This window comes from Delphinus delphis, chromosome 9 (genome assembly GCF_949987515.2).
Source record: "Delphinus delphis chromosome 9, mDelDel1.2, whole genome shotgun sequence".
NCBI classification, from domain to species: domain Eukaryota; kingdom Metazoa; phylum Chordata; class Mammalia; order Artiodactyla; family Delphinidae; genus Delphinus; species Delphinus delphis.
Window position 1 is genome coordinate 84,000,494 of NC_082691.1, and position 135,870 is coordinate 84,136,363.

At 55.3% G+C, this 135,870-nt stretch overlaps 8 protein-coding genes across 19 annotated transcripts in view; 5 read left to right on the forward strand and 3 right to left on the reverse strand.

The window, feature by feature from the left end:
- Nucleotides 1-417: 417 nt before the first annotated feature.
- On the reverse strand, nucleotides 418-3,543 carry OPN1SW (opsin 1, short wave sensitive). Its single transcript, XM_060019992.1, is given in 6 exon segments — nucleotides 418-593; nucleotides 1,586-1,825; nucleotides 2,236-2,386; nucleotides 2,694-2,862; nucleotides 3,163-3,519; nucleotides 3,522-3,543. Coding segments are annotated over 6 exon segments (1,092 nt in total). The 3' UTR covers nucleotides 418-440.
- An 8,616-nt stretch (nucleotides 3,544-12,159) lies between these two features.
- CCDC136 (coiled-coil domain containing 136) lies at nucleotides 12,160-39,786 on the forward strand. 8 transcript variants are annotated; one of them, XM_060020846.2, is made up of 19 exons: nucleotides 13,067-13,216; nucleotides 14,000-14,107; nucleotides 15,636-15,890; nucleotides 15,974-16,048; nucleotides 21,867-22,190; nucleotides 24,415-24,526; nucleotides 25,108-25,276; nucleotides 25,526-25,666; nucleotides 25,987-26,145; nucleotides 26,426-26,596; nucleotides 27,007-27,192; nucleotides 28,820-29,014; nucleotides 29,479-29,706; nucleotides 31,199-31,702; nucleotides 32,077-32,298; nucleotides 33,376-33,657; nucleotides 34,323-34,637; nucleotides 36,449-36,555; nucleotides 39,442-39,786. In XM_060020846.2, exons 1-18 carry the CDS (start codon nucleotides 13,159-13,161, stop codon nucleotides 36,548-36,550), a joined length of 3,606 nt encoding a protein of 1,201 aa, XP_059876829.1. In that variant the 5' UTR covers nucleotides 13,067-13,158; the 3' UTR covers nucleotides 36,551-36,555; nucleotides 39,442-39,786. The 8 variants fall into 8 exon arrangements, with proteins under 8 accessions (XP_059876830.1, XP_059876829.1, XP_059876828.1 ...); XM_060020847.1 differs by lacking the exons at nucleotides 13,067-13,216; nucleotides 36,449-36,555 and adding an exon at nucleotides 12,160-12,310; XM_060020845.1 differs by lacking the exon at nucleotides 36,449-36,555.
- Nucleotides 39,787-45,600: 5,814 nt separating this feature from the next.
- FLNC (filamin C) lies at nucleotides 45,601-73,628 on the forward strand. 2 transcript variants are annotated; one of them, XM_060020855.1, is made up of 47 exons: nucleotides 45,601-46,138; nucleotides 50,456-50,704; nucleotides 52,285-52,382; nucleotides 52,534-52,684; nucleotides 52,779-52,897; nucleotides 53,074-53,151; nucleotides 53,361-53,523; nucleotides 53,673-53,873; nucleotides 54,244-54,306; nucleotides 55,290-55,427; nucleotides 55,776-55,902; nucleotides 56,056-56,192; nucleotides 56,423-56,616; nucleotides 56,707-56,820; nucleotides 57,455-57,598; nucleotides 57,827-57,950; nucleotides 58,113-58,273; nucleotides 58,494-58,584; nucleotides 58,668-58,837; nucleotides 59,064-59,181; nucleotides 59,277-59,539; nucleotides 60,301-60,898; nucleotides 61,568-61,741; nucleotides 61,853-62,015; nucleotides 62,252-62,412; nucleotides 63,195-63,362; nucleotides 63,442-63,565; nucleotides 64,114-64,270; nucleotides 64,346-64,535; nucleotides 64,632-64,655; nucleotides 64,771-65,018; nucleotides 65,865-65,964; nucleotides 66,254-66,394; nucleotides 66,667-67,047; nucleotides 67,637-67,798; nucleotides 67,919-68,122; nucleotides 68,567-68,719; nucleotides 68,806-68,928; nucleotides 69,081-69,323; nucleotides 69,496-69,765; nucleotides 69,864-70,001; nucleotides 70,277-70,392; nucleotides 71,048-71,180; nucleotides 71,268-71,444; nucleotides 71,599-71,817; nucleotides 72,435-72,644; nucleotides 72,751-73,628. In XM_060020855.1, the coding sequence occupies exons 1-47, from the start codon at nucleotides 45,784-45,786 to the stop codon at nucleotides 72,936-72,938; spliced, it is 8,223 nt and encodes a 2,740-aa protein (XP_059876838.1). In that variant the 5' UTR covers nucleotides 45,601-45,783; the 3' UTR covers nucleotides 72,939-73,628. The 2 variants fall into 2 exon arrangements, with proteins under 2 accessions (XP_059876838.1, XP_059876839.1); XM_060020856.1 differs by lacking the exon at nucleotides 54,244-54,306 and having other exon boundaries at nucleotides 66,667-66,795; nucleotides 66,874-67,047.
- Nucleotides 73,629-76,919: 3,291 nt separating this feature from the next.
- On the forward strand, nucleotides 76,920-79,553 carry ATP6V1F (ATPase H+ transporting V1 subunit F). Its single transcript, XM_060019994.1, has 2 exons — nucleotides 76,920-77,181; nucleotides 79,085-79,553. Exons 1-2 carry the CDS (start codon nucleotides 77,024-77,026, stop codon nucleotides 79,284-79,286), a joined length of 360 nt encoding a protein of 119 aa, XP_059875977.1. The 5' UTR covers nucleotides 76,920-77,023; the 3' UTR covers nucleotides 79,287-79,553.
- Nucleotides 79,554-80,093: 540 nt separating this feature from the next.
- Nucleotides 80,094-82,187, forward strand: SPMIP1 (sperm microtubule inner protein 1). Its single transcript, XM_060020858.1, has 2 exons — nucleotides 80,094-80,514; nucleotides 82,078-82,187. Exons 1-2 carry the CDS (start codon nucleotides 80,094-80,096, stop codon nucleotides 82,185-82,187), a joined length of 531 nt encoding a protein of 176 aa, XP_059876841.1.
- Nucleotides 82,188-82,359: 172 nt separating this feature from the next.
- LOC132430537 (collagen alpha-1(XXVIII) chain-like) lies at nucleotides 82,360-88,140 on the reverse strand. Its single transcript, XM_060019794.1, has 9 exons — nucleotides 87,856-88,140; nucleotides 87,614-87,775; nucleotides 86,710-86,777; nucleotides 86,228-86,334; nucleotides 84,546-84,613; nucleotides 83,043-84,245; nucleotides 82,882-82,971; nucleotides 82,576-82,667; nucleotides 82,360-82,490 (listed from the first exon to the last, which is right to left on the reverse strand). Exons 1-9 carry the CDS (start codon nucleotides 88,138-88,140, stop codon nucleotides 82,388-82,390), a joined length of 2,178 nt encoding a protein of 725 aa, XP_059875777.1. The 3' UTR covers nucleotides 82,360-82,387.
- Nucleotides 88,141-90,047: 1,907 nt separating this feature from the next.
- KCP (kielin cysteine rich BMP regulator) lies at nucleotides 90,048-131,308 on the reverse strand. Its single transcript, XM_060020857.1, has 42 exons — nucleotides 131,177-131,308; nucleotides 128,647-128,784; nucleotides 119,583-119,656; nucleotides 112,479-112,645; nucleotides 111,388-111,577; nucleotides 111,223-111,299; nucleotides 110,530-110,614; nucleotides 107,592-107,674; nucleotides 107,293-107,386; nucleotides 106,396-106,478; nucleotides 104,148-104,241; nucleotides 103,937-104,016; nucleotides 103,767-103,860; nucleotides 103,335-103,420; nucleotides 103,179-103,260; nucleotides 102,778-102,930; nucleotides 102,582-102,688; nucleotides 102,411-102,504; nucleotides 101,508-101,681; nucleotides 101,293-101,375; nucleotides 101,043-101,142; nucleotides 100,757-100,945; nucleotides 100,322-100,492; nucleotides 99,543-99,719; nucleotides 98,729-98,814; nucleotides 98,384-98,474; nucleotides 98,196-98,278; nucleotides 98,020-98,113; nucleotides 96,861-97,034; nucleotides 96,552-96,634; nucleotides 95,862-95,982; nucleotides 94,639-94,718; nucleotides 94,336-94,435; nucleotides 93,742-93,830; nucleotides 93,367-93,469; nucleotides 93,123-93,265; nucleotides 92,690-92,862; nucleotides 92,497-92,608; nucleotides 92,301-92,402; nucleotides 91,353-91,517; nucleotides 90,601-90,907; nucleotides 90,048-90,462 (listed from the first exon to the last, which is right to left on the reverse strand). The coding sequence occupies exons 2-42, from the start codon at nucleotides 128,673-128,675 to the stop codon at nucleotides 90,191-90,193; spliced, it is 4,944 nt and encodes a 1,647-aa protein (XP_059876840.1). The 5' UTR covers nucleotides 128,676-128,784; nucleotides 131,177-131,308; the 3' UTR covers nucleotides 90,048-90,190.
- A 2,107-nt stretch (nucleotides 131,309-133,415) lies between these two features.
- The window catches only part of IRF5 (interferon regulatory factor 5), an 11,254-nt gene continuing 8,799 nt past the window's right edge, over nucleotides 133,416-135,870 (forward strand). For 3 of the 4 annotated variants that reach the window (XM_060020859.1, XM_069541022.1, XM_069541021.1), the window contains exon 1: nucleotides 133,884-133,960. The gene's annotated coding sequence lies outside the window, so the exon portion shown is untranslated. Of the gene's footprint in view, nucleotides 133,480-133,883; nucleotides 133,961-135,870 lie in introns of those variants that run through there. The other variant, XM_060020860.2, reaches the window with a different exon arrangement.

The window sequence follows — 135,870 nt, forward strand, 5'->3', positions numbered from 1 at the left end:
TGCTGTAAATTCTGCCACTTAAGAGTAGAAACTGGGCTTCCCTGGTGGCGCAGTGGTTAGGAGTCTGCCTGCCAATGCAGGGGACATGGATTCGTGCCCCGGTCCGGGAAGATCCCACATGCCGCGGAGCGGCTGGGCCCGTGAGCCATGGCCGCTGAGCCTGCACGTCCAGAGCCTGTGCTCCGCAACGGGAGAGGCCACAACAGTGAGAGGCCCGTGTACCACAAAAAATTTAAAAAATTTAAAAAAAGAGTAGAAACTGATGATTGTTGAAATGGCCTTTGGGGTGGTCTGAAGTAGACCCAGCTGGAACAGTAGCTTTGTGTAGGTAGGAAGGAAATAGTAGGAAAATGGAAAATTGACCTCAAATTGCTATCACTCCCCTTCCCGTTTTCTGTGTTGTAGTAGTTTGGTTTTTGACAGGCAAGGTAGAAATTTCCTTAAATGTAAAATCCTTGTTGCTGCAAACAGGCCAGTATGGGGCCAACTTGGCTAGAAGAGACGGTAGAAACTTCCATTTTCTGGGAGCTAGACATGTCAGACTCATCTGTCATGGGCCTTCCACACACCATCTCCATGATGCAAGCTTGGAACTGGAGGAAAGAGCAGAATTGGAGATAGTCCCCTTGGTAGAGCGGTACAGAGGAGATAACATCAGGAAGCATAGGGGAAAAAAGATCTCATTCTTTGTATCCTCAAAGCCTTGCACAATGCCTTATACACAGGATCTCCTCAGGTGGTTTTGATTATATCTTCCCAATACTGAGAGCTAGCTATATTCCAGGCTAAGACTACGCACTACTCCTGGGTCTACAGTGATAATCCCTACACATTCTGGCTAACTCTGAGAATGTGTAGAATTTCACTGTTGGGAGACCTCACAAACCACCCTGCCCCATAAGAGCACTGTCAAAAGTGACCCCAGAATAGCCCCGCCCACCCACCCCACCATTACTTGAAAGCGCTCCCAACTGGGGAAGGACTGCCAATTCCGTTTCTGTCCAGGAGGTTTCACATTCGTTTTGAATCCATCTCTGGAAGTGAGGAAACAAAATAACAGTTCTCAAAGCAGAGTGTTAGCTCTACACGGCAGGAACCCTCCTTGATTTGTCTGAGTTTGGGTTATTAGCTTAGATTCAGGATTTGGGATAGGAAGCCACCTGGTACCTTCAGATGATAAGCTGTTTTAGAAACGTACGCATGTGTTGTGATCTCTGTGTTTCACATAAATGGTCGTGCAGACTAGAAGTTGGAAAGGATTAAGAACTCGTGAAATGGAAATTTAGGGGCACTGCTGATCTATCAGTTTTTCAGTGAAACGGAAAGCCTTTTCACTTCTCATCCTGCCCTTTGGAGCAACTCGAATTTTATGGCTCAAGTTGTCTTCCCTGAGTTCTGTGATCTTGTCTGGATGACCACGCCTTCATCCCTGGGCTTACTTACCAAGTGCTTTCTAGCCTGCTAAGGGTTTCCATGCCTTCCCTGTTGACCCCTAGAAACCCTTTGAGTGGAGTCCCAGGTGCTTGGAGTTAAAAGTCATTGTTGAGAAGAACCAGGTCTTAGGAATATAAATAGAGAGCTTTACCTGCTTATTCATGAAGCAGTAGATGATGGGATTGTAGACGCAAGCACTCTTGGGGAAGAAGGCAGGAATGGTGACAAACCGTAAGTCCACCCCGTGGTTATGGTTGTTGACTATATACATGGCCAGGGCAGCGTAGGGCGTGTAACAGAGACAGAAGGATCCCACCATCATCACCACCTTGTGGCTCACCTCCCGCCCAGCCTTCTGGGTTGTAGCTGCCTCCTGCTGCTGAGCTGCAACCTGGAAAGAGCACAGAAAACATCACACCCTCTTATCCCTGGCCCTGAACTCCTAGATCTCTGGACTCTTCAACTAGGGGGCCATCTACTCTAATTGTCTCTCTGCTGTCCCAGCTTTTGGCCTAGTCCCTCTGTTTCCCCCTCCTTGAGGAAGGCAAGATGGAGGCAGCTCTCTGGTCTGTGACGATGGAAAAGATCACATGCGTCTCTTGATATACCTGAGCAGGAATGACTCCGCCTTATTCTTCATTTCATCATCTCCCTGTCCCCACTTCCTTCACTGCTTTTTGATACCCATCTACCTGACTGGACGTTTCTGAATGTTTTATGTTCTAGAGCACTTACCCGCTCTTCCCTCTCACCTAGAGCCTTGTGATCCCTTCCTCCCTGACCCTCACGAAAGGCACTCACAGCTCTGAAGACCCCCAGCAGCTGAGAGTAGGAGAAGCAGATGAGGGAGAGAGGCACAGTGTAGCAGAAAATGAAGAGAAACCAGGTATAGTACTCGCTGTAATATTTGGTGCCCACGGTGCAGGAACACTGAAGACCCTCGGGGACAAACCTGCAAGGGACCAAGCACTTACTCACTGTGAGGCTCAATTAGTAGAGAGGGAGATGAGATTCTTGGGTTGTGTTCTCCACTTAGAACCCAGAATGACTTCAGGCAGTGGGTATTTTCTGTCCTCACCAGCGAGCCTTTAGCAATTGCAACTGCAGGGTAAACTTTAGCACTTGTCTCCCACAGCCCTTTCCCTTATTTATTCCACCAGCTCTTTAAAAATTAGAGGTCAAAGACTATACCCAATTCCCTTCCTGCCCTCACAACCTGAGCTTCTAGCTATGTCAGCAAAGCGGCCCCGCACTCTCACCGGCTCCAGCCAAAGAAGGGTGGGATGGAGACACCAATACCAATGGTCCAGGTGGCCAGGACCACCATCAGTGCGTGCTTGGAGCTGAAGCGGAAGTTGCCGAAGGGCTTACAGATGATGATGTAGCGCTCAAAGACCAAGAAGGCCAGTGACCAGCCTGTCAGCAGACCTGTGATGAAATGTGAGGGTAAGAGGGTAAACAGCCCCACTCATCCTGGCAGGCAGAGTGGAATACAGATGGGGTGGAGAAAGCACAGGGAGGGAAGGTTGGAGTGGTTAGTGAAGTAGAGTTTGGGACTCGGTCAGACTTCTAGTCTGGGTGGCTTTATATCTCAGTATGCAAAAGAGCACCAAACTTCTATCCCCCAGACTCCTCTTTGGGGCCCACTCTCACCCAACAGCCTGGCCCCTGGTTCCAATCATGGAGCGGTGTCCTTTGCCTCCCCCCAGCCCCCTTCTCCTGCAATACCTGCTGTACGGCCCAGGAAGGCCCCCAGAGCACAAACATGGCGGCCGAAGACAAAGTATCCATGACAGACAAAGTATCCATGACAAAGTATCCATGACAAAGTATCCATGGTGATGAAGACGACAAAGACAGAGAAGATGCAGTAGATGAAGCCCCCCAGGGATACGTTGACCAGAATGTAGTTGAGTGGCTGCCGCAACTTTCTGTAGCGCAGTGTGGCCACCAGCACTGTGGCATCGAGTGGCGTCCCTACAACGAAGACAAAGCCCGTGAAGGCTGCCTGGAGGTGGAAGGCCCAGACAGGGGCGAGGCGGTACTGAGGCCCATCCCACGGCCCCACCAAGATGTTCTTGAACAGAAAAACTCCTCCTCCTCCGACATCTTGCTCATGGGATGTCCACCACCCCCTCTGATTCCCCTTATAGATCATCCTCCCACCACCACTTCTCCCCGACCCTGCCAAAGAACCTCTCCTCCAAAGCCACTTTGGAGCTCCCTGAAAGATCAGTGCTGATCCTAAGCTTCCTAAGGACAAAGTTTGGGATTAAAGGCCCTAAGCCCCCACCTAAACCTTTTGTGACCCCAAAGCCGATTGTATGTTCTTCAGAGGATAAGAGTGGGCTCAAAGGATCCTGACATGCAATGGTCAGGTGCTGTAATGAATAGGAGTGGGCTCATTAGGGCCTGGGAGACGCTGACCCATGTTTAATGAAGACCCTCCATCACTTTTTCTTCCCTTTGAGTGGACCTGTGGAAGGCACCCTTCTTCTTTGACTTCAGGCACTACTACATCCCTGTAGGTGTTTACACCCCATCTGCCCCTTTGTGGAAGGTGCCCCCTAAGTGTCCCTCTCCAGGGATCTTGGGCTCACAGCCAGCCTGGGAAGCAGCCTCAGGCTGCAGGAAGGGGCAGGGAATGGAGAGTTCCCTGGAGCACCTTAGTAACAGCCTTCATGGAACAGTTCAGGGGCAGCTCGACAATGCCTAGAGGTCTAAGGCACCCCAGGCTGCCAGCTTCTTCATGGTGAGTCTACCCAGAGAGGGAACCTTTCCTACTCAGACCTCCCCCAGCCAGGTCGAGGTTAGTTTGCTCACTGTCCCTCTCATGCCATGTTCACACCTGCCCCTGCCCTTAGCTCAGCAGTGCCCAAGCTGCCAGTCATCCTGTCTGCTCATCCAAGACCTGCCCAATGAATTACGTAATTCACTGTCCAGAAAGTCAACACAAACCAACTGTTCTTCAGATTATGACAGGCAAGAATGGGGTTTCACAAAGGAGACATCAGTGTGATATAATAATGTCCTCAACAGCATTCCTGAGTAGCACAGCAACCAGTTTCACAGGATCGGGTCTCCTGCTGACTATTACCCTCAATATGGGCTCCACACAAAGCACGATTCAGAACTGGACATAAACCAGAACCATTCGGCTGGGGGCCAAATACCAGCTCTGCCAGGCTACTCTAATCCAGAGGACATTTCAACTCTCTAGAGGCTTGAAAGGCATTATTCCCTAACCTCTCTAATCATTGCTTCTCCCTGCTTAGTTTTTTATCAAGTGGATTTCTGTTTCAAGTGGATTGTATATGCCTGGGGCTCAAAATTCAAAAAGTACAAAAGAATATACAGTGAAAAATACATCTCTTTCCCACCCAGGCTCCCAGTTCCCCTCTCTAGAAGCAACCAGTGTTCACTTTTTGCTGTGTTTTTGATGCGTAGGTTGAAATGATGTGTTGAGCTTGAAATGTGTTGTGACAATGTTGTCTGTTAAATACTGACCAGTCAGACTCTCCAGGCAAGTGGTGAGATGAGAGAAAGTTCTACATGCTCTTGTGAAAATGAGGAATCGTCCAAGGATTTGCCTGAATGAAAGCCATCCTCACGCCTGGGAGGAAAGAGGAGAAACCACCCCCACCCACCCCGCCCCAAGGTAGAGCCATGACTCTTCCTAGAGAATTTCATCTGCTGGCTTTGAAATACAGAGACAAATGAACCACTGAGGGCCTAAACTCCTACAGCCTAGATCAAGGCCACAGTAATTTTAGCCTGGAAAACAATGCATGGTAGATGGCAATGGATTTCCACCAGGGCGGCACTCCTCTCCCCCACCCTGTTACCCTGGAGACATTTGGAGGTATGTGGGGTGGGAGGGGGGTGTTTTATGGCTGTTGGCAAAGAAGGGGATTACTGGTATTGAGTGGGCAGGACACTGCTCTGTACAGGCCACACTGAGAATGATCCTGCCTCATATTCCAATAGTACCCCCAGAGAAAAGCACTGGCTGGGACCCAGTCCCGGTCTCAGCCCTGAAACATTCTCAGCAAAGTCCCCCTGGCGCCCTTGCTTGGAGACACCTCACTCCTTGGCACACCCAGCGAGAGAAACAATTAGGAAATGTGTACTGAGGTAATGCAATGACGCGTTGAGTGGCTTTTATTTATAAGCCAGTTTAAAGCTGGGAAACAGCTACCCAAAAAAGTCCCTTTGGTTTGAGAATAGATGAGCTGTTGCTTTTCTCTCTGGCCATGATTGGTTAGTGGAGCCAGTCGTCTGGTCCAGACACTCTGGATGGGGATAATAAAACTTCATCCCCTGGGTACAAAGGAATGTTAGCCAATATGTTCTCTAAAGCGAGGGCCATTCTTCCCCATATCCAACAGACGCGTTGGTTTATTAGGAAGCCTGCTTTTGCATGGATGGTGGGAGAGTTTCTTTAGGCTTATGGCTTTTACCTCGAGCCAAGTAATGAAGATCCCCCTGAATATCTGTTGCCCCTGGTGGTTTTTTGGTGCACACTCCTGGCTTGCTTTCTTTCCCTCATTCACGCATTCATTTATTCCACAGACATTTGCTAAGAGATGCCTACAACAGCAGTTGTGCTGTGAGGATGAAATGAGATTAATCTGGTAGAGTGCTTACCTAAGGCCAGGTACACAGAAATGCTTGGGAGTTGTTTGTTTCGTCAGCAGGATTGCCAAGTGCCAGACACGAGGCTGGATCCAAAGATCAATAAGACAGATCTCTGTCCCCCCAGAAGCTCCCAGCCTCCTAGAGGGAACCCCCCTCTAGGGGGTCAAACAAGGGTCCTGGAGGTGTGATGGATGTGGTACAGTGGCAGCACAAAAGAGAGAGCCAGACAGAGCCTACTGGGTCTCCTACAAGGCCCCAGTTTCTGATGTGTGACCTCTCCCCTCACTCTCATTTGGGGAATCCCAGCCTGAAGAACCCCACCCAGGCCACCCTTAGCCGATCGGCAGGCTCTTCCCTGAAGCTTTCCTGGGTGGGATGAACAGGACAGGCTGGGGTGAGGGAGGAAGTGTGGGTATTTACAGGATGTATTCCCATCTCTGGTTTTCTAGAAAGTCTGGATAGCAGTGTGTATCGCATTTAAAACACACTTTGGATTCAGATAAATGTGCTTCGTATAAGTCGAATTTGGGCACGTTTCTTTTTCTTACAGTGGGGTGACAGCTATCTCGCAAGGCTGTTATGAGGTTAAGTAAGATCTGTAAAGCACAGATCACACTGCTCAGCCCACGGTAAGCATTAAGTGGCAGCTTTCCGCTCATGTATTTTCTCCTTGCCCTCATGTTGCCATCATAATAACCCCTTTCCTTTGTATAGCACTTTACAGTTTGCAGAGTGCTTTCACATACGTTTTCTCACCTGATCCTCAAATTACCCTGTAAGGCAGACAGGGCAGGTGTGACTTCCCCACCTGACAGATGAAGAAACTGAGTAATTTAGCAAATATCACCTAGTCAAGGGTGATCTGGGACAGACTTCTTAGTCCCCACCTAGGAGGCAGATGAGTTTGGAAGATTTTTTTCTGGTGGTCTGATCATGAGGTAAGAAAGAAGAGTGCTTCTTCATGGGTGCAGGAGATGCCAGGCAGGCCCCCTCAGCCCTGGGGTTCCCGGAAGGGGGGCTGGCTGGAGACTGGCTCCCTCCCTGCCCTTCCCCAGCAGCACCCCACGAACTCCGCTTGGCAGCCCTGAGGGAGAACTGGATGGTCACGGGGAAGATGGGACCTTGCCTAATCACCGTGTGGCTCCACAGTGGACCAGGGAGCAGTGGAGAGAGCCGAGGGGCAAGGCCTGCTGGAGTGCAGCCAACCTGGGCTGGGAGCCAGCCTGGACGGAGGAGAGAGGCCCTTCTAGGAACCACAAACTGCGGCTACTACTGATGTAGTAAAGAAGACACAGCTGGCAAAGAGTAACCCTCAGTGGCTCTTTGGTCTAGGGCTATGATTCTCATTTAGGGTGCACGAGGTCCCGGGTTTAAATCCCAGATGAGTCCTACTTTTGCTGGATTTTTCTTTTTTTCTGTTCCCCTTTCCCCGCCACACAAGTATACGTTGCCTGCCCTTTCTCAAGTTGAAGCAGAGATGACCCAGTGGTGAGTGAATAAAGGACCCTGAAGACAAGCTGCCAGTCAGTCTCCCCATTAGCCATGGCCTGTATATACCCCATTATTTCCGCTGAGGCTAAGCCGAGCAGAAGGGGATTGGCACAGCTCCAGGAGCTGAACCTGAGAAGGTGGAGCCAAAGGGTTCCCTCGTGTTAGGCAGAAAGCCTCTCAGAGAGCCTCAGATAAAGAGCGGGTGGTCAGAACAATCAGGGCCCGAGCTGGAGGTCAAGAAGAGGCAAACTCTCCATGTAAAACCCAAGCTATGAAATGCATTGGCTTCAAAGTCCAAAAGCTAGGCATAAAATTACAATTCGGAGTCTCAGCTTTCCTCTTGGTAAAATGGGAACAATAATATTCATTTCTTAAAGTTGAGAGGATGAAATCAGAAACTGTGTGTGAAAACACTTTGCAAATTATAACACACCTTACAGACATAGGGATTGTTAGGAATACTACTAAAGATAAAGAGAATCTGGAAAGGAAATTCTGACAACATGACAGACTGAACTAATGTAGTTTCTCTTCACCCAGTGTCCCGTAAAACACACACAGAAATACTACATAAAACAATTTAAAAACTAACATATGAACAATTGCAAAATTGGTTTAAAAAGGGAAATTCCCAGATAGATAACAGAATTAAAGAAAGAATATAAAACTAAACAAAGGAGGAGGAGGAGAAGGAGGAGGGACTATCACAGTAGCCCATGGTTCATTTCAGACACAGATCACAAACATATACCAGGGACATGGAGATGTGTTCTAATGCTTTCAGTTATAGGCTATGTGCCCTCAGCCCACCAGAGACAAAGAGCTGGGACTGAACCCCCTGCATAAAGCTCAGAACATCAAAGATCTACCTTATCCATGGAAAGAAAACTAAAATGGCACACGCCAGTTCAACGAAGCAGAGAAAAGGGTTAGAAATCCAAGTCAACCCTGAGAAATTGAAGTCTGAACCTGAGAAAATGCTTGTGTTGCATCTGGATTTATGTTATTTGCATGATGCTGAATCCTTAAGCAGAGAAATTAAATATAAACCTGGTTTAGGACAACTTGAAATCCCTAGGAATACCACACAGCCTCACAGAAGCAAGAAAGAGCTCTCCAAGACTGTTTTCATACCCCAAGGTATATGAGAGTCTCACTAAAAAGTGACAAATCAAAAACGCCTACTGGGGCTTCCCTGGTGGTGCAGTGGTTGAGAATCTGCCTGCTAATGCAGGGGATATGGGTTCTAGCCCTGTTCTGGGAAGATCCCATATGCTGCGGAGCAACTAAGCCCGGGAGCCACAACTACTGAGCCTGCGTGTCTGGAGCCTGTGCTCTGCAACAAGAGAAGCCGCGATAGTGAGAGGCCTGCGCACCGTGATGAAGAGTGGCCCCTGCTTGCCACAACTAGAGAAAGCCCTCACACAGAAACGAAGACCCAACATAGCCAAAAATTAATTAATTAATTAATTAATTAAAAAAAAAACACCTACTGAAGAAGAACTCACAATAAAAATCTTATAAACTAGACAAGAAAGCAATCCACCTAAGGAAGACTCAGCAGACACAACAAACGGGACAATTAACACTCCAAGAACTGTGCATAATAAAACAACATGACAAGCACTGTGTAATAAGTATTCTTAAAAGTGTTAAAGATTAAAGACAAAAAAGTAAACCATAATGAAAATATTGCATTATGAAAAAAAAAAGCAGCTCATTGAGGGAAAAAAAATTAGGAAATGGAAGACATACCATTGAAGACTCAAGACATTAAACAGTAGACTAGACCCAGCTGGAAAGAGAATTAGTGAAGTGGAAGATAGAGCTGATAAAATTGTTCAAAATATGGGGGGAAAGGGGAAAGTAATGAGATAGAAAATATGAAAGAATAGTTAAAAGACATGAGGAAAAGAATATGCCTATTACACTGTCACACTGAATATATATATTGTTTCCTGAAACAGAGAGAATGAGGGAAATGTATGGGTTGGCCAAAAAGTTCGTTTGAACTTTTTGGCCAACCCAATAATATTCCAAGAGATAATGATTGATAATTTTCCAAAATAAAAGAAAGACAGAGTCCTCAGATTGAGAACTGAGCTTATAAACACATTGTGGTGAAACTGGAGAATACTGAAGAGAAAAAGAAAAATCTTAAAAGCAACAAAAAATTAAAAAAATTTAAAAACTTGTTTGCCTAGAGAGACAATTATATTGGCAGCTGACTTCTTATTAGCAGCAAAAGATTACAGAAAAAAATAGAATATCTTCAAAAGTCCAAAAGAATTGTCAACCTAAAATTTTATGCCCACTAAATTTCCATTTAAGTGTTGTGAAATAAAGACCTTTTAAGACAAAGACTGAGAATGTTTACCACTCAAAGACTTTCACTGAAATGCTACCAAAGGATATACTTCATAAGAAGGAAACCGAAATAAGAAGGAAGGAATGAAATGCAAGAAGGAATGGTGAGCAAAGAAATTTATAAATATGTTTGTGAATCTAAAAAAGCATTGAGGGACTTCCCTGGCGGTCCAGTGGTTAAGACATCGCCTTCCAATACAGGGGGTGCGGGTTCGGTCCCTGGTCAGGGAGCTACGATTCCATATGCCTCGCGGCCCAAAAACCAAAACAGAAGCAATATTGTAACAAATTCAATAAAGACTTTAAAAATGGTCCACATAAAAAAATCTTAAAAAAATTTTTTTAATTAAAAAAAAATAAAATAAAAAAGCATTGACAGCCACTGTTAGTGGAGTAAAAATCAGTTCAGCTGCTTTATAGAGCAATTTGGCAATACCTAGTAAAGTTTAAGGTGCACATATTCTATGACCCAGAAATTCTACTTCTAGGTATCTACCTTAGAGATGTGCTTACATATATGCCAAGGAGGCATGCACAGCACTGTCCATCACAGCATTGTTTACAATATGGAATATTGGAAATTTCCCAAATGTTCATTAGCAGAAGCATGGATAAATCAATTGTGGTATATTCAAACAATGGAACAAAATTAGCAGTTAAAATTCATGAACTAGAGCTATATGAAACAGCATGAATAAATGTAAAAAGAAAAACATGTTAAGGAAAAAAGAAAGTTTGCAGAAGAATGTGTATAATATGCTGTACTTTTTGCATCTTTAGAAGATTCACTTTTTTTTTCTTTTTAATGAAAGAATCTAGGCATTTAGAAATAAGGGTAAAGGTGGATAAATGGCTGCATCAGTCCTCAGAGAGGATGATCTGCTGGGATGGGATTAGGAGGGAGGCTGAATCCTGGGTCCATGGATTACAAGGATTAATTCAGATTATCCCCCTAAACTGATCACCTGGCTGGCATCCCCACCACTCCTAGCCCACAGTCCACTTCCCCCCCCATACCTGCTAAGCCCTTTCCTCCAGCCTCCTATCTTCATTCTCACCCTCAACCCAGTACTGGTCTGGGTTTTACTCATATTTGGGTCCTGAGAATAGACTGGTTCAGATCTCCTCTGAATGCTCCTCAAATCAAGGGTGAATCGTGACCTGCACCCCTGGAGCCAGGGAGAGATTAGTCCTAATACTCTGGATGAGAGCTCCCTGAGGAGAGCTTGGACCCCTGGATGTTACAGTTGACAACTTCCTCCCCTGTCCTTCCCTCCATTAGCCAAGAGGTCAGCAGTCAAGGTCTGCTATCTGACCCTGCTGGTTCAGTCAGGACCAGAAGGAGCTGTGCTGGGGCAGAACAAACAGCCACTCTGCTTCCAGCATTAGACTCTGTCATTCCCAGGAGCCCTGTGCCCTCCACCCTCCTAACACCAACCCCTTTCCATCATCCCTGACAGTTGCACTGCTCCCCAAGTCTGGACAGGCCTGAAATCGGCAGCGGACCCTCTGGAAAGGGTCTGGGTGGGCTTGCTCAACAGTCTTTCCCCACAACTCGATCACCTTAACCACAGGGTCTGGAGTGGAGACCTGTCCTCTGGGGAGCAAACGAAACATCTTGATCTGTGCTCACCATCTCTCAGAGCACATACGAGGCTGGGGGTATGAGAGGGAAGAAGAAAGGTGAGGAGAGAGAGAGAGACACAGAGAGAGGCTTAGAGGCAACATTATGGTTAATAGGCAACATTGAACTCCTTAAGTGTGAGATCATATGTTAAAACAAGCAGAGCATTGACTGTGCTGTTGGGAGATTTACCTTTACTCATTTATTCTACGTGTAAAGGACTTTGTCAGATGCTGGAGATACAAAAAATGACTAAGATAACTTCCCAGTCTTCAAGAAACTGGGCAGACAGAAAATTAAAAACCTGACCTTGACAACCCAGAGTGACTGGCGCTGCCCTAGAGGGAAGAAGGACGGGGCAGAGCACAGCAGGGGCATATAATGGGGTTAGAGTGGGGCGTCAGGAACAGCTGCTTAGAGATGACTCCCCACTGAGTGCTGAAGGATAAGTAGGGGGTGTCCAGGCAAAGAAGGGCTCCTTTCTGAGGAATATAGAGATCTTGTGAACCTGGGAGCCTGGGGGGGTGACACTGACAATATATGCCCAATGACCTTGTGCGTGGATGCACAAGAGAAGGGATTGGTGTGTGCCCCTGGCTTAGGAACCTCCCAATGCTTTTCTGGATGTGCTGGGGCGCCCCGGTTCCCAAGTGTACCCTTTTTTTTTTTCTTCCTGGCTGAGACCTGCATAGATGTGAGAACAATTGCTTCGTCAAGATCTGGCATACGGTAGACGTTCCTTGAATGAATGATGAAGTAAGTGAAATAAGCCCTCTGAGCTTTCACATCTCCCTTCCATGAGAGTGAAAATCAGCAGTGCCCACTGTGAGCTGGCTACAGGGGCTAGGTTGAGTGAGGGTCATGGCTCGCAGCCCCGCGGGCATGGAGCCAGGTGGGAAGGCAGGCGGTGGAGAAAAGCGCTCTTCGGACACTAAGGGCTGCGTAAGGCCACGGAGCGGCCCCTCTTAAGAGGGTCCCTGCTTCTGGCTTGGTGGAGGCGCGGGGACAGCAGAGGGATCAGGGCCCCGAGGTTCGAGTATCCTGGCCTTGGTTTCCCTCCTCCTGCCCTCACGCAGCTCTGAGGCTGGGGCCGGCGGCCGGGGGTCCGCGCTTACTGCCGAGCTGGGCGGCAGCTCCGACCTGCTCCGTAGGAAGCGAGGGGAGTGTAAGCATCCGTGCTTTTGGAGAAAACAGGCCGGGAGGATTTGTCCATCCTTGTGGTTTTCCTCCCCCATCACCGAGCAGGACGGGACCCTGACACATGGCGCAGAGCGGTCTCCCAGCTCAGCCAACTGCCAGCAGGACCCACTGCCAAACCAGGGCATCTGGCCGCTCCCTCGGCGCGGGCCTTGGGGCGTGTCCGAGGACACGCTCGCTCGGCCTCCCGGTACCCTCCCGCCGGCACGGGGTCCGGGAGCTCCGGTGGTGGGCTGACTTCCGGGCGGCGGCGGGGGAGGTGTCAGGTGGCCCAGCCAGGCCCCGCCCCCTCGGCCGGCCCGCCCTCCCTTCCCCTGAGCATCCGGCTCCGGTCCCCGGCCTCGCGGCGGCGGCGGCAGCGGCGGCGGCGTCGTCTGCTCCGGGCAGCGGCGGCGGCGCGAGCGGCCATGGACGCGGGCGCCGGGGCCGGCGCGGGCGCCGCGGGTTGGAGCTGCCCGGGCCCAGGTCAGAGCGCCCCTCCCTCACCACTCCATCGCCGCTCCTTCCTCTTCTCCATCTCTCCTCCCTCCAGACCCCCACGTCTTCTCCGCCCTCCGCTGCTCCCCACCTTTACGTCCTAAGTCTTCCTCCCTCCATCCCGCCTCCCACCCAGGCCCGGTCTCCATCTTTCCGGGCTGGGTCTTCCTCACACCGGCCGCATCCTCCCTGGCAGTCTCTCCCCTGAGCCCTCTCAGTCTCGTCTCTCCAGACCAACGGTGCTTCCAGCCCTGGGGGCTCCAAACCCTGCACCCGCTCGGACCCCCAACTATTCTGAGCGCGGGGCGGGGGTGGGGTGGACGAAGTCCAGGGAGAGAATGTAGGGGAAGGGAGCGGCTCCGGTGCAGAGCCCCTTCCCACATGACCCCTGCCCGCCATCAACCCCTTCCCCTTCCACCTCAGCCTTTCAGCCTCTTCTGTACTGGGTCGCGCCCTCTGCCATCCCTGCCCATCTCCCCCCTGTCCCCTCTGGGCTAAAGAGACACACACCCTTTATGCCTGTGCAAGGGAGAGGAGCCTGGAACGGGGGTGCAGGAGACGTTGGGCAGTGCAGGGCGGTGTCCCCGTAGACCCAGCGTGAGGGGCGGCCTGGGGAGGAGAATTGCAGCTCTTGGCAGAGTGAGCCAAGTACTTCCACCGGGATGAAAAACCCAGGGCTCCAAAGGGCTAGAAGGTGTGTCCCTTCCCCCCGCCAGCTGCTCCCCAGCCGCCCCTACCATCCCACAATCCCTCCTCTCTTCCTTCTCACAGGACCCACAGTGACCACTTCAGGCTCCTACGAGGTATCAGAGGGTTGTGAGAGGAAGAAAGGCCAACGCTGGGGGTCCCTGGAACGGCGGGGGATGCAAGCTATGGAGGGTGAGTTTTCCCAAAAAGCTTTCTTTCCATCCCCCTCACCCAATTTCCCTTCACTTCTCCTTCCTCCCTCTGACCCCCAAAACTCTGAGCCAGGACACAGCCCTTCCCCCCAGTTCAGCTCAGCCCCCTCCACCCCTCCTCAGGGCTCAGGGCTTGAGGGAAGTTCAGGGTACATCCCTTTGGAGTCCTAATCACCAGGTAACCAGGTTGTGTGTCCCAGGGGAGCTGCCAGACAGAGAAAGAGGCCTTGTTGGACAGAGCTTTGAAGCAGCCTGTCAGCAGGGGGTTTGTTCTCACTGCCTCCAGACCCAGATCCCAAGCTGTCTCTTATTTTGAAAAGCAGGGAAGTGAGCATGTGAATTGTCTTTCTGGTGCCACCACCACTAATTTCAAATGGAAGCCTTGTGGCTTTGGTTCTCTAGGCTATCTTACCGCCTGAAAGAGGGAGCCTGGGAGCAGGGCTGGTGAGAAGGCCAACCAACCTCCCAACACACATGTATCCCCACCAACACCAGGAGCCTGGAAGGATGCTGGTCCTGTTTCCAGGACTCCTGTGAAGGGTCCCTATGCACACTCAATATGGACGATCCTGCTCCCCCAAGGGGGACAGATGATGCAAGGGGTCCCAGATGAACCTTAGACTGTGGTTATTGGACAAAGATCAGAGATTCCAAATTTTAAAACAAAGCAAACTATTGCCATCCAGATAAGATTTTCTATTTAGAGGAACTGCATTGCAGCAAAGGAGGGCGTGCTCGCCAGCCAGAGGCTGAGGACTCGCACACCCCAGTTTCTTAACGCGTTAAAATGTCAGGCTATCTTTTACACCCAAGTACAACCTATGACTTCCCCCTTAAAACTGCCTTGTGGTCAGCAGGGAGATCTCCTGACACTCAGCAGGGAAAAGAAAAGTGGACCTGGTAGAAAATTCCAAAAAGACTATTCGATAGAATATATTTGAAAGGGCCCCAGTGTTTGTCCAATAAAACATTTAGAGTCATTTCATTCAGATGTTCTCTTTCTCTACCTGCTGACAGGCAACCCTTACTTATTATGGAAAGGCTAATTTCTCACAAGCCACCCGGACCATTTGTAAACTTTGTACAAACCCCCAAACTATAATTCTTGCCCTATTTGGCTTAAAGATACACCCAGCGTCTGAATCTTTCTTGACTACTTGTCCTGCTACCCAGAGACGAGGATGGAAGAAGCAGGTATCCTTGTGCCAGCTTCACATAGCTGAGCCAGCACCTGGCTGCCCAGTCTGCCTGAAGGCAGTACTTGGAGGCCACCAGGGGCAACATTGGTCCAGAAAGGGCCCGGGAGGGGGATGGGCTACCTCCAAACTTGACTCTCACACTTGAAGCCTCCTCATGCATGCACGTCCTGCCCAGGGGCTCTTTGGGGGACACCAGGTGGCACTATTATACCATCTCTGCCCTGGGACAGTGAGTTGGAGGGCCCTCTAAGGCCTGTGGAAAGGAAGTTGGCTCTTACTCGCTGGTGGCGGGGGGTGGGTCTCTCCTAGGGGAAGTGTTACTCCCAGCTCTCTACGAGGAGGAAGAGGAGGAGGAAGAAGAGGAAGAAGAGGTGGAAGAAGAGGATGATCAAGTGCAGAAAGGTGGCAGCGTGGGCTCCCTGTCGGTTGGCAAGCACCGGGGCCTGAGCCTCACGGAGACAGAGCTGGAGGAGCTGAGGGCTCAGGTGCTGCAGCTGGTGGCAGAGCTGGAGGAGACCCGGGAACTGGCAGGGCAGCATGAGGACGACTCGCTGGAGCTGCAGGGTGAGTGCCTGTGATGGGGCCGGAGGGCCTGGGCCCAAAGGCACTGGATCCCAGGCCTGATGCCCGCTTCCCCGTCACTGCAGGGCTCCTGGAGGATGAGCGGCTGGCCAGCGCCCAGCAGGCAGAGGTGTTCACCAAGCAGATTCAGCAGCTCCAAGGTAAGTCCTAGCGCTTGGACTGGAGGGCAGGTGGTCATCCAAGTACTTTTTTCTTGAGGGTTTGGCTGAGGCATAGCAGACATAGCAGACCATCGGAACCGAATGCAGTACTTTCTCCTCATTTTCTTCTACTATTCTTGCCCTGTTCTCCTTGCCTCTCCATCCTCCTCTTTACCTAATTTCCTTTCTTTTTGCACCTCTAACTGGCTCTTCTGTTCCCCCTCCTTCCCTTTCTTGCCCTCCCATTTCACCCCCTTTCCGAGGCTCTCTCCTTTTTCTCTCCTCAGTCTCTCCCCCTCACACCTGCATCCCTTTTTCTCTTTGTTCTCCTGGTCAGTGCCACAGGTAGGTAGTCAAGGTTGAATTCCAAACCAGATTGCTTTTGCTTGTCCCTCCAAGGGCATCATGGGAAGATCAGTGAGCCAATGAGAAGTGACTGGAGGGGACTCTCTGCATCTTTTAAGGGAGGCAGATGAGAATGCTTCTTTTGCTCCCTAACACCGAGCTGGTGGCCCCAAAAGCCCTTTCTTCTAACACCCACGTGCCTTTGTCTGGGAAGCAGCAAGGCAGTCGTCCCACATTCCACTGCGCCGCCAAATAAAGAGGCAGGTTTTGTTACATCTGTGGGCTTTTGGAAGGTTCCTGGGAGCTGTCCTAGAAAACTGCAGGGACTCTCCAGGGAGAACTGAGATCAAGCCAAAAGAGAATTATAAATGGAAAAAAAAGGGAGGCCGGCAAGCAGGCCTGGAGAGGAGCAAGCCAAGGTGGGAGAGGAGGAGGGAAAGAGAAAGGAAAGAAGATGTAAGCAAAGGTAGATGCAGGAAAAGTAGACAATAAACAGGCTGAGGTGGGAGGGGAGGGGAAGGAGAGAAACTGCAGGAGCTATGTTGCTCAGGGAAAAGAGTGTGAGCATTGGTCTCAGGTCACCTAGATTCTTGAGCCCAGCTCTGCCACATAACAAGCTTTGTGATCTTGGGCAAGTCACTTTTATCTCTCTGAGACTCAGTTCCTTAACTGTAAAATAGGGCTAATTTAAATGTTTTGTCAACCATTTATTGAGTGTCTGTATACTTGGAGGAAGTGCTATGAACGAGATAGACCAGATCCCTCCCCTAATGAAGAGTACATTCTAATGGGGAGAGGCAGAAAATAGACAAACACCACCAGTTCAGGTGGCAATAAATGCTATGAAGAAAATATAACAATATGATATGGAGAGATGGGGTAAGATGGAAGTTTATTTTATTTTATTTTATTTTATTTTTGCGGTACATGGGCCTCTCACTGTTGTGGCCTCTCCCGTTGCGGAGCACAGGCTCCGGATGCGCAGGCTCAGCGGCCTTGGCTCACGGGCCCAGCCACTCCGCGGCATGTGGGATCTTCCCGGACCGGGGCACGAACCTGTGTCCCCTGCATCGGCAGGCGGACTCTCAACCACTGTGCCACTAGGGAAGCCCAGTTTATTTTTTATATGGTAGTCATAAAAGTCCTCTGAGAAGAGGACATTTGAGCTAAGACCTGAATAATGAGGAAGATCTGAGGGACGTGCACACCAGGCAGATGAACCAGCAACTGCAGAAGGTCAGAGGCAAGAATGAGTTTCATGTGTTTGAGGGACAGAACAAAGGCTGTTGTGGCTGGAGCAAAATGCATGTGGAGGACTTGGGTAAGAGAGAGTTCTGAGAAGCAGGCAGAGTTCAGATTACAGAGGGCCTTATAGGTCAGCTGAGAGGTTTGACTTTTATTCTAAGTATAGTGGAAAAACATGGGAGGGTATTAGCCAGGGCTGGAGGCTGGCTAATTTTTTTTTTTAATTTATTTTTAAAATAAATTTATTTATTTATTTATTTATTTTGGCTGCGTTGGGTCTTCATTGCTGCGTGCGGGCTGGTGGCAAGCAGGGGCTACTCTTCGTTGCGGTGTGTGGGCTTCTCATCGCGGTGACTTCTCTTGTTGCGGAGCATGGGCTCTAGGTGTGTGGGCTTCAGTAGTTGTGGCACACGGGCTTCAGTAGTTGTGGCTCGCAGGCTCTAGAGCGCAGCCTCAATAGTTGTGGCGCACGGGCTTAGTCGCTCCCCAGCATGTGGGATCTTCCCGAACCAGGGCTCGGACCCGTGTCCCCTGCCTTGGCAGGCAGATTCTTAACCGCTGTGCCACCAGGGCAGTCCCCACTTTACTTTTTTAAAAGAGCACTTCAGCTACTGTATGGAAATTGGATGAAGAGAAAGGAGTCAAAACAGTGAATCTGGTCAGCAAATAACTGCAATAGTCAAGAGATGGTGATTGGTTGGATTAGAGGGATCAGTGCTGTAGAAATGGAGATGATTGAGAATGTAATTTGAAGTTGGAGTTCTCAGGACTTGCTGAATTGGATTGGGGGATAAGAGAGACATGAAAGATGACTTTACCTTGAGAAACGGAATAGATGGTGGTGTCATTTATTGGAATGAGGACAGCTTGACAAGGAACAAATTTTGGGGCTAGAGGAACCATTTAAGACACGTTTTCTACATGTTGAGTTTGGAATGGCTATTGACATCTAAGTAAATATATTAAGGAAGCAGCTGGGTATATGAATCTAGAACCAGGGAAGAAATCAGGACTGGAGATATAAATCTGGGAGTCATTGGCGTATAGATGACATTTGAATCCAAGGGAGATCACCATGAAATCACATGGAGAGATATAGAAAGAGGAGAGAAAAGGGTCCAGTCCCAGGGCTACTCTAGAATTTAAAAGTCCAATAGAGGAGGAGAAATGAACAAGAGACTGAGGTAGGAGGAACTACTGAGGCATCTGATGACCTGGAAGCCAAGAGCAGAAAGTGCTTCAAGGAGACAGTGATCAGTGGTGTCAGAAGTTGCTAAGTCAAGTAAGATGGCCATTGGATTTGGCGAGATGGAGGGCTCTGAGACATTTCAGTGAAGATAGAAGCCTGATTGTATCAGGATCGAAGAGGAAAGGGGAGGTGAAATGGAGAAGGTGAGTACCCATAATTCCCGCAGACATGTCTTGAAGAGAAGCAGAGAAATAAGGGAAATGAAGTCAAGGGAGAGCTTCTGGTGTTTGGGTTTTGGGGGGATGGGTCACAGTAGATCATGTTGATCTGATGGAGGAAAGGATCCAGTAGAGCATTGGATCTCATCTGAGCGCGGGGATGGGGGTGGGGCTGCGGGTCTGGTGAAGGCGCCCAAACCCCACCTCGCTGGAGCAAACGGAGTCCTTGCGCACGTGCGTTGCCCGTTTCCGCCAAGAGGGGGCGCGCGCGGCCTCAGAGGTAGCTGGTGTTGAGAGGCCGTTCCGGCCGCCGCAGCCCCTTGGGGGCTGGGACCGGCTGGCGGCGGGAGGCCCCCCCAGAGAGACCACTTGCGGGGTAGGAGGGAGATTCCGGCGAGATGGAGGCCATAACCAGTGAGTGAGAACTGACTTCACTGTGTCCCCCTCCCCGGGTCTTCGGCCTCGCCCTGACGGCCCCAGCTTCACTGTCAACCGGCGCCAGCTCTTCAGAACCCTGGTCAGGCCCTTCCACCTCCCAGCCGGCCCGCCCCGTCCATCTTCCCGATAAGACCCTCCCTGGGGCCTTCTGCAAGCCCCACCCCTCCGCCCCTCTGTGTTTCTAGTTAAGAGCTTTCTGAGGCAGAGCGCGACCTTTCTCCGTTCCCCAGTGCATCTGAGAATGTCATTTTTTAGGGCTAGACCCCAGAGGAGAACCTAAGGGAGTTTTGAACCCGAACATTGAGGGCAAAGTGGGGAAGTAGAGGTTGGTCAGCCCTCCAACAGAAAACCCACCCAGGCCTTTATCCTAATGGCCGGTTGACTTGTGTGTCCGTTCAGTAGTGGAAACAGCAAGGGCTTTGTTTCCTTCAAACAGGAAGGAAGTCAGAGAATCTAAGTGGAGATGTTTGGACTTGGCACAGGGGTGATCAATTAATACTTGTCAAATAGACTGAAGAGAGGAGACAGCTAGGATGGTTGTAGAGAAGGAGAGACTGGCAAAGATGTGGCTGGAGCCGCCCGTGTAAGGTTGGCAGGAGACCTACCCCCGTGCCACTCCCACCCCGTACCCTCGCCTCCGAGACACCTGGTCCGCTCAGCATTTATGTCTGCAGTGTGTCCAAATTTTTATTCTCAAACCTCCATGTTCTGTTCTAGTTTTTAAAAAAATATCCAAACATGTAATTCTTTTTTTTTTAACATCTTTATTGGAGTATAATTGCTTTACAGTGGTGTGTTACTTTCTGCTGTATAACAAAGTGAATCAACTATACATATACATATATCCCCATATCTCCTCCCTCTTGAGTCTCCCTCCCACCCCGAACATGTAATTCTGTACCCGTGGTCCTCAGTAAAAGTGTGTGGACTAGATGTATCCCTGCCTCATTTATGCATGAATACAGCAAATATTTATTGAGTGCATTATGCTGGGTTCTCTGGCAGATCCTGAACCTGTAATGGTGAGAAAAACAGACATGTTTCCTGTCTTCATGAAGCTTACAAGTGGAGACCAACGTTTTATGTACACACACGCACTGTAAAAAGTACAAGGGGCTATGAGAGCATTTAATGGAGGGCTTTGCTTAATTTTTTGAGGAGGTTGGGGGTGAGGCTAGGGAAAGTTGAAATCTGAAGGGTGAGTAGAATGAACAGGAGTTGGGGGCAAGGGATGGGGACAGTGTGCCTTGCAAAGAGTTTGTGGGAAGGTCCTGACCCTCCCAATCCAATCCTCACTAATTCCTGAATCCTGACTCCCAAATTTTGAATTCTCTGTTGGTGGCAGTGCCTTTTACTCTCGCTCCACTTTTAGTCTCCTGATCCTGGATGGGTACGTCTGTCCAGAAACCTTGAGATGCTCCACGGATACTGAGAGCTCTGACACGTTTCTTTTGTAAATTAAAACCTATTATAAAATATAGGCTTGTTGTGAAATGTCAGACAGCACTGATATATATGATGTGGAGAGTAAAAGCCCCTCTCACATGCTGTCTCATTCCTCGGAAGCAGCTGTGCTGTATGGTTTAGGACATATATCTTTCCAGATCTTTTTCTATGTCTTTGTATATTTGTGTTATATATTATACATATGAATATTTTTTGCAAAAATAAGATAATACCATGTATTTTACAGCTCATTTTTCTTCCTAGTTAGTATATTATGGAAACTTTCTCATGTCTTCTCTATGGATCTGCCAGTTTCTTTTAAATGGCTGCCAGCATTCTATTTTACCTTCTTCAGTTTAAGCTATCCCTTATTGATTGGCATCTAGGTTATTTTCCCATGTTTGCTTCTCATGAGATGAACCTATATTTGAATTTCAGCTGTGAGCTCTAAATACACATTGTTTTGGGACCAGTACTTACACAGGCAGTTCATGGGAGATCTGAGGCTCTGTGAGTTCTAAGCTCCCAGACTGAATAGATGAGAATAGTCTGTGTAAATTTTTTTAGTAAGGGGCTTTTTGGAAAGACTCAGGGCATCAGTAAAATGCTGTAAATTAGGTTTGGTCTTTAACTGTCAGGCGATTTCATAGAAGCACTTAATACTTTTCGTTTGGAGGAGCCTAATTTGTTTTTGATGCCAAACCTCAAGATCTACTTTTCTACTGCACCTTGCTACATAGATTCACTCTGTTCTCTTCTTAGGTATTCCCTTTATTCCATATCAGGTGAAGCTATACTTCTCTGATGGGGTAGAGAGCAGGTTGTCGGGAGTTTCCAGATAAGAAATAAGTCTGCCTTTAACTTTGTGCTTCTAGAATATGGTAGATTAGTTCACTTGTCCTCTTGATCATCTCAAGATCGTCTTTGGGCTTTGCAGGTGAGCTGCGGTCTCTACGGGAGGAGATTTCCCTGTTAGAGCATGAAAAAGAAAGTGAACTTCAGGAAATAGAACAGGAGTTGCATTTGGCCCAGGCTGAGATCCAGAATCTGCGGCAAGCAGCGGAGGACTCTGCGACTGAACATGAGAATGACATAGCCTCCCTGCAGGAGGATCTCTGCCGGATGCAGAATGAACTCGAGGACATGGAGCGCATCCGAGGAGAGTATGAGATGGAGATCACCTCCCTCCGTGCAGAAATAGAAATGAAGAACTCTGACGTATCCAATAGTTTAAGTCTCTCAGATTTCTCTGAGATGCAAGGTATGAGAAAACCAGCCCTCCTCCTGGTCTGTCAGTGAAATCAAGCAGAGGGAAATAGTACGCAAGAAGATGGTGGAAGGTGGGCTTAGATCATGAATTGGGAGCCTCTAGAAAAAGCTTCCATGTTGGATTCAAGACTGTAAGAGAGAAAAACTTGATGTCATATAACCAGTCTGTAATGGTGTAAGAAATAGCACCATGGAGCTGTACCCTGAGAATTCTTCCTCAGAGAGCCATTGGGCATTTGTTGATTTGCCTATGCTAAAGCCCTTCCTGAAAAAGTTTCCATTTCTGGGGTGGGCGTATAGGGGCCTGTCACCTTGGAAAGCTTCCCACTGCCCTGGCATCGTGGTGCTTTGCTTGGGTCACTTTCTGTGTGGGTTGGGGTGAGGGGTTCCCAGTCCTGCTCCCAAGTCCCAGAATGCCCACAATGCTAATTTTTAGCCTCCTTTAGTCCTCCCCAAGTAGAAGCTTTAGGGGGCAGCAAACCAGAGCACAAGACAGCTGGAGAGGAACAGAGGTTATTTCCAGTAATACGTGAGTCCTCAAAAGCTTAGAGCTCTGCTCAGTCTCCCAGCTAGCTGCTAGGTTTCATGACATCAGAGCGTTTGCCTTTATTCTGAGGCTAGATTTATGATCTAGGTATAATGCGAGGCCCTGTACTAGGCCAGGTCAAGCAGAGGCAATCAACGAGGAATCAAAGAACTGCAAGTTTTCCCAGCTGTAGCAGGCCTCTCAGAAGCGCTTTTGGGCTGGTGTACTAGGAGAGGGAGGCCAGCACAGTGGGAACGCTTGGGCTGGAGTTAAACAGACCCAAGTTCAGAATCTCAGCTCTGCTAATTAGCAGGACAAATAGCCTGGTTATTATCTCCCTGGACCTCAGTTTCCATAGCTATAAAAATTGATTAATAAAACTTTATAGCTGCATGGGATTCTGGAACAGGAAAAGAACCTTAGGGAAAATGTAGAAAAATCTGAATGAAGTATAGAATTTAGTTAACAGTAAAGTACCAGTGTTCATTCCTTAGTCATGACAAATGTACCCATGGGAAGATGTTAACAGTCGGGGAAACTAGGTGAGAACACTCCCGGGGAATTCTGCACTATCTTTGCAACTTTTCTGTAAATCTAAAACTCTTCTAAAACTAAAAGTTTATTTAAAAAGAAAGAAAGAAAGAAAACCTTATATGACTATTTGGGGGATTAAATGAAATGCCTAGTGTATTGAAGGCACTCACATACAACTGAACCCGAGGCTGGACTCATCAAGTCTAATGCTTAGCACGTGGTTGGTTTTCATTAAAGATTAGTTTCCTTCCTTCCTTCTATGATAATCTGGAGTATGCCGAGGACTTTTGATTGGACTAAAGAGGGAACATTAGAAGTGAATTTCAGGGTGTTGAATCTCAAAGCAGGTAAGATAGGCCTTGTATTCTAATTCGAGCAAGCTAGTGTTCTCTAAATATCAGCAGTATTCTGAGAGAAATAATTCTTAATCATGAAGAAACAAAACAGATATGGGTGTTTCTATTATCACAGCATTAAAAAGTATTGGTATCTGGAACTTAGGGACATGTGCTGGGACATTTCAACCAGATCTCTGCTGATGCCTGCGGATGGAGGATTTGTAGGTTTGGTCGGGGTGGGCTTTTTTGTCAGAGATAAAAGATCATTAGAAAGAATTCTTGGCCATGTGCAGGCCGATGGATTTGGTGTGGTAATAAAGGAAGTAAAAGGATGCCTGGGTTGTCTCTGAAAGCCCGGCACTGGCAGTATGACATCTGGCAGTTAACACTCTCAGCTTTTTGTACTAAAAGTGTAAGAGGAAACTAACTGTAAACAGTTGAATGGAAACTTTAAATTCAGTAAACCAAAAACTTACTGAAACCCTCGCAAGCTCCTAAAAATCTCAAGGCTGTCTTGGTTGGTGTTTTTCCCCCTGCCACCCCTACCCAACCCCTTGGTTGGGGTTTTGAAGATGGGCACACAGGGCAATCTTCTGGGAAGTTGAAAAGAAGGGCAGCTAACTGAAAGAGGATAAAGACTCACTGCGGTGCGGAACTTTCCGGGCCCTACCTTCTAAGCCTCTGCATGTGGTATCTCATCTGTCTTTAGAAAAAGAAACTCTTCAGCTTTCTGCAGCCAGATTTCTAGGCAGGAAAATTGTGGGCTGGTCGTCATTGCTTCCTCCCTGGGATCTCACCTCTCTGCCTGTCCTCTGCAGAAGAGTTGCAGCAACTGCGGGACCGCTACCACTTCCTGAACGAGGAGTACCAGGTCCTCCGAGAGAACAACAGTAGCCTCACAGGACAGCTTGCGGATCTGGAGAGTGAGAGGTACAGCCTGGAGGCTGGCGGGGCTCTTTAGGACTGGGCTTTTCCCTGAGTAGAACTGGTGAAGGCAGATGCCAGGCTAATGAGCCTCCCTCCGGTCCTGGTGAGCCAGTCCTTTCCCTGGTATCCAAAGGATACGGATGCTGCCAAGAAGTAGGCCTTGGGGTCCAACCCAGATGTCTCAGGACTAGAATTGATTGAGTTCTAAAATTTAGTTTTCTTCCATTCTAGGCATTAGGTCTGGTTTGCTCTGCCCTAGAGCAGATAAGAAGCAATTCCTTTGTTGTCCTCCCAGGCATGATTCAGTCTGATGGTATATTACCGCCAGATTGGAGCTGGCGTGACTCCAGGCCCAGCCTTGAGCCCGACTGGATTAGTACTCTTAGGGTCTCCCAGAGCCAGACATGCCTTTGCAGACTGAGGTGCTGGGGACTTTTTCTATAATCTCCTAGGTGTGTTTGAGAGGTGAATCACTATAGAAGGCTCCTTTTGCCTAAAATGAAGACATCAGGACCAAGCACACTTGGCAGGTGATGCCGGGCAGAGCTCTCTCCCAAACGTGACTCTGGGGTTCTGGATTACAGGACACTAAGAGCAACAGAAAGATGCCTGGAGTCCCAAGCACTAGGGAGTATGAAGTCAGCAGAGTCTCAGACTTCAAAAGAGGATTTCCTGGAGCCTGATCCTGAAATGCATTTGTTGCGACAGCAGCTGCTGGGAGCTGAGGAGCAGATGCATGACATGCAGAACAAGGTAGGGAAAGGCAGGCCCCTTTACGGCCTCGCTCCCACCTTCTCCTGGCCTGTGGCCGCAGCATCTCCTTGGACACGAGGCTGACAAAGGAGGCAGGTGCTGTGGCAAGAGATAGGACTCCAGGGTCTCACTTGCTTGCCTTTTACTGAATATTCCGGTAAAAGGAATGACATACTCTGCCCAAGCCTGTTCCCAGAGAGCCTATGGTACCTGTTGTAAATCCTCCTTCCTGTTGCGTTTCCCACACAGTGTAAGAAATTGAGTTGGGAGTTGCAAGAGCTACAGCACCATCGCCGGACCAGTGAGGAGGAGCAGAGGCGGCTGCAGAGGGAGCTCAAGTGTGCACAGGATGAGGTCCTTCGGTTTCAGACTTCCCACAGTGTCACCCAGGTAAACACTGACAGGGGAAGGGCATCGGGGAGGGCAGAAGGGCCTACATGGAGTCGCCATTGCCGGGGAGGATGAACGCAGAGGAAGGCTGTGCTCTGCTGACTCCTGCCCTGCAACCAGAGAGCAATTGGAGAAATCACACAGCATTGCATTCTAGAAATGGTAGTCGTTATCGAGTGTGTGCCGCAGAAAAGAAACTAAACCATAGGCCTGTGGGAGTGCCTCAAGATGTCTGCGTCTGGAAAGGAACCACTCTGGTCTGGAGAGGGGTCTGCTGATTCCCGAGAGTAACCGTTCTTCCCACATCCTCCCCACCGCAGGGCGAGGAGCTGAGGACCAGACTCTGTGCCCTGCAGCAAAAGTATGATGCTAGCCAGGATGAGCAGAATGAGCTCTTGAAGGTACAGCTACAACTTGAGGCTGAGCTCCAGCAGCTCAAAGATATGAAACCCACAGTCGTAGAAAGCCAGAGTGAGAAGGTAACAATGACCCCAAGGTGAGGGGCCACTTAGGTTCCAGAGGTTTGGGGGGAGGGGGATAAGAGTTGAGTGCTGAAATAGCTCTAGCTGCCACCTGTGCGGCACCACAGGTACAGAACTCCAGCCGCCCTCGAGTCCTCTGTTAGGTGAGAGGACACCCGTAAGTGCAGGGCAGGGAGAAGTGGATTCTCAAGACTGTCTGTGTCTGAGAGTGACTCAAGCAGAAGCGTGAGTGGGTTAAGGATCCCAGAGGTACTGCCCAAGGCCCCCTCCACCGCAGGAGTTACAGTGCCAGCTACAGAAGCTGCAGCTGCAGTACCAGAGCATCATGTGTGAGAAGGACGAGCTGCTGGCCGTGCAGCAGCAGCTGCGAGACAGCCTGCGCTGCCACGAGGCAGAGGTGCAGCACCTCAAGGGCATCGTGGCCTCCTTCCAAGAGAGCAGAGAGAAGGTAAAAGAAGCTTCAGGTGAGGGGGAACGTAGCACGGCAGAGCCTCCCATGAGAGGACAAGTCCACAGGAGGAGTGGGGTGGTGGAGTTCTGTGGAGGAGCTGTCGATGAGGGAGATAAAAAAGTGCTTCATGGAAACGTGATCTCAAAGGGTCACGATGCGCTCAGCTTCCTTCGATTTTAAATCAGAAAGAGCTGTAAAAAGGAGGCCGCTTCCCTTCCCCACCTTCCAAAAGAGGAAGTCCCAGGTCTCTGTGTAGAGCCTGTTAGGGATTGGTCCATCTCAGGTGGTCCCTGCTGGGATGAAATTGGAACTGGAAAGGACAGGACCCTTTAGTCCCTGCCTGAGAGGAGAGAGTGCAGCCGCGGGGGCTTCTGGGATGATGGCGGGGTCTGCCTCCCCTGCCCCAGAATGCAGAGATGCACGCCCAGCTGCAGGAGATGAAGCGGCTGTACCAGACCAGCAAGGATGCGCTGGAGCGGCAAAAGCACATGTATGATCAGCTCGAGCAGGACTTCTTGCTCTGCCGGCAGGAGCTGCAGCAGCTCAAGACCACCCAGTCCATCCCAGAGGACAAGGGAAAGTGTGCTGATAAGGTAATTGTAATTAAGAGAGGTGAGATCTCCTGAGCCTTGGAGAGAGGAGGTATAGAGGCAAAAGATGAAGTCATCCAACCAAGAGGCTTGATGGACTTCCTGTCCAATCACAGATGTATGTGGAAAGGCAGAAAACAGGCAGAGCCCCATGCTGTTAACTTTAAAACCTTGCCTTGACCTTGACTTTGAGCCCAAGCCACAGCTTAGTAGAATCAATACCTCTGGATCCAGTCTGAACACCTGAAGATTTCACACATGATTTCATTTGTGTAGACATTTATACCTTATTGTTAGAACTGTAGTGATATCTTGTCATTCGTGGAAAAGAACATATACATAGGCCCATATACACAACTATGATTGTTAGAACTAGAAAGAGAAGGTCCAGTTTTCTGAGGCAGATAGTAGGTGCTCTCGTCAAAAGGCATGGTCTGTGCCCAGAGTGCTAATTGGGTATTAGAAGGACCTAGGCTTTTTCAGGATTTATTCTGTGACTTCAGAGTAGTTAAACTTGAATTTTACCCTCTTTAAGTTGAACAGAACACTATTCTTATCTCACTTTCTTTTAGTAAAAAAATCCTGGTAGTGATAAATAAGGCCTTCCTTCTTCACTTACCCTTTTTTCCATAGTGTGTAAAATGCAAGTCATTATTAGTTAGCCTTGTTGAGTACTTTCAGCTCCTGACCACTGACAGGAAATGGAAAAATGTTGAAGCATGATGCAAAAAAGGTGCAAGATTCCAAAAGATGGTGGAGCTAGTCGCCTTCTGCCAGAATACTCAGTAGCTCCTGCCACAGCCAACAGTAGGCTATATCCCCAGGGAAAGGCCTTCAGAAGACACAGAACTGGGGTCGTTACATGGGCTGCCCCAATAGTCCACCTGCCTTTCTACAGCCAGGCTCACTTCCCCACCCCCGCCCCGCCCCTCCCATTCCATTTAGAGGTCCAGGGGGTCCATAACTTGCTCATCACTTTCTCTCCTAGTGGAAGAAACTATGGGAAGGGAGAAGCATGCTGGCATACAGAGCCAGCCTCTTCTCCTCTCCTAAAAGAACACTGAGATTAGTTTGATACTAGAAGATTTGGGTTTTTGGAATCATGGGATGATTTAGTCCTCTCAACCCAAATTCAGCAACAGCTCATACTTCTCTAAAGATTCTTAAAGCTGATTATGAAAACAAAAATGGGGAAAATTAGGATGAAAGTAAGTCCTTATTGGTAAGGAGCATAGTTACAGAAACAACTGGAGAGTAACAGGAACTAGAATTCCCTGCAGGGTGGGAAAATAGTATCTACCAGAGGAAATGGAGGTGGGGAAATGAGAAGGGAGGGGCGCTGATAACCTCCCTCGAAAACTGCCCTCAGAAAGAACTAGTAGGCAAAATTTAGAGCAGAGCCAAACTTCAGTCCTGAGCAGCCTGCTGGGGTTCGCATTCAGCATCTAGGCCTGTATGGGCGCAGTGCGGCTTGGGGTGATCAGTCTAAGGTGACTACAGGGTGGGAGACCCTGGTGAATCACAAGAGGTAAGAGAACACGGAGTGCTCTGCTGACCGTACGGGGCAGAGAAACGCCAGGGAGCCTGCCTCCCAGAGTAAGCACCCCTGCGCGCCCTGCCCCGTCCACAGTGTGACGCACTGCTCTTCAGACTGACAGAATTGCAGGAGAGGTACAAGGCCAGCCAGAAGGATATGGCGCAGCTGCAGATGGAGCAGTGCGAGCTCCTGGAGAGGCAGAGGAGGATGCAGGAGGCGCAGGGCCAGCTGCACGAAGAGCTGCACAGGCTCACGTTCCCGCTCCCCAGATCTGGTCTCTTCCACAAGGTAATCACAGCCAGGGGCTGCTGCTAGCTGTGAGGAGCTGCCCAGATGTGACTGTACTTGGGAGAAGTAAAAGGGTGGGGATGGAACTTTTTCTCTTCTTAACCAACCACTCCTTCCTTTCTCACCAACCTCCTCAAACAAAACTGTTCAATATAGCTGATTAGGGCTCTAAATCTTAAAATACATCCTATACTCTGGAATCTGTCCAGCATTTTATATTTAGATATTCAGTCCGTCTGGAGAAAATGCACTTGAAAGCACTTTGCAAACTGCAAAATGCATCCAAACATATGAGGTCGTTACTACTCAACTAGCAGGTCTCCAAAGAGAGACTCCCCTCCTGTCCCAGATGGGCTGTGCAGAGCCAGCCCCCCTAAGGGAAGGGTCCCAAGCAGGAAGGAGGCAGAGGTCTTGCTGTGTAACCACCACAGTTCTAGCCCTCTTCCTTCCACTCTGCCTCACAGAGTCAGGAGCTCCTTACAAAGTTACAAGACCTGGGTGAACTACAGATGGTCTACCAAGGCATGCAGGAGAAGCAGAAAAAACTGATACAGAATCAAGAAAGTGTATTAAAAGAACAATTAGAACTGCACGGAGCGCTGCAACGTTTCAAGGAGTCTGATTTCCGGGAAGTGTTGGAGAATCCGAAGGACTCCAAATGGCCTAAGTCCTCAAAATGTGGTCATAACAAGGTAACTATAGCAAGAGGCAGGGAGATAGTTCTGGGGGCAACAGCATTGTAGGGAAAGGGGGCGCCACAGAGGGGTCAGAGTTCCGAAGCCCTGTTTTGCCAGGCGCAAGGATGAAGCTAGAGCTCCACCCTCGCAGCCGCTCAGGGGCTCGTTAAGATGTGGCTTTAGGTACGGCCTTAGCTGCTCCCTCAGATGGATGCCCAGTTGAAGCACTGTGAACACTTAGAAACCAGAGGACCTGGAAGCTTGTGATCTCCTGATGATTTGACTCAATCTCTTCAGCATCTCATTTTCCAGACGTATTTGGAAGTAGATCAACTTAGCGTTTGTTTGGATCCCTTAGGACTGACTCTAAACATGCCATCTTTTCCTCATGAACTCGGTGGTAATCGAGAAGGAAGCTTTCCAGGGACCAAAATCTGTAACCTTTTGGCGTTCTACATGAGGCAAATCTGAGTCCATTTATTTCCAAGGGAAGAATTCCCAGCCTGTGGGGTTCTTGGAACTGACCTCACTGTCTTCATTGGAACTTTGTGGCAATAACCCTGGTCAGAGGCGTTGGACTAGAGAATCCATGGGTCTCAAGCACCAGCAAGTGGTCATGCCTCTGAGGTCACACTGAAGGAGATTTCTAGACAAGTCTGTTCAGGGTTGGGAGATGCATTTGGTCTGAGGCCTCAGTGGGGGCAAGGAAGAGCAGGTAGACAGTTTCAATTCATTGAAATTGAAGTTTATTCAATTTCAATCTATTTGTTCAGGTATTAGCCTAGACAGGCAGATAGATGTAGGGAATAGCGGAAGTCCAAACTGAGATTTGGTCAGATTCCAGGGGTGTTAGATTTCAGCCCGGATAGCAGACACCAGGAACCAGGTATAAAATATTCCCTTAACCAATCAGATCTCATCCTGGGCATGAGCTCCCAAGAAGCCAGGCCCCGAGGGCCTGGGAAACATGCCCAGGGGCCAGATTCAGAATTGAGGCAGGAGGAGTCCCTCACTACGACAGGGACTTATAGTGAGACCTTGATTCCAAGTCTGCATCTTCTGAGGAAGAAGTTCTTCATATGCTCATATTCAAGGCCAGGGCTGATTTTAGAATTGCGGGTGGCGGAGGGGACTGAGCCCCAGAGGTCAGGATAATGGATACACCTGACTGAGAAGAGGGAAGGGGAGGGAGCCCGAGTGACCTTGAGATCCACTCAGTGCTGCTTCCTGTGAGATAGGAAGTTACCAGAGCATATGGAAACCAGCAGAAATGGGAGGCCAGAAATCGTGGACTATCTGTCCCAGGGAGATTTTCTCCAGTGAGCAAAAAATTGACACATGCCAGTTACCTGTAGGCAAAGTCAAAGATCTAGGCTGTGGTGAGACGGGAGGGTAAGGTGTGCAGTGCTCTGACCTGTGCTCTCAGATGTCTGCACCAGGAGGGGTGCAGCTAGAAGGACTGCAGTGTCTAGGGTAACGATGCTGTTTCCCCGCCCACTCCTGGCAGTCAAAGGTGATCATCGCCCAGATGCAGTCTCTGCAGGAGCTGTACGAGGCCAGTGAGGCTGAGCAGGAGCTGCGGCAGCAGGAGCAGGAGCGGCTTCTAGAGGAGCGGAAGAGGCTGCAGGCCGACCTGCAGCTCTGCCTGGAAGAAATGCACATGCTCCAAGTCCAGTCCCCTTCTGTGAAAATGAGCCTTGAGTCGTACAAGAAGAGTTATGGGACCACGGACACCAGCAACGAGAACTGTCGCAGAGATTGTAACATTGATGACAACGAGAGCTGTCACGAGAGTTACAACAGCAGCCAGGCCAGCGAAGAGAGCGTCCTCCAGAGCTATGACAGGAGCACCAGTACTGGGGAGTCCTGTGGGAGGAGTTACCGCAGCAGCAGCAGCAGCAGCATTGCCTATAAGAGGAGTTACGGCACCAGCAGGAGCTCTGACACCTGTCACAAGAGTTACGTCAGCAGCAGCATGGACGGCGAACTTGCCGATCCTGAAGATATGGAGGTAAAAGTAACCAGATGTCAGGTCAGATAGGGGAAGAAGGTTCTTGTCTTATTAAGAGAGAAGTCACGGGGAAGGGCACAAGAGGTGAAGTGGGCAGTGGGCTCAGAGCTGAGCAGGGTAACTAACTTACAGGAAATAAATGAGGTACTCTGCCCGCCTCATACGGAGATGCTCCATCGGGATGGAAGTCTAAGATTCAGGACTTTTCATCAACACAGTCATGGTGCTCTTTCTGGGAAGAAATACAGGATTCCCCCGGGCAGCTTCAGATCCTTGTGGCCATTGTTTTGTACCCAAGAAAGGGCCTAGCGAAGAGAGTGGGCGGAGTGCAGGGGCTCCTCAGGGTGCCGTCATCGCTCCCCTGCCCTCCACAGCGCTTTGAGGACACGGTTGCCAAGGTGTTGATCAAGCTGCAGGGAGTGCAGGCCATGTACCAGCTCAGCCAGGAGGAGCACGACCTGCTGCGGCAGCAGATGAGAAACCTGCTAGACAAGCAGAAAGGGCCGAAGGAAGAGCTGGATGCCTGCGAGAAGGAATTCAAGGAGCGCGTGGAACGCTTGGAGAAGACTGTTGCCTCCCAAAATGAGGAGCACGAGGTAACTGCTACCAGGGAGGCAGGGTTTCAGGTAGGAGTCCCTAGAGCCAGAGGAGGTCGGAGCCCTTTCAGAGAGGCTGAGAGAGAGAGGAGCTCATTGCCAGCTCTGTGCAGTTGCCCTCCTCCTGGTCAGAGGGACAGAGCAGGGGCTGAACCCCAAGAGGCTGGGCAGGCTGTTGTGCCACTGATGGACATTTCTCAGGCGCCCGCTGTGCTGGGATTTACTGATCATCAAGACTCCTTGAATGATTTTTTTTTCCCCTTTGCCACATCTGTTCTCTTTTGTCCTAGAGCACTTCTATAGAGTTGTATTTTTTTTACCTCCAATTTTCTTTAGTTTGTGTGTATTCCACCTTGTCTCTTCTCTTCAACTAGATTGTAAGCACCTCAAGGACAGGGCTGTGTCTTCTTCTGGATCTCTCATAATGCCAAGCAGAGTGTTGTGCATCTGCTAGGAATGGGACGGAGGGCATCGTCTCTGACGAAGAGTAGTCCTCTGTCCAGTGGGGGTCACTGTACGCATGGGAGAGGCTCAGAGAGCAAGAAACACGTGGGCCTAGGTTGCTTAGTATTGGGACCTGCCCAAGGAGGCCATGATGTGCTGCCAGAAGCCAGGAAAGACAAAACCAGGGAGTAGGGAGCAGGGTTGGCACTTGCCTCCGTTTCCAGGGTGAGGTGCAGGAGCCCAGGTCCAGTCTCAGGAGTATACAACACAGTTCCTATAGTAATGATTGTACCTATTAGAGAAATAGCTTGGGCAAAGTAGGAGTTCCCATCAAAAACAACTACGTAATAAAGCCCCACGGTTCAGAAGGGGTTAGCCCTTTTGTCATTCCCCTGACAGTTCACAGTAAAAACATAATTTTAGTCATCCTTTTTTGATCATGTTAGATGTAAGTCATCAAGTGCCTCAAGTTAGGGAGAACCTCTAAAACTGCTTTAGAGGCTCATTTTCAACAGTTTAATGTTTTCTGTATTATCTACGTCCCCCTGGGCTTTAGCAGGGAGATTTCTGAAGCAGGGGCCAGGCTGATCACGTAGGCCCAGCTGTGGATAACTGGGCCTCCACTACCAACAGATCAAAGAACTGCAGGCCAAGCTGCGGGAGCTGCAGCTACAGTACCAGGCTAGCGTGGATGAGCGGGGGCGGCTCCTGGCCATGCAGGAGCAGTTGGAGGGGCAGCTGCAGTGCTGCCAGGAAGAGCTTCACCAGCTCAAAGAGAAGAGGTCCTCTGTTACCAAAGAAACCAAGGGAACGAATGGCAATAAGAACGTGAATAAGAATGCCAATGGGGTTAAAAGTAAAAAGGTGGCCAAGCCAAGCCTGGAGAGTTCTGAGGTCAGCTGTGAGACCAGAAAGGTGAGTAGTAACGTTGGTAGCCAGATAAGCAGAAAGTTAAAGGGGATCCTAGGAAGGAAAATCACCTTCACCACCATTCCGACCAGATGAGGTATTTGCAGAGAAGCTTCTGGGATCTCTAATGTGTCTAGAGTAGTTCTATCTTAATAGCAGTTTGGTACTCCCTTTTCCTGTGAGGTCAAGGGGAGAGTGGAATACAGACCACTCAGACCTGGAGCCCCTAGGCTGGATGACTGTTTCAGTTAGACCAGTGCAATTTTCTGGGGCCCCTGTTGTTCTTCTTGGGTCACATGCCCAAGAGAAGGACCAAATGGATGGAAAGAGGGGGATTTACTCAAAGCAGTTGTGTACATATAGGTGGAAGAGGACTGGATAAAATGGGGGGTCACCAGGCAAGGGTAGGAAGCAGCAGTTGAGGTGCAGAATCTTTAGCTCTGGGAACGGTTGGAAATGGCTAATGGCCAGATAGATGTGGTACGGGTCCAGAGAGGCTGGGTGTGGCCACCCTCCCCACTGTGCGCGGGACATCAGTTCAGTCCCAGGACACGGTGCTGTCTGTGCACTGTGGGAAGCAGCGTGTTCTTGAGGTAGTTAAGCATCGTCATGAGGGTAGTCATCTTTCCAGGTAACAGCATCCCCCATCCTGTACTGCCTCCGCCCCACAGAGTCTGGAGGTGGTGCTGTACTACAAGGCCAGCCACGTGGCCTTGGACGATCAAACGAAAGAGGAAATAGAAGAGGAAACGAAGGAGGCAATTGAGGACGAAACGGAGGCAATTGAGGACGAAACAAAGGAGTCCTGGGATGAACTAGTTTCTGAGCCATCAGGTCCTAGAGAGGTTAAATTCAAAGAAGACCAGGAGGAGAGAGATGAAGAGTTCCACAGCCAGGAGGGTAAGGAAGAAGGCAACGACCAAGGGGAGGAGGAGGATGAAGCTTCAGAGGGAAGCAACCCCCTCAAGCCTTCTGAGAGCAAAAAGGTAACCACAGCCAAAGGCAGGATCATGTGGGGAATGGGCTCTTGGGCGCAGGTGCCCAGCGTTCAGGTGTGACCCAGCCCTTGGATGGACTTCTACAGGAGTAGAGGCCAGCAAGCTCTGAGGCGTCGCACTGGGGAAAATGGAGGTGGAGGTGGGATTGGAGAGAGCAGTCTCTGCGGGAAAGGCTGTGGAACTGTCTCACAGAAAGCACCTTCTCTGGGAACCGGGGCGTGCCGGTCGGAGTCCTGCCTCCTTTCATTTATGTGGTAATAACCCTCGTTACTCACTTCAGGAGGGTTCTTCACCCTCCGCTAGCACCGCACCACGCATTTCTGTCAGCCTGGGCAAGTCACCCAGTCCTGCTTTCCCGAGGTGCCCTATTAGGGCTGACCTCTGTTGCCGTGAGGGGTGTGGAGAGGCTGCTGTCGCCTGCCGGGCTCTATGTAATATTACAGGGCATGAGAGTGGGGGCCGGGGCCGATCGGAAGTGATAAAATGTTTCCGTCTCTACAGCAGAGCCGTTGGCCGGTCTTGGGAGACCAGCCAGAGGTCTGACCCCTTAGTTACCGGATCTGGAGAGGTCGGGTGGGAGTATCCTGGGTAATGTACCAACTGTACAAAAATATTTCTGTATTTTAACAACTGGTACATCTATACAGGAACATAACTAGCTGAATCTCTGCCCTGGTTGAAGTTAACTGGGGGCTCTGATTTCCGAAGGGTTTGAGTAGAACCTGAATAAGTCCTCAGTTTGCAGTACAGGTTCTTTCTGTCCTTTTAAACACAGGGGAAGAAAATAAGTCTCTTGTGGTGGGATGCCCCAGTCATCTCGAAGTTATCTGGAATTTTCAGCAGTTCAGTCAGTTCAGCCTGCAGCACTGGCTAAGGACCCAGTTACAGTTCTCTGTCAACCTCATGGCAGAGAACCATTGTTTAGGATGTGAAAAGTAGGAGTAACCACAGCCCCTTCCCCAGTGTTCTATTTCTTTGAATTCTTCATACCCTGCCACATGCTGGTTCAGAGCCTCATAGATTTCCTTGCCTCATGTGCCAGCTTTCTAAACACGAAACTGGATTTTTCTACATCACAATCAAGTACATTCCTTGTGTCTGCATGTGGAGGTGTCCCTTTGCCTCAGTGTGTCCTGCATCTTTTACAGGCAGCTCTGCTGGCATATGTATTACCGCCTGCAAATTCATTTTCTCCCTGGAAGATGGTTGCAGTCAAGAACTCGCCCTTCTCCATCGTTAGCTTGTTTTAGTGCGTTTTGTCTCACAACGACAGCATCAGACTCCTCGGGGATGTCCCAGAACACTGAGACTTGGTGGAACACAGCCAGAACACGCGGCTAACAAAGGGACAGGTGGCCTGGCAGGAGGCTGCCCTTCCTAGAGTGACCCAGGCAAAGTAGACATCCTGCTCATCCGGAAGGCCCAGCTTTACTCTCTGGAGCTTCACTTTTCCAGTTACTGACCTACAAGAAGGGTCTAGGTGCAGATAACCCTTGCTTGACAAGATATAAGTGGGATATGACAAGCCAAAAATGTGGCCCCGAATTGGACCTACGCCGCTGCTTAACCCTTGCAGTTTTGCATCTCCCATAGGCGACCCACGGGAAGAACCAGGCCCGAGTAGCGGAGAAGAAATACCGCTGCTCTCACTTACCTGTTGTTTAACCTCTTGATCTCTTTCCCTTTTCCCTTTGTTTTATCATCTTCATTATCTGTTGGATTCACGTGTTTATGTCTTTTTATACCATCTCTCATCTCTGGTCTCTCCTCGTGCCTCTTTCTCATTTGATATGTTGCAGCCATCCCCTGCCCCCAATCCCCCCATCTTCTCCTTGCCTCTCGTAGGCCTGGTGGTCATATCGGCTTTGCTCTGGTGCTGGTGGGCTGAGACGTCGTCCTAACACAGGTACTGGTATTGCGTCCCCTCCTTCTGAGGGATAGAGGGAGGGTGCAGGTTGCCCTGGCCTCTCCACTTTCCCTTTTCTCTGAGCCGCTTGCTTCTTGCTTTTGCCATTTTACAACAGGTGATAGTCAGGTCTGAGTTTTAGCCCTGGCTTTTCCTTGGGCTACTGCAAAGCCCATAACATCTCAGAGAATGTCTCCCTAACTTGCACGGAATTGGAATGCTCGCCATTGACATAGTTTGAGTTTCTGTACTCTGGCTGGGAAAAAGTTGAATGATCCCAGCACTGTGGCTACTTTCAAAGCTCCCTCGACTACTTCTGATGAGCTGATGTCTGACTACAAGGCTGGCCTGGCTGCTCTTTGTCTTTGTTTAGCCCCAGAGCCAAGCTCTCACTACGGTCACTACCCAGGATGGCAGAATAAGGAATCACTGCCTCCCCACTTGGGTGAGAGAGGAGGTCTGGAGAGTTGTGATCCCCGAAGGTCATCTGTATGAGGAGAACCTCGATTCGTCCTTCAGCCTTGGCATCAAACTCTTATATTATGTACTTTCTACTGAGAAGTTCTCTGGTTTGGGGATTCTAGTCTCCAAAAAATCAGAACAAGAATGCCACATCCCTTTTGGGGGTCAGATTCTATTGTAATTGGCTTCCCAAGCTAGGCTTTCTGGAGAGAATGTGGTATTGGTGAGAAGTTTCCACTAACCAGAAATGCAGTGTTTTCAGGGAGCCAAACTGATATATTCTGGGCACCAGTCCACGTAATCTGATCTGTCAACAGGGCACCAAATTCAGGAGGCAGAATGTAGTCTCATGGCCCAAGGTAGAACCCTTCCAGACCCATAAACTATTCTCTCTTGGCCTGTTTTGGCTCCTTTCCCACGCTCCCCCTGCCACTCCCACTCCCCCACCCTCTCTTCTCACATCCCTGTAAATGGAGTGTAGTTGGCTCACTGCATAGGTTCAGAGTGACCGCTGGAGCATTTGTGGGTAGCATTTATCACTATTTCCTTTTCTGTCCTGCCTTTTTTCCTCCTCACTTTTTTTTTTTTTTCTCTTCAACCCTTCTCCTTTCTTCTTTTAGACATTCCAGTTACTCACCACGGTCAGTCTTTAACTCCTTTGGTGAGAGGGGTCTCTCCCTGTACCTGTTCCTCCCTGTACACTCCCAGATTTCTGGGTCCGTGTGGGATGAGACCCAAAGCATTCAGCCATAACCTTTCACCAACTCAAACCGAGCCGGGCCTGACCAGAGTGAGAGGAAGGAACTCCTGGGTAAGCGTCCTCTTGGAGGAGCCTGTTATACCCAGAGCCTGGCTACGGCCCAGCATGCAGCTCCCATCCAGAAACTGAGGCAGCAGAGTAGAGTAGAAAGTGTGGCTGACAAGCGGGCAGACACCTTGGGTGAGTCTGTCTCTGTTTCTTAGAGCTTAGTCCCAGTGGGCAAAATGCATAACCTGAACATTAGTTTCTTCAAATGTAAGGAAAGGATGATAAATCCTCTGGCTTCCTCATGTGAGGAACAGATGAGTTCATTTATATGAAGGTACTTTATAAATGATAAAACACCACATAAGTAATAAAAAGAGCATACTCTTACATAATGCATACTATATGCCAGGCACTGTTTAGTCATCTGATAAGTATTAACTCATTTAATTCTCACAATAACCCTCTGAGGTAGCTATCATTTTACGTGTGATAAAACTAAGGCATAGAGGGGTTATGTAATACAGCCAGTAAATTGTGAATCAGATTCTAAGGACTTAATATTAGCATCAGATAAAATTCCAATCCTGTTCCTCCTTATCGTCTCTCTTCATTGGTTGCTCCCAAGTAAGTAGGAAGACACCATACAGCAGCTTCTTTGTGCAGCCTCAGATCACGTTAGCTCTCTGATAACTAATATCACATTGCTAACTTATTTCATGTATTGTTTATAAAAGCCTTTTGCACATTGCATATGCTAAGCGTTCTCTCCCCTTTCTCTGCCTGCAGTTGATTTTTTGGATCCAAGGCAGAATGTTCCATTCATCTCTATTAGATCTAGTCCATTGTCCACTGTTCTCCCCTATGAAGCTTTGCATTTATTTTTAATCTTGACCCTGTGGTTTCAAAGTACTCACTTTTGCAGCCAGCTTCACCTCATCCTCAGGGGTGACCAGCCACCTTCTTATCTTCACCCAGGTTACAGGTGAGGGCGAGCCTCTAGAGTGTTCCTCTCCAGGCCCTCATCCAGCTTATCAGTCACGTACAAATGGTTGTACAGCAGGCTGCCATCAGCCTGCTCTTTACTTCTCCTGTTTTCTCCAAGGAGGTGTTTTAATGACCCTGGTGTTTGCCTCCCTGGGCCAGTGACCAACTTCCTTCAGTCTCCCTCAAGGACATCATTCTCCACAAACGGTCTGGGCTGCCTAAGAACCTCATGTTTGCTGTACTCTGGTGCACTTTCTTCGCTCCCCCACAGTCTTATCATCCTCTTGAGTTCACTTTTCCTCCGTCAAGCATTTAATGATGCTGCTGCATTTCCCAGGGGCCCAAATTTACCCTCTTTTTCTTGCCGTGGCATCCGATCCTTTGCTGCAACCGTTTGGATTCTCTGAAATCTGCTTCTGAGTTTGCTCCTACATGCAGGAGCTGGTTCTTCTCACCTCACGGGGCATGAATACAGGCAGCCAGCTCAGGTCATCCACGTAGTGTTGTTCCAGATACCTAGTGGTGCCATGACTAAGCCCACATTTGTCTGCAGCGGTTACCCAGGAGATAAGAGAGACTGGACCATGATGATGTTTCTGAGGTATCTCTCCAGCACCAGAAGGCAGGGGATCTCTAGCTTAGGGAGGAGTTCAGAAGGCTGGGCACTCACCATTTGTCTTTGGTCCCCACAGAACATGTTTGGGATGTGGAAGCCTATGGTGTTCTTGGCCCTTGCAGCTGTGGCTCTGTATGTGTTACCCAACATGCGACCGCAGGAGACAGAGTCCTACCTCGTGGAGTGATGGCAGGCCTGGGCCAGCCGAGGAGGCAGATCCGCAGTGGCCACTACCCTCAGCTTTGGGCAGGACACACTGTGCCAGAGCCCCCACCCCACCCGTGTGTTCCATGTGTCCCCATCTCCTTAGCCTCAGCCACTCAGGCCGGAAAGGCTTGTTGTGGGGAACTGCTGGCTCCCATCTCCTGCCTCGTGTAAGAACCTGGGTTCCTTGTAATTAAACATCAGCTGAATCACATGAGACTTCGTGGCTTTTTATTTGTTAACTACCTCACAGCGCAACCAGAACAGAGCAGTTCCCCTTTAACCAGGTGCTCACTTAAGACCCTGGCTCCTACGTATGATTTCTCACCCTACAAATGACCTCAGAAATGAGGCTGAGGAAAAAACAAAAAGAAAGAAAGAAATGATGCTGGCTCCTTGTGCTGCCAGCCGAATCGCAGCTGGACTGGTCTGTACCTACTAACCCTGATCTCAAGGAACTGATCTAAGCACAGAGAAATGGAATGATCTGCGTACTTGTGTGCCGGGGGGCAAATGACCTGCCTTGGGTCTCGTGCCCACATCTGTCTACTGTGAGAAGGGTGCCCTGAGAAGATCTGCGTGTGGGCCTTCGTGGCTTCGTTCTTATGAGTTGTCGAGGGATTTGCTCTCGGAGATGACTTAATAATCACTCAGGGTCCCAGCAGTAAACTGAAGGGAGTTCCCTGGTGGCCAGGTGGTTGGCATTCCGGGCTTTCATTGCCATGGCCTGGGTTCAATCCCTGGTTGGGGAGCTGAGGTCCCACAAGCTGCACAGTGCAGCCCAAAAAAAAGGCTTTAACCTAAGAGTTGTTAATGCACAGATTATGTACAGAAGGCAGTTAGGAGAACCACCGAGGAATAGTGAAGTCCCCAGGCACCAGCAACAGGGGGAACTGGCTACCGTCGCAGGCCTGAAGGGGAAAAGGGAGGAAGCAGGGGCTGGAGGCCTGGCACGGGGCCCCAGACACACATGGTGGCCATAGGGGTGTGTGGCCCTTAGCAGAGCCATGAGGAAGTGGGAAGTTGATGTGCTCCCCCACCCTCTCTTCCCACTCTCCAGTTCCCTGTTGGTGTGTCTCATTGGCTGATCCCAACTGGGAGCCAGAGAGCAGAGATGCCCAGGTGACAGTCTTTCAGGGTCAGCCTCCCGGAGTTCAGAGCCAGCTGGGCAGAGGATTGAGAATGGATCTAAGTGGGAATGAGCAGAACGATGAGGGTAATTTATGAGTGTCCCTGTTGACCTTCATTCCTGCGGAACCTTTTGTGATGGGTTGTTCTCATCATGAATGTTCCCATATGAAAGCCCCCAAGTGTATTCATAAGCCATAGTGGGCAGAATGGCCCCCGTGACTGCCGGTTTCCTGGGACCCTCTCTCTGCCTCCTTTCTACCTGCCACCAAAGGAGTTTGTTTCATTCACCCCAATATACAAAGCAGCACATACCTATAGAGTGTGTACTGAGGTGGGCACTGCTGAGCACTAAATGAATTCATTTCTTCCAGTGTTTTCCTAGTGGGAGCAAGGACATTTAGAATTAGGAGGTTTTTAAATTGTGTGCAGCCCAGAGGAGTGACAAGGCTGACTGGGAGTCCTCCTAGCAGACCTAGGGCCAGGGCTGAAATCATGACCTGCCCTTATCACAGGGCTGTACCTAGGCAGATTGAGGGCAGTGCCGTGGGTCCCCTTTGCTCCCTCTAAATGACTCCTCTTTAAAGATAGGGCTCATTTAGGGTGGCCTAGCTCCTTGCTGCTCAAGTTGTGGCCCACGGGCCTGCAGCATGAGCATTGTTAACTTGTTAGGAAGGCAGAATCTCAGGCCCCAGCTCAGGCCCACTGACACAGAATCTACGTTTCAACAAGATCCCCAGTTGATTAGTACGCATGATAAAATTTGAGAAGCACTGCCCTTCACTGTATTAGATTGTGTATTCTCAGTTGTAACCTCATTGAAATTCCTTCACGATCCACCTGCTACCACTGTCCCCTTGCTGTTGAGTGTAGTGAGACCCTGCTTTTTACCAACTTCACTCCGGCCACCAGTTGGCCGGAGAACATGTGTGGTGGAGAGGTCTGGAAGATGACCCTCCGCTGAGCATCACTGTTTTAACTTCGTATTTGAAGCCAAGGTGGAGGTCATGGTCTGGTAGGCAGTCGGCCCCCAGTCAGGACTTCATCTGGTCCTTCTCAGGCCCAAACCCAGAGCTGGCAATGACAGGGAAGTGGTCCTTTTCTTCAGCCGTTTTGTTTAGAATACAGAGCTCTTCCCTTTAGGTCACTTGCCCGTGTCAGCTCATCTTGGAAGGCCATCCTCTTCACAGATCTGGGCTCTGTGCTTTCTGGTCTTGTAGATACACTGTTCAGAGTGCCTGTGTTGAATGTGAAACAGTCCCTGGAGTTAGCTTTGAGTCCACAGGGGTGTCTCTTAGAAGCCAGAGGCAGGCATGTACCCAGGCCCAGGTACAGATACAACCAAGGACTCAGAACACCTCCAGTGGCCTCCATCTCCCCCCTCTCCTGCCCTCTGCATAACTGCTTCCTTTCTGCTCTCTCCCTGCACCACAGACCCCTCTGCTTTCCCTTCCCAGGCTACGCAGTAGAGCACACCACCTGCCACCCCTGTCAAGGGCCAGCTGCCCTTGGGGGGCATGGTGGGTAGCTCTAAAGATCAGAAGTACTCTGGTTCTGATTCTGGCAGGTGGAGTGTTAGGATGCAAGGAAGGGAAGAGGGGAGCAGTGGGAGATGCCGGCAGTGGATTCTACAGGGGACAGAGGCAGCTGTGAGGAAGGCCTAGCTCACCAGAACCCATGTGGTCCCCAGGATACCAGCAGAGGAAGCAAACTGGCTTTTTCTGATCCCCTATTAGCTGCCCAGCACCATGCTAATCACTTTACATGTTGTCTCCTTTCACCTTCATGCATAAAAAAATCCCTATGAGAGTACTATTAACTCCATTTTGCGGACGAAAAAACTGAGGCCACAAAGAGTTCCATTACCTGACCAAGGCTACAGAACCAGAGGTGAAGAGGCTGGAATTCAGCCTATGGACCTTTCCACCCTACCACACCGTCCCTGCCACACCTGGGCCAGGGCCGCAGTCAGTATCACGGATTAAAACAAAGTGCCTGCGGAACCTGGCCAGCCTGGTGCCGTCACGGGGGCTATGGAAATGCCCCTGGTTCCGGGAAACAGGATTTTCAAACATGGCCCACTGGACACGCTCACTCAGATTCTGCTCCGCTCAAGTTAAATATGGCCAATGTTGGCTGACCAGCAGTGCCCCTTGATGGGAGAGGCAGGGCCAGTGGAGAGGCCAGGCAACCTGGTCGCCTGAGACAGGTCAGCGGGTGGTGAGTCAGGGGGCTATATACAGCCTGTGGCCGCCACCGCCAGCAGTGCCGCAAAAACTCAGCTGATGAAACCCCCTGTAAGCCCCTGCCGGGCTCTGAGAGGAGCACATCAGCCCTCCTCAGGGAGGGGCCCTCACTTGGCAGGTCCCTGGACCAGCATTGTGCACGGTCTGTTCCAGCTCATGGCGAGGCCTGGGGCCTGGGCTCATGGGCTATATTGAGGGCTGAGTCACCAGCCTGTGCCTGGGCAGGCTGACTGTGACGGGCTGGCCGGGGCCTGAGTCAGGCCCTGATTTATCCTGGAGAGTAACGGGTTCTGGTTTCTGGGGCAGGCAGGGTGAGAAGGGTGCCAGGAACCATCCTTGGCACTGGGCACCCTCTGCCGCCCATTCACTTACTCCCCTGGGGACACACACACACACACATACACACACACACACACACACACGCACGCACCTCTCGGAGAGAAATGAGAAGGGGGAGAAGGGAGTTCTTTGTCCACTTGCTGGCTTCCCTCTGAACTCCCCCCACCTTAAGCGAGGCCCTCAAGTTACTGGGGGACCTAAGGTAACGCCCACAAAACACGAGTGTGAGCCATTAGGGTTTGTGAAGGGCTGTCAGCTCCAGGCAAACCTGCTTTACCCCTTTCTCTTTTCCCCAGAGGCTCAGGGAGAGGAATCCATCCTTTCTTGGATCTATACCTCAGGTTGGGTGTCAGAAGTCTGCCTTTTTGTACACACACACACACACACACACACACACACACACACACACTTCCCTTATGAAACCCAGCTACATGTCATGTGTCCCCAGGAGGTGGGCATCTCTGCACAAGAGAGCTCAGACTCTCAAGTAGACGGATGGCACTGATGCCTGATGGTTGGTTTTGGCCATGGTATAAAGGTGGCATGGGGGAATGAGAGTTCTGGAGATAGGGAAGGGGGTGCCAGCAGGAGGGTGGAATTCCTAAGCACCTCATCACAGGCAGCCGAGAGAACATGAGCCGCAGGGCCCAAGCTATTTATATCTCGCCTGTCACTATCAGGGCCCCCAGAGCTCCCCCCTCCTAAGTCACGCACAGCAGGTCCCTTTTCTGTTTCTGGTCCCTTCTCTACTCCTCCCCCTCCCTCAGTAATGAGAAGGGAAAGAAATCATTCATGGACCCCTCTCACCATAAGCACTGCCCCCCACAAAGCTCCTGAACTTCTTCCCAAGCTCTATAACAAGGACTGCCCTCATTCTTCCCCCAAAGATGCCCACTTTCCCTGTCCTTTTCACCGGGCCTGGTGGGGGAAGAGGAATAAGGTCAAATGATTCACCAGAAACTTGCCAAATTTTGGTCATCACACAACTTGAGTTGGGGCCCAAACTTATGGGTCCAGAGGGATGGGAAAGCTGAGGAAGTTTGGCCTAAAGGGGGTGCCGGGAGGCGTGGAATACATGTATCCTGCAGAATTGCTGAATATATATTCCTTTTATATAAAGTATATTCTACAGCTCTTTCACCTCATCCCAGGCCAGCTCCTCTGTTTGAGTGACTCAGTTTCCCTGCTGTCAGCTGCCCTTGGCTTACCCTGAGCCCAGCCCAGTCCTGCCCAGGCATCCTGGCTGGCTCCTTGGGGCTCTCCCTGCCCACCAGCCCCCGTCACGTTTCCCCTGGACTACTCTGGGCAGGACTCTCTCTGTCTCTGTCTGGCTAACCTGCCTTTGACTGGAAGGATCTGCCCTGTGACCCAAATGGGCACATCGCCCAGGGGGCTCCCTGGTACTACAGGGCAGAGGCTCTCTCTCCCCTCTCATCACCTTGGTTGAATCAGACTTTGGGGGGGTGGGGAGCACAGTGTGACTCACTGGGCAGTCTTTTCCTGAGCTCAGCTTCATTCTTTCATTCTGAGAGGATGAGGACAAAAGGGCTGGTGACAGGGACACTGAGTCAGGGGTAGACGCAGTCCTTCCCCTGGGACCCTGGGTTTGGACTTCAAATGAGACTTTTCTACATGTAAAGTGGGGCATCCTCACCCCAAGCCTTCTCCCTAATTGGCGTGGGCAGTGTCGTTACTTCCTCTCAGTCCGTCTGCGCACAAGCACACACACTTCCCTTCCCTGTCCGCAGGTGGACAATACCCTGGGCTAGGAGCCAGGACTCCCAGGCCCTGTGAACAGCCCTGCCACCAAACAACCCAGAAGATTCTTTCAACACCAGATCAGTGTGTTTTGCCCTAACCACTGGCCTCAGTTTCCCCTTGTGTCTCTTTAGTCCTAGGGGGCGGGGGTATATTTCATCTCTGACCGGCGAAGCTTAGTTCTGGGGTGTTGGGAGCCCTCACTCCCCCCATTTTCCAGCTCCGCTAGTCATCTCTCCAGCGCGGCGGCTCCGGGGCCCGGGCCTCCCCGGGGTAGCAGACTCGGGCCGGGGGCGAGGGCGCCCCTCCCGCCGGCTGGCCGCGTGGGGGAGGGGAGGGAGGGAGGCGGGGCCGGCGGGCTCGGCTCGGCCCCCACCCGCGGGCCGAGCGGCATTCCTGGGAGGCCGGCGCTCTGACGTGGAGCCGGGGGCCGCAGGCGCGGCGGGGGGAACGCGGCTCGGGGGCTTCTTAAACCCCCCGCCCCAGCCCGGCCCGCACTTCCAGAGCACCGCTCCGCCCCCGGAGGGAGAAAGACAGAGAGAGAGAGAGAGAGAGAGAGAGAGCGCGGCGGAGGAGCCGAGGAGGCCCGCCGAGTCCCGCCAGACAGGGGCGCGAGAGAAGTTGAGAACCGCGCAGCGCAGAGCCGCGAGTCCCGCGATCGCGCCCCGACAGCGCCTCGAGCCCGAGCCCAGCCAAGCCGGAGCCCAGCCGGCAGCGCAGCCCCCGCCCCAGCCCGCGCCAGCATGATGAACAACAGCGGCTACTCCGAGGCCCCCGGCCTCGGCCTGGGCGACGAGGCGGACGACATGCCGTCCACGGAGAAGGACCTGGCGGAGGACGCGCCGTGGAAGAAGATCCAGCAGAACACTTTCACGCGCTGGTGCAACGAGCACCTCAAGTGCGTGGGCAAGCGCCTGACCGACCTGCAGCGCGACCTCAGCGACGGGCTGCGCCTCATCGCGCTGCTCGAGGTGCTCAGCCAGAAACGCATGTACCGCAAGTTCCACCCGCGCCCCAACTTCCGCCAGATGAAGCTGGAGAACGTGTCCGTGGCCCTCGAGTTCCTCGAGCGCGAGCACATCAAGCTCGTGTCCATCGGTCAGTGCGGGCGGGGAGGGGGAAGTGCCCCGAGGAGGGGCTGGCCCACGGGGACAGAGGACTCAGGTGCTGGGTGGGCGCGCGGGGAGCCGAGAGAGGGCCGAGAGAGCCCCGGCGCCGGGAGAGGACCCTGTCCCCGCTCTCCCGCCCGCCGATGCACGCCCCCTCGGGTCCTGCCTTCGCACCCCTCTCTGGTCGGCCGGCATCCCGAGGCGGCCCCGGGGGAGTCCAGACCCGACAGTTTCTGAGCCCTCCAGCTTCAGTCTCCCTCGCACACTCTCACCAACCCGCCTCTCCCCTTCGTCCCCTTTCCTGCCACCCGTACCCCCAGCCCAGGCTTGAGAGGACTGGGCCAATGCCCATTACTGATTCCCGGGGGCACCTCCCCCCAAACAAAGCAAATGGCTTCCCAGCCTCCCAGCACCTCCACCGGGGAGGAGCGGCTGAAGGCGGGTCCCAATCGCTGCCCGATCCCAGGGAGCAGGGGGAGAGCTAGTGGCCGGGCGGGCGCGGGGCCCGGGTCCCCCGCGGGCATATGTTCTCGGCGTCTGGGTTCAGGCCCAGGGGCCAGGGCCGGCAGGGCCCAGCCTCGGAAACCTAAAAAGGCTCTGAGCGAGATCCGAGAGCCTTAACCCCTGCCTGTCCTCTACCAGCTTCAGCCGGCCGGGGAGGGGGCTCCCTCCGTCCACGCCCGGCCCCCGCCCACCCCCTAAGCCCCGATTGGCTGCAGCTCAAACGGCCTGGGCTGAGGGGAGGGAGGGAAGGCCTGAAAAAGGGAGGAAGTCATTGAGTGTAACCAGATTTGGAAGGTGTGTCAGCGCTGGGTGGGGGTGGGGAGGCACCCCAGGCTTGGGAGCTGGGGAACCCGGGATGGGCTCTGAGAGGGTAGGAGCTGGCCCTCCCCTCACCGCCCTGCCGTCATCCCTGCAGGCCGGGGGCCTGGGGCAGAGCCCTACCCCTGTGGCGAGCTCCTAAGAGCCCTGATGGGATTTGCAGGAAAGGGCCCCTCGGCGGAGTGCACCCCAGGGCCGCAGGAGGGGAGTTTCACAGGGCGTCCGGTGCCCCCCAGGCTGCCCCAGAGACTTCTTCAGATGATGGAAGGTCTGTCCACCTCCACTCTCCCTCGGGGCATCTCTAGGCCTCCGGAATTAGCAGCTGAGCTCAGTCCGGGGCCCTTTGCCCCGGCCAGTCCCCTCTCTAGGCCTTACCCCCTCCTGCCCCAATACTGACCCCCACCCCACCCGCTCTGGCCTGGAAATAGCCCTGCCGCTGTGACACAGCAGATGTCTCTGAGCTTTCCAGAAGGACAAGCCTGAGGACAGGGCGTGGGGAGGGGCGCCGGTGTGTGTAGTGGGAGTGAGGGCTGCTTGAGAGCGCGTGGGGTTGCCGGGGGCCAGGGTCAGAGAGGAGTCAGCCCTGGGCCTGTCAGCCCCCGGCAGCTGGGATTTCACCGACTGGACTGACGGTCCCAGGTGGGGTCTCGAGGGGAGAGCTTGGGGCCTCAACAAGGCTTCGTAGGAAATGGCTCAGCCTTCCCCTCCCCTCCCCGCTGCAGGGCGCTCGGCCCCTCTCCAGGCCTCGTCCTTCCTGAGAGCACACCTCTCCCCTCCCCCATGGTGGTGCCTGGCTCCGGCCCCTTTGGCTCAACTGTGTGTGGAGAGGCCGTCTCAGAACAGAGGGGGAAGAAGCAAAAGCTGGTTTGGGGGCGGGAGGGAACCCTCCTTTCCCGTTCCTGCAGGGAATTGTTCCCCATTTGGGCCAAGTGGCTCGCTCCCGCCGCCGGATGAGATAAGCTGTCAGCAATTCAGCTGCTGGGGCCTGAGGCTGAGGCTGGATGGGAGGGGGCACAGGCGGCAGGGGCTGCCCAACCTGGAGAAGTTGTAACGGGTGGTTCCCCGCCAGGCGGGCATCGTGCTTCCTCTGGTTTCCTCTGTCCCGCTGAGTGGTAGGAAGGGGTTGGGGCAGGGGCCGTCTCTGGGCATCGTCTCAGGACTGAATCTGGGCGCCTGGGAGGAGGTCAGAACAGCTCCCCACGCCCTTTTCTAGGAGTGGGGCGGGAGCTGGGGGTTGAGCCGTCCCCCTGAAGGAGGTAGGGGTACTCAGCCCGGGGTGGAAGGAGCTGTGTGCCCTCCTTACCCCGCCAGCCCCTCAGCCCCTCCGAACAAAGAGGCCTATGCGGCAGCTCTGTCCCGCAGCTGTTCCCCAGTTGCTATTCCTTCTCCTGGAGCCAACCACCGAGGGAGGGGCTGGAGGGGGCAGCAGCTGTCCCGGCACCTCCCTCGCTGGGCCCTCTCTTCTCCCCCTCCACTTGAGGCCTGGGGTGGCCTCAGGGACTGGCTCTGGGGCTCCTCCCACCCCTTTGGTGGCATCCCCATTGGGGTGGGAAGGAGGGAACCCGGCCTGAGCAGAGCTCCCCTCCTCTGCCTGGCCTCTGAGGGGGAGGAGGGAGAAGAAGGTCACTGCTCCTAGAGTGGGACTCTGGGCCCACCCCTCTCCTGCTGACCGGGACCACTTGCTGTCTGGCCCAGGGCCAGTTGCTGGGGAGAAACCTTTCCCTGCGGCAGATGGGATTGACGCCCCCGCTCCCCGTACCCCCGCCCCCCGCCCCAGCAGCCTCAAGGCCTCCCTCCCAGGGATCTGGCTGCAGTTTGCAAGTAGCACTCTGGGCATGTGAGCACCAGCTTTGGAGGCTGTCAGGGTTGTGAGAGGCTGTGAGGCCCTGGGTGTCAAGACTGCGAAAGTGTTGTGGGCCTGTGTGTGTTTGAGAGAGACCGCACCAAAGCACCAGGAGGCTGGGAGTGAGCGTGTCATGGAATCTGCCAGCTGCCAAACCATTGTGCTGCAGTGGAGCCAGGGGTAGAGGGGGCGGGCCTGGGGAGCTGCTGGGGAAGGAAGGATGAATCAGTGAAAGGGTGGTGGAGCCAAGGGGGCCAGAGCCCGAGGCCAGAGGGACAGAGAGACTGAGACTCCCCTCCTGGGAGCAGATTGAGGGGGGATACTGGGGTTCCCCAGGCCTTACCCTCCAAAGGCCATCCCCCAAGATCTGGTGGGGGGCAGGAAAAGATACGTAAGGGGGCACCTTCAGCCCCACCCTTTCCCATCTCTTGGGCAACACCAGTAAACAAGGCTGATTCTCCCACCCCCTCCCAACCTCCTAAAAGCAGTGCTCCGGGAAGCTGATTGATTTCAGGCCTGCATTGTCCTTTACAAGTAAGCTGGTTTCCAATGATCTATACTCCAGGCCACTCCTGGCTCCTGGATATTTCTCTCTGGCTGTTAAAAGGGAACTAGGCCCCCCAAATCTTGGGGTACCAGTTCTGGTCCATAGTATTCCTCAAAGGAGGGGATGGGTCGAGAGCCTCGGCTGCCCCCATGTGGACTTGAGTCCACATGGGTAACATTCCCCCCGGCTCTTGTGAAATCTTACTGGTCCCTATCATTTGAAAACACGATTTTCAAGCCTTAACAGAATGTGCACTGTACCCACCCCCTCCTCCAAGAACTTTGTTCCTAAAACCTTTTATAGCGTTCAGAGTAGAATTTGGCTGGAACCAGGTTGGTCCCATTCCTCTCCAACTTCAGTTTTTAAAATATTCATTCATTCAACCAGTATTTATTGAGATTCTACTAAGTTCTAGGCTCCGAGTAGACATGAGATACAGTATCTAGAGGGAAAGAAGGCAGACAAAAGAAGTATATACTGTATGATTCTATTCATAGAAAACTCTAGAAAATGCAAACTAATCTATAGCGACCAAGAGCAGGTCAGTCGTTGCCTGGGAAGGAGAGACCAGGAGGGGCAGGAATGATGGATCACAAAGGAAAGGAAACTTTGAGGAGGGGTGGATATGTTTATTATTTTGATTTGTGGTGATGGCTTTGTGGGTATATACGTGTCAAAACTTATCCAGTTGTACTTTCTAATAAGTAGTTTATTGTACATCAAGCGTACCTCATTAAAACTGTTTAAAAAAAGAAAAAGAAAGGAAACGAAACAAAACAGTGTCTGCCCCCGAGAGCCTTACAATCTTGCATAACTGCATGGATGCCTATAGCCTGCTAGGAGGCTCGCACAAGTGCCGTGCAAGAGGTGAAACTACACGCTGAAGGAACACATTGGGAGGCAGCCTCATTCTGAAGGGAGAGGAGGGGTCCATCAAGGGCCGGGCCTCACAGGATGGAAAATTTGGTAGTCAGAGAAGGAGTAGGTCCTGACCCAGCGCTCAAGCAGCAGCCTCAGGACCTGGGCGGGGGAGGGGAGGGCACCGTGCTAGAAGTGGAGCCCTCCCGAGCCCAGATCGCCTCTCCGCTCCGCAGACAGCAAGGCTATCGTAGATGGGAACCTGAAGCTGATCCTGGGCCTGATCTGGACACTGATCCTGCATTACTCCATCTCCATGCCCATGTGGGAGGATGAGGATGATGAGGATGCCCGAAAGCAGACACCCAAGCAGCGTCTACTCGGCTGGATCCAGAACAAGGTGCCCCAGCTGCCCATCACCAACTTCAACCGTGACTGGCAGGATGGCAAAGCTCTGGGCGCCCTGGTGGACAACTGTGCCCCTGGTAAGTGGGCCGGCGGCACACCATGGATCCTTGAGCCCGGAAGGGGGGCTGGGATGAGCTGGTGATGCCGAGGCTTGTGTTTGTCAGAACACATGTCCCAGGGTTGGGGGATCGGGACCCCCTGCCCCAGCTGAGAATCACTGCTGGAGTTAGACCCTTCCTGATGAGTTGCCAGATCCTGCAGTGGCAGGAAAAGGGTTTACAGGCCAGGACACTGGGGTTCAGAAAAGGCCAGTGACTTGTCCAAGATCACACAGCTTATCTGTGGCAGAACTGAACCAGAGCCCAGGGCCTCAACTCCCTGCTTCCTACTTTGCCACATGGGTGTCATTTCTGCTCAGCCAGCAGAAAGCAAATGTGGTGGGACTCTGGCTTTCCAAAGAAGGCCAGGACTTAGACCCAGAGAAGGCTGTTCTTTGTGAGCCCCTGGGACAGCGTTGAGAAGGGGTTGAAGCCCAGGATGATGTGGGCTGAGGCTGATGTGACACTGCCCAGTGGCAGGTGACCCAGCCCTGCCCTCTGTCGATGTAGGCCCTGGCCTGCTCAGGTGGGGGCAGCTGAGGGCCCATGAGAAGACTGAGGCATCACAGGCGAGAGCTGTACCCCTCGTGCGGCTTCCTTTCTGACCCTCATCTCCTGAGAAGATAGGTCTTCTCCACCCCTATCGGTCAGCTCTGCCTCTGGGGAGCCATGTCCCCTTGGGCGAATCCTCCCTCAGCCTGGGGTCAGCTGGGGAGCAGGGAGTGGGAGGCGGGGGCACTGGCCGCCTGGGAAGCATTCCCAGCTGCTGAGCCATTGCCCACGGCTGGTGCGGCTGCCAGCAGTGAGCTCAGCTGTTCTGGCCAGTCATGGATTCCAGCCTTTGAGCGGGCCCCCTCCCCGCCAGTGAGCAGCACCCTCCTCCTCCAGCTCTGGCTTGGACCAAGCACACCCTAACCCCTGCACCCCTTCCCAGGAGCGACCTGTGGCCGCCTCAGCATTCCTCCCATTAGAAGGGCTGGGTTCTGGGTGGCTGGAGAGAAGAACTCATCCTCTCCAAACAGGCCCTTCAGTGCCTCCATTTCCCCAAGGGGGAAGTCAGGGAGGAGAGAGAGTCTTATGCTCTGAGGCTGTTGTGGGAAGTGCCTGGAGACTTAGGACTTCAGGGCAGCTGTGAGGAGGCCTTCGAGGAGATGGGTCAGAAGCATGTGTGGGACGGGGACTGCCCACCCAGAGGCAGCTGGGATGAGGCAGGAGAGGTCTGCGAGGGATGCCCTCACAGGGGTTTGGTGTTCAGGGTCGGTGCTGGGGCCTGGTAGGCAGGAGGCCGGCTGGCAGGGCTGGTGCCAGGCTGCGTCAGCCGGGGCAGAAAGCCCTCATTGTTGGTGCTTGGAAGGGCTGCCGTGCCTCTAAACAGCGATGGGCATCCCAGCTGATGGGCTATAACATCGGGGGTCAGCAGGAACCTGGCTGATCAGGGGCCTAGGGCTGCATGGGAGGGAGTGTGAACCCACAGCCCGTGAGGGTGTTGGATGAGCAAATGCTCTGTATGCTGGCTGACTGCTTCCCCTAGTCATCGCCTCCCTCCGCCATCTATCCAGGCCTCTGTCCTGACTGGGAGGCCTGGGACCCTAACCAGCCTGTGGAGAACGCCCGGGAGGCCATGCAGCAGGCGGATGACTGGCTCGGGGTGCCCCAGGTACACTGGCAGACGGGGCGGTGGGAGAGTAAAGGGGCCAGAGGGCCAAGGGTGGAGTTGGGTCTATAAGGGTACCTGGTCAGGATGTGGGTGAGAACCGGGGTTCCTGGCTAAGGAGGGCATCCTCTAACATCCTTCCTCCTCATGGCAGGTGATTGCTCCCGAGGAGATTGTGGACCCCAACGTGGATGAGCATTCTGTCATGACCTACCTGTCCCAGTTCCCCAAGGCCAAACTCAAACCTGGTGCCCCTGTTCGCTCCAAGCAGCTGAACCCCAAGAAGGCCATTGCCTACGGACCTGGTATGTACTGAGCCCTAACAGCCCTCCCCGGGCAGCTGGGCACAGGCTAGGATGGATCTCCCTAAACTCTCTGGCTCTGCCTTCCGCCCCTCAGGCATAGAGCCCCAGGGCAACACCGTGCTGCAGCCCGCGCACTTCACCGTGCAGACAGTGGATGCTGGCGTGGGCGAGGTGCTGGTCTACATTGAGGACCCCGAGGGCCACACCGAGGAGGTATGGAGAGGCCATTGGGGGTTGGACAGGGACCGCAGGCCAACAACTGGAGTGGCCTGGAGATGGCTGCCAGAACTACCCTCTATGCTGGAGATGGGGGACGCCTCACCATGGGGGCTGCAGGAGCTGTGGGCTCAGGAGGGGCTCTAACTGCCAATCTTTTCCCTTCCCAATAGGCAAAGGTGGTTCCCAACAACGACAAGGACCGCACCTACGCTGTCTCCTACGTGCCCAAGGTCGCCGGCTTGCACAAGGTATCTCCCTATAGGCCCCCCCGCCCCCGTCTTCCCCATTCCATTCACATCCTTGGCTCTGCTGAATGGACCCCTATCTCAGCTCGCACCCCGCCCCACCCCCGTGCACCGGCCACCCGCCTCCCACCCTCCTTGGCTCTGCTCTGCTCCTCCACCCCCTCTCAGAGCTGCTCTTCTCTAAAAGCTTACCTTTGGCCTCTGACCCCCAGGTGACCGTGCTCTTTGCTGGCCAGAACATCGAACGCAGCCCCTTCGAGGTGAATGTGGGCATGGCCCTGGGGGATGCCAACAAGGTGTCAGCCCGTGGTCCTGGCCTGGAGCCCATGGGCAACGTGGCCAACAAACCCACCTACTTTGACATCTACACCGCGGGTGAGGACGGCCCCCTTACACCCGACACCCCCTGACTGGGCGTGGGGCGTATGCATGGGGGCCTGGGGCAGAGTCCCAGCCAGAGGGCAGTGGTCTCAGGGTGAGGGAGCCCCAAGCAGAATGAGGGCTGATGGCCATTGTCGCAACAGGGGCCGGCACTGGTGATGTTGCCGTGGTGATCGTGGACCCGCAGGGCCGGCGAGACACAGTGGAGGTGGCCCTGGAGGACAAGGGCGACAGCACGTTCCGCTGCACGTACAGGCCTGTGATGGAGGGACCCCACACGGTGCACGTGGCCTTCGCCGGTGCCCCCATCACCCGCAGCCCTTTCCCTGTCCACGTGGCAGAAGGTAAAGGCCCTCCACCCATCCGCATGATCCCCTCCCCGACGCCAGGACACAGAGAGCGTTGCCACCGAATTCCGCGCTGAGGATTTACGGGAAATGATGCACTACCTCCAGGGGCGGGTGGGGAGCCATCTGAAGGCTTAAAATGGGCAGAAGAGCAAGCCAAGGGGTGGGGTTCTCGAGAGCTCGTCTGTCCATCCCCTGCCCCCAAGGAGGCTCAGGAGGCCACAGTGAAGGATACCAGACAGGGACCACTGTGGAAGGGTTGAGGGGGAAGCGACAGGGCCACGTGGGTGGGGGGCATTTACGTGAGCACCTGTACGCCAGGCCCTCAAGCAGTGACCCCCCACTTGGTTCTCTCTTTGCCATTCAGAGCCCCTGCCGCCGCTCGCCCCCTCCGTGCCCATCGTCCACCAGGCCAGGAGAGTGGCGCCACGTTAGTACACTCCAGTGGAGGCGGGGCCGGGCATGGCCATAGCTGACTGGCCTCACCTGTGCTGTATGGCATGGCCCAAGCGGTGTGGAATCGCCCCCCCCCTTCTGTGGCATTCTGTGACAGGCCCCAAGTTCTGCGCCTTTGCCTATGTTCTGTGGCAGATCTAGTTTCTTTGCCACTTGCCTGATGATTTCCGTGATATGAGACCTCCGTTCTGTGCCATTGCCTGTGTTCCGTGGCAGGCTCCGGGTTCCGTGCCGTTGCCTGTTCTGTGGCAGTACCCGGATTCTCTGCCATTGTCTGTGTTCCGTGGCAGGCCTGGAGTATATGTCGTTGCTTGTTTGGTGGCAGCCCGTGGGTTCCATGCCATTTTATGGGTTCCGTGGCAGGCTGAGATCACTGTTCTTCGGCCTGTGTTCAGTAGCAAAGTCTGGGTTCATTGCCACTAGCAGTGTTCTGTGGCAGGCTGACTTTCACGCATTGCCTGGGATCTGTGGCAGGCTTCCGGTTATATGCATATCTCTTGTTCCATGGTGTTGCTGAGTGTTTTGTGGCATGACTTAGTTCCTAAAGCTGCTATGGTGGCTCTGAGAAGGCTCAGATGGCTCTAGGTGGGTGGCCTTGGGGTAGGTGAAAGGTCCTTCCCTGTCTCTCTTTGCTCCAGTCTCTGCTCAGGCTCTGCCCTGCCTGTGTCCCAAGCGACACTGACTCCAAGGAGCCTGGTGGGGAGGGTTTCTTGTGAGCAGCCTGATGAGGGGGGCTGGGGGCACCGTGGCCAGCTCCCTGCCCAGCATGGTCTCGGCAGCCATGGGTGTGTCGGGGGCACCAGGGAGCACGGGGGAGGGTTGCATGAGGCCATGGCCTGTGCCTGGGGGGCGTCAGGAGGACTGTGCACAGGGAGGTGGGGGATGAGAGGTGAGGGCTGAGGCTCTGTAGACAGGGCCCCTCGGCGCCCCCAGCCTCACCTCTCTTCTCTCTCCCAGCCTGTAACCCCAACGCCTGCCGCGCCTCTGGGCGGGGCCTGCAGCCCAAGGGCGTGCGTGTCAAAGAGGTGGCTGACTTCAAGGTGTTCACCAAGGGTGCTGGCAGCGGGGAGCTCAAGGTCACAGTCAAGGGACCAAGTGAGTGCCAGGGGGCCGTGGTGGGAGTCGGGGCACAGGGGGGAAATACAGCCAGTGGTTCTGAGCCCCTGAGGGCAGTGATGGTCAGCACCACGCCCCCCCAGGGGGCTCCAAAGAGACACTGACCGGAGGCTCCCTGGGACCTTAGGCACATTGTCTGACCTCTGCCTCCGTCTCCCAGTGTGCAAGCTGGGAATGCTGCTCTCGCCGGTGTGCTGCCCTGGGCTGTCACACAGTGCCTACCAGCAGCAGTGTCCTCAGGCTGGACCTGGGTCCCAGGGGTCCCGGAGGGGACTGAGCAGCTGGGACTCGCAGAGCATTGACCCTCCACTTCCCACACCTCCCCAGAAGGCACAGAGGAGCCGGTGAAGGTGCGGGAGGCTGGGGACGGTGTGTTCGAGTGCGAGTACTACCCCGTGGTGCCTGGCAAGTACGTGGTGACCATCACATGGGGCGGCTATGCCATTCCCCGCAGGTAAGCACCATGCGGCCCCCGTGCCTCCAGGTCTGGGCCCTCAGAGGGTGGGAGAGGGAGGCGGGCTGCCTGGGACTCTGAGGGAAGGGAGGGGGACGAGTACCTCTGGTGGGGGCAGCTCCCGGCATGGACACCAGCTCCCTCTTTGCCCAGCCCCTTTGAGGTGCAGGTGAGCCCAGAGGCAGGAGTGCAGAAGGTGCGGGCCTGGGGTCCCGGCTTGGAAACTGGCCAGGTGGGCAAGTCAGCTGACTTTGTGGTGGAGGCCATTGGCACAGAGGTGGGGACGCTGGGTAAGTGGCTGGGGTGGTGACAGGTGGGAAGTGGGGGGAGTGGTGTGATGGAAGGACACTGGGGGGTGACTGGGGTCAGGAGGTGGGAGTGCTAGCGAGTGTCGAGATGAGACTGGGAGATGGGACGTGGGTGATCAGGGTGGTGACGCCGGGAGAGCAATGCCCCGGGGACCTGCCTGAGTATCCAAGTTGCTTCTTGTACCCTCTGACTCTCCCCATCTTTCATCTAGGCTTCTCCATTGAGGGCCCTTCACAGGCCAAGATTGAGTGTGATGACAAGGGAGATGGCTCCTGCGACGTGCGGTACTGGCCCACAGAACCAGGGGAGTATGCCGTGCACGTCATCTGCGACGATGAGGACATTCGAGACTCGCCCTTCATTGCCCACATCCAGCCAGCTCCACCCGACTGCTTCCCGGACAAGGTGGGGGTCCCAGCTCCCGCGGGCCTGGGACAAGGTGAACAGGCCCTCCTCCAGTCCCCAACACAGCCCTCTGGTCTTGCCCCTGCGCAGGTGAAGGCCTTTGGGCCCGGCCTGGAGCCCACTGGCTGCATCGTGGACAAGCCAGCAGAGTTCACCATTGATGCCCGTGCTGCTGGCAAGGGAGACCTGAAGCTCTATGCCCAGGTGGGGTGTTGCCCCATCTCTGTGCCCCTCGCCGCTGTAGCAGGGACCCTGGGGGGGGGTGGGGGCAAGTTAGAGAAAGGGGCCTCCAGGCATCACAGGACTGATTCTCGTGGATCCATTAGAACTATGAAAAATTTAAAGTTTTGTGTTTTCTTATTGATGATAATCTTAAAAACATATTTTACCAAATGTATATTTTTGTACTAATAATTTGCAATTGAAAGATGATTTGACTGAGTAAGACATTGGTTTCTCACAGTGGTGTCCACTGACCCCTAGAGGTTAACGAATATGTTCTTGGGTCCAAGAGGATGATTTCTTCTTTAAAAGGTTATTTATTCAATTTTAGGAACATTGATTTAGCTGAGCGTTTCCCCTGACAACACATTTCAGAGACCTAGGCTGGGAGACCAGGCCACGCAGATGGTCTAGAGCCTGGCCTCCCTGTTCCCAGGGTGCGCCCTGGCCACCAGAGCTTGTGGCACTAGGCTCTCCCGGTCTGAGGTCTGTGGCTGGGCGGGGCCTGTGAGTGGGTTGGCGGTGGGTAAGGAGGATGGCCCATGGCCAGCAGAGGGCGCTGGTGCTCTAGGAGTCCGGGGCACTCCAAGAACCTTGCTTTGGGTGACGCCCACAGGACGCAGAGGGCTGCCCCATTGACATCAAGGTCATCCCCAACGGCGATGGTACCTTCCGCTGCTCCTACGTGCCCACCAAGCCTATTAAACACACCATCATCATCTCCTGGGGAGGCGTCAACGTCCCCAAGAGCCCCTTCCGGGTATGTCCTTTGCTCCCTGCCCCATGCCCACTGCCAGGGGCCTCAGAGGGAGGGCGGAGCCTCACGCAGGAGATGTTGGCTGTCCCTGGGCCCTGTCATCGCTCCCCACCTCAAGGCCCCTGCGAAGATGCTAAAACTGGTCCTGCTAAGGCTGGGCTCAGAAGTGCTGGGGAAAGGGATAGACCTTGAGGAAGGGGCACCGTGCTGACCATCGACTCTTCCCCACAGGTAAACGTGGGAGAGGGCAGTCACCCCGAGCGGGTGAAGGTGTACGGCCCTGGCGTGGAGAAGACAGGCCTCAAGGCTAATGAGCCCACCTACTTCACGGTGGACTGCAGCGAGGCGGGGCAAGGTGCCCTGAGGACCAGGGAGTGGGGCGGGGCTGGGCGGGGCCGGGCAGGGTCTGGGTGGGAGGCGCTGGTACCCTCCACCTGGTCCCAGCTGTAGGGGGACTGGTCAAGTGCAGGAGGTCGTTGAGCCCCCCGCTCATGGCCTCGTGCCTGCCTCCTCTCAGGCGATGTAAGCATTGGCATCAAGTGTGCCCCCGGCGTGGTGGGCCCTGCAGAGGCTGACATCGACTTTGACATCATCAAGAATGACAATGACACCTTCACAGTCAAGTACACACCTCCAGGGGCCGGCCGCTACACCATCATGGTGTTGTTTGCCAACCAGGTACCCTACGCTTGGGTTTTGGTTGTCACGGGTGGCTGCACACCCCACCCTGCCCCGGCCCACATCTCAGTCAGCAGCTTAAGAGGCAGTCGTTTGGGGACAATTCTACAGCCGTTGATTGCACACTTCCTATGTGTAGGCAGCGTGCCTCAGAGGAAACAAAGGGCACTTTTTCAGAGACTGCTCGTGTCCACCCTGACCAAGCTTTTTCTCCCTCCAGGAGATCCCTGCCAGCCCCTTCCATATCAAGGTGGACCCATCCCATGATGCCAGCAAGGTCAAGGCTGAGGGCCCTGGGCTGAACCGCACAGGTAGGTGTCTGAGTCGGGGCTGGGGTGGGGGTGGGGCTGGGTGGCCGCCAGCCCCTCACCACCATCTCGGGGTGACTCCCCAGGTGTGGAAGTTGGGAAGCCCACTCACTTCACGGTGCTGACCAAGGGAGCCGGCAAGGCCAAGCTGGACGTGCACTTTGCCGGGGCTGCCAAGGGAGAAGCTGTGCGAGACTTTGAAATCATCGACAACCACGACTACTCCTACACTGTCAAGTACACGGCCGTGCAGCAGGTGTGTCCGCCCCCTCCGTGCTCCACCCGTCCCGGCTATGGGGTCGTGGGTCTCCTTCCTTCAGTCTCACAGGGCCCGCTCTGCATGTAGCCTCCCAGATCTTGCCCTTTCCTGCCTTCCATCCTCTCTCGCTGTGGATCTCTGAGCCTCTGGTCCACATCGGCCAAAGGCATGTCGCCAGGCTGTGCCAAGCCACCCAGGTCTGACCTCCTGTTGTACCCAATAGGGCAACATGGCAGTGACAGTGACCTATGGTGGAGACCCTGTCCCCAAGAGCCCCTTTGTGGTGAATGTGGCACCCCCGCTGGACCTCAGCAAAGTCAAAGTTCAAGGCCTCAACAGCAGTAAGTGGGGCAAGAGCTGCCCTGGGAGTGAGGAGAGCTGGGGGGGGGCAGTGGGTTGCAGTCTCTGCTCACGGTGTCCCTTGCCGTCTACACAGAGGTGGCTGTGGGACAAGAACAGGCATTTTCTGTGAACACACGAGGGGCTGGCGGTCAGGGCCAGCTGGACGTGCGGATGACCTCACCCTCCCGACGACCCATCCCCTGCAAGCTGGAGCCTGGGGGTGGAGCTGAAGCCCAGGCTGTGCGCTACATGCCCCCTGAGGAGGGGCCCTACAAGGTGGATATCACCTACGATGGTCACCCGGTGCCTGGCAGCCCCTTCGCCGTGGAGGGTGTCCTGCCCCCTGACCCCTCCAAGGTGAGGAAATAGGGGCTGGTGGGAGCTGGGAGTTGGGGGCTTCTAGCGAAGATGGGTAAGTCACAGGGGCAGAGGCCAGAGGGCCTTACGTCCTGGAGTGAGCATAGCCGGGGACCCAGGGCCGAGGCAGTCCCCCACCTCAGGACCTGCCTTTGAGACTGCTTAGTGTTTTTTTGGTTTTGATTTTTGTATTTTTATTGAAGTATAGTTGATTTATAATGTTGTGTTCATTACTGCTGTACAACAAAGTGATTCAGTTATACATGTATGTACATACTTTTTTTTAATGTTCTTTTCCATTATGGTTGGTCGTAGGATTTTTTTTTTTTTTTGGCTGCACTGAGCAGCATGTGGGATCTTAGGTCCCCGACCAGGGATCAAACCTGTGCCCCCTGCAGTGGAAGCACAGTGTCCTAACCACTGGATGGACAGGGAAGTCCCTGTCACAGGTTATTGAATATAGTGCTCTGTGCTATACAGTAGAACCTTGTTGTTTATCCATCCTACATATAAAAGCTTATATCGAGACAGCTCAGCTATTAAAAGCCTGGCCTTGGATCCGACCTGGGCTTCAATCCCAGGTCCACCAGCTGCGACAAATTATTTAATCTCTCTACCTGCGTTTCCTCGCCTGGAATTGTTATAAGGACTCAGCCTGTGGTAGCTGCTACAATTGAAAGCGCTTAGCTGATTTGAGAGCCACGAAGGCCTCGTGGGCGAGGTCAGGTGTAGGTAATCCACACACCTGTTCCTTCTTTTAGGTCTGTGCTTACGGCCCTGGTCTCAAGGGCGGGCTGGTAGGCACGCCAGCACCCTTCTCCATTGACACCAAGGGGGCGGGCACGGGTGGCCTGGGGCTGACCGTGGAGGGCCCCTGCGAGGCCAAGATCGAGTGCCAGGACAATGGCGATGGCTCGTGTGCTGTCAGCTACCTGCCCACGGAGCCGGGCGAGTACACCATCAACATCCTGTTTGCCGAAGCCCACATCCCCGGCTCGCCCTTCAAGGCTACCATCCGGCCCGTGTTCGACCCGAGCAAGGTGCGGGCCAGTGGTCCAGGCCTGGAGCGCGGCAAGGCTGGCGAGGCAGCCACCTTCACTGTGGACTGCTCGGAGGCGGGCGAGGCTGAGCTGACCATCGAGATCCTGTCGGACGCCGGCGTCAAGGCCGAGGTGCTGATCCACAACAATGCCGACGGCACCTACCACATCACCTACAGCCCCGCCTTCCCCGGCACCTACACCATTACCATCAAGTATGGCGGGCACCCCGTACCCAAATTCCCCACCCGCGTCCATGTGCAGCCCGCTGTCGACACCAGTGGAGTCAAGGTCTCGGGACCCGGTGTGGAGCCCCACGGTGAGTGAGAGAGGAGCCTGGAGCTGGTCGCATCGCCAGTCAGGGAGGGAGGGAAGCGGGGCTGAGGGCTTGTGGGGGGGAAGGGAGGGCTTTGGGGCAGCGCTGAGTCTTTAGGGCTCAGATACCCCAGAAGAAGGCGCCTGAGCCAAAGGCAGGACGCGGAGCTTCACCTCCGGTCTTGTGGCAAAATTGCATTTTCCTGGGGAGATTCGCAACTTGCATCAGCTGATCTGAGAAAGCTAAGAACCTTGCTCTCCATGGTACAGAGGGAAAGCTTTGGGGTTGAGGGTGACAAGAGTCAGGAGACAGTTCAGCTCAGCTCGGTGACTGTGAGTTACCATCTGCTGGGGGCCAGACCCTGGGCTAGGCACGGCGGGGTGTGCAGAGGAACCTAAGACCCAGACCCGCCCTCAAGGGGCGCACAGCCTGGTGGGGAGACTCAGGTGAACAGAGTGTCAGTATGTGGTGAGGGGAGCGAAGGCAGGGGCAGTGGGAGGCGGGGCCCGGAGCTCGGAGCTCGCAGGGCCGAGCAGGGCAGGGCTCAGGCTGGGGAGCAGCAGGTGGGGAGGAGGAGAGGCCTCAGAGTGGGGGAGGGAGGGCGCGCTGGGGTGAGCAGTTGTGTGAAGGCTGCCCCCAACCTATGCTGAGCTCTCGTCTCCTGGGAGCCAGGTGTCCTGCGTGAGGTGACCACTGAGTTCACTGTGGACGCAAGATCCTTGACAGCCACGGGTGGGAACCACGTGACGGCTCGCGTGCTCAACCCCTCGGGCGCTAAGACGGATACCTACCTGACAGACAACGGGGATGGCACCTACCGAGTGCAGTACACGGCCTACGAAGAGGGTGAGGGGCTGGGCTGAGCAGGGACGGTGGGGATCTGATGCCGGCATTTTCGGGGGTTGGGGAGGTAGGGGCCTCGCACACCCTGACTTGCACCGTGTGGCTGGCTTCCAGGAGTGCATTTGGTGGAGGTGCTGTATGATGACGTAGCTGTGCCCAAGAGCCCCTTCCGAGTGGGCGTGACTGAGGGCTGTGACCCCACTCGCGTCCGGGCTTTTGGGCCAGGCCTGGAGGGTGGCTTGGTCAACAAGGCTAACCGCTTCACTGTGGAAACGAGGTATTCCTCCCTCCGCCTTTCCTAACCTTGACCCTGATCCCAGCCACCTGGCCTCCCCCTTCACCCTTCTGTGTGTGCCTCATCCCCAGCCTATCCCCTGTCAAGGGTGCAAACCTCCCCCAGTGTCCGAACCCCTGTAGCTGGTCCCTTCTCAGCTGGGCCCCCAGCCCCCATTCAGCTTCTCCATCCCCACTCACTGGCCCTAGCGGAGCTGATATAGGGGTGTCATCTTGTAGGGGAGCTGGCACTGGGGGCCTAGGCCTAGCCATCGAGGGCCCGTCGGAAGCCAAGATGTCCTGCAAGGACAACAAGGATGGTAGTTGCACCGTGGAGTACATCCCTTTCACCCCTGGAGACTATGACGTCAACATCACCTTCGGGGGCCGGCCCATCCCAGGTGTGCACGGGGTGGGTGGGACTCAGGGAGGGCAGCAGGAGGCCTGCTCAGCAAGACAGAAACTGGAAGGAAGTCGGGTGTGGGGACTCATCCCTAGAGCAGGAAAGCCCCGAGCCCAGCCGGCAGGGAGGACGTGGAGCAGGCAGGCGCTGCGGTCACGGCCAAGAGGCAGGGCGGTGCGTGCAGTTCGTTCCCAGAGGTCCAGCACTGGTGTCTTGGCCCTTTGTCTGGAGCGCCAGACCTCGTGGGTTCGGTCACTCAGACACAGAGCAAGCCTCTGTCGCTGGCTCAGCAAGGACAGCCTCTCACACTCTCTCCCTCTCACTGTCTGCAAAGCAAGGAACCCCCCTGCCCTCCTGCATGGCCGAGTTGCTCAGGGCAGGGGTAGGGGTGGGGAGGGCGGGGTTATGTCTTCAATTATCACATAACTCGGGCCTGCTGAAATTGGACATTTCTCTTCCTTATCTAATTTCACGCTGGCAAAAATGCATTTTGTTACAGATACTCCACTTTTAACATTTTATTAATTTAGGAAGGCCTTCTTCCAGGCTTGTGGTCTAAATAAGTGGATTTGCCCAGCCGCAGTCCGTAGCCAAGCAGCCAAGCTTATTTTCCTTGTTTACATTTTCTTAGCAAGTCTCTAAGCGTTTGCACATTTGGTCTGGTCTCCCTGGGGCATTTCAAAGGCAAGGAAGGCGTCGTGTCGTCCTCCTCCTCGTTCGTCGGTGTCAGGTAGACCCTCCTGGGCAGGTGGGTAGGGGCTGATGTCCCTCTCCTTGCAGGGAGTCCATTCCGGGTGCCAGTGAAGGATGTGGTGGACCCTGGGAAGGTGAAGTGCTCCGGCCCAGGGCTGGGAGCCGGTGTCAGGGCCCGGGTACCCCAGACCTTCAAGGTGGACTGCAGCCAAGCTGGCCGGGCCGCCCTGCAGGTGGCCGTGCTGAGCCCCACAGGTATGGAATGTCTGGGGCAGGGTGGAGGGAGGCAGAAGTGATGCCAAAAGGCTTTGCTGACCCTGCTCCCCTTGCCCAGGTGTGGCTGAGCCTGTGGAGGTGCGTGACAATGGAGATGGCACCCATACCGTGCACTACACCCCAGCCACCGACGGGCCCTACACAGTCGCTGTCAAGTATGCCGACCAGGAGGTGCCACGCAGGTGAGGCCCAGCTTTGGGATCCTGTGCTGTGCTGAGCTCTGGGGAGCTCCCACCAGGGCCGCACCTGCAGGGCCACTGCAGGGCCCTGGAAACACCCCTCCTACTTGTCTTCGCCTCATCCCATCTCTGCTGCCCCATCCCGCTCTTCCTCAGGGCCCCCTGCCTGTCTCCACCCTGGAGGTGGCACAGCCCCAGGGGCTCTCCTCTGGCTGGGCTGTCCCTCCATGTAGATACAAAATTTACAAAATTAGTGCCTTGGGAAAAGGCACCATGTAGCTACAAAAAGGTGCGAGAGGGCAGCCTCCTGCATCCTCCTCTTTAAACAATTCACGGCATCTTCCTGGAGAATGGAGAAGAAATGCTCAGGCTTTGTCAGGGGCACAGCTGTGTGACCCTCCCCCAGACTCAGGCTGTGACCTGGTCCCTCCTCCCTGCCAGGAGTCATCTCCCCTGCTCATGAATGTGGGGAGGACTCCAGGCCCCAAACGAGACGGGATTCCCTTTGCCCCAGAGCTTGAGCCAACTGTCCATCCCTTCTGCCCCTCAAGCCCCTTCAAGATCAAGGTGCTTCCAGCCCACGATGCCAGCAAGGTGCGGGCCAGTGGCCCCGGGCTCAATGCCTCTGGCATCCCTGCCAGCCTGCCTGTGGAGTTCACCATCGATGCCCGGGATGCTGGGGAGGGCTTGCTCACTGTCCAGATCCTGGTGAGTCCATGTGCCGCCCCCCTCTCAGCTGAGGCTCTGGGCACAGGCTGGCCTTGACCTCTGTTCCTCCCCCAGGACCCTGAGGGTAAGCCCAAGAAGGCCAACATCCGAGACAATGGGGATGGCACGTACACCGTGTCCTACCTCCCGGACATGAGTGGCCGGTACACCATCACCATCAAGTATGGCGGTGATGAGATCCCCTACTCGCCCTTCCGCATCCACGCCCTGCCCACTGGGGACGCCAGCAAGTGCCTGGTCACAGGTGGGCACTCACCCCGCCTCCCCTGCCCCTCCCCCTCCCCCACCCCCACCCTCCCATCCTGAGCACTGCGTGGCTTACACTCTTCTCCATTTCCAGTGTCCATCGGAGGCCACGGCCTGGGTGAGTGCCCCTTCTCCTCTCTTTCTGCTGTGGGCTGAGGTGGTGGGAGAGTGGGGAACTGTGGGGGGCTGGGCACAGGCCCGCGGACCCCTGACCGGACATTCCTGTGTGGCAGGTGCCTGCCTGGGCCCCCGCATCCAGATTGGGGAGGAGACGGTGATCACGGTGGACGCCAAGGCAGCAGGCAAGGGGAAGGTGACGTGCACGGTGTCCACGCCGGATGGGGCAGAGCTTGACGTGGATGTGGTTGAGAACCACGACGGCACCTTCGACATCTACTACACAGCGCCCAAGCCGGGCAAGTACGTCATCACCATCCGCTTTGGAGGCGAGCACGTCCCCAACAGTCCCTTCCACGTGCTGGTAAGCTCCGCGGCCACAGTGGGACTAGGGCGGCTGGGGAGGTGGGCCGGGCCCTCTTAGTGGTAGCAGGGGATCCCAGAACCTGTCCCCACATCTGATGGATCAGGGACCCAGAGTGCCCCAGAGTCGAGTCTTTGCTTTCCGTGCAGCCTCCCAACCCAGGAGGTGAGCACAGCCCTGCTTCTGGCCCCTCTGGTGGTTGGTCAGCTCTCTCTGGTGGAACTTGCCGTGTTCCTTCTGACCCCCGGGCCCACTGTCCCTGTACATCTCCCCAGGGTGGCCCTGCAGGACGATGAAGCCCTCCAGAGGGTAGAGCACCCAAGATATCCATCCTGCCCTGTGGGTAGCCCGGGACTTCAGGTCCCTGGGCCATTCTCTGCGTCAGCTCGTGGTCACTCGAGCTGGCGTGTACCGGCTTGCTGCGTCCTGTGCCCTCCCGCGCCTGGCTTCCCAGGCGTGAGACTCCATGCCCCGCGTGGAGGAGCCCTCTGACTGAGCAGCTGCACAGGCCCACTACCTACCCCGCACACTGGGCACTGCCACCTCCCACCCGGGCCACACCTCGCCCCCCTCCTCCTCTTCCTTCATTTCTTCTCTTCTTCAGGGGCCAGGACTGGGGCATGGTTTGGGGTCATCTTGGGGGAGCAGGCGGGAGTCAGGCTGGGCAGACGGATCCCCAGGCTGGGCGCGGCACCTCTTCTCTTGCAGCTGACACGCCTCTCCTGCCCTCTGGCTTCACCATTAACCATCTTTTTCTTTGCTCATTTGCTCTGACTTCAGTCATGGCTCAGGCCAAGCTCCCCAGGCCTTCCCCAGCCAATGACTGTTCCCTCTCACCTGCCACAGGCCACAGAGGAGCCAGTGGTGCCCGTGGAGCCAATGGAGTCCATGCTGAGACCCTTCAACCTGGTCATCCCCTTCACTGTGCAGAAAGGGGAGCTCACAGGTACTGCCCCGGGGCCCTGAGGCATGAGGGCTCAAAGGGAGGACACCTGTGTCCAGGCCCAGAGCAGGGAAGCAAGCTACCCAGGGTCACACAGCAAGTTGGGCAGAGCTGGAACTCAGACTCCAGCTTTCTGTCTCCCAGGTCAGGGTTCATCCTGACGCTCCAGGCTGTCTCCTGGTGCCTGACCTCTGGGGTAGAAGCAGAACCACACAGGAGTGGGGGCCTGGGGCAGCAAAGGGGGTTGAGGTAGGAGAAACTGGGGTCCCCCACTTAACCCTCTGCCTGGCAGGGGAGGTGCGGATGCCCTCTGGGAAGACCGCCCGGCCCAGCATCACTGACAACAAGGATGGCACCATCACGGTGAGGTACGCACCCACCGAGAAAGGCCTGCACCAGATGGGGATCAAGTATGACGGCAACCACATCCCTGGTGAGTCGGGGGCCAGGCTGGGCTTGGCTGGGCTGAGAGGAGCCCATAGTGACTTCACCCTCATCTGCCTTCTTTCAACAAATCTTTATTGAGCACCTGCTGTGTGCAGACACCATGTGAGGCCTGGGAAGTCTGGTGCCCTGGTGGGAGGCCCCTGTGGCAGAGATGCAGGGCTCAGCAGGGAGCCTGTGGGGAGGTGCGGGGGCCGAGGTGGGCTCAGGCAGCTCCTGTCCTCACTATTGACCCAGCCCCCTTTCTCCGACCACCCCCAGGGAGCCCCCTGCAGTTCTACGTGGATGCCATCAACAGCCGCCACGTCAGTGCCTATGGGCCAGGCCTGAGCCATGGCATGGTCAACAAGCCGGCCACCTTCACCATCGTCACCAAGGATGCTGGGGAAGGTGAGGGGAGCTGGGTGGGGGCAGCCAGTGCAGGGGTGAGGGCAGGACCTCTGATCTCAGCCCTTCCTCCACCCACAGGGGGTCTGTCCCTGGCCGTGGAGGGCCCGTCCAAGGCAGAGATCACCTGCAAGGACAACAAGGATGGCACCTGCACCGTGTCCTACCTCCCCACGGCGCCTGGAGACTACAGCATCATCGTGCGATTTGACGACAAGCACATTCCGGGGAGCCCCTTCACAGCCAAGATCACAGGTGGGTGGACGTGTGGGCACACAGCCTGCCACACACACCCCAGCACACAACGGATGTGCAAGCCCAGTATGTTCAAGTAAGTCACCGGGGCGTTAGGGTAGGGCCCCCTCGAGGTGGAAGAGGTCATTTTTGGATAAATGTAAGGAACACTCTATCCTCTAGAGCAGGTGAGAAACATCCAGCCACCCTTTGAAAACAAATCTTGTTGAGTTTTTTAAGTCAGGGTACTGATAATCCCTTTTGATAGATGAGGAAGCCAGCAGGCCCAGAGGGGCTAAGCAACTTGATCAGAGCCACACAGCGGGAAAGGGCTATGGGCTGTCTGGCCCAGTCTAGTTTTTTGGTTCCATGCAATCACGTGACTCAGGATTTACATTCGTGTAAATTAGGGATTTAACCCATTCAGGACTGGGGCATCCCCAGGGGAGCTGGGTGTGAATGGAGACTGCGCTCTCCCTGGTCTCTCTGTGCCTCTGGGTGGTCCCCAGACTCTGTTGAGTCCAGCAGGGGCTGCCAGGAAGTCTCCTGATCTCCATGAGGGCAGGGCCTGCCTGGAGTCACACTGCCTGACATGCCAACTCTCCCCCAGGTGATGACTCAATGAGGACGTCACAGCTGAACGTGGGCACCTCCACGGATGTGTCACTGAAGATCACCGAGAGTGACCTGAGCCTGCTGACCGCCAGCATCCGCGCCCCCTCGGGCAACGAGGAGCCCTGCCTGCTGAAACGCCTGCCCAACCGGCACATTGGTGAGCACGGGGCCACGGGAGGGGCCCGGCGGGGTGGGGGGGGCGAGGAAGGCGGGGGCAGCCGCAAAGGAACACTGCCAGGCCCAGGGCTCCATTCATGCCTGACCTCCCTCCCAACAGGCATCTCCTTCACCCCCAAGGAGGTTGGGGAGCATGTGGTGAGCGTGCGCAAGAGCGGCAAGCACGTCACCAACAGCCCCTTCAAGATCCTGGTGGGACCGTCTGAGATCGGGGATGCCAGCAAGGTGCGGGTCTGGGGCAAGGGCCTGTCCGAGGGACACACGTTCCAGGTGGCGGAGTTCATCGTGGACACTCGTAATGCAGGTGCTTCTTGCCCCAGAGACCCCTCATTTCAGCTTGTGCCGCCAGTGACGACTAGTCCTTTCCTGCCCCGTGCCCCTTGGCCGTACACTCCTCCCTGAACTTCCTGGCCCAGTCTCTGCTGAGATTCACATTCTGGGGCCCCTTTGGGGAGAGTGAATGTCCCCATGTCACTTCTCCCATGTTTCAGAGAAAGCTCAGCTTTACTGAGTTTGGCTCTCCGTTGCTCACTAGAACCCAAGAGGCCTGCCTTAGGAATTTTCCAGACTACCTATCCCCGACCCTCTGGGTCAGTGCCTGGCTCACCCCTTCTCCTCCTGCTGAGGCATCTTTTGTTAGTGGTTGATACACCTTGGGTGCCTGTTCCGGACAGAGCCTGTAGTTTGGGGAGGGGAGAGCAGAACAGCAGTGGGGACTGAGGGAGACGTGTCCCTTGTTCCCTGCTAGGTTATGGGGGCCTGGGGCTGAGTATTGAAGGCCCTAGCAAGGTGGACATCAACTGTGAGGATATGGAGGACGGCACATGCAAAGTTACCTACTGCCCCACGGAACCGGGCACCTACATCATCAACATCAAGTTTGCCGACAAGCACGTGCCTGGTAAGGCGCTGAGCTGCTGCTGGGACAGGCCAAGAGGCCAGCGACGAGTGATCTGAGACGCCCGACCCTCCCTTTCTCCCCTACAGGAAGCCCCTTCACGGTGAAGGTTACAGGCGAGGGCCGCATGAAGGAAAGCATCACCCGGCGCAGGCAGGCGCCCTCCATTGCCACCATCGGCAGCACCTGTGACCTCAACCTCAAGATCCCAGGTGGGAGGCAGGAGCCGGGGGGGTGGGGGTGGGGGGTGGGGTGGGGGCGGGAGCAGGGCAATGGGGAAGGCCCAGGGCCTGCCCCCACGGTCTCTGTCCTGCTGGCTCGTTTCTTACCTTCCTCCCCGCCTTGGGCTCCATGCGTCGCACAGGGAACTGGTTCCAGATGGTGTCGGCCCAGGAGCGCCTGACGCGCACCTTCACGCGCAGCAGCCACACGTACACCCGCACAGAGCGCACGGAGATCAGCAAGACTCGGGGCGGAGAGACCAAGCGTGAGGTGCGGGTGGAGGAGTCCACCCAGGTTGGCGGAGACCCCTTCCCCGCCGTCTTCGGGGACTTCCTGGGCCGGGAACGCCTGGGCTCTTTTGGCAGCATCACCCGGCAGCAGGAGGGTGAGCAGGGCGGGGCTGGGGTCTTCACAGGGAGGCTGGGCTCTCCGTCCCTCGGGACAAGAGGGGGCGGCTGTTGGTCTGAGTGGAGGAGGGGGTTTTACTGAGGCAGGGAGGGAAGGGCCAGGGCCAGGAGCAGCCCCCGTGTCGCCCTGACATTCCCCACCTGCTGCAGGTGAGGCCAGCTCTCAGGACATGACCGCACAGGTGACCAGCCCGTCAGGCAAGACGGAAGCCGCAGAGATCGTGGAGGGAGAGGACAGCGCGTACAGTGTGCGCTTTGTGCCCCAGGAGATGGGGCCCCACACGGTCACCGTCAAGTACCGCGGCCAGCATGTGCCAGGCAGCCCCTTTCAGTTCACCGTGGGGCCACTGGGTGAAGGCGGTGCCCATAAGGTGCGAGCTGGAGGCACAGGGCTGGAGCGAGGGGTGGCCGGCGTGCCAGGTAAGGGGCAGGGGGCCAGGGCGGGGGGCGGGGGCAGGGCAGCCACCAGGGTGGACCATGGTGCTGAGGAGCTGCCCCTGTCCCGTTTCCATCTGCAGCCGAGTTCAGCATCTGGACCCGAGAAGCGGGTGCTGGGGGCCTGTCTATTGCTGTGGAGGGTCCCAGCAAGGCGGAGATTGCATTTGAGGACCGCAAAGATGGCTCCTGTGGGGTCTCCTATGTTGTGCAGGAACCAGGTGGGTGTCCACCACGGGGCTGGGCCTGCCTGACCTTCCAGACTGGGTTTCTGCTCGCCCAGGCAGGAGATGGGGCTACTGAACCAACTCTTCACCTGGGCTGCCGCTCTTTCTCTGCCCTGTCTCCCTCCACCCCACACTCCTGGGAATGCACGTCTGTCTCCAGAGCTGAGCCCCGACCCAGGAGCTTGTTCTGGGATGAGGCCAGGGTGGAGGGGGTTCCACCCAGCTGTCCCCAGTCCTGGGGCCTGTGCTGACTGGCCTTCCCTCCCCAGGTGACTATGAAGTCTCCATCAAGTTCAACGATGAGCACATCCCAGACAGCCCTTTTGTGGTACCCGTGGCCTCCCTCTCAGACGACGCTCGCCGTCTCACTGTCACTAGCCTCCAGGTGTGTGCCTGGGGGCCCCTTTGCCACCCTGAGAGATGGGCAGAAGTAGAGGATGGCAGGCCCATGTGGCCAGGGACTTAGCGGTGACCTTGGAAGGTCCAGAAAGACAGATGTCCCCTCTCTCCCAGTGTCTGTACAGCAGGGGACTCCATTCCCCCTCCCAGCTGCCCCTCAGGAGCCCTTGTGCCTCTCCTCCCCTGTCCCCTACCCCTACTCCAGAACTGGGCTCTGTGCCCCAATCTTCACCTCCCCTGGGAGCCTCCCCATCGGCCCACCTCCCCCATCGAGCGCCCCCAGGGCAGTCTAGGCCACACCCCTCCTTCCTCATCCCAGCTACTGTTTGCAGTCCACACACAGCACCGTCCTAGCACTGGCTTCTCTGCTGCCAGGCCTGCTTTATGGTTTCTGGGTCTTACCTCCTCAACCAGGACAGGGCACGTCATGTGTCGTCCCCACCATGCCCAGCCACAGCCAGGTGGCCCCACCTCATAGCAAGTGGATGCCAAGGCCACAGACCCTGCCTCCACCTCCCATCACAGCCCTGTTCAGAGCCTCCCTGAGCTGGGCTGGGCGTGCAGTGAGATCAGTGCCGGGCTGCAGAGACGAGCCCTCCAGACCCTGCCAGGAGTCTGAGCACCCTCTGTGGCCTCTGCAGGAGACGGGGCTCAAGGTGAACCAGCCGGCGTCCTTTGCGGTGCAGCTGAATGGTGCCCGGGGCGTGATCGATGCCAGGGTGCACACGCCCTCGGGTGCGGTGGAGGAGTGCTACGTCTCTGAGCTGGACAGTGGTGAGCTGGCCCTCTCCCTGCCAGGCTGGGACTTTCTGGGAAGGGGAGGGAAGGACAAAGGCTCACCCACCAACGTCTGACCCACAGACAAGCACACCATCCGTTTCATCCCCCACGAGAATGGCGTCCACTCCATTGACGTCAAGTTCAACGGTGCCCACATCCCTGGCAGTCCCTTCAAGATCCGAGTTGGGGAGCAGAGCCAGGCTGGGGACCCAGGCTTGGTGTCAGCCTATGGTCCTGGGCTCGAGGGAGGCACTACAGGTGAGTGCCTGGGGCTGGGGAGGAGGGGTGGACATTGGTCTGCCCCAGAGGCGGGGCAGCGCTGATGAGACCTGCTCCGGGGAGCCTGGGCCCATCCCAGTTCTGGACCCCAAGCCCTTCCTGTCTACACCCTTGCTACCTCTCTGGTCCCCAGGAGTGTCATCGGAGTTCATTGTCAACACCCTGAATGCGGGCTCGGGGGCCTTGTCTGTCACCATCGACGGCCCCTCCAAGGTGCAGCTGGACTGTCGGGAATGTCCTGAGGGCCACGTGGTCACTTACACTCCCATGGCCCCTGGCAACTACCTCATCGCCATCAAGTATGGTGGCCCCCAGCACATTGTGGGCAGCCCCTTCAAGGCCAAAGTCACAGGTGAGTGTCCTGGGTGGGGGGAAGGTCCCTCCAGCCCATTCCATACTGGCTGGCTCCAGTGGCCATTCACATCCGGGTCATATGCCCCAAACATCGGGGTCAGGTTACCAGGAATAAAGTGGGCCTGGCTTTACACGTCACCCCATTCTCCACGTGGACTCATGTACATCATTTAAAAAAATCAAGTCCTTGCTCTTTATCGTCCATCACTTGACTAACCTTTTCCCTGCGGCGGCTCCCCAAGCTTTCGCTTAACTTTCTGCCCTCCTCTTCCCACATTTCTGGCTTCCAAGAAGACAGAGCTCAGTAAAGGTTCAGCCAGCTTTCCTTTTGGAAGCTGCGTGAAGGATTAGTTGGATACATGTTCCTTTTCAAAGCAGGACTCTACCCTGTGACTTGGGGTCCCAGGCAAAGCCCAGAAGTCGGGTGTGGGGGGAGCCATCGAGGCTCCAGACCTCGAGATAAGCCTGCCCCGGAGCCGTGTGGAACGGGCTGCCACTCCTAGCACGCTGCATCTGAGGAAGGGGACGCGGGGCTGTCAGCGCTGGCACACGGCCTACCGCCTGGGGAAGAGCAGGCCTCTGACTAGGCTCGTGGCCACCCACTCTGCCTCTCAGGTCCCCGGCTGTCTGGAGGCCACAGCCTTCACGAAACGTCCACGGTCCTGGTGGAGACTGTGACCAAGTCGTCCTCAAGTCGGGGTTCCAGCTATAGCTCCATCCCCAAGTTCTCCTCAGATGCCAGCAAGGTGGTGACACGGGGCCCTGGGCTGTCCCAGGCCTTTGTGGGCCAGAAGAACTCGTTCACCGTGGACTGCAGCAAAGCAGGCAGGCAGCGGGGGGAAAGGGGGCAGACCCCCAGGGTGGGCAGGTGCGCGGGAACGTGGGCCCAAGGGCCTGGGGTGAGCCTGACCCTCGCTCCCTCTCTCTCCAGGCACCAACATGATGATGGTGGGTGTGCACGGGCCCAAGACCCCCTGTGAGGAGGTGTATGTGAAGCACATGGGGAACCGGGTGTACAACGTCACCTACACCGTCAAGGAGAAAGGGGATTACATCCTCATCGTCAAGTGGGGCGACGAAAGTGTCCCTGGAAGCCCCTTCAAAGTCAATGTGCCCTGAATCCCAGAAGTGCCTCCCCCGGCCTCGGCCCCCACCTCTGGCCACACACACTCACAGACACACACACACACAAATAGGCCACACCCAGATGCACGCACGCAGAATCAGACACCACAAACACCTGCCCTGGGGGTGGAAGGAGTGGCACTGCCCCCCTCCCTGCCCCCCCAGGTTGGAAGGCCTCGTCCGTCTCAGGGCAGTGTCCCTGCCTCAGACGTGACATGAGGGCGAACTGGAGGTTGGGGGGCCAGGGAAGCCCTGAGTTTTCTGGCGGGGCTGAGGCCAGTGGGGGAGCACGTGTCTGGGGGTGTCTGCATGTGTGAGAGAGGTCGCCCTCAAACTGCACTGCCAGCGGGGCCTCCTTGCCACTGAGGACTGCATCCGGCCCCTCTGGTGGCCACAACCCCAGAGCGTTAAGGACTTGGAAGAGAAAGCACAATCACAGGAGAAAATGGACCCAGCAGCAGCAGGCTTGGTGCGTGTCCTGGCCCCGGGCAATTGAGATCCCAGCCAGGCTTCCTGGGGGACTGATTTCTCTTTTTTTTTTTTAAGATTGCACAGCTCTGCCCCATGGGGGGCTTTTTTTTTTACACACTGCGAGGCCCAGCTTTCTGGGGGGCTTTTGCACATGTCATGCGGCTCAGCTGGGAGCCGTTTAGGTGGAAAACAAATAAAGTGCGGCCTGTCGCAGAGGCCTGGCTGTTCCTTGTGTGTGTGCTCCCCACGGCTGGCCACCAGGCCCTGGGAGGCAGAGGCTGGCTGCCTCTCCCCTGGAGGACCGAGTCAGGTCAAGGGGGAGGGCCTGGGGCAGAGAGCGGCCCCCTCTGGGCCATCTGTTTGGGGAGGTCTGGAATGTTGACAGAATGCTTGAAAGAAGGGGCTGGGGGGGCATGCCAGGGATGTGGGCTTGGTCCTCAGATTCCTGGAGAGCTGGTGGGTGGGAGAGGGAGGTGGACACTATGTTCTAGAAGACTGCCCTAGGACCACCAGGAGGCCAGTTTCCACTCAGCCTGATCTCAAGGATGTTCTCAAAATTTTTAGGACCTTAAAACAGCACTGGCTCAAGCAGTAATGCTCCTCACCCAGCAGGCAGGCACAAACCCAGGAACCTTTCACTCCAGCCAGGCCCTGGGTCAAAGCTGGGCCTGCTCCCTCCCCACCTCCAGCCCTGACCTGGCTTAGGTCCTCCCTCCTGAACTGGCCCCTCCACTAGCCTTCCTGGCCCACCAGCCAGCTCCCTCCAACTAGCCCTCCACACTGCAGCCAGAGGGCGGGGTCACATCACAGGGACTATGGCCCTCTCTGGCCCAGGGCCCTTCTGTGGCTCCCTTCTCTCCAGGCTAGTCTACGTGTCCTAACAAGGCCTCCAAGGCCTATAGGTTCAGACACCAGCCTTCCTACCCATTCATTCAAAAAGCCCCCCAGGGGCTTCCCTGGTGGCGCAGTGGTTGAGAATCTGCCTGCTAATGCAGAGGACACGGGTTCGAGCCCTGGTCTGGGAGGATCCCACACGCCGCGGAGCAACTAGGCCCGTGAGCCACAACTACTGAGCCTGCGCGTCTGGAGCCTGTGCTCCGCAACAAGAGAGGCCGCGATAGTGAGAGGCCCGCGCACCGTGATGAAGAGTGGCCGCCGCTTGCCACAACTAGAGAAAGCCCTCGCACAGAAACGAAGACCCAACACAGCAAAAATTAATTAATAAACTTCTACCCCCAACATCTCAAAAAAAAAGGCCCCCAGCCCCCAGTCGGGCACTGTGCCCATTCCTCACTGCACCCTCCACCTCTAACCCTCTCCACAACCTCTAGTTTCCCAGGCAGCCGTGCTGCAGTTTGGGGCTCTGCCCAGGAACACCCTTGCCTCTCCACCCTCCTCATCTTCCTGGCCAACACGAAGCTTTCCCAAACCCCTTCCTGTCCTCCCAGACCTGCCCCCCAGCTCCCATACTGACCTGGGGCACATCTCTGGCTGCATTTACTACCCTCATCTGTGACCTTGTATCTGAGGGTCGGTCTCCCTCACCAGACTGTGCTCCCTGGGCGGTCCGGTACAGACAAGTGTGACCAATGAGTAAATGAGCAATTGAGTAGCCAGAGCAGGGCAAAGCAGCATTTCACTCAACTGATCCCCCAATGATTCTTTGGGTAGGCCAAAGAAAACCCAACACACGTGGCCTGGCTCCAAACACCCCCTCCCCCCGCCTCTTCACTCAATAGGCTGTCTGCCTCCTGGCTCCTCTGTAAGTTTCTTCTTACCTTTCCCCTGCAAGACTCTTCTAGGGCCCACTTTCTTCTGTAGGTCTACCTCCCTCCCTGTGATATTTTTTACTCTCCCCTCAGTCCTGAGGGAGTTGAGGACAGAAATTGTATTTTATCAATCTTGTGTCCTCAGCCTCTCCATGACCACATTTGCTAAATGCTGGTTGAATGAAGGCGTGTGTGATAAACGTGGCGCTGTCTCAGCTCCCTACTTTACCTGACGGACCCTTTAAAGGCAGGATCCCTTCTCAAGTACCCAACCATTCGTGGCCGTTAAGGGTCAGCTCTGTGCCAGGCACTGAGCCAAGTGCTTCTACACACACCCTTCCTCGCTCTCTGCCTTCCCTCCCACCTCGCCCCCAGATGGGAGCGTTTTCCTGCCAGGTTTGCTGGCCTCCTCAGCTTCGGCTGCCCTCCACCTGTGAGCGGATGTGTTTATGGATATCCAGCTCAGCTGCTCTCCCCCAACTGCAGTATGGCCACAGGTGCTGTGTATTTAGTGCCTCTACCTCAATCCTAACGGCCTATGAGGTGGGCATAGTATTATCTGAAGAGATCACGGTCCTGAGAACTTTGGTGATGCGTCCCAAATCATACCTCTAAGTAGCAGGGTCGAGATTCAAACCAGGGATGTCCAAATCCCAGGCCCATCACAGAGATAGCCACTAGACCAGACCATCTGGATGTCTCAAGTGCTCTAAACTTGCAAATCACATGCCAGATGCAGGACGCCTTTTTGTTAAAAGGGTGGAGGAGCGAGCGGACCTCTCTCCTTCGACATGTTCATCTCATACAGAGTTCACTCTCTGAGGAATGTTACTCCTGTCCACCTAGCTGCACAGGCCAGAAACTTGGAAGTCACCTGGTCTAACTTCCCAAACATAACCAACCGCAAACCCAGTTCTGTCCATTTTTGTCTCTAAATATCTCTTGACTCCACCTGACTCTCACATTCCCCATCCCCACTCCCTGGCTTCTTTCTGGCCATCACCGTCTCTTACCACAATGGTTTCTCCATCTTAGTCTTACCTCCACACACAGCACGATCTCAATGCTATCGCTAAAACATAAACCTGGCCATATCATTCTCTTGCTTAAAATCCTTCAGTGGCTTCAGAACAACTCTCTCCTCAGGATAACTTCCAGATTCTTTATCTTTTCTTAAAGGCACTTATTCTCTCTAGTCCCCGCTAAGTGTTCGCACGTGCTGCTCCTCTTCCTGAGAACACCCTCTCGTCCTCACCTCTAGCCCTTCACCCTGCTGGCGGCCTTCTCTGCGCGCCCCCTCTCCCATGGGTTAGTTACACCTGATGTTTGCTTCCACGTACTTCTCACGTTTTAGCAATTGACACAGTGCTTTGTCAACGCTCTGCCTCACTACAGAGTATCATCATTAACTTGCCCATCCTTTTATTAACTGAATAAATAACACTAGCTGTGTCACAGTTACATACATACACGATACAGACTCGGACCTTACTCTCGAGAACAGGTACCGTCTTTTCTTTGGCGTCTCGGCGCCTAACAGCAGTAGCCTCAACAAGTTTGTCGAACTTACCGATCGAACGCGCCTCCGAGAGACTGCTGTGCCGCGTGGACTTCTGGGAACCGTAGCTCCCCGGTTCGGACCTCCCTTTTATGGCGCAGCCGTATTCGGATTCAGGCGCTTTTGCTCTTAATGCGCATGTCCCGGGAGGCGGAGTGGTGGAACTGCGCATGCCTAAAGAGCGGGGCGGGGGGGAGGTGCGGCCGAAAAGGAGGTGCACTGCCGCGGCGGGGCTTTGGTGACACCCGGAGGCTGCGGCTGATCGTTGCCGGACTGTGAGGATGGCGGGGAGGGGGAAGCTAATTGCGGTGATCGGAGACGAGGACACGGTGACTGGCTTCCTGCTGGGCGGCATAGGGGAGCTTAACAAGAACCGCCACCCTAATTTCCTGGTGGTGGAGAAAGATACTACCATCAATGAGATCGAAGACACTTTCCGGTACGGTAGCCCGCGAGGCCTGAACGGGACCTTCAGCTGCCTGGTGGGAGCGCGGGGAGAAGGCGGGGGGCGGCCCTGGGCTTCCAGACCTTGGCCGAAGTGTCAGACCCCGTCCAAGAGGGTCGAGGAAGTCGGTCCACCTCCGCTTCCGAAAAGGGGGCCTCCGCGTCCCAAGTTCCCTTTTGGGTCTCGGTGGGACCGGAGCTATGTCGGGTCCACAAACTCCCCCCTGTCACATGACCGTGTGTCAGGAAAGAAGGGGAACAGAGCTCGTGACGGGCGGGCGCCAGCCCCTTGGCCAAGCCTGGCCCGCCAGAGCTGAGCGTCCGGAGGGTCCAGGCCCGGAGGGGGCTAGTCTCAGCTCCCCTGCAGGGGCTCCCACATTTCACCCGTAGAGCAGGCTCCGGGCATTGCAAGCACTCGACTCTCTTGCGAGTTGACACCTAAAGGAACCACACACTCAGTGAACACACGGGCAGTGGGCTCGGGCTTTCCTGTATTTTCATCTCCCTCAGAGGCTCACAATCGCCTTGTGAGGTAGGGGTTATTCCCACTTACTGGTGAGAAAATTAAGTTCAGAGAGGTTAAGGCACACTCTGTGATTCAGACGAGAGCGAGCAGGGATTTGAGCCCAGTCCCACCCTTTCTGCCTTTCTTAAGCCAGGGCTACACTCTGCCTGTGTAGCTCTCCTCAGTCGGCTTCGGAATTTCCCGTTGTCCTGAGCACAGGGGACAATGTCAGGACTGTCCTACCTTCTGCTGAGACCATGCACTTCAAATCTTCCCTTCCTGTTCTGGGTTAAGAGCAATAGCTTCAAAATGTGGGTGCAGGCATGTCCCTTAATCCAGGAGGCGTCCTGGTGGCTAGAGTTAAGGGTGCCAGCCCCCTATTCTCTCCCACACCCCTTCTCTAGGGCCCCTGTGCCAAGTCCCAGGAACAAACCACTCCCACTGTTTCCCCCTAAACAGCCCAGCCCCGAGCTGCCGGCTGAGGCTGGTTCCTGCTGCCTGGGGTGTGATAGGCCCTGACCCGGGAGGCTGATCTCTGCCGCTCTCTAAGCAGTCCGGTAAAGTGACCCAAGTTGTCATGAGAGAAGGACAAATTTTACTTCAAGAATTTTCCAAGTTTCTAACCAAAAGGGATCTCAGAAATCATCAAGTCTAACCTGCCCTAGTGTCTGGCACAGAGTAAGCTGCTCAGTAAACAGTTTTTATCGAGTAAATAAATGAATGGGTGGTTGATCACAAGAAAGTAAGAGCCCAGTGTCGGGTTCTCTCTGTGTGGAAAGTGTGATTCCTTCGTTACCGATTTTCCTCTTCCTGTGTTGCGTTCTTGGCTCAGGCCAAACTTCCCCTCTGACTCACCCCCTGCCCTCATCAGCATAGACCTTCAGTGGTCTGTACAGCGCCCCCTCAACCTTAAAAAATTTAATCTGTTTTCTTTTGAAAGGTTAATGTGTTCATGTGGCTTACAAATTAATATTTAAAAGGTATATACATTGAGAAGTCACACTCCCACCCCAACCTCTTCTACTTCATTACCTCCTTCCTCCACCCCGTAACCACTTAGTTTTTTCCTTATCTTTCTTTTTCTTTATGCAGATACAAAGGGACAGATGTATATATTCTTATCCTCTCCCTTTCTTACCCGAAGGCAGCGTAAGGAATACACCAGCATGCACCCTCATCTTCATTAGCTGTTCAGTTGGGAGCCTTCCAAGCAGGGGAGGTAGAAGCCATGGCCCTTAGCTTTGGACTGAAATTGATTCTAAATAGAATGAAGAGAGTTTAGTGTAGCATCCTTGTCCATTGCACTCTCTGGATCGAGCTCGTTCCCCTCTGCAGCCCAGCCCACCAACTCAGAGTGGGCTGCCTTGGACTCCCTTCTCATCTCTCCCTACAGGCAGTTTCTAAACCGGGACGACATCGGCATCATCCTCATCAACCAGTACATCGCAGAGATGGTGCGGCATGCGCTCGATGCCCACCAGCGCTCCATTCCGGCCGTGCTGGAGATCCCATCCAAGGAGCACCCCTATGATGCTGCCAAGGACTCCATCCTGCGCAGGGCCAGGGGCATGTTCACGGCCGAAGACCTGCGCTAGGGAACTCCCCTCAGCCATGTGGCCTCTCCCCAGGCTTGCCATCAGCCCTCCTCTAAAATTCGAGCCTCTGAGTTCCAATTCCCTGACCCTTCCCACTCCACTGAGAGGCTAGGTGAGGTGCTTCCAGTTTGCTGGGCCTCTGCCATTCAAATCAAGGCTGGTTAGGGTATAGGAAGCCTGAGTGTCTTCTCTCCATTACCTCTTCCCTGTGCTGTTATACAGTGTCCTTGTTGATGTTAAATTAAAGTAGTTCTTGCTTCTCTCCGATCTGAGGCTGGGTGCTAGAAAGGACACGTGTGGGATGAGGCTGTTGTGGGGAGGCGGTGGGGGAGTGGACTCGACTGGCAGGGCTGGAAAAGGTTTTGCCAGAGATCCAGGCATAGAGGAGTTGGACCAGGAAGATTGTGCCAGGTTGGCCGTCTGAATTAAAGGTAGCCAGCTCTGGCAGGGAGGAAGGGAAGGAGGCTTGCGTCCAGTCCCCTGGCACCCCAGCTTGAGTCTGTATTGGCTGGGAGGGGACCAGACCTCAAGGGAAGGAAGCAGAAATCACAGGAAACCTGGAAGCCTGTGATACTAGCCTGGGTCAAGCAAGAGGTTTGGGGATCAAGGCTCTTAGCCAGTGGGCCCCGGCCTGAGGCTGCCTCAGCAAGCGAGGCATGTGAGGCGCTGAGGGCATGGCCCTGTGTGAGGTGAGGCTCGGTTGCCGAGCGACCATCCCTGGGCAGCCACCTGCTGTCAGAAAGGCTCTGCTTGCTGCGCTCACCCCTCAGCTGCAGTCACCCTGGTCCTGCTCCTTCCTTCGCCACCATGTCTCGGCAACTTAACATGGACACGGTGCGGCAGAACTTCTGGAAGGAGCAGTATCTGAGGGAGAAGGTGTTGCGCTGTGAATGGCACCGCAAGTATGGGTCGATGGTGAAGGCCAAGCAGAAGGCTAAGACTGCAGCCCACGTACCCCTCAAGCTGCCCACCCTGCCCCCCAAAGCCCCACTCTCACCCCTGCCCGCCCCCAAAGCTGTTCCTTCCGAGGCCCCCAGCCCTGCCCTGGAGGCTCCTATTCAGCCAGAAATGTACCCAGTCCTGCCTGCCACCCGGGCCCTGCTGTATGAAGGCATCTCCCACGACTTTCAGGGCCGCTACCGCTACCTCAACACCCGAAAACTGGACATGCCAGAGAGGCGCTACCTCTTCCCCATCACCACCAACTTCACATATGGCTGGCAGCTGGGTGAGCCCTAACCTCCCGGAAATTATTCGCCTCACAAACACAGAGCACCTGCCACGAGCTAGGCAGCGCTCTCGGCGCTAGACACACAAGGCACGTGGACACTCCTTTTGGGGACGTCCATTCTAGTGGAGGGTCCAGGCCATAAACATAAGAGCAAGAGAGGGCCAGGCATGGTGGGGGAGGGGGACAGGGCACGTGTGCGGCTTTAGACTGGACTGTCAGGAAAGGCCTCTCTGGGGACCTAAAGGCTGAGTGAGCTAAATGACGAGGAGGAGTTTGGGTTTTACTCTAAATTCGAGGGGAAGCCATGGAGAGTTTTAAACAGGTAAATGATACTGATACACTTTAAAAAAAAATATCACCCTGACTATTCTGTAGGTAATGGCCTTTTTAGGGACACGAGTAGGCTCTGGCAGGTGGCTAAGCTATCCTGGCAAGAGATGACGATGGCTTGGGCTAGGGTGATTGGCGGTAGAGCTGAAATAGATTCCAGATATGTTTTGGAGGAAGAATCAAGAGAACTTACTGATGGTTTGAAAGAGACAAGGAAAGAGAATGCAATGGCCATGCCCAGGTGTTCAGCTGAAGCAGCTACAGCAGGGGAGACTGGGGCGGGGGCAGGGCTGGGGGTGTGTGAAGACAGGTCAGTGTTGGGTGTTTTGCGCTGGAGGTGTTGGTGAGTCGGCTGTGTATGGGAGTCGCCCTATGGAGGGAGGTCAGAGATAAAGATGCAGTTTTGGGGGTCATCAGAATATAGGTGCTCTTTAAAGCCCCGAGACTGGGTGGGCTTACGCAGGGAGCTCCAGGGCTGGATCAAACTGGAGAAGGCAGAGGACACAGCGAGGGGTAGGGAGATGGTATTGGCCAGAAGGCTGTCCATCTGGATTGAGTCATGGTCATCGGCTGGGCAGGAGAGGAGCGAAGGCAGTGGTGCAGCTGGAGATGAAGAGTCCAGGTGTGGGGAAAAGAATATGCCAGGGAGTGTTGTGGGTTTTCTGGGCGATGAGACATGTCCCTTTGCTGTCTGTGGTCATGAATTTCAAGTGAGACTACTCAGTCACATGTTTTCTCCAGCTCCTGCACGGAAAAGGTGGATGGCTGGTGATAAACACAGTTGAAATTTTACCTAAAATAAATCCCCCTACTTTCCCCAGGGCCCTAAATGGGGAGGAAAGGGAGCAATTTCCAAATGAAAGCAGGAGGTGAACCCCGAAAGGGGAGCAGGAGGTAGAAAGAAGCCCTGTCTGCCCCAGAGAAGTCTAGCTCTGTCTGTAACAAGCACGGCTGGGAGTCCCACCACCCGCCTCCATGGAGGATTCTGAGGCTGGGGGAAATGCTGGCACACAGCTGACCGGCATTTGGCCATCACTGCTGATCCAGGCAGCCAGCCAGCTCCCTGTTTCCCCATAGCCCCCACTCCTCACAAGCACTTCTTTTTATTTTTTCACACTTACAAAGTGGATACAACACAGGCAGATTCCTAGGGTTATGCAGGCAGGGCTCCCGGGCTCTGCGAGTTCCTTTCCCAGGAATCCATTCCTGGCCTCTGACATCTTTTCCCAGGCCCCCCAGTGAAGCAAGAACTGGTCTCCTGCAAGATGTGCCGCATTGAATCTTTCTTCCGCAAGAATGGGGCCTTCGCACTGCTTGACCCCCGGGACCTGGCCCTCTGACCTTGGGCCAGGCAGTGGGCTTAGGGGAGGGAAGAAGAAATAACACACGTGGTGGGCCGAAAGTGCCATGCGTGTCTGTGTCTGGCTCTCCCCAGGCCCTGAGCCTGCGTTCCGGGCCTTTCTGAAACTACCTCTGACCTACAGGTTGCCCTCTTGCTTTTTCCTTAAATCCCCGTCTCTTTAATCGTCCCTTTGAGGATTCAGCAGTGACCAGAGAGGGCTGGGAAGAGTGAGCGATGCTCTCCAGGCGCAGGCTCCTCAGAGCCAGGGGGCCACAGAAGTTGCTGGAAGTTCTGGGTGTTCCTGTGTAAAGAGTGGCCTTTCATCCCAGATGCCAGGGAAAAGGGACGGCCACCACCCCACAAGCCTCCCCGCCCGAACCCCTCACCTGGCCCCGAGGGCTCGCAGCCGCCCGGTCCTCTCCCGTTGCATTTGCTTCAGCTGCTCCCGCAGGGCGCTCCGCTGCCCGGCCGCGTCCTCCTGGGGCGGCGCCGAGCGCTGAGCGCCCGCGCCTCCCAGCCCCGGGGCTCGATGCGGCCAGCAGAGGGCAGCAGCCGGGCAGGCCGGCCCCTCCCGCTCCGCAGGTGTCATCGCAAGTGCGCGGTGCGCGCAAGTCAAAGGGACCCAGGTCGCGCCCCGTCCCCCGCCCAGGCAGGGTTTTGGCGGCCCCACCGCCTTCTCCTAGGGGTCTTGCCTGTCGTGGGAGCTGAGCCGGGCTCGGTGGGGGTCTCAAGGGATGCACGCGGCAGTGGCGGTTCCTGGCGATGCGGAGGCGTTCCAAGACCTGGAGGAGGCTTCTGTCAGCAGCCGATCGGCCGCCCCCTGGTGCCCCGCCCTCCCGGCCCGGCCGCGCACCCGGAGCCGCTGCTGCTCGCGGTCCTGTTGCCGCCGACGCCTGGCCTCACTGTGCAGCTCCAGCAGCCGCTGCAGAGCCGTCTCCTGCTGCGCCGCGCTCACGCCCGCAGACCGCCTGTCCCTGCTCGGGGACTCGGGCCACGCGGTCTTCGAGGCTCTGGGGGCCTCGGCACCTTCCCTCCGCCCCCCGAGGGCGCCCGGGAGCCCCATGGAGCCGCCCAGCTCCTGCTCCGCGGGGCCAGGGCTTCCTCCCGGGCCCCGAAGCGAGTGCGGATCGCTCAGCAGGCCCGGATGCCCTGGGAGAGCTGCGGGGCGCTCCCGCTGCTCGGAACCACCAGTGCGTAGGGCTGCCAGCAACACCGCTCCTGGGCGTGGGAGCGGCGGCCGGGCCGGAGGCCCCGGCGGCGTAAGGGGAGCCGGCGCCGCTTCCCGGGCGGGCCCCTGCTCTCTCACGGCCGCTGCGCTCTCTCCTCTCGGGCCACCGGTCTTAACCTGCCTCACCTGCGTGGTTCTTCCCCGCGGGTGCGCGCCCTCCCTTCCCCCAGGCTGCGGCATCCGTTCTCCCAGGGGCCTGCAGAAGCCCCCCGGAATCCCCAGGGAGCCGCCTTCCTCCCGGGGCGGTGTAGGTGCCTCTCCCCGAGCCACCTCCCAGGCTTGTGAGATACGGCTTCTGCCCTCGGAAGACTGAAGCGTCTTCACTTCCGGGCCCTGAGGAGAATCCTCGCACTGCTCCGGGAGGACCTCCTTTCTCCGGCACTTAAGGCGACTTCCGCTTTGACTTCGAGGTGCCTCTTTGTTCTCACCCTGGGAGGCCTCCCACCTTTGACCTTCCGAGACCTCCTCCCTCAGAGCCTGAGGGGCCTCCCCGCTCTGACCCTCGTTTGTCTTCTCTCTCTTACTTGGGGGAACTTCTTTGTCCTCCCCCTGGAGGGCCTTCCCTCTCTGATCCTGAGGGGCCCCCTCTCTCTGACTCTGAGGAATCTCAATTCTTAGCAGTTTCTTTAGTTCTGCTCTCTCCTGGCCCAGGCTGCAGCCCAGCCCCTCCAGGGGATCCGGGGGTTCTGGCAGGCCCTGGGAGGGGAGGCCTGAGGGCCCTGGGGCTCCCTGAGCCAGCTTCTTCTCCTGTAGGCTTCTGGATGGTGGTTGATGGGGCCCCTGGGGCATGGGCCCTGCTAGCTCCCCGTCTTCCCTCTGGGCCAGCTCCTAGGAAGGAAGAGCACCTTTCCCGGGTTTGTGAGGGAATCCTCGTGCCAGGGCCACTTCCCCCAGGGGAGCCTGGAGACCCCAGTGGCTACCCCAGTGGGCCTCACTTCCATTAGGGCCCTTGCCCGATTCCTAAATTCGTAAAACCCATGTTATGTAGTGTAAAAGGGGCTTCAGTGATGGCCCCTTCTTCCACCTGGCTGTGGGCTTCTCACCCCTGCAGTCTCCTCCCAGGCACACCCCACCTCTGCTATCCCCAATGTGAGAGGGGTCTTGCCCAGGACGCTTCGACCCTTTCACCTTGAACTCTGAGCTTCCTGGTTCTCCAGAGCTACTGCTGGTGGTGAGGTTCAGCTCTTGTGAGCAACCTGAGGGAGAGAGACAGATGTTGAGAGCCCTCTGCTCCTGTCCCAGGCCCTCACACACATCCCACAGCACTGGAACCAAGAAGCCTAGGGAGTCCCCAGCACGTGAGGGGATGTGGTGGTGGGGTACCCTGAGGGTTGGTGTTGGAACTTCAAGGCCGTCGCAGTTCATCATTCCACCTTTATTTACACAGCCTGCTATGTGCCTGCTTCTCAGGCTTGCCTGCCAGCAGCAGACCCCATCTTCCTCATCCTCCCAGCCAAGGACCACCTCCGAGGAACCTGCACACCCTCTTCCTCAAAACCGCCAGGGGAGGCCCAGGAGCAGGAAGGGACTGGTTTCCAGGCTCCTCAGTCCCTCATAAGGACATGCGCACTTTGTCCTTGTGTGCCTGTCCAGCCCCACAACATGCACCTGACTTTCCTATTATTAAGGCTAATCCTCTTTAGCTCTTCCTTGGTTTCCGACAGCAAAACCAAATGAAATTCAAGAAGTGGAATTTTAGGCCAGAGGCTAGCCTAAAAACTGCAAGTCTTCATAATTAACGAAAGGAATCTAAAAAAAGAGATGAAATGTCGCTGCTCCTTTGCAGCTGTGGAGGAAGGAGCATCGTTTTGCATCCATAAAACTACTTAGAAGAACCTGATCTCGTCTTAAATTGAGAACTCCCACAAGAAATGCCATCTTTATGCAATATGGACATGAGAATATTCGTAACGGTAACCAAATGGGAATGTTCTCTGTGAAAACAAATCTGTCTTTTGAAGAGTTCTGAACAAAGAGGTCTGATAAGACTCCCAAGTCTTCAGAAATTATTGCCATGAACTGTGAAAATAACCTCCAACCCTGTCCCTCTGTAATTCTGATCTGTTGTCTTACTAGATCATTTATTTCACTGGTTATAATGTTGTGATAGATGTCTCCCATCAATGTATTCCCAAGAGATAATATACTTGTAAAAATTTTTCTGTCAATCAGAAAATAATCATCGGCACTTTCCTCCTCTCTCCCATGCATGATGTCACAATTAAAAGCTTATGAGTTTGCTAGGCTTATTATTTAACAAATCATTTGACAGCCTGTTTCATTTAAATTAAATTAACAGGCCCAGGGCTCACAGCATCCATCCCACTGAATTCTAATTGCCTGTTTATTGTCACACCCTCTCACTAGGCTGTGATCTCCTCAGGGATGAGGACAACTGACTGGCCAAGTCTCTTTTGTGCCCTGTATCTCCCCAGTGCCTGGCATGAGGGTGGCAGCTAGGCAGCTTGGAGCTGCCATTCCATTCCCTCCTCGCTGGAGGACAGGGAGGACAGACAGTCATTCCCAGCACTTTCTCCTCTGAGCCCCAGCTTAGCTTCAGAATCCTCCTGGACACAGTGCCTGAGACAGCTGGCACCAATCAGGTGGAATTGGCGTATAAAAGAAAACCTACTTGCTGTCCCTGGGTGCCCCTGGCAGCCCACAAAAAGGTATGAGGCAAAGAATAGGTGAGGATGGACTGGAATCCCGGGACTTGGGGTGAGGGCTTCCCCGCTCCTCCCAACCTAGGCTGGCCACTCCAGCCCAGGGGCTCCTGTTCTCCTGGCTGTAAACCCCTGCTGTCAACGTACCAGATGTGGGCCCTTCTGCAGGCATGCCAGGGCTCTCCCACCTTGGGTCTGCATCAAAGCTGGCTTCAGTCAGATCCAGGGCTGATGACGGGTCCTTTGCCAGCCCCCTGCAGGAGTGCAAAGGCTGCCTCAGGTGCACCTCTTGCATCTGGGCTCCGATCGGCTGGGGGCAGCCTGTCTGCCAGACTCCTCACCCACGGCAGGCTGCGGAGCCTTCCCACCCCAAGATCGAAACTCAGTCCATGGAGGCCTTCCCCACGCCTGCACCCACCACTGGGTTCCAGGAGCTGGAACTCAGGGTTACCCTGTCCAGAGGCTGTGGGGCAACCACATGGGTACAACTGAGTGAGAACCCCAGGAGGATCTGGGGGCCCGAGAAGGGGTCACTGGGCAGGGCTGTGGAGGGAGACGGGGCAAAGGGTCCAGTGTTTGGTCACTTTGTGTGGCAACACGGAGTGGACAGAATTCCCTGGGAGACTCACCCCTCCAGAAGCTGACGGTCCTGGCTCAGGGAGTCCTCAGCCTGGGGCGATGGGCACAGCCTGGAATTCTGGAAGGATTGGGGGGGGCTACCCTAGTCTACAGGGCATCATCCCCCAATGTGGCAGGCAGCCTCTACAACAGCCCCCAGTGATCCCTCCTCCTGGCAACTGTGCCCTTGTGTGACACCCCCCCCTTCCCCTCCAAGTGAAGGAGCTTGGAAATGGATCCCTCCTGCCCACTGAAGCCTTCAGATGAGACTGCAGCCTTGGCTAAAAGTGTTGGCTGGATACTTCCTTAGTGGTCATGACTAACACCCCTCCTGCTACAAGCTACTAACCTGCCCAAAGGGCCTCAGGCAGTTGGTGGCTGAGCCAGGACTCGAGGCACATCCTAGTTCCCAGTCACCACAGCACCCTCCTTCCTAGAAGGGTGGGACCAGCCACCAGCCCCGGAAGGAGGGGCCTGGGGCTGGGGCTGCTCAGGGTCTCATCTCTGGGCCACCCTGGGCATCAGTGCCTCTGCCCTCTGGGCACCGCCAGGCCTGCTTTCCTCCCTTGCTGCAGCCATGTCTAAAGGCTTCTAGGTGTCACCACGCTGTTGATTTGACCAAGATAGTTCACTGTGGAATGGTAGCAAGCCAGAATGGTCCTGTATGCCAGGCATGGTGCTAAATCCTTTACACAGATGAGTTCACAATCCTCCCAGCAGCGCTCTGAAAAAGAGCTATTATCTTCCCCATCTTGTAGCTGAGGAAACAGGCTTACGGTCCACAGGGAGCGTCAGAGCAGAGATTTGAACCCAGATCCATCTGTCTCCAGAGCCCACATTCCTTCCACTTCTCAACCACTACAAGTGCCCCAGTGTTTCACTGACACCCCCGCCCTCAGCCACACCCCAGCTCACCCCACTCGTCCGCCGCTCAGAGCCCCCATCCGTCCTACCACGGGGCTTGCTGCACTGGCTCCACGCACACTGGGCCCGGTCCCTCAGACCGCAGAACTGGGCCCAGGGGGGCCAGGAGACGCCCAGCCCCGCCCCGGTCAGCAGCTCCAAATCCCACAGGAGCTGCAGGAAGGTGGGGTGCCAGGATGTGAGCGGGCACGCACCCTGCGCTCTGCCACCCTCCCTGGCCGACGACCGCCTACCTGCTCCTGGGCCCGCCGGCTCCGCTCCATCTGCAGCAGCACGGTGGGCAGTTCGAGGCCTGAGGGACAGGTCCGGCCGTCTCCCACATGGGGAGGCAAGGTGGAGTCAGACCCCACGGAGAGCCTGCCCCCTCGTAGATGGTGCCCTGTCACCCTCACCTGTTGCAGGGCAGCCCAGAGCTGGCCCAGGCCTGCAGGGCACCGGAAGAGGTGCTGGTACAGGGCCAAGGCCTGCTTGGGGCTACAGGGGAGCCCTAGGCCCCCAGGTGTGGCTGCCTGCTCCATGGGGCAGGGGGCCAGGGAGGACGTCCACCCCCCCTCCCCTCCCCCAGCTGCTCCTGGAGAGAGGAGGAAGATGAGGAGCTGCGGACAGGCGCAAGGAGGAGACAAAGGCTCCTGGGCTCAGTAACGTGGGGCCCTGACATCTGAGCCAGGGCCTGGGCCTCAGCCAAGTCTCAGAGAAACCTGACTCTGATGCAGGTTTCTCGGCCACGTGGGTGGCAGTGTGAGGTGAGGACTGTGGCCCTGATAGAGAACGACGTGTGCGCATGTGTTTGCAGTCCCAAATGAGCATCTATTTTATACATACGGTTAGCCCTTAAGCAACGCGGGGGTTAGGGGCCCAACCCTCCTTGCAGTCAAAAATCCACATATAACTTATAGTCTGCCCTCCATATCCGAGGATTCAACCTACCTGGGATGGTGTAGTGCTGTGGTATTTACCATTGAAAAAAATCTGAGCATAAGTGGGCCCGTGCAGTTCAAACCCGTGTTGTTCAAATGTCAAATGTATATCTGAAGCTTGCAACTGCATTATATGGTATGTGATATATGCCCAATACAGGCAGCAGCTCCCAACAACTAACTGTATGCCAGGACACAAAATGCTACGCACACGTAATCCTTCCTTGAAGCAACTCTATGAAGTAGGTGGTATCGTTTTCATCCCCATTTCACAGAAAAGAAAACCGGGCCCCAGAGAGTAAGCTGTCCTACCTAACACATGGCACTGTCTCCCTCATCTGGGGACAGACAGCACGAGAAACAGGCTCTGGGAAAATGTGGTCCCGAGTGTGAGTAGTAACGCGCTTCCCTAGTGCTTGCTCCAAGCTGTCCATGCTCTGTTTATTCTCCGCAACACACGAGATACAGCAGATGAGGACACAGTTTGTAGAAGTAACGACAAGGGGAGGGAACAGGCATACGTGATGGTCTGTAGTCTTCGCATCCCCTGCCGTCATGAGCAGCCTGGCCTGCCTGCCGCTTTGTAACCGCTCCATGAAAGGGGCCCCAGCAGAAGCAGGCTGAGGAAGCAGGCTGGGGCGGGGGCGGGGGGGGGGGTTGGTTCAGCCCAACGCCCTCCCTTCACTCCCTGTTGGAATACCAGGGTCCCCCCAACCCCAATCTTTAGCTAAGGTCCCTAAGAAAACCAAGGTCACATAGCTGGTAGGTAGCAGAGAGAACTCAAAATACAGTTCTCTTTGAAAAGAGACTTTTCTTGTCAAAGAAAGAGATTTTTTTTTCCTATTTCAAAACCCACGTTCTTTCCCCTATAAGGATGTCTTTGAAAGTCACATGTGTGTCCCCTGCCCACATGTCCGTCAGGGGTGGGTGTAGCTGCGAACACACGAGGGATACATGCATGTGTTTATCTGGGTTTTTGAGGGGGGTGTGTGTGTGTATTTCATCACATGTGTCTGTATGTCATCACAGAAACATTGTCTCTCCTGTTCCCCACCCAGGCGTGGGGTCCTTGTGTCACCAGCTCTTAGGGTGGCCCGGGAGGTGCCTGAGCTCAATATCCCCAAGGAAAGGGGGATGCCATGTGGGCACTGAGCCCCTTCCCAGTGTTCCTCAGCCCCTGCAGGATTCCACCTGGATCCACAGAGAGCCCCACAGAGGGCCGCACACGGGGGCCACAGGCCGTGCCTGCTACATGTAAACACAGGGCTGGGACCAGGACACCTGGGTCCTCCTTCTGCCCATCGCAGGGTTTCCCAGGCAGCACCAGGGTGTGGCAGGTAGGGGCAGCCCAGAGATGCAGGCGCAGAGAGTGGGCAAAGTCCACCCCACAGCTGCTACCACCCTGAGTCTGGGGACACTGACCTCTGGACCCCATGTTCCAAAGAGCCCACACCACCAGCGCAGCGCCCAGAGGCAGCACACATTCACACAGAGAAACCTTAGGGCAGTTCCCGAGTTTACTGCTTCTGACTCCACACGGCTGGGGCCTTTGCGGGGCCCAGAGCCAGGCTCCCGATGCCCGGGCAGTGTGGGAGCTTCTCTCCGAGGGGACACTTCTAGCCTGATGAATCCTGGTCGGTGTCGTCCTGGCTCAGGGTTCCTGGCCCTGGGGCTTCTGGCTGGGGTTGGGCAGAGTGCTGGGTGGCTGGTCCCCAGTGAGTAGGACTGGGGGGCAGGCCTCGGGTGAGATACAGTGGGCCTCGTGCTCCACCAGGCCTGCGGGGCACCGGCAGGCGGGAACACAGGGCCTTACGCAGTGGGCCGCCAGCTCCCCCAGGGGGACATGCTGGTTGAAGCAGGTACGGGGACAGGGTGGGCCACACTCATCAAACACGAAGCCACGGTCCAGGAGGCAGCCCACCACTGCAGGTGGAGTGGAAAGCAGAGTCACTTTGCAGTCACCAGGCCCACCCCCTGTGACCCTCCCTGTACCTACGCTGTCCAGACCTGAGCCCTCCGTGTCACCCCTCCCCCAACTCGCACTGGGCATTGCCCCCTCACCGCAGAGCGTGGGGCCCCGCCAGGCAGGAGTCACCCCTGCTTGGCGACAGTGGCTGGCATAGGCTTCCAGGGCGTCACAGAGGCAGGTGTCAGCCAAGAAGCCAGGACCACAAGCACAGAGGTCATACACGCAGGCGGCAAAGAAGGGCTCTGGTGGCACCACGGCATGGCAGCGAGTGAACGGGGACGACTTCAGCAACCTGCACCGGGCGTTGGCCTCACGCCTGGCACGGTACCCTGCTGCCCGGCATGGATCCACCTCACGGCCCTTGGAACAGGGCCGACCAGGTCCTGGCCCCTCTGGGACCTATAGGTGGGGAAAGCGGCTCTATACGGCAGCACCCACTGGCAGCCGACCTTTGTGTGCTATGTTCTTCAAAGCACTTTGCACCAAATATTTTGTTTTAGCCTCATAAACCTCCCTATAAGAACAGCAAAGGAAGCATCAGCTACTTTTCCTTTGTTCCCATTTTACAGATGGACAAACCAAGGCCCAGAGCAGGTAAGTGACTTGTCCAAGGTCACACAGTTCGTGAGCGGCAATGCAGGGCTTGGGGATTCAGATGATGAGACCGCTTTCAACAGGCCATCCTGCCTCCCCCAGCACCATAGCAGGCAAGAAGTCCCCAAACCTCCTTGAAAGCCCCAAAGCCCACCTTGTGTGCAAACTTCCGTTTCCATACCAGAAGGCTGCTCTGAGATTCATGCTCAACTGTGCCTCCCCCCGGCCCCCCAGCTCCTGTGTGACTCACCTGCCAGCTATTCCCAAACTCAGCCTCAGTGGACAGGAGCAGCCCCTCAGGGCCCTGCAGATCATCCTGGGCAAAGCCATTGAAGTTGCCACAGAGCCCACAAATCTGGCCCCGGTAGGAGCCAGGCACTCTCACCTCCACCTGGGACTGCCCATCCCACAGCACCTGTGCAGAGAGGCTGGGACTGGAGAGTGGGGAAAGGCAGGGGCCCCAAGAAGCCCAGTGCCGATCCTGGCGGCGTCAGCACGCCCCCTGCTGTAGGGGAGGAGAATGGACAGGTGGAGGTGTCTCCTGGAAGGGAGGATACAAGTAGGTACCTGCCCTGTCAGCCCTGGGCAAACACAGAAGACATGAAGAGCCACCCACAGCTCCCTCAAAAGGGCACCTTCTCCCCTCATCCTCCATGAACTCGGCGCCCCCATGAAATGCAACCCTCTTCCGGAGAGTCACTCTCTCATGGGCATTCAGGCCTTACCGAGAACAAAGCATAGAGTCTGTATCGTAAGAGTAGACAAGACTTATTTTATGAATTTACAAATGTGCTTGTTGCTGGAGGCCAGGGAGTGAACTACTCTTTGACATGGGAATTGGAGGAAATCTCTGAAGCCACCCAGGAGACGGCAGTTGACATTGCCCACCCTCCCAACCCTTCCCCCATTTGACTGATGGGAGAGCTGAGGCCAAGAGAGGATGGGCTTAAGGTAATGGCCTAAGAGCCCCAGTGCGTGGGTGGCTGAGCCAAGATTGCAAACCAGGCTCAGAACTCCTTTCATCACACGTGGAGGTCTCTAACCCTGATTCCTCTTCTCCCTTCAGAATCCAGCAGAACTCTCTCACCTCTGTGGCCTCATTTGGCCTGGGAGGTAGCTGGTATCCCCACTCCCTCTACTGATACAGACACCTGAACAGGCCCGAGGCTCCCCTGCACCCCACTCGCCCCGGCCGCACCTGGAGCCCCGGCTGGGCGTGTAGCATCACCGTGTGTCCCCGCATCTCCACATACAGTAGAGGCTCCTGCAAGAAGGGCAAGGCGACGGGGCGCCCGTCCACCTGGAGGAGAAGGGAGGCGGGAGGAGGAGCGACGTCGGGACAGCGGAGAGGAAAGCGCAGGACCGACTTTCCCCGGGTCCTTGGCTTTACTCACCGTGACCGCCCCGCCCTGCAGCAGCCGCACGGCCACGTCTCCCAGCAGCACGGCCACCTCGTGGGTCCAGGACACGCCGCTCCGGCCCCGGTCATCGTTGGTCACGTGCACGCTGTGGCGTGGGAGGCCCAGATGCAGTGGTCAGCAGGGACGGGTGTAAGGGGGCAGGGAGAAGGCAGAGGGAGTTGCGCACCTAAAGTCGCCTCCACGGCAGTCCTTGGCCAGCACGTAGCTGCAGCTGCCCTGGAAGTGCAACAGGCGGCCGTCGAAGGTGCGGTAATGAGGGTCTCCGAAGGCCATGCAGGAAGCGGGCCGGGTCAGGCAGCGGGGGCAGCAGCTGCCGGGACGCAGGGCGGTGGCCTCGTCCTGGCCTCCGCCCCAGACACCGTCAGACACGCTGCGCTCCCTGCCGTGCCCCACGCAGAGCCTCCCGGGGCACGGAGGATCGCTGGGGAGGCTCCAGGGCTCCTGGGCTTACTCCTGGCGGGGGGTCAGAGCGCCACCTCGTGCGCTCTACTTCGGGAACTGCACGACCCGGGCAAGTCCACCCTCCTCCTTCCCCGGGGCACCCAGGGGGGCGGTGCCAAGTGGCCACCCATCCCACCGCCTCAGACAGCAGCACTCACGGGCCCGCAGGAGAGCGGCGGGCAGCGCTGGCTCTGGCAGCTCACGGCGCCGGCTACGCAGGAGCAGCTGGTGCAGGCGTCCACGGCCCAGCGCTCCCCGGAGGCCACCTGCCGGCCCTGGTGCACGCACGACTGGGCGGGGGCTGAGGGGACAGTAAGGGGCGAGGGTCCGCTGCCCATCCCTCACACTGGGTCTCGCTCCCGCCTCCCCCCTCCCCGACCCCCCCATCTCCCTAGCCCGCACCTTGGCATCTCTCACAGCACCTGCCAGCGTCCCGCACCTTCGCCCAGCCGTGGGGGCAGGAGAGGGCCTGGCACTCTTCCAGGTGGCACTCCACGCGGCCCCGCTGAGGACAGATGCCATGGCTCTAGGGACTTCCGGCAGGGTCTGGAGTCCCTGGCCTCACACTCTTGGAGCCCTTCTGGATCAGGGACTGGGGCGGGAGCCCCCTCTCTCGAAATGCACCTTCAGCTACCTGCCCTCACACAGGGATGCCCAGAGGGGGCGCCTTTTTCTGATTACCTCGAAGACCCCATATTCTCTGGTCCAGTGACCAGAAGCTCCTCCCTTTATCCATCTCTCAGGTCCTCCACCCTCACCCTCCCACCCCCAGCTCACACGGCAGGTGCAAGTGATACAGTCGTCGCTGGGGTCCCGCCAGCTCTCTCCATCTGCCACTCTCCGGCCCTCAGCTTCCACCACACATTCTGAGGAGGAAGAAATGGGGATGGGAGAGCACTGTCATTCCGCCTGCATGAGCTCACCCTGAAGGCCAGGGCAGGGCGGTGCCCACCCCATCCAATTAGCACCCTGATGGTGTTGATTTCTTCAACCAGCACCATGGCCTACTAGATGGCAGACCCGGCACCAGTGCTCGGGATGTCCAGAGTGTCCCGGAAGCCACAAAAGCCAGAAGCTGGAACTTTCCTCTGGGCCGGCTGCCAGCTCAGCTGTGTGATGCCCTGCTAGTGGGCCTCGGGTCCTTGAGCCAAGCCTCAGGCCAGGCCTTGAGAATCCAGGCTTCATTCCCTGCCTCCCTCTACCTCATGGGTCCCTCCTCCACCCCAACGAACAGCCCTCCCTTTCTACAAAAGAACAAAGCCTGCATTCTGAGTGCACACCCCAGGTTGCCCACTTGGCCCATGGATGCCACCCCTCCTGTCTCCCTCCTGGCTCCGGCTCTGAGGATGCAGAACAAAATTGGGCATGCACCCTGGCACACGGGACAGCAGCTCCCAGGGGGGGTATGGCGCTCCAACAGGGGACAGCTGGGCTCAGGACAGGCCTGGTGAATGCAGAGCCAAGTCAGGTCCTGTGGAAGGGCACAGGAACACGACAGGTAGAGAACAGCAGGGAGGGAGCAGGGCCTAGGCAGGATGCGACATTCAGGACAAGTGGGCAAATGTCGGGGGTGAGTAGGAAGCCCAGAGCTGCTGCAGGAGAGGAGTCGCAGCCACAGCCCACAGAGGAGGAGGAAGAGGGGGCTTGAGGAGTCCCCAAGGCAGGAGGGCTCACCTGGCACTGGCAGGTGTAGCAGGGGTCTGGCGGGGCCAGCTTAGACCCCCGCAGGTGCTCCGTGCAGGGACTCAGCGGCTCTGTGAAGACAAGAACGCAGTATGGGAGATGCTGCCGGGATGGGGGTGGGGACAAAGCCTAACTGACCCCTTATCTCCCTACTGCGACCCCGGGGTTTTTGGGCCCAGGGCATACTTATGGCCCTAACACCTTGATTCTAGGAATGACAGATCCCTTTTCCTTTTGTTCCAGCAAAGAAAAGTTTGGACTTTTGAAAAGGAACTTTGCTAGGCTGCTAGCATGGAGGGCCTGAAAACGGACAAAGTGTGGCTTCCTCAGCCTGAGGTCACTAAGGACCACTGGGCTGCCCGCCCTGCTCGCCCTCCCACTTATCGTCTGAAAGGAAGCACAATGAGCCAGGTACCCCAGGTTCCAATCCTGGCTCCAGCACTCAGTGCCTGTGCCATTTTGGGCAAATTAATCAACTTCTCTGAACCTCAATTTCTTCATCTGTTAACAAAAGGAGTAATAACACCTCCTCACTGGGTAACTGTGAGAATTAAATGGGATGATGTTTATTAAAAGTACAAGTACAGGGCTTCCTTGGTGGCGCAGTGGTTGAGAGTCCGCCTGCCGATGCAGGGGACACGGGTTCGTGCCCCGGTCCGGGAAGATCCCACATGCCGCGGGGCGGCTGGGCCCGTGAGCCATGGCTGCTGAGTTTGCACGTCCGGAGCCTCTGCTCCGCAACGGGAGAGGCCACAACAGTGAGAGGCCCATGTACCACACAAAAAAAAAAGTACAGTGCGTGGCATGCAGTAGGTGCTTAGTAAATACTGTGCCTTTCCTCTTTCCCTGCAGCAGCACATCCGAACAAGTGTTGACAAGAACACCTCTCCCCACCTCTGTAGCTGGGCGACTCACTGCCCCTCTGGTCCTAATATCCCTGCCCTCGAGAAGCCAGCAGCCAGCACAGCTGCAACCCTGCAGCGCCACCTGCTGGACAAGATGCACCAGGCTTCAGAGTCAAGGGGTCCTGCTAGCTTCCCGTTTCCCCTTAGGGTATTACAGGTCTCACCCTCCAGGGTACAGGTTTCCAGAACAATCCACTGGACTCAGGAGAGGGCTGGGGCTGGGATTGTGGAGGAGGGCTGGCTGGCCCTTCCAGTGTCACTCTGGGGGTGGCAGCCCTGCCCTCTTTCCCCCCCAGTCCAGGGACTCACGGGCACAGGTGGGGCAGCAATGCTGGGGCCCGGGGGGCAGGAGCTGGCTGGCGGGACAGCCCACCAGGCTGGGACACTGCCGCCGGTGACAGCGAAGGCTGGGAGTTCCCTCAGGCTGCAGCTGAATGAGCGAGCAGGGGGTGGGTCCCAGGCCATGGAAGCTGAGAGCCACCCTCTTTCCTCTGGATGCCAGGCTCCTCCATCTGCCTTGGGCAGATCAGACGACAGTGTGCAGAGAGACTGAGCATCTCCTCACCCCATGCCCCAGTCCCCAGAGAGGACAGTGCCTGCTGCTGCAGTCACTGGGGCCTGAACCTTCATGTGGCCTTTGACCCTTCTGCACTCCCATGCCATCCCCCTCCCCAATCCCATTGCCTAATCTCCTGATCTATGATGTCGGTCGCCTGCTCAAAACCCTTTCATTGGCTCACCCTTACCTTTCAAATAGAAGTTCCCCAGTATGGCCCCCAACCAATTCCCAGGCATCTCCCCGCAACCTTCTACCCACACCACCCCACACTCCAGCCAGGAGGGCCCGCCCACTGCCTGCCCCCCCAGACTTGCTGGCCCTGCCTGCTCTTCACCCCAAGCCCCTGCCTCACTCCCTGGCCACAGGGACACACTCCTGACTCCCCACAATGCCTGCTCCCCGCAGGGTCCAGGCTGCCCCTCAGCCTTGAGCTCCCCTACCTCACAGGTGCACACTTCACAGGGGTCTGCGCCAGGCTGGAAGCTCTCCCCGGGCTCATACTTCCGACCCTCATGCTCACAGGCTTGGCAGGGGTCGGGTGGGGGGTTAAGAGCAGAACAGAATCAGGGAGCTTTCAGGCTGGCAGCAATGCCAGGCCCTCCAGCCTCAGAGAAGGGGGTGTGCATAAGAATGGGGGCCACTTCTCCTGGAACGACGCATCTCTGCCGCCCAGCCCAGGGCAATGGCAGGGAGATGCTGACGGGGCACTGCCTCCCTGCCCACACCCCCCCACCCCAGGATCCCAGTACCAGAGCATGGAGGGCAGCAGTCACGGGGCCCCAGGTGAGGCTGGGCACAGGAGGTGACACACTGGACGCGGGCACAGGTGATGACACCCTCATGACACATGCAGGAGGAACAGGGGCTGTCGGGGGGCTCCCAGCTACTGCGTTCAGGGTGCTCCTCCCCATGAACCAGGCAGCCTGTGTCCGAGGTGGGCAGGGATGAGCTCTGAGTCTGGGTTCTGCATGTCTGCCCCTGACCCAGCCCCCTCAGCCTGGGTGCTCAGTAGGGTATGTGGGTGCCAGGAGGGGTTTCTGCAGGGATATAGTGGAAAGGTGTCCTGGGACAGAACTCCTGCCTGTGATGGAGGGGAAAGACACTGGGTCGGGGTCAGAACACCTGGACTCTAATCCCATTCCTCGTCTGCTTGCTTGCTAGACCCAGTGCCAGGCAGTAGGTACTGTCTGTTATAGCCCAGCGCCAGCAACAGTACCTGGCCTGCAGCAAGTGTGTAATAAATGCCCGTGGGATGAATGAGAGGCTCCATCAGTAACCGTGCGCCCAAGGTAACTCAATCTCTACAAGTCTCAGTCTCCCCATCTGTTAAATGGGGATTTCATCTCAGGGCAAGGAGACGCTGACAGTTCCTATACCATGCTGGGCAGTGTACGGGGCGAGGGCCCACACAGGCTAAAAAAGGCCCCTACTCTAGAACCAGATGGCCTAGATGCAAATCTTGACTCTGCCATCTACTGGCTAAGTGACCACAGGTAAGTTATGTTACCTCAGTTATCTCATCTATAAAATGGGAAAAGTTAATAATAATACCTACTTGTTGAGATCGTTGTGTGCCTCAAATGAGGTATGTGTAAAGCGCTTAGCACATGGTATATGCTCAATAAATGTTAATTATCATTATTATCATTATGAATGGGGCGTGGTTAGGAATGGGCAGCTTCAAGGAGATTCTAATAAGCACCTAGAAGGGGAGACGGTCTGGATAGGCCAGGGGCAGGGATAGGGAGGAAGAGCTGAAAGTGAATGCGGTGAGAGCTCAAGGGCTGAGGTATGGGAGGGACAGATGGGTGGACAGGGAGGTGGGAAGTCTGGAGGAGAGCTGAGGGGAGGGAGGTGGGGCCAATGGAGGGACGGAAACAAGGGAGCAGCCCCACTGGCCAGGCATACCTCTGCAGCGAGGGCAGCAGCTCCCCGGCTCTGTGACCTGGAGTGGGCAGGGCAGAGGTGGGCACTGCAGCCGCTCACAGCTGACCTGGCCAGCCTGCAGGAGATGTCTGGTCAGTGACTTGCTCTCCAGGCCAGCTGACCCCGCCCCTGCCCCCTCTGCCACCTCCCTACCACACCTGACAGCGACAGCGCTCACAGCTGCCTGCGGGCCCCTCAAACTCCTCCCCGTCCTGGTGCTCCCGGCCCTGAGAGAGGCAGCCTGCGGGTGACATGTGTCCTGGGCGGGGGCTGTGCTACCAGTCCAGCATCAGGTCTGGCAGAGCGGGAGGGGGAGGCGCGGGGGGTGCGGGGCATGTGTGCTCACTGTGGCAAACAGGGCAGAAGCAAGGCCCTGGGGAGGGATGGGGGCACAGAGCTGGAGCACACGGCTTCTTCTGGCAGCGCATGGAGCCTTCCTGGGGGAGAGAGGCCACGCTGCCACTTCCCATGTCATCACACCCTCAACCAGGCCACACGCGGCCTCATGGGGGTGTGCCCCTACTGACCTGCCCGGCCCAGACCCCCTCCCTCAGCCCAGGAGGCCTGAGCCCAATCTGTCCTGATGGATGTCACAGGCAGTGTGTACCCTGGGAGGAGGAGACGACCTCTTTCTGGCCAGAGAGGAGGATCAAGGGATGAAGGGCTCCAAGCCCCCAAAGGGCCGCCTCACCTGGCAGGTGCAGATGGAGCAGGTGGGGTCGAGCGGGTCAGGAAGGGTCTCTCCGGGGGCAGCGGTGACCCCATGATAGAGGCATCCTGGCAGAGGGGGGAATACAAGGCAGAGCCGCAATCAGTGGGTCCCTCTGCTGACACAGGCACACACACAGACAGACACACACACACACACACACAGACACACAGACACACACACACACACACACACACACACACAGCTGGGCCTGGGGTCCTCTACCAAAGCTTAGCTAAGAGTCAGAAAGAGAGATGAGTGGCTGGGAAGGTGAGGGGCGGGAGGAAAGACTTCAGCCAGACCATGGTGGTGAGACTTGCATGCGTGAAGCGCGGCGGGGGGGACTGAGGGTAGGATCACAGAGCACAGGCCCTTGTGGGAGGAAGATGAGAGGGACGGGCACACTGGAAATGAAGGTGAGAGGTGGGCTGGGCTCGGGAGGGTGGCTTCTTTAGAAGGAAGTTGCCCAAATGTGGTTGGGTGACTCAAGGGCAGTGGAAGCCACTGAATGGCTTGGAGTCTGGTGACGTGATATTTTGGGAAGGCAGGGAGACAGCTGAAGAGCGGGAAGGTCTGGCGGCACAGGGGTGGTTGTGTGGTGCCCCTCACAGTTGGCGCAAGGTGACAGCAGGGACGGAGAGGAGGGCGCGAGTATGGGGTGAGGAACCCCAGGAAAACCCAGTCTGTGGGCTTGCTGCGTGGCTGTCTCAGGGGAGGGGTGACAGTGACCAGACCAGGGGACTCGCAGCCGAAGGGAGGCCGGGAGTTGAGAGGGGCAATGGGAGGGCAGGTCTACCCTGGCAGGTCGGGCAGCAGTGCCCAGACGGGGTGAGCGGGTGGCTGCAGCCCAGAGGCTCACAGGGCCGGCGGCTACAGTTCACGAAGCCTCCGAGACAGGTACACAGATTGCAGGGCTCTCGGGGATCCGGAAACTCCTGGCTGCTCAGGTAGGACTCCCATAGGTACTCGCAGCCTTGGAGAGAGGACAGGGAGGGTGGGGGGAGGGGCAGAAATCAGGGAGAGGAGACCAGTCATCCAGCTCTGAGCCTGGCCTGAGGCCAAGGCCTCAAAGACCTGGTGGGGAGGGAAGGGCTCAGTCTTGGCCAGTGGGTAAAGGGGTCTGGGGGGTGGCAGTTGGATTGGCCAAAGGGCAAACTTTCTCCCCTTCAGCCTGCAAAGAAGCTCCCTGTCCAGGGCCTTCCCTGTGGTCCAGTGGTTAAGAATCGATCTTGCAATGCAGGGGACACCAGTTGGATCCCTGGTCGGGGAACTAAGATCCCACATGCCGCGGGGCAACTAAGCCCTCGCGCCTGCAACTACTGAGCCCGTGCGCCACAATGTGCCGCAACGAAAGATCCCATGTGCTGCAACTAAGACCCAACACAGCCAATAAATAAATAAATATTACAAAAAAGAAAAAAACTCCCTGTCCAATCCACAGGGAAAACCCACGCAGAATTCGGTCCAGGGCTTTTGTCTTACGGTAATAAATATTTTTGACCCACTCTAGGGCAGTAAAGATGACTTTGACCCCGCCCTCCTGTCCCCCCACCCGTACAGTTCCCGTCCCCTCACCATCACAGGTAGGGCAGCAGTCACCCCTGGCAGGGAAGGGGCACTGTGCTGGGGCACAGGCCCTGGGCTCACAGCTGACGCTGCCCTCCCAGCAGAGGCAGATGTGGCACCGGGCAGTGGGCGAAGGGAAGCGCTCGCCGCTGGCGAACTCCTTCCCCTGGTACAGGCAGCCTGCGGGGCAGGCGAGGGGCTGGGGGGCCATGGAGGCGGCGCACCAGGCGCACTACCTCCCGGGCCCTGCGGGCTGGGTGGGCACCGTTCCCGCACTTTCTTAGTGAGAACCCCGCCCCCGGAGGAGCGGGCCAGGAGGAAGGGGGAGAAGGGGTGGCGCCCTGCCTGGAGGTAAAGAGGGACGCAGAGTAAGAGGGGGACCGAGCAGGTGAGGTTCCGGGGTGGAGCTGGAAGGAGTGCGGGCAGGTGCAGCCGGGGCGTTACCGTCACAGGAGGGGCAGCAGGGGCCCTGGCGCGGGTGGGCGCAGGGCGCCGGTGGGCAGGGCAGCCGCTGGCAGGACACGGAGCCGTCGAGGCAGAGGCAGCGGCGGCAGGGGTCGTCGGGCTGGGAGAAGTGCTCCTGGTGGCGGACGGGGACCCCGCCCCCGGGCCGAGGGCAACCAGAGGGAGTGGCTGCAGCCAGAGAGCAAGCGTCAGCAAGGCGGGGGTGGGGGGGTGGGGAGGGAGGCTGCTGAGGGGGTCCCTCTGGAGAAGCGGCGAGGGGTGCGGCTCCTACCCGGGCACTGCGGGCAGCACTCTCCTGGCAACAGGAGTGGCTCTGGACAGGGCAAGGGCGGGCAGCGGCGGGCCGGGCACTGCACGTGGCCGCTCTGCGGATGGACGAGGCCAGGCCAAGTCAGTGGTAGAAGGTGGAGGTGACCCCTCCCCTTCTCACCCTCACCTTGGCGGACTTCTCCTGGTCTCCTCAAGTGCCCCTCCCACCCACCCACTCTTCCTTCCCATCCGGGTGGCAGACTCACCAGACAGCGACACAGGCGGCAGGGGTCGGAGGGGTGGGGGAAGTCTGCTCCATTGGGGTACTCTTTCCCAGCAAAGGCACAGCCTGGGGGAAGGGGGAGCTATGGGCCGGGGAGAGGCCCCCCTTCCCCCAGGGCATGCTGCCCTCCCAGCCCTAAAGGCCTATAGATGGGGCCAAGCCATCCCGAGGCACCACCCCCCATCCCGCCCACCTCACCATTGCAGTTGTTCTGGCAACAGGGACCAGGCAACGGGTGGGCACAGGAGGCCCTGGGGCAGGCCCGAGGTTGGCAGTGGGCATGGCCTTCCCGGCACTGGCATTCCTGACAGGGGTCTCGGGGGTGGGAGAAGCTCTCGCCATCCAGAAACACTTGCTTCTCCAGGATGCAGTCTGGGCGGTGGGGCGGGTGGGCAGGAGTGGAGACAAAGACTGACAGTGCAAGGAGCAGGCTGACAGTCCCTCTACCCGTGAGTCCAGAGCCACTGCAGAGGTGCCACTTGGAAGCTGTCCCCATGGAGGGAGAGGAGGAGGAGGAGGGGCTGTGTATGCGGACAAGCATATCTCCCCAAGCACACACTTGTGCGCGCGCGCGCGCGCGCGTGTGTGTGTGTGTGTGTGTGTGTGTGTGTGTGTGTGTGTGTGTGTGTGTGTGTTTAGTTCCTTTACCTGCAGGCAGCTGTGTGTGCCTCTGAGGGTGAAGAGCCGAAGGGCTCATGCATGTGCATGCCTGTGTTTGTGATACGCGCCCTGCACACTCTCCGTGTGGGCGGGGATCAGGGCACACAGCATCCCAGCTCCCAGTCTCTTGCGTAGGAAACCTGAACGTTTGTTGCATGAACCAGGCTTATACAGGTAGATATACGAATAGATGTGCGTGGTGGGGGTATTGGAAGAGGAAGTGTAGGAAAGGAGGGAAGGGTGGTGTTGTAACATGAAGGGACAAACGAATGTCTACTCTTCTCTCCCACCCATACCCTGTGAGTTCCAGAGAGTCCCAAGCTGTGTCAGACTGAAAAATTCAGAAGGCCATTGCTTTCTAAGGTATCCGTTGGGCCCACGGGGCCACGGAGTGGCAGTGTCAAGGGTTCACCAAGCCAGACAGGTACAGTAAGCACGTACCTGGGCACCTGGGGCAGCACTGGCCGGGTCCACTCTGGGGCCTGGCACAGGTTGTGGGAGGGCAGTTGACCAAGGAGCATGTCACGGTCCCATCCTGGGAGCAGGTGAGAAGGCAATGGGGGTGGGCCCCGGGAGGGGCTCAGCAGGGCAACAGCAAGCCTGGGGAGGTACCTCGCAGTAGCAGGTGTGGCAAGGGCTGTCTGCATCTGTGAAGTTCTGCCCGTTGGCGTACACTTGGCCGTGGTAGGTGCAGCTCTCACAGCTGGGGCAGCAGGCACCTGGGTAGAGCAGGGTGATCACAGCCCAGCCGATCAGGGTGGGCCAGGCAAGGCAGGGGAAGAAAGCTAGATTGGGGCGGGGCACTCACCAGGGGGCTTGGTGGGGTGCTGGCAGGGGGCTGGGGAGCAGAGCAAAGCCCTGCACACGGCCACCCCAGCTTGACAGGAACAGGTTGTGCAGGGCTGACCATCAGGCTCCCACTGGACCCCCTCAGCAAACTCCTCTCCACCAAGCACGCAGGCTACAGCAAGGGGCAGGGGAGGGGGGCTGTCACCATGGCAATCTGGACACATCCACCCATCCCTGCCCTTCCCAGACCATAGGACCCTTCCCAAGACCCTGGCTTAGCCCTCCCCACAGCAGCTTCTGAATACACTCTGGAATGCCTGGTGGACTTAGGAATGCCTTCCCCTTACGGTGAAGGAACACTCCTCCATCTCTAGCTGCTGGGAGAAGCACCCTTTCGTGGTTGCCCCCCAACACACACACCTGGGCAGAGCTGGGGGCCAGAGTCAGACAGGGTGCAGGGGGCGCCCGGGCACTCCTGCTCCTCACAGGAGACCTCGCCGGCCTAGGAGGGAGGCTGGGTGAGTGGCCCTCAAGGGACAAGATAGATCCGGGGCGTGAGACAGTGGCACTGCCTACCTGGCAGGAGCAGCGGACACAGCGGCCACTCTCTTGGAGTCTGAAGGTCTCCTGGCTCTGATACTGGTGTCCCTGGTACTCACAGCCTGGCTAGGATGACAGAGGGACTGGGGCACAGGGCTGGGGGCTGATGGGGAAGCCTCAGAGCACCTGAGGCATCCACCCCCCACCCTGACAAGGACAGCCACCCCTGTCCTCCAGGAGGCCCTGGCAGCCTCCCCCAGCCCACACGTGCCCAGGGTGCCATGAGGCGAGGTGAGAACTCATCCCTCACCCGTGGTGACAGAGCTTACTTTAGAAAGGACTTCCCCTGTACTTTAGCTCAAGGGGGCTTCCTGTTAGTCCACCGGAAGCAACCACCCCACGCCGAGACCCAGAGCCTCTCTTGGGGCAGTGCCCACCCCTCCCTGGTGACTCGAGCCCCCCACTCACTGTCACAGACTGGGCAGCACTTCCCAGGGATCCTGCCTGGGTGTCTGCAGGGCGTGGGTGGGCAGGGCAGAGGCTCACAGTGGACACTCCCATTCTGCCAAAAGGACCTGGTCAGCAGGTGAGAGGCAGGCCCAGAAGCCAGCCCCTCCCTGCCGGGCAGACACACTCACGGCACAACGGCAGTGGGAGCAGGGGTCCCCAGAGCCCACGGGCTCCCCGCTGCGGTACTCTCGCCCATTTAGGAAACAGCCTGTTGGGAAGAGGGTGGCTTAGACCCTCCTCAGGGCCCCACGCCATTCAGCGTCCTGGCTTTCATGGGAGGCTCGAGCTGGGCCATCCATCAGCTTTCCGAGCTCCTCCAGGATCCACCTGCTGACTCACCATCGCACACAGGGCAGCAGGTGCCCGGGAGGGGCCGGGCAGGGTATGGGCACAGGCTGGCACATTCTCGCTGGTGGCACCGGATGTGGCCCTCCTGGTAGGGGGCAGAGTAGGCAGAGGAATGGGCCGTCAGAGCTCATCCAAGTGGCAGAAACAGCATTCGAATCCCAGCTATCCACTTATTAGATATTGCTATGAGTAAATTGTGTCCCCCTTCAAACTCTTATGTTGCAGTCCTAACCCCCTCAGAATGTGACTTATTTGGAAATAGAGTCGTAGCAGATGTAATCACTTAAGTTGGGATGAGGTCAGACTGGAGTGGGGTGGCCCCTGATCCGTTGACTGGTGTCCTTATATACAGGGGAAATTTGGACACAGACACACACTCACACAGGGAGAGAAGCATGTGAAGATGAGGACTGAAGCCACGGGATGCCAAGGAGCTCCAGCCAACTGCCAGAGGTGGAGAGGGGCCTGGAACAGATTCTCCCTGACAGCCCTCAGAGGGAACCGACCCTGCAGACACCTCGGTCTTGGACTTCTGCCTCCAGAACCATGAGATAATCGATTTCTGTTGTTTTAAGCTGCTCCGTTTGTGGTACTTTGTTACAGCAGCCCAAGAAACTAATATAGATGTATAACCTAGCATGCCACTTAAGTTCTCTGTGCCTCAGTTTACTCATCTAAAGAAACAAAAAAAAAGACAATAATAGACCTGCCTTCATAGCCTTGTTATGGGGATAAGATAAGTGTGCCGTAGGGCATCCACCTCTGGAAGCTGACAGTTAACAGACAGTAGCTGCTGCTACTCCCCATGGTCTTTCCCAGACAGACCCCATCCCTGGAGTTCACACCTGTACCTGGGCTCACTACCTTAGCCCCATAAGTGTCTGGGCTGCCAGTGACTCTCCTCACAGGTGGGGGTGGGGCGGTGGGGTGTCAGTGCGAACAGGGAGGGGAAGCACATGGTTGCCAAGGGGCTGGGTGCCCCACAGCCTTCACAGTGGAGTCCTTAGTCCTTGGCAAGCTGTCAGGAAGCTTTGTGGCTCTGGCTTCAGCCCCCACGAACCACAGCCCTCCTTGGCGTGCACACTGCCTGGACATTAGGCCTCCGTGTGCCCCCCTTCCTCCCCCAGATTTTGCCCTGACTCTTCCCTTATGCCTGGTGTCTTAGCCCATTCAGGCCACTGTAATAAAAAATTCCATAGTCTGGGTGGCTCATAAACAACAAAAATTTAGTTCTCACAGTTTTGGAGGCTGGGGAGTCCAAAGTCAAGGTGCTAGGAGTTTCAGTGTCTGGTGAGAGTCTCCTTCCTGGTTCATAGATGCTGTCTAATTGCTTGTGTCTCCACATGGTGGAAGGGACGAAAGAGCTCTCTGGGGTCTTTTTTATACAGGCACTAATCCCATTCATGAGGGTTCCACCCTCATGACCTAATCACCCCCCAAAGGCCCCACCTCCTAATACCATCACTTTGGGGGTTAGAATTTCAACATATGAATCTGGGGCGGGACACAAACTTTCAGTCTATAGCACCATTTCTCCCTGCTCAAATCCTACTCACCCGTTAAGACCTAAGTAAACACCCCCCCCATGAAGATATTCTAGATCTGTTCTGCCCAATAGAAATATAACACAAACCACATATGTCATTTTAAATTCTCTAGCTGTCAAATTTCAAAAAATAAAAAGAAACAGATGGACCTAAATTTTAATATTATGTTCCACTCAAACCAAAATATCCAAAAAGTTATTTCAACATGTAATCAACATGAAGTGTTAATGAGATATTTTACATTCCTTTCTTTCATACTAAGTCTTTGAAAGCCAATGTATATTCTACACTTAGAGCCCGTCTCAAACCAGACGGCCACGTTTCAAGGGCTCAGTGTCCACATGTAGTGGCTCCTGATCAGACAGCAGAGTTCTAGATGCCTCAGGTCAGTTGTGTTTCTCCCTCCCTGGAGCTCGTGCTGCCTGTCATATCCTGCCCAGCCTCACTCCTCCTGTAACCTGAAGCTCCTCGAGTTTGGTTCACAGACATCCTGCTCACCTACTGTGCTCAGAACTGGACATACTGAGGCCGCAACCCCTTCCCCACCCTCATGGTGTTCAGGGTTAGGTCTCCTCCATCTCTGTCCCCTCACAGTGCCTTTTGGGATGTGTTCAGTGGAATGAAGGAATGAATCTGGTGGGCCTGGGGTCGGGGAGGGGTGGGGGCAGCCCAGGAGCAGCACAGGGACTCACCAGGCACTGGCAGATCCGGCAGGGGTCCCCAGGTGTGGTCCACTCTTGGCCATGCTCCCAGTGAGAACCACCTTCTGTGCAGTCTTGGGCTGGGGGCGATGGGCAGAGAGGAGGCCTGGTGGGAGCTTCAGCCAGAACCCCCTCCTTCACGTGCCGTCTGAGGGCTCTCCTCTGAGCCTAAACCAGACCAGATCCTACCTCTGCCTGGACCCCTCACCTCAGCCTCCCAGCACCCCAGGCAGGGTAAGGCCCAAGTTCCTTAGCCTGCCCTTCCAGGCCTTCCAGGGCCAGCATGGCCACACCCACGTGTCTCTGGCCCCTCCCCACGTCCCAGTGTAAGCTTTGGCCATTCATGTCTGCCTGCACCTTCCCGACTAACACACACCCACCTCACACTGAGTGTCAGTCCCAAGCTGCCCTCTCTTCCTGGAATGCCCGCCACCGTGTTCCGCCCTTCGCCTTGCTAACTGCTCTTTAACCTTGAGGTTGGCTCCAGACACGCCACCTCCAGGATGCTTTCCTTCCTGTGCCCAGGCTGGACTAGGTCTCCTTCCTCATGGATCTAGTGTCACCCTCTCGTGGTCTGCCTCGAGGGCCCACCCCGTGTCTTCTGTGTGCAAAGCAGGTACTAGTCAATGTTTATTGACGTACCTATCATTACACACATCTTACAAATGGGGAACTGAAGCACGGAGTAACTCCCTCAGAGGTACATAACCACTGACAAGGGCAGAATCTGAGCCCAGGCCTTCCAGCTCCGGAGCAGGGTTGGCCAGGCCTGGGTCCCCCCACTGACGGCAGCCGCAGGTCAGAGGCCAGCAGAGTGGGCTTTGGGTTGAAGAAGTGGCAATAACAGCCCTCCCTGGAGCTCTGCCAGGGAAGGGGCAGGGCTCTCACCTTGGCAGGTCGGGCAGCAGCGCCCGGGCCTCAGGACTGGTTCAGGGCAGGGGGTGGACGGGCACTTCACGGGCACACAGCGAACCAGGCTCCTCTGTAAGGCACCCGTAGCTGTACTGCCCCTGGGTCTGGCTCCCAGAGACAGCAGGATGGGCCACAGAGTGGGGATGGAGGGAGAATCTCTCTGGCACCAGGCCTCGGAAAGTACGTGAGGGGCTGAAAGAGTGGCTGGTGTGACCCAGGGTAGGCGGGGGTGTCCCAGGAAGATCAGGGTCTGGGCAAAGGTGCGGGGGACTCACCAGGCAGGAGCATTGGAGACAAGGGTTGGAGCTGGACAGGAAGTTGGCCCCCTCCTCATAAAGCTGTCCCTCATACTCACAGCCTGGGGAGGGTTGCCAGCGTGACGGGCTGGTCAGCAGAGAGCAGGGTGGGTGGACATTACCCGAGGGAAGGCATGACCCCAAGCAGGTACGGAACCCTCGGGCTGAGGGGACGGCGGGGCAGGGTGGGGGGGAGGTCACCTGGCCGGCAGATGGGGCAGCACTCCCCAGGTGGGGTGTAGCTCTCCAGGCAGTTGAGCTCTGAGCATGAGGGCCCCTGGCACTGCACCGTCCCTGCCTGCAGGGTAGACACTGAGCCCTCCTTCCTCCTCTACTGCTCAAGCCGAGTTACTCTGCTGGCCTAGCAGGCCTAGCAGGCTCCAGGCCTCAATGCCGGGGTGGCGGCAGCAGTCCTGCCAGGACCCCAGATTGGGCTGGGCGCTGCCAGGCCTGGGGTTAAGCCGGGCGGTGGGGATGTGGGTGGTAGATGGGACAAGGCTCTGATTCCCTTACCTGACAGGTACAGATGACACAGGGCTCCAGTTGCCACGTTTCCCCACTCCTGTGGCCTCCAGTACAGCCTGCAAAACCAGGGCCAGGCCCGCAAGTAAGAGACCCAGAGAACTGGGGCGAAAGCACGGCCAAGGGCGCCACATCAAAGGGGCACCATTCAGGTGATTCTCAGAGATTGTATACTTACTGCAACTTTCCAGCAGATGGCACTATAGTGTCTGCCTCGAATAATCACCAGATTCCCATTATTTTACAACACATGGAAGCATTGAGGAAAGCGTGCCTTTTTAAAACTTTCACCAAAGACATTGTATGTGCTAGCAGTGGCCCTGAGACACCACGTGTCCTACAAGCGATGTGTGTGTGTGTGTCCCTTTTCTTTGTTGGGAGATCCAACAACTCCTAAGACTTTACTCCTCATCTCTGGCCAAGACTCTCAGGCTACATTTCCAGAACCCACCAGTCCCTAAGCCTCTGTCCCACCTTTCAAACTAGCAGCTACCATTCTTCCCGGGGCAGGGTTGCCAAAGACAACATAGGATGCCCAGTTAAATGTGAATTTCAGATGAACAACACATAATACTGTAGTGTAAGTATGTCCCAAATATTGCACGGGACATACTTGTATTTAAAAATATGTTATTTATACAAAATTCAAATTTAACAGGGCATCCTATTTTCTTTTTTTTTGGCAGTGCCGCTGCAGGATCTTAGTTCCCCAACGGGGGACTGAACCCTGGTCCTCAGCAGTGAAAGCATGGAGTCCTAACCACCGGACCACCAGGGAAGTCCCAGGTATCCTATATGTTTAGCTGCTAAACCCGGCAACCTTATCTTCCTGACTATGAACCGGTAACAGCTGCTGTCTTCATGTCACTGGCACCACTAGTTTCCCAAGCTCAGAGTCCACTGTTCCGTGGGATCCAACTACGTTCTTTGGAAACACCCCTCCTTCTGCAGCACACTGCCATCCCTGGCTCCATGCCTAGGCAACTACAGTAATAGCCCCCTAACTGGTCTCTCTGCATCTAGCCCATATACCACGTGAAAATTCCAAAAATGCCTCTTTGAACATGCCACACTCTTGCTTTTCAGCCTTCAGTGGTTCCCCATTGTCCACAGAAGAAAGTCCAAACTGTAAGGCTTACAGCAGTGTGTTCCCACTGGCTTTCCCAGTCTGATTTCCTGCAACACACCTTTCCCCACTCTGTGTGCCTAAAGGGCCTTCAAGTACACCCTTTCCTTCTGGTGAAACCCCACTTTCCCTTGAAGATCCAGCTCGGATGACCTGTTGTATGTAGGGCCCTCCCCGATCACCTAGTCTGGGTGGGCTTCCCCTGCCTTCCTGCCCTCTCGTCTGGCGACTGACCACTTAAGACCTTTCTCCACCTCCTCTTAATCTGTTCATTGGCTCTTAAATCTTGTATTATACTAGCTATATACGTTTATCTTCTCACTAGATTAGAAGCTGCCTGAGGAAAGGAAAAAGATCAGGTAGAGCAGGGGTCCCCAACCCCCAGGCCACGGACAGGTAATGGTTCGTGGCCTGTTAGGAACCGGGCCGCACAGCAGGAGGTGAGCAGCGGCGAGTGAGCAAAGCTTCATCTGTATTTACAGCCGCTCGCATTACCTCCTGAGCTCCTCCTCCTGTCAGATCAGCGGTGGTATTAGATTCTCATAGGAGCACGAACCCTACTGTGAACTGCGCATGCGAGGGATCTAGGTTGTGTGCTGCTTGTGAGAGTCTAAGGCCTGATGATCTGAGGTGGAGCTGAGGCGGTGATGCTAGCGCTGGGGAGCGGCTGCAAATACAGGTTATCATCAGCAGAGAGGTTTGACTGCACAGAGACCATAATAAATCAATGACTTGCAGACTCATATCAAAACCCTATCGGTGGGTGGCAAGTGACAGTTAAGCTGCATCTTATGGAATAGACTGGACATAAGCAACACACTTTTGGTGTCACTGTCTCCCATCGCCCCCAGAAGGGACCATCTAGTTGCAGGAAAACAAGCTCAGGGCCCCCACTGATTCTGCATTATGGTGAGTTGTATAACTATTTCATTATATATTACAATGTAATAGAAATAGAATGTACAATAAATGTAATGAGCTTGAATCATCCCGAAACCTTCCCCCACCACCACCCCGGTCCATGGAAAGACTGTCTTCCATGAAACTGGTCCCTGGTGTCAGAAAGGTTGGGGACCACTGACGTACAGCCTTTGGCTCAGTCCCAGGTCAGAAGCAGCATTTGCTGACTTGGGCTTCGCTTCTGAACACCCCTAGCCACTGCCGGAGCGAGGGGGCAGACGCCCTCTGGACACATGGCAGGTGGCAGGCCAGGCTCTGGGGCCCCAGAACGAGTGCAGGAGGTGGGTCTGGGGCCGGCAGAAGGCTGACCGGGCTCGCAGTGCAGGCAGCACGCTCCCGGCTCCGGGCAGGGTCCTCTTGGGCATGGCTTCTGGGTGCAGGTTATGGCTCCTTCCTGTGGAAAGCAGGCATCAGAACCCTGGAGGATAGGGCCTCCAGAACCGAGACCTCTCCCCAGGCTGGGACCCACCAGAGGCGCAAGAGGCTGAGTTGGCTCAGACTACGTGGGCTACCCTTGGCCCAAGGGCAGAAAAGACACATCCTTCCCCCTCCCCCATCATCTCCTGCCACTCTCGACCCTCGGGAAACCATCTCTTCCAGGTACCAGCAAATTCTCCAGCGTGGAGAGATCCTAGGAAGGGAACCAAAGGCTTCCTCAGTGGAAGGGTGAGGAAAGAAATAGGTGGGTGTGAAGCCAAGTGAGGGAGCAGAGGCAGATAGATGCCAGGGACAGATGGATGACTGGGGACACTGAGGGTCCGCAGGCGAGGGGGCAGGTATAGGAAGACAAGAACCCCACTGTGTGCGTGGGGATTGAGCTCCAGAAAGCAGAACTCTTCGGAATCAGCTGAAGGCGGCCAGTGGCAAGGCTTGGGGGGATGGGCAGGGAGACCCCACTTCTAAACATTCAGCACACCAGGCTGCAGCGACAGGTAGCTGAGGTGAGGCAGACAGGTGAGGGGAACAGGTATGGGATATCCAGGGTGGGTCACAGGAGCTCACCAGGCAGCGGCAGGTGGTACAGGCATCTGTGGCGAAGGTCTCCCCATTGCCATAGGCCTGACCATTGTGGCTGCAGCCTGAGGAGGAGATGGTGCTGTCGCTCAGGCACTCAGGGCCATTTTCGGGCCCTGAGGCGGTGCCAGTGGGCAGGCGGATGGCACTCACCATGGCAATGGGGCAGCCCAGGCTGGGGGACACAGTGTGTAGCCCCATCCTGGCAGACACAGGCTGTGCAGGCATCAGGCTCCCAGCGAGCCCCCTCGGGCCAGGCCCGACCCAGCCCCCAGCACTGGGGCGAAGCCGCGTGGCATTCACAGGACTCCAGCTGCCTCACCCTCCCCTGCAGGTCTTTGTTCTGGGGAGAGAGGTGGGGGTAAGAGGCACTGGCTCAGCTTCCCCCACCAACTCCCACAGATTTGTGGGGTGTGAAAGCCAAGGCAGGATGAGAAGGAAACGTGACAGTTCCAGAGCAAGGTGGGTCCCCCTCCAGGCAGCATCCAGCTCAAACAGTCCCAGTTCTCATAGCCTGGGGTCTGGATAGGCTCCCAGGGGAACACGGGCCCCCAGTCCTCTCCTTTAGACAAAAGGGGACTCAGTCCCTGTGACCCAACAGTTAAAGACCTTTATCTATCCGAAATCTTTCCTGATGATACTCCATAATGTTTGCCAAATACATGAAAGAATATGAAAATCTGACAAAACAAATACCCCGAGGTTCTTCCCTGGTATGAAAGAACCGATGTTAAGAACTGCTCAGGGCTTCCCTGGTGGCACAGTGGTTAAGAATCCGCCTGCCAATGCAGGGGACACAGGTCCGAGCCCTGGTCCGGGAAGATCCCACATGCTGCAGAGCAACTAAGCCTGTGCGCCACAACTACTGAGCCTGCGCTCTAGAGCCTGTGAGCCACAACTACTGAGCCCGTGCACCACAACTACTGAAGCCCGTGTGCCTAGAGCCCGTGCTCCGCAACAAGAGAAGCCACCGCAATGAGAAGCCCTCGCACCGCAACGAAGAGTAACTCCCACTCGCTGCAACTAGAGAAAGCCCACCCGCAGCAACGAAGACCCAACGCAACCAAAAATAAATAAATAAATAAATAAAATTTATTAAAAAAAGAACCATTCAGATAAGAATCTTTCTATGTGCATTTAAAACAAAACTCTATTTCAGCGTCCCACGGGCCCCCCTTCTCTCCTTCCCTCCCACTACATGAGGTCTGCCCTACCCCACGCACACCCACTGCCTCCAGTGGTACCTGTTCTCTGAGCTCCGTGACCTCAGCCTCCAGCCTTCCCAGTCGCTCCTCCAGGGGGCGCCACCGCTCCTGGGGGGCCCCAGCAGGGGCTGAGGAGTGGGCCGGCGCCTGCAGCTGGTAGTCGTGGACGTCAGCAAGCCCCAGAGGCTCCCTGGGGACGGCTCCACCTGAAAGCACAAGGATCCAGGGAGGGCCTATCGGTGAGGGGCTAGCAAGGCTTCCTGGGTTTGTCTTCCCAATGATGTCTATCCTGTGCCCACCCTTGTCCACCTGTCACCCACCATCCAGGGAAGGAGAGGTGGTCTGTGAGGGGCTGGAGTGAAAGCATGGGAGGAGGAGGAGAGAGCCCTGGGTGCACGGAAGTGACCTAGACCAGCTTTCCCAAGTAGTAAGAGCCTCAGGCAGGTATAAGCCCCAGGGACCCCGCCTCACTGGGAGCCTGGGGGGAGGATCTAGATCAGGGCCTCTCTGTAGGCTGCCCTGACTCTGCAGGGGTCCTCAGCCACGGGGGCTGTGCCAGGGTCATCCAGCCTCACTCAGGCCATGGACTTGGCCAGGGGCAGCCTGGGGAGCTGATGTGTCATGCTGGGAGGGCCCACAAGCCAGCACAGGCTGAAGTGCAGGAGAGGGAAACAGAGGAGTGAAAGGTGGGGCTGCTTTCAGGTACCCAGGGTCTGTGGGCAAACCCCACTGCTTGTCTTCACCTTCAGAAAGGGCAGCACTTCCGTGCACAGGGAGGGGCAACTCTTCCCTCTGCTGCCAATCCCAAGCCTTGCCACTGTTTTCCGGGCCTGTGGCAGAGGGGCCTGGGAACTCCACCCAGGGCAGAGTGGGCTCCAGAAAGCGGGACTCGGCTGCATTTCGTGAAGGGTTCGGGGAGGGTGCTGGTAGGGCCCCCATCTAGATTTCAAGGCACCATGAGAATGAAGACAGGTTGTCCCGGGTTCTAGAGGACACTGGGTCCTAGGAGGGGGCACCTCTGAGTTCAGGCCTGGGGTTGGGGACGGCCACTTTCACCTGACTCTGATCCCCCTCCTGCTGTGGGGAAAACAAAGGCGGTGGGGTCATTGTCTGACTCCAGGTGTCCTTCCCACAAACATCATCCCTCCTCCCAGCAGAGGTGGGCGGTGCAGCAGAGGGTCTGGAGCAGGAAGTGAGTGAGCACAAGGAAGGGGTGGAGGGAGAGGGAAGGGTCTTTCCACCGAGGCAGTTCATTAGTGAGGCTGGGCCTGGGGGTGGCTAAAAGGGCTTCTCGTGCACACTAGCCCCGTGAAGCAGGGGAACAATACTGCTCACTCCCCCGCCCAAAGGGGGTTGAAGATTCTCGTCCAAGACCTAAATTGTCTTCTTTTGTCCAAACCTGCTTTGTCCTGAGTTCCTCGGCTTGGTTAATGCCATCCCCACCTACCCAGAAATCTGGGGCTCAGCTTCTCTCTTTTGTACCCCTCCCAAAGTCCATCAGTCTCTGGTCTCAGCCGGTCATCCCCCAACACCCCCGCAGCTCCTCTCCTCTCCCCTCTGTGGCCACTCAGGAGGCTGAAGGCTCCCTGCCTCCACGTGCTCCTCTTTTCCTTTCACAGCCTTTCTAAATCACACATCTGCAGGCTCCCAGCAGCAAGTCCAAATGTGAGCTTTCCCAAGTGCCATTCATCTTTTCAGCCCACGCTGCAACGCCCCCCCCGCCCCCCGCCCACACCCCTACCTTGGGCAGGGTGTTGTCACTTGGAATGGCTCTCTGTCTTGGTATGGCCCCTGTACCTCGCTTCCTTCCCAGCCCCATGAAGGGCGGCCAAGGATGGGGTCCCAGTATCTTAAACCCTCCACCCCAGCACGACACCCCCCCTCCACCATGATTCCTCCTTTCAGGCCACTCCCTCCAGGCCTGCTTAAGCAGGCACAAGAAAGGGGTCGGGGAGAAGCTGAGGGTCCTCTGGGACCCTCAGGGAAGATCGGGCCGGTCCTTTGCCTGGAGAGACCTGCAGAAAGAGCTCCTGTTGCACAAAGCCTGATTGCTCCCCGTGGACCTGTTCCCCTCCCTTCCCCCCTGCACAGTCCCAGCCCTGACCTCTCTGTTCCTGCCTGTCCTTCTGGATGAAAGCCAGACACAGAGACTCAAAGTCAGCTCCCATGGCGGGCCTTCTTTTTTTTCCCCTTTCTCAAGACAAATAATTAACTTCAGACTCCCAGATTCCAGGGCGGACTCTCCCCCACCGCTGCCTGCAGGAATTCCTCCTGAGGCCAGAGCAGGAAGCCCCGTCCTGCTCCGGGACCCCATGCCACAGTCTCCGTGCTGCCCCGACCATGCTGGCTCCTCCACCGACGGGGAGGACTCAGGCTGGCCTGGGAGGTGCACGCACCCCGAGGCAGGGCCCAGGGAGGCGGCCCCCGGCCCCAGCCGTTCCCTCAGACTGGGCTGAGCAAGAGGTGAGGTCCTGCCTGGCTGCCCCCAAGCCCTCGGCGCCCCGACCTACCTCTGCCGGTCCCCGGGGCCAGTGCCAGGCCCGTGAGCTGCAGGACGAGGGGCAGCAGAGCGGCCTCGGCCCTGGCCATGCTTGCCCCGCCTTGCTGACTACGGGTCGTGGCTCAGCAGGCGCTGGGAGAGGCGGGGTGTGGAAACACCAGGCCGCCTCCCACCCAGCCTTTGTTCAGGGAGGGCTTCTGGTGTCTGTCACCCCGCCCCATGGCGCCTGCCTTCCTGATGGGCACCTCGACCCGACCCCGGGGCCCAGCCCCATCCTGACCCCAGACCTGGCTCAGAGGTGCAGGGGAGCCCCCGGGAGAGCAGGAAGCTGGGAGGGGTTGGGGGCGACTTCTCCTGCACGTGATCCAAGAGCAGGCTCTAAAAGACCCACAAACTCATCACCCTTGGGCTCTGGGACAGCTGGTCTCCGAGCCCCTTGGGCTACTTCGCCACCCTGGGGTTCCCTTCCTCACCTGTTTACAGGAGAAGCAAACTGAGCTGGGTTCAAATCCCTGCTCGGCCAATTCCACTGGGCCTCTAACTTCTAGTTGCCTCAGTTTCCCTGTTTGTAAACTGGGAATCATAACAGCTACTTTATAAACTTACAGTGAGGATTAAGAGAGACTAGATAGATAAGGAATTTAGGGTAGGGTAGTGGTCGGCACAGACTAAGTGCTCAGTAAATAAATAAAAACAAGAGGTGCGGGGCTTCCCTGGTGGCGCAGTGGTTGAGAGTCCGCCTGCCGACGCAGGGGACGCGGGTTCGTGCCCCACTCTGGGAAGATCCCACATGCCGCGGAGTGGCTGGGCCCGTGAGCCATGGCCGCTGAGCCTGCGTGTCCAGAGCCTGTGCTCTGCAACGGGAGAGGCCACAACAGTCAGAGGCCCGCGTACCGCAAAAAATAAATAAATAAATGGGTTTTAAAAAAAAACACACAAAACAAAACAAACAAACAAAAAAGAGGTGCTGCTCCAGGTCTCCGAAGTCAAGGGCGCTTCCGGTCTCCTCTCTCCACTTCTACATTTCTTTCCTGGACTCTACTCACCATCCCTATCTACCCTGGCAGCCCCAGGCTTGGCCCCAAATGCCAAGGCCTTTCTTCTCCAGCCCATTTTCCAGCTCTTGGGCTCAGGCTTGGCCTGTGTGTGTGTGTAGGGGGGTGAGTCTGGGCCGGGGGCAGGGCTGGGCCTTGGGCTCAGCAGGCGGAGGGGGCCAAAGGGAGGAAGTGAGAGAAGCTGGTCACGTGGGCCACCAGGCTGGGAAACTCCTCAGTGCAGCTGGAAGCAGGGGAGGTGGGGATGGGCCCCAAGCTCACAGGCAAAGGGACATGGAGGGTGGAGCTGTGAAGCCCGCCAGAGCAGTCTCCCTCCCCACAAAGGCCAGCAAATCAGAGCCACCCTGCTCCCTGCTCCCACCCCCCAGCCCAAGTCAGGGCTAAAGGCCCCTCGAGCCCACTCTCCAAGCACCTTAAGGGAAAGCAGTGTCTTTCCTCAGAAGTGTGGGCCCCTAATAGGCCCTGAGCAGTTGGCGGCAGGGGACGGGGAGAATGTGAGCCAGTGCTGAGACCTGGCCTCAGTTGGCCTGGAGCTAGGCTCACAGGAGCAGAGGAAAGCCAGGGCCAGCCGGCTGCTGGAAAAGGAGCTAGGAAGTGGCAGCTCTGTTCCCACCAGGGTTAAGGAAGATGGTGCCTGTTAGGAGGCAGGTCTCCTGGGAGGCTGGGTGGAGGAGAGGCTAAGAGCAGACTCTGGTGAGGGCTACCAGGTCAAATCCTGAGTCTCAGGCTTTCTGCTCTGTGGCCTCAGGCAAGTCATTCAACTTACAGTGGCTAATTTTTCTTCTCTGTGACCTGTGGCTCTAACAGCACCCGCTTTAACGCTGGAAAGTGCACTCAGCACGGGGCTGGGCACGTAGGCATTAGCTCTTATTACTTCTCTTACGGGATCTCTAACTGTCCCCCCAGCCATGCGGGCGAGGGTGCCTTTATTCCCATTCTACAGATGAGGAATCTGAAGAGTCAGGTGAGCTGTTCAGAGTCATGCTGGGAGTAAACCACAGAGCCTGGGTTCAATGCCAGGTCCTTGGGGTCCCAGGGCCCACATGCCTTATCATCGCCAGGAGCCCAAGCCCCCCGACACCCCTGGTCACCCTGGCTCCCAGCTGCTTACTGCTCTGCCCAACCCCTCACCCTTGCCCTCCCACAGTGCCTCTGTCGGAGCACCTGAGTATCGCTGGAGAACATCCCAGCCCTTGGGTGACCGGATTTGCTTCAAATTCATGGCCACAAGCCTCAACAGACACACAAGACTGCCAGAAATTCTATTACAATTCCCTGGTAAATCCAATCTCCCTCTCCTGAGAGGAGCATTTCACACCCTCTCCTTCCTTCCTAAACGTTTCAGTGGCCCTGCCCTTACCCGCTGTATGATTTTGGCAGGTTACTAAACTTTGCTAAGCCTCAGGTTCCTCCCCTGTGAAGTGGGGATAATAATAGTACCTCCATCCTGATTGTTATGAGGATTGTCGAGACAAAGGCTTACATGCAAGTTTTGGAATATGATTCCAGGGAGCAGAAATGAGGGGTGGGGAAAGCAAGACGGGGAAGGATGAAAAGCCAATACAAGACTGCCTTATGGAGTAGCTGGTCGCTGCTGTGGGCATGTGTGTGTCCAATTCCACAGGACCATCTGTACAAAAGCAGCTCAGCCAGAAAGTGGAAGCACTTATCCATTGACATCAGTGCCCCGCTGGTCTAGGGTAACACCGGAGGGCATTAGCTGCTCCCAGTTAGGTGTGAATGAGTGCTCAAGTGGGCTACGAGGGTGCAACAGGGAAATTCCAAAGCCCAACAGGAGAGATTTATAGCCAGGGCCTGAGGCAAGACGCCACGGGGATGCACCTGTGCAGAGCCGCTTGCAGACTGTGGAGAACTGGAATAAGGTGCAGCTGAGAGAATTTGCATACGTGGTGTCTGACGAATGAGACAATGAGTATAAAAATCTTTTTACAGTGTCTGGCACATTTTAAACACCCAAAATATATTATTATTTTTATTGACATCATCGTCATCTCCCGCTGAGGCCCAACCTGAAAAGGCAATATTCACATTCTTTATCTGCAACAGAAGGTACAGAAGCGTCTGGAAAACTCGCTCTGTGAAATAAAATCCCAGAGCCCAGAGGAAAGGGTGTTATTTGGAGAGCAGCTGAGTTTCCACCGTGAGCCTCTTTGCTGCCAGGTATTGAGCCAGATACAGGAATACAGGGATGAATGAATCAGGAATAGCGATGGCCAGAATGCCCGGCCCAGACCAAGGGAAGGGGAATGTGGATGCTGGCAGAAGGAGGGGCATGAGCACACGACCGACCGCAGGTGCACTCAAACGTCAGGCTTGGAATAAAGGGCTCACATTTCTCTGCTGGGCTAGTGGAACCAGATGCCACCATCCTCACCAAAATCCAGTACTTTCTTTAGAACAGGAACATTCTGGCTAGGGAAAGAAGGAATATCTCAGGCCCAGGCTTGAGTCCTTATTTGACAGGATGTCCCCATGAATGGAGTGGTGTTTGGGACCCAGCCGGGTGTGTGGGCACAGTAGCGTGCGTGGCTCCGTAGGGCAGCACAAGGACTCCAGGGTTTAGAGTCAGTGAGTCCGGAGTTCAAATCCTGCTCCACCACTGACTGTCTGTGCTGGTTGATCTCCCTTTCTACCTCTTCCATTCATTCTCCCTCTCTACCCCCTACAGACGGCATCGCTCTGGCTTTCGTGCCCTCTGGCTTCCTGTTGGGTCAGCCAATGAGAGGTGCAGGCGGGGCCTGAAGGGCAGGGGAGGAGAGCGGTTGGGGTATTTCTTCTTGGCCTCCTTCTGCTCAGCACAGCTCCCATGGTACCACTAGTCCTTCCCCTTATCCGCTCAGTCCAGGGAGTGGCAATGGCTCCCTACTATTGTTAGTTCCCTGGTGATTCTCTCTCTTTTTTTTTTTTAAACTGGCTGCAGCTGTGGGTTGGCTGCTGCTCTTTGGGTTTTTTTTTGGCTGCGTTGGGTCTTTGTTGCTGCGCACAGGCTTTTCTCTAGCTGCGGTGAGCGGGGGCTACTCTTCGTTGCAGTGCGCGGGCTTCTCATTGCGGTGGCTTCTCTTGTGGAGCATGGGCTCTAGGCGCGTGGGCTTCAGTAGTTGTGGCACGCAGGCTCAGTAGGTGTGGCTCGCGGGCTCTAGAGCACAGGCTCAGTAGTTGTGGCACATGGGCTTAGTTGCTCCGCGGCATGTGGGATCTTCCCGGACCAGGGCTCGAACCTGTGTCCCCTGCACTGGGGGACCACCACCAGGGAAGCCCCCTGGTGATTCTCTAATACCGTGTCTACAGATCGGTAAATGGTCCCTCCTTTAAGTTCTCTTTAGCTAAACCCTTTTGAGGGGAATTCTCTTTTCTCCTGGGCCCTTAGCTGATATGCTAACCTTACCACATATTCTACTAAGTTACTCTACCTCCCTAAGCCAAAATCTTTCATCTGGAAAAGGAAGTAATAACCGCTACGGTAGGCTGGGAGAGTCTATTAAGGCAACAAGCATGTGATGTGTGCTTGACGCATGTGCAGCACCTGGTACACAGACGATCCCAACATAGTTACTTTCTGTTCCTTACCTCCTTCAGGTTGTACTGTCAATAGCAGCAGCTTGGTTTTCCCTCTGCCTTTGGTGGCTGGAAGCAAAAGTTTGCTGTAAAGAGGGAGGGAGAGAAGGGGTTAGTAAATGATTAAATTTTGTACTTAAATTTTGACCTTTCAAGTCACACCAGTTGTAACAAATGAAATAAGCTACCACAAAGGAATAAAGGCAAAGCCCATCATTACACCTGCTCCAGCCCTTCCTTGCCCATCACTCGCATCCAGTGTAACCAATGGTAACAAGGTCTGTCCTTCCACACCCTTCACGTGGCCCACACAACTGCGTGCAAGCGTGTGTGCACCACGTGATGTCGTTTGGACGTGGTATTTGGGAACAGGCTGTGCAGCATCCCAACCCCCATCCCCATCTGCCCCTGCAAGTCACCAACTTGCCCCCAAGTCACCTCCCTCAGTGGCTCCTGTCTCCAGCTCCCTACTCCCCTAGGACCCTCTCTCCCTGCTCACAACATCATGTCCACCCCAGGAGAAGGTTACCCCGGCTGACCTGACCAGCTGAGCAACTGCAGCAGGGGGACAGAGGGCGGGGATGTGCTGTTTATCACAGATCAGATATTCTTTTTTTTTTTTTTTTTTTTGTGGTACGCGGGCCTCTCACTGTTGTGGCCCCTCCCGTTGTGGAGCACAGGCTCCGGACGTGCAGGCTCAGCGGCCATGGCTCACGGGCCCAGCCGCTCCGCAGCATGTGGGATCCGCCTGGACCGGGGCATGAACCTGCGTCCCCTGCATTGGCAGGCGGACTCTCAACCACTGTGCCACCAGGGAAGCCCCGATCTGAGATTCTAATTCCACAGCTGTACCCCACAGCTGGCCACCTCTCCCCACAATTCAGAATAACTAGGCCGCCAGCCCCCTTCCAGGAAGGACTTCCTTTGCCCCTTAAAAGGCCTTCAGGGGTCCACCTCACTGTGTTCCAGGGACTGTGCCAAGCTGCAGCATGCCTACTCAAGTACCAGTGTCAGCTCACACACTAGACCAACACCACTCACAGGTTAATATCACAGTCGGAACGCAGTACTTCCTTGTCAGATGGAACCTGCTGGGATCTTAGGAGGGTTTGTGCATTTTTCTGTTTTCGTTTTTGGCAAAGAAAGACCAGGGCAATCAGAGTGCATATCTGAACCTCGCAGCAGAGCCAGGACCTGGAGGGGGGTATTGGCAGAACGTTTCCAGGCGCCACACAGGGACCTCCAAGCCACGAGGCTCTCCAGCCTGGAGGGAAGCTTGCCAATCAACCTTGGGCCCACTGGAGAACCTGGGGTTTCCCCAGTCTCTTTTCTGACTATCTTTTTTCTCAAAGACCGCTCCCTGGGGATCCCATTAGGGCTTGGAGAAGCTAAGAGGGTGGGGCAAAGAGGGGAGGAGATATGTGTGGCTTCCTGCCTGCAATTTCCTCTTCTTCCCACCCATTTCGCTTCTTCCCATCCCTCATGGTCCTGCTCTCAAGATCCCACAAAGCCTCTTCCAGTGGTTCTGAGCAGCACAGTCCAACAGAACTGTCTGCGATGATGGAAATGTCTATATCTGCACTGTCCAATACGATGGCCCCATGAGGCTACTGAGCCCCTGTAATATGGCTAGTGCACTTGAGGATCTGAATTTTTATTTTTTTTTATTTTTTGGCCGTGCCACATGGCTTGCAGGATCTTAGTTCCCCGACCAGGGATTGAACCCGCGCCCTCAGCAGTGAAAGCGTGGAGTCCTAACCACTGGACTGCCAGGGAACTCCCCTGAATTTTTACTTTTTATTTAATTCTAATTCACTTTAATAGAAATAGCCCTATGTAGCTAGTAGCTACTGTATAGAACAGCGCATATTCAGACTGTAAGGCAACTTTGTGCAAATTAGTGAAAAGTGCAGCTTCTCAAGACAGAATACTCCCTTCCATTGGCTGGGAAAGTTTTGTAATAGAGCCACATTGGCTATGATGTGAATGAGGCCCCCTAGAGACAGAAGAGACAGTCTTGCAGGAGTTTGGGCCAAGACTTGCCATGGGGCCTCTGGTCAAGGACCTGATCTCACTCAGCACCATAGCCCCACTCCACAGTTGTGAGACAAGCAAGATCTTAGACAGGGGCTGAGGGAGGGGAAGTGGCAGCTGTTCCTTCCAGGTAGTATGAAGAGAGGGGGTCAGATGGCAAGGGAGTAGAGGCCAGTGGGTCAAAACCACAGCTGGGGCCATAATGAGGCACCAGATGTCCTGGCACAGAGTAGTGACCTCAAATTCCTATATGTTTGGCTTTTTTTTTTGGTAACAGCTTTATTGAGATATAATTCACACACCATAAATTCACCTGTTTAAAGAGTATAACTTAATAGTTTAGTATATTCATAGAGTTGTGCAATCATCACTGCAATCAATTTTAAAACATTTTATCATCCCCAAATAAACCCCATACCCTGCAGCCTTCACCCCCTCTTTCCCACCACCATCCGTACCCCAGCCCTAGGCGACCACCCATCCACATTTCATATAAGTAATCCTTTGTGTCTGGCTTTTCACTTGGCGTAATGTTTTCAAGGTTTATCCATGTTTTACCATGTATCCATGCTTCATTCCTTGTTGCCAAGTAATGTGTATGTACCATACTTTATCCATTCATCAGCTGATAGAATTTGGGTTGTTTCCACTTGTTGGCTATTATGAATAATGCTGCTGTGAAGATTCATGGGCAAGTGTTTGTGAGGACATACGCTGTAATTTCTCTCGGGTATATTACTGGAAGTGGACTTGCTGCATCATAGGGTAGTTCTACATTTAACCTTTTAAAGAACTGTCAAATTGTTTTCCAAAGTGGCTGTACCACTTCACATTCCCACCAGCAACATATGAGGGTTCTAATTTCTCTGCTTCCTTGATAACACTTATTATTATCTGATTTTTTTGATTACAGCCATCCTAGTGGTATTTCATTGTGGTTTGATTTGCATTTCCCTAATGACTCATGATGTTGAAAATCTTTACACAAGCTAATTAGTCATTTATGTGTCTTCTCTGGAGAAATGTCTATTCAAGTCCTTTGCCCATTTAAAAAATTGAGTTATTTGTCTTTTTATTATTTTGTTGTAAGTGTTCTTTATATATTCTAGATTCAAGTCACTTATCAGGTATATGACTAGTCAATATTTTTTCCCATACTGTGGGTTATTTTAATTTTTTATGGTTTTTTTTTTTTTTTGCAGCACAAAAGTTTTTAGTTTTGATAAAGTCCAATCTGTTTTTTTTCGTTGTTGTTGTTGCTTGTACTTTCGGCAACATATTTAAGGAATCATTGCCTAGTCTATGTTTAGAAAAATTTAACCCTGTGTTTTCTTATAAGAGTTTTACAGTGTTAGCTCTTACATATAAGATCTTTGATCCATTTTGAGTTACCTTTTGTATACGGAATGAGGTATGGATCTGTTGTTAGGTGCACTTATGTTTACAATTGTCACCTTTCTGATGCATTGCACTTTTATCATTATAAAATGTCCCTCTTTATCTTGAGTTACTTTTTTTGTTTTAAAACCTATTTTGTCTGATGACAGCATAGCCCTCCAGTTTTCTTATGGTTGCTGTTTGCATGATAAAACTTTTTTCTATTCTTTTAGTTTAAATCTTTCTGTATCTGTAAATCTAAAGTATGTCTGTGGGACTTCCCTGGTGGTCCAGTGGTTAAGCATTCGTCTTGCAACGCAGGGGATGCCAGTTTGATCCCTGGTCAGGGAACTGAGATCCCACGTACCGCGGGGCAACTAAGCCCGCACTGCAAAACTAGAGAGAAGCCCACGCACCGCAACTAAGACGTGATGCAGCCACCGAATAAAAATACATAAATAAATATTTTTTTAAAAAATCTAAAGTATGTCTCTTATAGACAGTATCTTGTTGGATCTTGTTTTAATCCATTCACGTTACTAATATAGTTGTATTTGCATTTGCCATTTTACTTGCTTTCTAAATATATCATTTCCTTTTTGTTCCTCTATTTTGCCTAGACTGCTTTATTTTGCATTAAGTGAATATTTTCTAGTATAACATTTTTATTATTCCTTTAATGAGTTTTTTTTTTAACTGTATTTTTTTTTCTATTTTCTTAATGGCTACTCTAGGGCTTACCTCTGGACAGTTTATTATACTGTCTTCCTGTCCCATCCGGGTAAGTTGTCCCCAGGAAGGTCCTGGGCAGAGCGTGTGGGCAGGAAAGTTGCCTGAAGAAGGATGGCCTTGGACATGGGGCACAGGAGGGAGGACCGAGGCACTGAGATGGCCACAGGGTGGCAGCCCCAGTGATAGAGAGGCTGCAGCTTTTTCTTTTCTTTTTTTTTTTTTTGCGGTACACGGGCCTCTCACTGTTGTGGCCCCTCCCGTTGCGGAGCACGGGCTCCGGACCCGCAGGCTCAGCGGCCATGGCTCACGGGCCCAGCCGCTCCGCGGCATGTGGGATCTTCCCGGACCGGGGCACGAACCCATGTCCCCTGCATCGGCAGGCGGACTCCCAACCACTGCGCCACCAGGGAAGCCCCGAGGCTGCAGCTTTGATGGAGCTTTGTGGGGCTGCACAGTCCTCAGGGTCACCTCAGATTTTATGAGTCAGGACAGATGTCCAGATCCAGGAAAACGCGTGTTCTAAGGTCTGGGCGTGGCTTATTGGTGGTCCTGTGGTCAGGCTCCCCTGGTAATTGCCCCTGCTGCTTCCTCCTGCACCTGGAATACCTCTCGGTGTAGACCCCGGAGCTGGTCCACAATTCCCCTCAGCCCCCAGGGACCAACAAGTTGTCGGGGCAGGTCTCAGTGGGAATGGTGGCTACCCTCCTTTTCCCCATCAGCTACCACCTGCCTTACCTCCCAGGGTACTCTGAGAGCACGCAGGGGTCCGAGGCCAGGCTCTGCTCCTCCCACCAGGAGGCTCGCTCTGGGGATCCTGGCTGCTGCTCTGCAGACGCGCACACGGTACGAATCAGGGTGACAGGTCCCTTGGTTTCCACCCTGCTGTGCCTCCCCCCACCCCTGCAGCACCAACGCCTGACTGAGCCCTGTGAACCCAGCCTATGTCCCTGAGTGGCCCAGCTGGAGAAGGCGGGGCCTGGGGAGCAGGGTGGGGCAGGACAGGAGGCAGCCCGGGAGTAGGTTTCCAGTGTGAGGGAGGAGGAGCAAAGCCTTTCATCCTACAGGACCTGCAGGCTCCCCAGTACCTGATGGCCCACCTTGCCCTGTCCTGCCCAGCCCATGGCCTCTGCTTCTCTTGCTCAGGGTCCTGTGTAGGGCCCCAAAGTGGGTATTCTGGAAATAGTCCTTAAAGGCCTGCAAGGGTGGGGATCCTGGGAAAAAGGATCCACCTCCTTCTTAGTACCAATAGGAACAGGCCCATTCCCATTCCTTCTGTCACTCATCCATTTTCAAATTTATCATTCATTCATTCATTCATCTAGGAACTCCCACCCTGGAATAGCTGGGACGCCTGGCTGTCCCTGGGTAGAAGCCTGAGGTAACCATGGGCCCAGGGTATGCTCCCAATTTCCCCATGAGAGTCCTCCCTTCCCAGTGGCTCTGCTTTCTCTCCTCTTGCCCCCTGTCCCCACCACCCTCTGCTTTTTTCTGCCCTACTTCATGCCTCAAAGCGGCTGAGCTGGACCTGCATGACACAGGCTCCCTTGATCTCTGGATTCTGGGTGGATTTGGCTAAGGGGAGGCACTGGCAAGAAATAGGAGGGTGGGAGAGTGGAAGCCATAGAGCCCCCAATCTTGCACAGCCACAGGTCCTGGAGGACAGCCACTCTGTGGGTGGTGACAGTTCCCTGCTGATGCTAGGCCTTGGGTGCCTGGAAGTTTCACAGTGGCTTTCGTAATCCTGTTCACATCTCTGCAAATGTTCTAAACTTGCCTCCGTTTAGCTCCACCTGTGTCCTGCCACAACCTTGTCTCACACGCCTCTTACCTAGAGCCACCCACACTGAGGGTAGCTCCTTTTTCTGTGTCCCTGGGGCAGTCAGGGAGCCTGATAGAAGTCATCAAACCCCAGAGACAATACTCAACCTCCTGCGAGTGGGAGGAGGTCAGCAGAGGTATAGCAGGACGACCAGGGGAAGAGCCCAGAAGATCCAGGCTGGAGGGAGGGAGAAACGGAGAGGGTAGGGGCCAGGTGCCACCCCTGTCTCTCTGTGATGAACCCGCTCTTTTGCTTTTCTTTTTTAAATTATTTAGAATTTTTATTTAAAACTTACTTAGAGATCTTTAAGGCATATTTATATTATATCGGTCTTTTGCTTGCATTAAAAGGAAACTACAAGCTAAATACATTTGTTAAGTCATTCCTAAAATGTCTTGACATTTAGAATTTGGATCTTCTGAATGGCTTTTAAAATTTTTATTAATTTATTTATTTAATTTATTTTTTTTAAACATCTTCATTGGAGTATAATTGCTTACAATGGTGTGTTAGTTTCTGCTTTATAACAGAGTGAATCAGCTATACATATATCCCCATATCTCCTCCCTTTTGCATCTCCCTCCCACACTCCCTGTCCCACCCCTCTAGGTGGTCACAAAGCAGGAGCTGATCTCCCTTTGCTATGCGGCTGCTTCCCACTAGCTATTTTACATTTGGTAATGTATACATGTCCACGTGACTATCTCACTTTGTCCCAGTTTACCCTTCCCCCTCCCCATGTCCTCAAGTCCATTCTCTACATCTGCGTCTTTATTCCTGTCCTTACCCTAGGTTCTTCAGAACTTTTTTTTTTAGATTCCATACATATGTGTTAGCATACGGTATTTGTTTTTCTCTTTCTGACTTACTTCACTTTGTGTGACAGTCTCTACTCTAGGTCCATCCACCTCACTACAAATAACTCAATTTCGTTTCTTTTTATGGCTGAGTAATATTCCATTGTATATATGTGCCACATCTTCTTTATCCATTCATCTGTCGACGGACACTGAGGTTGCTTCCGTGTCCTGGCTATTGTAAATAGTGCTGTAATGAACATTGTGGTACATGACTCTTTTTGAATTATGGTTTTCTCAGGGTATATGCCCAGGAGTGGCATTGCTGGGCTGTATGGTAGTTCTATTTTTAGTTTTTTAAGGAACCTCCATACTGTTCTCCATAGTGGCTGTATCAATTTACATTCCCACCAACAGTGCAAGAGGATTCCCTTTTCTCCACACCCTCTCCAGCATTTATTGTTTAAAATTTTTATTTATTTTTAATTCACATACAATGAAATTCACTCTTTTTAGGGTACAGCTGTGAATTTTGGCAAATGCAGAGAGTTGTGTGACTATCACCACAATCAAATCAAGATGCAGAACACTTGCCATCATTTCATGCTGCCGCTTTGTGGTCAGCCCCTCCCCGCAGTCCCACATCCACCCACCCAGCTCTGTTCTCTGACCCTATGCTTTCTCCTGGGCCTGTTCCTGAGGGGGAGACAGCTGGGGAGCGGGCAGCCTCTCTCAGGGGCCACGATCATTCCCTGACTCGTACACGGGCCACATTTTCTATACAGACAACATCCCGGGGCCTGAGCATGAGGAATAAGGCCCCTAGCAGCCAGCTCCCTCTCCTCTCCCAGTGGAGAGCATGTCAGGTGGGAAGCTGGAGGTGGGGGGATAGCCCCAGGGAGCTCTGGGCTGGAGAGTGTGGGATCTGCATGCTTCCCTGGCTCTACCTGCCCCAGGGACTCAGTGAGGACAGCTGGCCATAGTGAGGCTGCCACCCAGAACCACCAGAACACAGGATGTGCTCTGGTGGTGGTGGGGGCTACTGCTATGTTTAAATTAAAATCACTTCTTCTACTGTGTGCCAGGCACTGGGCTAGACCTCACCCCACCCCCGCCACTGCTGAGCAGCAGTTCTTCACTGCTGACAGTACAGTGTTAACCCCTTGTGTAAACAAGGATACTGAGACTCAGAGAGGCCGAATGCCTTACACAAGGTCACACAGCTGGGACATGAACCCAGGTCTGTCTGACTCTAAAGTGATCAAATATCACTCATGGTCAGGTTCAAATCCCAGTGCCTTATTTTACTAATTGCTGTGTGCCTTTGGGTAAATTGCCCAACCTTTCTGAACTTCAGTGTTTTCATCTATAAAATGAAGATAACACATATCCCTACCTTGTACAGTTGATGGGAGAATCAAATGTGACTCTGGTGTTTGGTGGAGAGTAGGTTACATGATAAATTCTGTCATGGGTTGAATTGTGTCCCCCCCTCCCCCAGATTCATGTGTTAAAGTACTAACCCCAGTACCTCTGAATGTGACCTTATTTAGAAATAGGGTCTTTGCAGATGTAATTAGTTAAGATGAGGTCATTAGGTGGGCCCTAATCCAGTATGACTGATGTCCTTATGAAAAAAGGGAATTTGGACACAGTGACGTGCACACGAGGACAGCAATGTGTGAAGATGAAGACAGAGATCAGGGTGATGCTTCTTCAAGCCAAGGAGCACCAGAGATAATGCTAAGAGTACAAAGAAGTAAGATGATAACTCACTCAAGTTTGCAAGGTTAGGAAGTAACTCAGCTCGCTTCTTTGTAAGCGGGGATAAGTACGAATGATGCCCACGTCACGGTGGCTGCTTGTGACAGTTAAATGCAATAATGTATGAAAAGTGCTCAGCGGGATCCTGCATGTCTTAGGGGCTCATCAATATCACCTGGTTGTATTTGCGCCTCCAGCCAGCCCAGCCTGTGGCCTGCCCTCTCCAGAACACCACGCCCCGTTCCAACAGGGCCTTCACCAGCCTGGCGGTGCTTCTCCTGGCTCTTCTCCATAGCTTGGGATGGGCTGTCCCTCTGCAAGAGGCCCATGGCCTACTCTCTTTCCTGACCCCCATGGTCCCTGAACTGCAGGAGGACGCAGGATTGAGCACACTTGCTCTCTAGACGGCCGAGTTCCAGGTGGACCCAGGATCCCTGGGCTCACCACCCTCTTGCCCAGTCCTCTCAGGCACTCCCGTGACCTGCTACTGCAAAGCACAGCTTTTGAAGTGAGTCGGGGGGTGACGAGGAAGCCCCCATAAGTTCTTTCCTACCTGAGCAGGTGTCCCTTTCTTCTTCCCATCTCACCCCAACCTCCACCACCGGTGATGGCCCCTGGACAAGCTGTCAGGTCACGTCAGCCTCCCTGCAGCTTTGGAAGTGCTGCTCCAGGAGAAAGGGAGGAGAATAGTCTGAAAGAAATCGGGGAGACTGGTCCTCAGACTGGCACAGATCGGTGGGGACTCTTGGGTCCTGCATGCCCACCAGCACCCTTATGGCCCCAGTCGGCCTGGCACAGGGGGCCTGGGTGGGCATCAGAGCTCCAGCTGGCTCCTGACTTGAAAAACTGTGAAACACAGAGATTCCAGGACACTGGCCTGGTCAGAACTCCCACTGGACTCCCCTCTAGCAAGTCCTGACACCCTCCTTCTCTAGGAGGACCCAAGAGAGCAGAGTGGTCTTACTCTAGGAGCCCCCCGGGGTCCTTCAGCCCTCAGGGCTCTCTGCTTTCTTGACTTTCTGTGCCCAGCATCAGAGGCCACAGAAGCAGCAGAGCAGCCTGGGGGAGCCCCATCTCGGGCCCCCAGGTCTGACTCTTACAGGGTGGTAGCCCTGGCCCAGGGGTACCTGGCTGGCAAGAACCAAACACCTGTTCCCACAGCTCTGTTGGCTCCTGGCCCCCAAGAGCTCCTTCTCCTACCTCTACCACATACGTGATGTCCTCAGGCCACAACCCCCAGCCAGCCCACCCCTTAGGAGGCCAGAGAGGGGCAGCTGGGACATCCCCCTCCCATGGTGAAGTGTTGAGAGGCCATGTGGGACGAATATCATGCCCCCTGCCCCCTCCCATAACCTCACACCTCACTCCAGGCCAGAGAGTGCCTCCTCTGGACTCCCAGAGCCATCCCCAGAGTCCCCTCCCATCCAGGGTGGTTCTGTCATCTTTCCACCATCCTGAAGTCCAGATGTGAGCTGAGAAGAGCCCCCCCCCCATGCCATTGGGCTGACCCTGCCATCCTGGACACAACTGAGTCTCTCCTCGTTTCCCACCTTAGAGGCACAACAGTCCTGCCCTGGGGGGATCCCGAGCCCTGGTTCTAAGTTGCAGGGGCTTGAGATGAATTGGGCTGATAAGCCATGGGACCCCCTGCATCCCACATCAATGACGGGTGGTCCTCGTGCATCTGGATGGGATCCTCTCCCCGGTGGGGGCACCTATGGACTCTGGGCTTCAACCAAGTCTGTTTGGGACAAGAGAGGACACTGAAGTCCACAGCTGGTTCTTGCAGGACTGGGGTGGCCTCTGTCCCCACAAAGCAGGGGCTCAGTCATTCCCATTGCAGGAGCCCTGGAAGACTGTGGTTTCCAGGTTCGACTTCCTCCTCTTCCTTTTCCTCCTTGTCCAAGTGCTGCATGCTCTCAAGTGAGTCCTCCAGACAGGCAGGAAGGATGGAGGCTCTGGCCCCAGCCCCTTCCTTGATAAAGCCCAGTACTGGGGAGGGAAGTGGTTTGAGCAAAACACTGAGCTAAGTAGATTTTAGGAGTGTCTGAATCAGACCAAGGGTAGTTGCGGGGGCAGAGTGGGGAGATGACGATCTGGGCAAGAGGCATCCTGGTGTCGTGGTGGAAGATACAAGTGGGGGAAGAATCAGCAGAAGGACCAATGACGACTGCACTGAGAGGCAGGGCAGGGGCGGGGCAGCGCGAGGTGCAGGAGGATGCTAAGGCATGAGCTAGGAGCGAAATCCCAGGGCATTTATTTACAGTGGATGGTGAGAAACCCAGGCAACAGTGAAACCGCAGGATCTGAGAGTTTAAGTAAAGAAGACATGCAGAGACTGGAGTTTCTGAGGCGTACCTGAGGGTCTCAGGGACGGCTGGAGCTCTGGGTCCAAGGTCCAGAGCAGAATCCGTGGGAAAGGGGGTGGGAGCCAGATTGCAGAGGATTAGGGAGAGGAGAGGGGCTGACCACGAAGGAAAGGGGAAGTAGCATTTGTTCTCAACAGGGTTGAGGGAGCACAGAGCCAGGACCTGAGATGGACAAGGGTGGCTGTGTAGCTTCCTGGGACACAGGCCATTTGAAGAGATAGAGTGCAGATTTGGAAGGGGGTGGGGTGGGATATGAGGTCTAGAGGCGTCTGCGTGACAGTGCTGGCCAAGCGGGGGACTTCCAGCTCACACCTCAGAATGCTCTGAGGAGGCAGCATTTAGTAAGAAAGGGGAAGGAAGCCCCAGCTGTGGCGTCCTGGGCATCGGCAGCAGTGAAGCTGCCACTTTCGCGTGTCACATCATGTGCTTTACAGGCAGGAGCCGGAGTGGCCGTGTAAAACCCGAAGTCAGATCGTGTGGCGCCTCTGCTCTGACTGTGCAACAACCCACGAAGCGCCCCGCCCCCCCAGTTTTGTTACTGAAGCATTTATTGTCTAGCTCACTCCATAGAATGGGAGCTCCAGGAAGGCAGGGTGTTTAGACAAAGTAGACTTTGGTTTGCCGCTTTCTCCTGGTACGTAGGAGGTGCTCACTGAGCATTTGTTAAATTTAGGCCTCACAGTCCAACTGTGACCGTGATGTTATCATTCTCACCTTACAGGCAGAAAATGGGGCTTCCAAGAGAGTCCGAGGTTTGCTCAAAGTCACACAATTCCCGAGTGGTAGAGCCAGGGTGTGACTCAGCCCTGTTGGAGTCCAGAGCCCAGTGTCTCGCCAGCAAGTTCCTAGAAACAGAAGGACATCTGAGGACCAGGCCAGCCTGGGGAAGCCCGACAGCCCAGACTGAGGGGATGGGTCTCCTGGATGGGAGGTACCGGGGGCAAAGCCAGCTGTCATCTGCCCAGGCCTGTGTTGAGGGGGGCAGGTCCAGAGTTGGGAGGGGGTCTTGTCCAGCTGCCTGCTGGATCTCCACCTTCTCTCCCCACCAGTCACCCTGAGCTTCTTTCGGTTCCCTTTGGTGATGTGGCTGCCCCATCCCCATACACAGATGCACACGCGTGGTGGCTTCTACAGGAATCAGGCCTCTCACCACACCCTCAGTCTGATGCCCCGGCCAGGGGAAGTCGGGGCAGGGGCCGTCTCACCACTGGGAATAAGAGGCCTGGATACACGTCTCTGCTGAGGCTCCTGGGGCTGTGGAGGCCGAGTCTCCTCGTTCCCCGTGTACCCCGGCCCCACTGCGGGGAGCCGGGAGGGATCCCATGGGGGTCACCAGCGTAGTCTCACTTCCCCTCTGCTTGTACTTCACCATAAGACAGCATCCAGAAGCAAGGGGACCCTTCGATTTTGGAAGAGCCTGAGTGGTGCTCTCTGTCCTCACCCCTGCCTCCTTATGCCATGTCTATGGCCCAGAGTGGTTCTCGGTTCAGGTTCCCCTGGTCTGGGGAAGGCAGGAGCCGAGCCGAGTGGAGCCCCTGCATAGCCCCTATCCTTGGAGCACCACGCAATGTTGCGATCTCGATAACATCACCTCCCTTGTACCACAGGGAAGGAGAGTCACAGGACCTGCCTAAGGTCGCTGAGCTTGAATGCAGCAGAGTTGGATGCAAGCTCAAGGGCAGTGCCCCTTCTTCTACACACAGCCCCCGAATGGTTCTTGACAAAGATCAGAGACCCTAAGGGGGGGAGGCCTCACCTGAGGACATGGGATCGTGGGGAGGCAGAGTGCAGAATCCTAGTCTCACGCTCCCTTAAGCTGTGTGTGGTGCATCTAACAATAAAAGAAGCCTCCTCTTGACTATTGCTCCAGATATATTTTCTAGTCCAACATAGAATACTTTCTATTAAGCACAACTGACCTCCGATGAAAAAGGTTCGTATTTTGGGGGCAACCATTTTCAAGTAAATAGCAGTTTCACATTTAAAGAAAGAAATAAAAAACAATCTCTCTATCCTCATTTTCTGCATCCACACTTTAAATTTTAAAAATATAAAATAGTGAAAGATTCAGCAGATACAAATAATAAAATACATATAATTATATTCCCTTTTATATTAGGGCTATGCAAGAGTGGGGGAGAGGGAGAGAGATGCAGGAGAGAAGAAAAACAGACAACACATGAAGAGTCATGCTTACAGATCAGGGGTAAAGACCAACCTCGGTATTCCTGCAGAGATGGAGAGGGGAGGGGAAGGTCAAAGTTCTGATTCATCAACTAACTAATATGGCTGTATTTGTTAAAAAATACAGGCTCTAAACTTTAAAGTGCAAATAGTGTTTTTTAGAACTTATGTATTTTAGTTTCTACCTAAAATTTAATCAACTGATGTAAATTTCCTTCGTTTAAAAATATTTTAATTAAAAATTACTATAGAAAATAGAAGACAAAAAGACAGGAGTGGTCCCTGAGTAAGCTGATTCCAGTGGGAATCAGACATTAAAATCCTAAGTGAAAACCAGCGAGGACGAGTCTCAGAGGCTGGGAACCCGACCTAGCAAGGGAAGTCAAGGTAAGCTTTCCAAAGGAGGTGATGCTGAGGCAACATTTGAAGACGAGCAGGTGTTCCCAAACGAAGAATGCTCCTGAAGAGGGAACAGGTTGTGTGAAGGTTGAGGCCAGCGAGGAGGCCCACGTGTGGAACCGAAAAGCGTTCAGAACGGCAGACGGGTGTAGTCAAGATAGCGGTGAGTGAAGGGGTGGGACATGCGACCAAGGAGCTGACCCTGAGAGACCCGGAAGGTGATCAGGGAGGGGACCTGGGGAAGGCAGGTGCGAAGGTTGAGAATTAGAAAGGAACAGAGTAGCCTGAGAATCCCTGTCTGCAGGCACGTCGTGGAGGGGTTGTCTGAGTCTGGGTGCCAGCGACCCTCGGCTGGGTGCCAGTGACCCTCGGTAGAGTTCGCAGGCTGGCGGGCGAGGGCCGGGGGCTGTCTAACAGTCCGCCCCACCGCGCTGGTACGTGGCTCGGTTGATCGCCAATGTCCGCACCGATCTTGAGCTCCCGGAGGGACAGGCTGGGAAGCTCCCGGGCCCAGCCGAGCACCGCGGCAGGGTGGGGTGGGGGGCTAGGGGTGTCGAACGACTATTTCGCGCTTCCCGATGGCTGAAGGAGCCCAGTACTCACTACCTCGCCGGCTACCTCGCCGCCTGGCGTCTCCCCCAGGCCCTGGGCTGCAGGGGGACCAGCCTGGCCCGAGGCTCAGCCCGGCCCCTCGGTCGCCGGGTCTGCGCGGGGACCCCACGGTGGCTTCGCGGGGCAGGGCGGGGCGCTGCCCGCGCACCCAGGCTCGGCGGCCTCGGCCCAGGGGCGGGGGCGGTGATGCGGAAGTGCCGGGAGGGCGGGCGGACAGACAAGCGCGGCTCCGGGAGGGCGCAGCTCGGCCCCACCGCCTGGCCCGTGCTCCCGGGCGCAGCCAAGCGGGCGCACCGCAGACAGGTAGGTCCCGGCTGCCGCGCGCTCCTCTCCGCGCCCGCGGAGCACCCGCTGGCGGCGGGAGGGGGACCGGAGCGGGGCGGGCGCGCGGGAGGGGTCAGCGCCGGCTTCTCCTGGCGTCGGAGCTCGGTAGGGGGGGACGCGGGGGGGTCGCGTAAGGCAGGGCGCGCCCCGCCGTTCTGGCGGCCTCCAAGATGCCTCCTACGTCCTGATTAGCGTGGGGTGCCCCGCACCAGCAGCCTTCGTCCCGAAGGCGCCCGGGGAGCCCGGAGGCGCGGGCGGCGGAGTAGGCACTGCTGCCAGGGGCGCCAGCTCTGCTGCTTCTCTCCCTTCGTCTCGCCACCGCCAAGGATGGGCAGCGCCTGGGCTCCCGGCTTGGGCCATGGGAGGGGCAAGCCCCGATTCCCCCTTTCTGTGCACTCCAATCCCTCTTCCCCTGGCACCTCTCATCCTTTCGAGTAAGAGAATGAGGTTTAAAAAGGTTCATCCTCCCTGGATCTTAAGGCCAATGGCAAGAATTCGGGCAGAGAGTGTGTAGTAAGATGGTGTCAGGCAGAGGCGCCGGCCGTCCTTCGACTCGTGCCCGAGAAAAGAAGGCGCTGACCATACTCTAACAGAGAGGAACCACGGGCGTGATACTTCTTAGACTAGTTCCCCCGAACTTAGAAACGAAACAGTTAAGAGTCTAAAAGTGGAAGGAAAGTGAGACCAGCGTGACCATGATGCGGGATAGGAGATGGTGAACACCTGCGCCGGGGTTGTCTCCGCGACCCCAGAGCCGCCGGATCCGGCACTCGGGATCAGGGGCGAGGGGGACTTTCCCGCCCACGCCGCCACCCTGGGCACATCAGAGCGGGGACGACGGCGGGGGCGCCACCAGCCGGAGAAGCGGTCCGAGAGGCAGACCCTAAGCCAGCGCCCCGGGCGGGGTAGGGGGGTGGTGGTTCTGTGGGCTGGCCCAGGAGGCGCGGGCAAGCCACCCGGGGAGCAGCACCTGCGGGGGCGGTCCAGAGGGCAGGGCCGGGCCTGGGTTCCACGAGCGCCCAGAGCTGGGACGAGTGACCAGGACCAGTAAGGACGAGGGCGGGGCCGATGCAGGAAGCTAGAGCCCCTCGGGAGGGGCAGCTGGGCCAGAGCAGAGCTATCGGGCTAGGGCGCTGGGGCTTCCAGCAAGTCAAGAGAAGCCATGGGAAACCACCCTTTTTTACCTAAAGGCCCCATCTTGGGGTTTTCCCCCTGCGCCTTGGTCTTACCCCACCGTGCGCCCCAAATGAAGCCGAGAGAAGCTTCCTTCGCCGCATCAGCTGCCCCAGAGCCTCAGCTATTCTCAGGGTGTGGTCAACTCACCATGAGAGGGCGCGGCTTAAGGTCTTGCCGGGGCAGGGAACCCCTTGCCTTCTCCAGGAGCTTGGTGTGGAGTTTGTGGGGAGACGTCTGAATCAGATAAACTCAGGAGGTGCAAGGGCTTTCTGATCTGCCCACTGTTGGGGGCTGCAGAGCTTCCTCCCCTAGGGGGTCCCTGGTGCCCACAATGTTCCAGGCTCCTCTGGTGGCTGGCTCCTGGGACTTCAGGAGATGTGGGGCCTCGCCCCCTCAGGAGGAGCTCCTGGGCTGCCCCTTCACCTCTGGGGGCTTCCTCGGGTCCTCAGCAGGCCACACCTCCTTTGATGTTCCCATGGAAGCTGATGCATGCACTTCCGCCTTTCCCCTCTTCCGGTGCTCAAATCCACAAGGCTAGGTCTGAGGGCTGCAGACCGGCTCAGCTGTCAAGGATCAGGGCAGACCCCCTGACTAGCCTGCCCTCTGATGGAAAATCAAGTCCTCTTCCCAGCAGCAGGTAGGGGGTGTAGGATGGAATTTCTCAGGGCTGTGCTATAGCTTCTGGGACACCCTGGGAATCTGGGTGGCTGCTT

What these genes read in the sequence shown, in the direction of transcription:
- ATP6V1F (XM_060019994.1), top strand. Translation starts at nt 77,024, where the DNA reads ATGGCGGGGAGGGGGAAGCTAATTGCGGTGATCGGAGACGAGGACACG. An exon ending in GAGATCGAAGACACTTTCCG is followed by an intron (nt 77,182 to 79,084) that starts GTACGGTAGCCC and finishes CTCTCCCTACAG; the next exon opens with GCAGTTTCTAAACCGGGACG.
- KCP (XM_060020857.1), bottom strand. Translation starts at nt 128,675, where the DNA reads ATGGGAAGAAGAAAGGGACACCTGCTCAG. An exon ending in GCTCCCACTGCCGTTGTGCC is followed by an intron (nt 103,861 to 103,936) that starts GTGAGTGTGTCT and finishes TCCTTTTGGCAG; the next exon opens with AATGGGAGTGTCCACTGTGA. An exon ending in GCACCCCACCAAGCCCCCTG is followed by an intron (nt 102,689 to 102,777) that starts GTGAGTGCCCCG and finishes TGCTCTACCCAG; the next exon opens with GTGCCTGCTGCCCCAGCTGT.
- CCDC136 (XM_060020845.1), top strand. Translation starts at nt 13,159, where the DNA reads ATGGACGCGGGCGCCGGGGCCGGCGCGGGCGCCGCGGGTTGGAGCTGC. An exon ending in TAGAAAGCCAGAGTGAGAAG is followed by an intron (nt 26,146 to 26,425) that starts GTAACAATGACC and finishes CCTCCACCGCAG; the next exon opens with GAGTTACAGTGCCAGCTACA. An exon ending in CCGATCCTGAAGATATGGAG is followed by an intron (nt 31,703 to 32,076) that starts GTAAAAGTAACC and finishes TGCCCTCCACAG; the next exon opens with CGCTTTGAGGACACGGTTGC.
- SPMIP1 (XM_060020858.1), top strand. Translation starts at nt 80,094, where the DNA reads ATGTCTCGGCAACTTAACATGGACACGGTGCGGCAGAACTTCTGGAAG. An exon ending in CACATATGGCTGGCAGCTGG is followed by an intron (nt 80,515 to 82,077) that starts GTGAGCCCTAAC and finishes ATCTTTTCCCAG; the next exon opens with GCCCCCCAGTGAAGCAAGAA.
- FLNC (XM_060020855.1), top strand. Translation starts at nt 45,784, where the DNA reads ATGATGAACAACAGCGGCTACTCCGAGGCCCCCGGCCTCGGCCTGGGC. An exon ending in CGGGGGCCGGCCCATCCCAG is followed by an intron (nt 62,413 to 63,194) that starts GTGTGCACGGGG and finishes CTCTCCTTGCAG; the next exon opens with GGAGTCCATTCCGGGTGCCA. An exon ending in CTATGTTGTGCAGGAACCAG is followed by an intron (nt 70,002 to 70,276) that starts GTGGGTGTCCAC and finishes TTCCCTCCCCAG; the next exon opens with GTGACTATGAAGTCTCCATC.
- LOC132430537 (XM_060019794.1), bottom strand. Translation starts at nt 88,140, where the DNA reads ATGGAGCAGGCAGCCACACCTGGGGGCCTAGGGCTCCCCTGTAGCCCC. An exon ending in CTGAGCGGCGGACGAGTGGG is followed by an intron (nt 86,778 to 87,613) that starts GTGAGCTGGGGT and finishes CAATCCTTCCAG; the next exon opens with AATTCCAGGCTGTGCCCATC. An exon ending in CGGCTCAGCTCCCACGACAG is followed by an intron (nt 82,668 to 82,881) that starts GCAAGACCCCTA and finishes GCGCCGCCCCAG; the next exon opens with GAGGACGCGGCCGGGCAGCG.